General features: G+C 44.8%; 1 protein-coding gene across 3 annotated transcripts; it reads right to left on the reverse strand.

Moving 5' to 3' along the window:
• Window positions 1-48,386: 48,386 nt before the first annotated feature.
• FGF1 (fibroblast growth factor 1) lies at window positions 48,387-121,399 on the reverse strand. 3 transcript variants are annotated; one of them, XM_030212804.1, is made up of 4 exons: window positions 121,061-121,399; window positions 65,894-66,095; window positions 53,916-54,019; window positions 48,387-50,045 (listed from the first exon to the last, which is right to left on the reverse strand). In XM_030212804.1, exons 2-4 carry the CDS (start codon window positions 66,060-66,062, stop codon window positions 49,851-49,853), a joined length of 468 nt encoding a protein of 155 aa, XP_030068664.1. In that variant the 5' UTR covers window positions 66,063-66,095; window positions 121,061-121,399; the 3' UTR covers window positions 48,387-49,850. The 3 variants fall into 3 exon arrangements, with proteins under 3 accessions (XP_030068664.1, XP_030068663.1, XP_030068665.1); XM_030212803.1 differs by lacking the exon at window positions 121,061-121,399 and adding an exon at window positions 104,140-104,243; XM_030212805.1 differs by lacking the exon at window positions 121,061-121,399 and adding an exon at window positions 88,770-88,865.
• Window positions 121,400-144,179: the final 22,780 nt, after the last annotated feature.

Below are 144,179 nucleotides of genomic sequence, written 5' to 3' on the forward strand. Positions count from 1 at the left end.
TCCCCTGCCCTTTTTTATATTATTCTAAATTTATAAAGTTTTTCTGTGTTAATACTATTTTCTGTGTTCTTGTGGTGTTTTTTTCCAAGAGGTTGTGTGGGGGGTGGGTTATTAGACAGCAAGGGGACAGAAATAATAGAAACTGTAGTACATAAAAAACTAATAAAATGTTGATGCAAACGGGGGGTGTGGGGGGGGGGGGGTACAAAGCCAACATGTGATCAGATATACAGCATGAAGCTACGTAAATTTCCAGACTTGCGGTGGGCGGGAGGAAGAACACATTCAAACGAATCGGCTTCTAATTTCCAGATCCACGTCTCCATGCATTGGCTGTATGTGCGCATATATATGACGTACATATTGTGTGCCATTAACAAGCGACACGCAAATCTGCGTGCTATCATCACGTTTGTCTTACACGTGTCTCGCCACAACTTGGAAATAGATGGCGGATTTTTCTTGGCACAGTTGGACTTTTTTGCAGGGAGGCAACAAGCTGCCAGACAACAAGCTGGCAGGCCAGGACAGGAGCCGAGGTGACCCGGTCATGAAGACCCTGCCCATGTTCGCCCTCGTCTCCACCCCCGCCCATGTGTGTTCCGTCCACAGGTGGTTTTGGAAGACATGTCAGACAGGAAAATAGTAGATGACTACCGCTTGTCCAGACCGGCTATATATGAGCTGTATGAGGAAATATGAGCTGATATTGACCCACCCACTGCAAGATCTCATGCAGTACCTGGGCTGGTGAAGCTGCTGATTGTTCTGCAGTTCCTTGCTACAGGGACATTTCAGCATGTATTAGGGGGTAACAGCGGCGTGGACCAGTCTGGATCAGTACCACAGACCCTGCCTAATCTTTGGCTCTACATTTGCTTCTGCTTTTGCTTTTTGTGTTTGTTTTTTTTTTTTGTATCCTTTGGGGATTTTGTGATTCATTCCTTCTGCTGTTTCTATTGAACTAACGGATTTAAAACCTGGATCGCTTTGAATAAGAGTTAATCTCCCTGCCATCTTTACCCTCCTTCCCCAAGTCTGGTGCAAATTGTTGGTGTTTTCATGGAGTCATTTGCTCCTCGTAGGCTTCATATATGCCAAATCCATTGTATGACCTTACTATAAACCAAGAAGAAAAGCTGAGATAAACCAACGCACACCTGGCTCACCTGTAGTTAAATCAAACGGTTGCAGTTATCATCCAATGAATTACAGAAACCAAATGCCATGAAGTTCATGTGAAAAACCACCCAGATTTTATCATTAGCTGGGATCCCACTTTCTAGTTGAAAAGTACATGCTTAGAGGGTATTTCCTCTTCCTTCATTTGCAAACTCATGCATTTGTTCAGGAACTGCATGTGAAGACATGGTAAATTGTTTCTTAGTAGATGACAGGGGCTGTATGAGGCATGTGTGTATGTGTATGTGTGTCTTTGTGTGTGTGTATGTGTATTTGTGTCTTTGTGTCTTTTTGTGTGTATATCTGTGTCTGTATCTGTGTCTTTGTGTGTGTATGTATATGTATCCGTCTTTGTGTGTGTCTTTTTGTGTGTATGTGCATGTCTTTGTGTGTGTGTATGTATGTGTCTCTATGTGCATGTGTGTCTGTCTGTGTCTTTGTGTGTATCTGTCTTTGTGTGTGTCTGTGTGTCTGTGAGTTGTTTTTATTTGTATGTACGTATATCTGTGTCTTTGTGCCTATGTGTACAGATGGACAGACAGATGGATGGACGGAGCCTCTCTAATGGCTTCTATTGCTTGAGGGAAGCATGCCTAAAAATGGAAAGGGGCTGTTATATGTACCATAAAGAGAAGCACAGTGAGACATCATCATGAGTGGAGTGGAGGAGTGGCCTAGTGGTTAGAGCAATCCAGAGGTGGCCGGTTCAAATCCCGCTGCTGCTCCTTGTGATCTTGGGCAAGTCACTAAACCCTCCATTGCCTCAGGTACAGACTTAGATTGTGAGCCCTCCTGGGACAGAGAACTATCCAGAGTACCTGAATGTAACTCACCTTGAGCTACTACTGAAAAAGGTGTGAGCAAAAATCTAAATAAATAAATAAATAAATAAAAATTAATTAGGTATGAATTGGTCACCTCTCCAAAGAGATCCATCAGCATCATCTGACTACACAGCTGTATAGGAAAATATATACAGCCAAGAGGGTAGAGTTAGGGCACCCTAGGCGATATCACAAATATGAATGCAGTATGGACTGGATTCAATTAATGAGTCAGAAAGTAGGCACCAGGAAAAATTCACACTCACTGCTATTCTGGGCTGAGCACTCCATATAGAAAAGCACTTACCCTCAGTTTCCATATAAAGTGACATTTATTTATTTATTTATTTGTTGCATTTGTATCCCATATTTTCCCACCTATTTGCAGGCTCAATGTGGCTTACATAGTACCGTGATGGCGAACGCCAGTTCCGGTATGAGTAATACAGAGTGGTAATTGCTTTAAATCATGGTGAATTAGGTGGTTAAGGAGGAAGAATTAAGTGTCCTGTTCTGGTACAAGTTTCGTTGTGTTGCGGGGTCCGGGTGCGGGGTCCAGGTGCGGCACTCACTAAAGTCTGTAATGACCTGTTCCTTGCCAAATCCAAAGGTCACTACTCCATCCTCATCCTCCTCGACCTATCCGCCACTTCTGACACTGTCAATCATAATTTACTTCTTGCTACACTATCCTCATTTGGGTTCCAGGGCTCGGTCCTCTTCTGGTTCTCCTCCTATCTCTCCCACCGCACCTTCAGAGTACACTCTCATGGATCTTCCTCCACCCCCATCCCACTCTCTGTTGGAGTTCCCCAGGGATCTGTCCCTGGACCCCTTTTTTTTTCAATCTACACCTCTTCCCTGGGCTCGCTGATCTCATCTCATGGTTTCCAATATCATCTTTATGCTGACGACACCCAGCTTTATCTCTCCACACCAGACATCACTGCGGAAACCCAGGCCAAAGTATTGGCCTGCTTATCCAATATTGCTGCCTGGATGTCCAACCACCACCTGAAACTGAACATGGCCAAGACTGAGCTCATTGTCTTTCCACCCAAACCCACTTCTCCTCTCCCTCCACTCTCTATTTCAGTCGATAACACCCTCATTCTCCCCGTCTCATCTGCCCGCAACCTCAGGGTAATCTTCGACTCCTCCCTCTCCTTCTCTGCCCATATCCAGCAGACAGCCAAGACCTGTCACGTCTTTCTCTATAACATCAGCAAAATTCGCCCTTTCCTCTCTGAGCACACCACCCGAACTCTCATCCACTCTCTCATTACCTCTTGCCTTGACTACTGCAACCTACTCCTCACTGGCCTCCCACTTAACCATCTATCCCCCCTTCAATCCGTTCAGAACTCTGCTGCGCGTCTTATCTTCCGCATAGACCGATATGCTCATATCACCCCTCTCCTCAAGTCACTTCACTGGCTTCCGATCAGGTACTGCATACAGTTCAAGCTTCTCCTACTAACCTACAAATGCACTCAATCTGCAGCCCCTCACTATCTCTCTACCCTCATCTCCCCTTACGCTCCTACCCGTAACCTCCGCTCACAGGACAAATCCCTCCTCTCAGTACCCTTCTCCACCACCGCCAACTCCAGACTCCGCCCTTTCTGCCTCACCTCACCCTATGCTTGGAATAAACTCCCTGAGCCCATACGCCAAGCCCCCTCCCTACCCATCTTCAAATCTTTGCTCAAAGCCCACCTCTTCAATGTCGCTTTCGGCACCTAACCATTGTACCTCTATCCAGGAAATCTAGACTGCCTCAATCTTAATTGACTGCACTTTTTGTCCTTTAGATTGTAAGCTCCTTTGAGCAGGGACTGTCCCTCTTTGTTAATTGTACAGCGCTGCGCAACCCTGGTAGCGCTTTAGAAATGTTAAATAGTAATAGTAGTAGGATCGTTATGGTATGACTTCTTGAACAAATTGGTCTTTAATGATTTCCGAAAGATTGTTAGTTCTTGCATTGTTTTCAAGACGTTTGGTAGTGCATTCCATTGTGTGCTTATGTAGGAGAAACTGGATGCATATGTTGATTTATATTTTAGTCCTTTGCAGCTTGGGTAGTGGAGATTTAGGTATGTGCGTGCTGAACTTGTTGTGTTTCTGGTTGGTAATTCTATTAGGTCTGCTGTGTAGATCGGGGCCTCACCGTGAATAATTTTGTGAACCAGAGTGCAGATTTTGAATGCAATTCATTCTTTGATTGGGAGCCAATGCAGTTTTTCACGTAGGGGTTTGGATAAATTTGACATGTCGTGCGTGCAAATACAGCCGCATTCTCTATTTGTGTGTGCAATTTAATTAGTTAACAAGCCAGTTTACACGCAGAACTGTCTAAGCGTATGTGCGTACATTCTAAGTTGCATAGCTGAAAAGGGGGTGTGGCCATGGGTTTGGAATGGGCAGGTCGTAGGCATTTCTCAAATCGATATGCATTGCTATAGAATATACCTAATTCAGGTGTAGGAATTTACGCCAAGTTTTACTTGACGTAACTGCCCACAACTAAGTTTAGTCGTGCAGCGGGCCCTTGGCGTATTCTATAAACTGTATGGAAATTTAGGCTTATTCTATAAAGTATGCCTAAATTAAGTTGCACTTTACAGAATAAGCTTAGGCATATTTCATTTCGGTGCTGATTTTTTAGGCGTGAGATATAAAATGTAGTCCGGTGCCCAGCTTAAGGCCTGAGGACTTACAGCAATTGAAACCTGGTGAAAATCCTAGCGTACAGCTTGGGTGCGCAGCCTCCAAATTCTATAACACTGTGCGTAATTCTGGTGAACACCCCTGACCTACCCAGGCCCCTCCCATAGTCACACCCCCTGTTGGGTTATGCACAAGACGATTTGGGCATGGATCTTTATAGAATTAGAGTCAATTAATGTGAGTGATTAATTGTTAACAGCTAGTTATTGATCGTTAACAGTTCATTAACTAATTTATTTGCACACAGATCTCAGGATCGTGTGCAACTTTGGGTACCATTTGTAGAATTCAGGGTTATAAGTATATGCACAGATATTTGGCTCCTATTCAATAGGGGCGTAGACAGATGTCCATTTTTGGGGGAGCCTGAGAGTGGACTGTGGGGAGCAACACATTTCCTTTTATCTCTACCCTGTTATACAGATCTTCAAAATGGCCCCTAGGACAGACAATATGGGATAACAGCGTTATTATGCACTAACCATTAAACCCTACCTATGTTATTTGCATATTTATTTTCTTCTGTTTATAAAACACTCTTTTTCATAAAAACTTGGAGCACTGTACAACATAACCCTTAACATACAATTAAAGTATAAAACCACACAATACATCCCTAAAAATTCAATAAAATCCCCCACTCCTGTCTACAGACCCAGTCCTGCCATACCAAAACTCCCTTCCCTACCCCAGCTGTATACTAAAATATATAATTTGTTTCTTTAAGTACTATACACTGGCACGTGCCTAATACCCCCACCCCCCCTCACCACAACACCTAATCATAGGACCTTCCTCTATTAACCATATGCCAGGTTTTTAGCTACCTGATAATGCTGCATATGAAAAAAACTTTAAATACTAATCTTTTTTTTTAAGCTGAGGATTCTAACTAAACAGCAATTATTCTGAAAATGAACTTGATTTCTGTTCATTCTATTAACTTAGTTTTGTTTTATGATGTAGTTATTAGAGTGTTAGAACTGAACATAGAAAAGTGTGTGTGTGTGTCTTTTTGTGTGTATGTATGTGTATTTGTGTTTGTACGTGTGTCTTTGTGTGTGTATGTATGTCTGTTTTTGTGTGTATGATGACTTTTTGATGCTGCTTTTAACTCCTATCCCTTACTCACTTGTTCAGTACCCGTATTTTATCATTCCCACCTTAGTAATTCTCTTAGCTCTTATTTGTCCTGTTTGTCTGGCCTAATTAGATTGTAAGCTTTGTCAGCAGGGACTGTCTCTTCATGTTCGTGTACAATGCGGTGTACGTCTTGTAGCACTATAGAAATGATAAGTAGTAGTAGTAATCTTTATTTATTGCACTATCAGTGAAAAGTTAAAACAAAAGTGGCCTATTTTTAAGGCCCCTTAAGGTAATTATACCTCCATCCACTTTGTATCTGAAGAATTTATCATTCAGGCAGGTAGGCCCCCGCTTCACTGGCAGCACCATGTAACAGTCAAACAATATCACATTACCCAGATTGTATAAATAGTAGAAATGATTTCCGCTCACAGATATACAATGCAGGTATCTTTTTACAAAGCCCCTACTTCAGGCCAGTTGAATGCCTAAGCAATGCCTCAGAAATCCCGAAGCACTAATCTCTTTAGCAACAAAGATCTGTTTCTTTGCTTAGCATGAAGTATGCCTCAAAGGCCTGTGTGTGCCTTGGCCCTATAGGCCAAAAGCCTCCTGTTTACAATTTCCCTATTCCTGTTTTTAATGTTGTACTGAGAAGCTGCCACAAAGGGCTAGTTTTGTCCAGCAGGAACAAGGGAGCTATTAGAGAAGGTTGGAGAGAGGAAGGAAGAGGGATCCAAAGGGAGAAACCCAGGAGGGATTAGCAATACACAGCTGTTCCTTAAGGGAGAAGAGCTGTATGTTGTTTTTTTAATCATCCCCCCCCCCCCACATCAGGTTTTTTTAAAGGTCTCATTTCCTTTGTAACTCCTGTTGCTTTAGTATCATCTGCCTATGTTACTGATTTCTTTCATTTGCTCTGGTCAACTGATAAACTTGATTTTACCATCACCTTTAAACAGTTTTACTTCCACATGTCTTTGCCAGTTCTCACTGTTTACAGATTGCACAGAATACATTAACCTGATGCCAAAATAACTTCCCTGGATAGTCCACATCAGTGGCTTTCACTCACCACTGTAATAGTGAACTTTATGGTTTCATGCAAGATGTACAGTGAGAGTACCTTAGAAACACCAGAAAACAGTTTCCAGGGGGAAAACAAAAAGGTTTCCCATCTTTCTAAAGCCTTTTATTGGGAAATAAACTAGTGCTGGAGAGACTTCTACGGTCTGTGCCCTGAAAATGGCAAGGAAAAATTACATCATACCTTATGCTATGAGTGTATCTTGTTGGGCAGACTGGAGGGGCTGTACAGGTCTTTATCTGCTGTCATCTACTATGTTACTATGGCTGGTGTGAAAGCGGCTGAAGAGCTCATTTTTAATGCAGTAGGTGATAGTATGATTCTGAGGGGCAAAGGCCAGAAGACCCCATACCAATTCCAAGGGAAGAAAGAGTCAGCATTCGCTTGGGGATCCCCTTCCCCCCCAGGATCCAGGAAGAGAACCTTCGGTGTGTGACCACTGGAGCCACGGCCTGGTCAATATTTTGCGACTAGAGACTTGTGGGCTAAGCTGGAGACTGTTTTTTTTTTGACCCCTCCAACGTAGGAAACTGCAATTTCTTTTTCAGTACAGTGGAACGATTACTCGGTTTCCTTCAGATATCTGTTTTCTCTCAGGTGTTATTTTAATTATATTATTGGTAAGGGACACACGTCTTAGATATTTCGCATTTTTATTGCCTCCTTTTCTGATTCCCTTATGTGGCAGTGCTACACACTCACCCAGACACAGGGCAATCTTCTACCCATCTGACTTCACAAGCAAACTATTTCTCTCACGCTTGTGTTTCCCAGAATTAGAACTTAAAGAATAGAGTTTAAATATAGTTCTCACTGACTTTCCTGTGTTTTTCCAGGGTGTAGGAGGGAAGTGCTTTCTGTCTGCAATATCAAAGAGGGATCCATGAATACTACGGATGGATTAATAGGACTGAGGCAAGGAAATTGCTCTGTAATATACAATACTTAAACATTTTAGGACAAAAATACAGAAAATGTTCAGACAGCTGGGGAGCATAACTCTCCTGAAGCTCTAGTGATATCATATGCTAATTACTGCTTTGATATAAATTTGCATGTGAGGAAATACTTTGGTGGCATATGTTGAAAGCCAGACCAGTTCAGTTCCTCTTTGCAGACTGTAAAAACCAGGATCAGCAGTCTGGTCTCTAAGTCAAAAGGAGGGAGAGCGATTAACATTCTCTCCATTCAACAAGGGACCTGTACTCTAAAACCCTTCCTTCCTACTCCAAGTGGAATTACCATTAACTCCTAACTAGTTTTCAAGAGGTCCACTTTCTTAGGACAGGGAATCCATCCAAGACATTTCCAATATTCAGAAATTAAACTGTAGGCCGAGCATATGCCAGCATCAATGTGATTACCCTCCATCATTCAGTGAAATAAACATATCAGCCCTTCCATATCCGGAGCTGCCAAAAAAGTTTTATTTTATTTTAGATCTGACTCGTAAAAGACTGTTAAGCCTGCCAGCCCTAGCCATTTTATCACCCAAATCTCTAACAGAGACAAATTTGCCATTAGCTCAGGAGAAAGAAGCTATAATGTGACTCTGGGCAAGTCACTTAACCCTTCATTGCCCCATGTAAGCCGCATTGAGCCTGCCATGAGTGGGAAAAGCGCGGGGTACAAATGTAACTAAAAAAAAAAAAAGAAAACTTCACGGCCTCTCAGGGAAGCTTGTTTTGTAAAATGAAGAGCTTTTGTTGAACACTTATGCTTTTGATTAGAAGATATTTTTTTTAATAAAATTGTTAATTCTCTTCCTCAAGGTAATCAATAGAAATAAAACAAAATAAAACATGGAAAAGAAAATAAGATGATACCTTTTTTATTGGACATAACTTAATACATTTCTTGATTAGTTTTCGAAGGTTGCCCTTCTTTGTCAGATCGAAAATAAGCAAATGTTGATAGATGACAGTATATATAAGTGAAACATCAAAGCATTTCAGTGGCAGTCTAAAAGGATGGGAGTGGATAGGTGAGAGACAGGGAGATATGCACGGAGACAGGAGGGTGACAAACAAAGCAGTACATTTTTATGGTTTATAATGGGCTAGAAAACCCAGATCTTTGTTAAGTCCTGTCTGGTGGGTGTCAAAATATTTAATCATTCTGACTTCAAAGGTCTTACGTTCCTGTATTGTTTTAAAGTTACCTTTCAGGATTCTTACTATGAAATCACTGGTACAGTGTTCTGGTTTTGAAAAGTGCCACAGGTTGATTACATGAATCACTGCCAGCGATAGCTCAAAGGTAGATGGGGGCGGGGGTGGGGAATTTAGAGATGAGCAGCTGCCTTGAGGACGGGAGAGAGAGGTGTGAGACCACCAATGAGTGGCTTCGGGGGCCACTAGACTGGTGGGCCTGAGACAAGAATGGGTGGGCCTGTGCCCACCCAAGCCCACCCATAGCTACGCCATTGGTTGACAAGTTGAAAATACAAACTGACCCTGAAACTCTAAATATACCAATCAGGTTGGCTAAATTGTGCAAAAAAAAAAATGAGCACTCCGAGTCAGGTGCTATTTATAGAACAGCACTTACCCCCGGATTCTTTATAGCGTGACTTAAGTTGTATTTGTACACACAGCTTAATTAGTTAACAAGCCAGTCAGTGCTGATAATTGCCACTTAAGAAGCAATTATTGAAACTAATTGCCATTAATTAGAATTTACACGCAGAACTGTCTAAGTGTATTCTATAACATGATGCACGTAAATTCTAAGTCACATAGTTGAAGAGGGGGGCGTGGCATTTCCCCCATGTGGGTTTTATTCTTTGTTCTCCTGCAATTTGTGACTTAGTACCACGGTGGTACTAAACTGTCTCCATTTTACAGTGATGGACCTGGCATAGCCCCCATGGATATTTAAGCACATAGAAATTTGCTTGTAGCCCTCCCCCAATCTGCACCTTTGAATAACTTTATTCCAGAGTTCTTTCAGCAGCTCTTGGTTTGGAATGTTTAGACCTTTGCTTCAAAATTCACTTTATACAACAGAAGCAGCTTGATTTTTTACCCAAGAGTATTCAAATCAGCTACTGTAATTAGACACATATGAACTCTATTTTAACTTATTATGGGCCTTGTTAAAGCAATTTCTGTAACAGAGCTAATTTGCTTTGCATTGGTTGCTTTGACAAAGGGTATGAAATCTTATGCAATCAAATGTTTGATTTCTTCTTCTGTATTGCCTTATACATGTTTCTATAACTGGCCTTTCATGTTAAAAGTGTGGTGTATATATTTTTAGACTGCAGAATGGGCAGGTTATGGGCGTTTCTAAGATCTATGCACGTTGTTATAGAATACACCCAGTCTGTGCCTAATTTAGGCATTGGCATTTACACCAAATTTAACTTGGCATAACTGCCCATGACTAAATTTTGTTGTGCGGGTGGGCGCTCAGCATGTAGAAATTTAGGATTATTGTACAAAGTATGCCTAAATGTAGACGTTCTTTATAGAATACACCTGGGCATATTTTATTTTGGCACCGATTTTTTAGGCGCGATATATAGAATCTAGTACTTAGTTCCTGGATCTGTTGCCAGTTTTGGACATGAGGGTTTATACCAACCAAAACCTGGTGTAAATTCTCACACCGAAATTAGGCATAGATCTGCCATATTCTCTAGCACTGCAGGCAAACTGAAGGAGTGCCCCTGATCTGCCCATGCCCCTCCCATAATCAACCCCCCATTTTGGGTCTGTGCATAAAACTTCACATGTGCATCATTATAGAATATTGACCATGAAGATGCATGTACAAATGGAGTGGGGGAGTGGCCTAGTGGTTAGGGCACTGGTCTTAACAATCAGAGGTAGCTGGTTCAAATCCCACTGCTGCTCCTTGTGATCTTGAACAAGTTACCTACCCCTCTGTTGCCTCAGGTAGAAAATTAGATTGTGAGCTCTCCAGGGACAGAGAAATACCCAGTGTATATAAATGTAACTCACCTTGAGCTACTATGAAAAAAGCATGAGCAAAATCCAAATAAAAAATGCAAATGTTTGCCAATTAGCTCCAATAATTGATTGTTAGTAGCCCATTATTGGCACTAATTGGCTCACTATTCAATTAAATTGCACACACAACTTTAAGAAGCATTTATATAAATTTGGGGGACAGTGAAGCTTGCTTAATTAAACTCTTTGGTTTTTAACAATGTAGCTCTTTGTTCTGTATAGAAGGTGTTTAGTGGGTCAGTCCTTTTTCATCAGAATTTGGTTTATTACTGCGCAGGACAGTTAGGAGCTGGCATGGTGAATGCTGGTGTTGATGTTGAATAAATGCCAGCTGCAGCCACTCTGCTGGCACTGTCTGTTATTGAAATAAATGGACAAATTCAGGGGGTCCTTTACAGAGTGTCAGTACGCCCAACGCGGGCTTACCGAATGCTAAATTGGGACTAACGCTGGCCCAACGTGGCCGCTGGTGGTTGTTCCGTCCCAAGCACGCACCATTTCTGGGGGAAAAAGAGAACCCCGGAAATGGCTTGCATGGCAGTAACCCAGTGCTAATCATTACTGCTGGGTTACTGTGGGAGCCTTTATTGCCATCTCAATAGGTGGCGGTAATTTTTTATTTTTGTTACATTTGTACCCCGCGCTTTCCCACTCATGGCAGGCTCAATCCGGCTTAAATGGGGCAATGGAGGGTTAAGTGACTTGCCCAGAGTCACAAGGAGCTGCCTGTGCCTAAAGTGGGAATCAAACTCAGTTCCTCAGTTCCCCAGGACCAAAGTCCACCACCCTAATCACTAGACCACTCCCTGCAACATGGCCATGTTTGTCTGAATATGTATGAGGTGCATTTGCACGCACTACCTTCGTTCTGCGCAGATGTATCTTATGCATATTCATTGGTGATATCCTGAAAACCTGACTGGCTAGGTGTGTCTCGAGGACTGGGTTGAGAACGCCTGCTCTACAATATACACTTAGAATTTCTCACTGATTATGTGTGTATTTCAGTAGAAGAGTGCCATATATGCACATATCTGTGCAAATACGCAAACATATGCCAATAGTGCATATTTTATAGTTAAGCATTCACATGGGCAGAGTTGGCCAGAACTCACACTTATGTGCACCGGAACTTAGGTACACACACAGTGCCAGCTCTATGGCTGGCATAAATGCACAGGCCTGTTTTATAGGTCTGCATTTCCATGGTTACGATAGTATTCTATAATGGAAAGTAGCACTTTCGTTCTTTTCTAGGATAGACACCTACCAGCTATCCTCTGGGTGGCCAGTTATAGAATTGCCACCAATCAGGGCAATTTCCAAAAGCAATTGATCCAGGTAAATTACAGTATATGAGAAAAGTTACGAGAAGACATCAAAAAGCTGTACTAAAAGAAAGTGAAAAGTCTCTGCAAAAGGTGAAAAAGTAGAAACGTCCAAAACAGATGACCGAAGAAACTCTCAAAATTGCTCAGAAATGTAAAGACGCTAATGTCAGAGGGAAACGGAACACAGAATACAGAGGAAAAGAGATCTGACCGACTGTGGAAATTATTGTGCAATTGCTCTAATCCCACACGCCAGCAAGATTCTACTCAAGATCATTCAGCGGCGATTACAACCATACCTGGCAGAAGAACTGCCTGAAGTTCAAGCAGGGTTCAGGAAAGGACAAGAAACAAGAGACACCGGCTTGGGTGAATGTCTTCAGAAAAGGTGAGTAATAAATCCCAATAAATAAACAAGACATCATCAAAGATGTGAGATGGATCCTTGAAAAGATGAAAGAATACCTAATGGATATGTATCTGTGTTTCATTGACTACAGCAAGGTCAGAAGTACGGCTATACCAGAACACCTGGTAGTTCTTATGCACACCATTACACTGATGAAGAAGCAAGTGGAACAAGAAGAAACAGAATGGTTCAAAACTGGCAAAGGTGTACAACACAACTGCATACTTTCCCCTTATCTGTTCAATCTATATGCAGAGCAAATAATCAGAGAAGCAGGACAGGATGAAGAAACCTGAGCTGTGAAAATTGGTGGACGACTCATCAACAATCTTTGTTCTGCTGATAACATCATATTACTGGCTAAAAGTGAAAACAATCTGAAACACCTGATTATTAAGATCTAGGAACATAATCTTAGAAGAAGATAAAGTCAATAATTTCACCCTTGATGGAGAAGTAATAGAAATAGTGGATAACGTCAACCTGCTAAGACATCCAGTGATGTATCCCTTTTGGCAGAACGGCTATGAAGGACCTAGACAAGATCTTCAAGTGCAGAGATGTATTTTTGTATACAAAGATTCGACTTGTCAGAGCAATGGTATTTTCAGTAATGTCATATGGATGTGAAAGTTGGACAGTAGCAAGACAGGAGAAAAATCAATGCCTTTAAATTATAGGGCTGAAGAAGAATTCCACATGTACAGTGTACTGCCTGAAGAACAAATTGGTATTGGAGGAGATCAAGCCTATGCTTCCCTTGGAAGCTCAGATGACAAGACTTTGACTTTCATACTTCTGACACATCATGCAAAGAGAAAGATCATTAGAGAAAAACATTGTGCCTAGCAAGGTTGAAGGTCAACACAAATGAGGAAGACTAGCAATGTGATTGATTGGTACAATAACATCAGCTATGGATGCCACTCTATCAACAATTAGCCGCATGACTGAAGACCAAACACAGTTCAGGGCAACTATCCAGCAGGTCGCCATAAGTTGACACCAACTCAACAGCATTTAACAACAACAACAACATTAACAAGTGGGCTGTTTGAAAACTGCCCATCCTCCTTGCAGATGAAAATACATGCTGAAGTTTCTTTGAGCTAACCTGACTGTTGGGCCTATTGTTTTGCATTGATCACAGTTGCTTTTTGCCACATCCAGAAGCTGTCACCCCAGGCAACTGCCAAGATTGCATAATGGCTAAGCTGCCGCCGTTTGCATTTGACACATTTTGTAAAACTGAAAAGTTTAAGATGGATAAATTCAAAACTCAGGTACAGGGATATGTACCAAGACAGAAGAAAATGTTGCAATTTGCATTGCTTCACATGCTAGACACTTTGACCAAGCTACCCATTTCTCATTCTTCATCAATGACTTCCAGTAGCATATTGGATTCAGTTCAAAATCCTCACCTTAGCACTCAAGATCTTGTTTTCAACAGCCCCTTCCTATTTGTTTCTGCTGATCACACTGCATACCGCCCTCTCGACCACTGTGTCAGATTCATGACTCACTGCCTTGAGCTACTTATGAAAAAGTACATAAGCACATAAGTGTTGCCATACTGGGAGAGATCGAAGGCCCATCAATCCCAGTATCCTGTTTTCAAGAGTGACCAATCCCAGAAACACCAAACAAAAACTCATGATCAAGTATATAATATCATGCTCATTGTTGATTTAATCATGAATTGATAATGACTGTGATTATTGGGCAGACTGGATGGACCGTTCAGGTCTTTATCTACCATCACTTACTATGCTACTAGGTCCTAGACCACCTTTAGACCAACCCCTGGTACTGCCTTTTCAAAATCTGGTTAAACGTTTGGGCATTGTAAAAGGCCACATCTATATTCAGCTGCCACATGGGTTGCGAATTTCACCCTAGGGATCTAGGTAGCTAACTTGGAATTACCTAGTTTTGGGGCCCTTTCACTAAGCTGTGTTAAGCAATAACATGCACTTAACACAAAAAAAATGGCCTAACACAGGATGTACTAAAGCATTCTGCATTGATTTTGCCATTTGCGTGTGCTAAGCGAGCAGTATGCTCAGTTTAATTAAAATGAGTGTGCACAGCGACTGAAAACAGAATAGGGCGCCAGGCAATATGAGATCAGCGCAGGACAAACCCTTTAGCTTTGCCCCCCCTTCCAACAAGGTCTTGCTATGCCCCGACTCCAAACTGATTGATTCCATCTTCTCCAGCATGCCAGCTCACCCTGGACTGCTTCATTTGCTTCTTTAAGTATGATTTGGAGGAAAGACTGCCTGAACTGTTCTTTAATTCAAACAAGGCGTATTAATGAACGCTGCAGATAAATATTGTTGCTGCTTCATGTCCTTGGCATACAGTTAGGTAATTCAAAGTCCTGTGTTAGCAGAAAGGTACATCCGGAGCAGCTAAAACTGATTGAGATGCCGTCTGAGTCTGCTCTCATTCACAGAGGCTAATTTACCTTCTCATTTAAGTAATTTGTCTCTTTTCTTTCCTTTCCTGCTGCTTCCTCTCTCCTTGTAAAGTGATACCCTACTACCTCTTCAAGGCAATGATAGAAATCCCCTGGGAACCACTCAGAGGAGGGGGAAGAAAAACAAGGGGATGACTGCTTGAAAGACTGATACTCAGTGAATGAAATCTTTTTCTGGTTGGCTATTTATCAATTCACATGGGTGACAGACCCAGTCATGTGCCAGTGAAGGAAGGGGACTAGCTTTTTACATCACATTGCATTACACCCTACAGTTTTATACCACATCTAACTCCAGATTCTGAGCGGTGGCCTAGTGGTTAGGGTGGTGGGAACTGAGGAACTGAGTTCCATTCCCAGCATAGGCAGCTCCTTGTGACTCTGGGCAAGTCACTTAACCCTCCATTGCCCGCCGCATTGAGCCTGCCATGAGTGGGAAAGCGCGAGGTACAAATGTAACAAAAAAAAAAAAAAATATATATATATAAAAAGCCAAGACATATTCTTGGAAAGCTTTCTAAATTTAAATAAATGTCTGCTAGTGCATGCTATTTTCAAGTAGAATATGCAGGGCCGCTGAGAGGGGGAGGGAAAGGCTTCCTGAGGCAGACAGAAGGTTCTGCTGCCTTGGTCTGTCTCTCTCCTTGTCCTGTGTGTTGGGACCTGGGTGATTACCAGGGTCCTGGGACACAGGGACAGTGACAGACTGAGGGAGTAGCAGATGCAGGAAGGAAAGGGGGTGGAGGAGAGGGCAGTGACTGTGCCCCAGGCCTGGCTCTGTCTCTTGGCGGCCCTCAGCATATGCACTAAAATGTTTTAACTTATTTGGAAACAGTGCAAATTAACACAAAAGAATAGAGGGAAAGAAATTACATTTTGTTCATTTTATATATCATGTTTCTTTTTTAATTGACACATAAGTACATAAGTAATGCCACATTGGGAAAAGACCAAGGGTCCATCGAGCCCAGCATCCTGTCCATGACAGCGGCCAATCCAGGCCAAGGGCACCTGGCAAGCTTCCCAAACGTACAAACATTCTATACATGTTATTCCTGGAATTGTGGATTTTTCCCAAGTCCATTTAGTAGTGGTTTATGGACTTGTTCTTTAGGAAACCATCTAACCCCTTTTTAAACTCTACCAAGCTAACCACCTTCACCACGTTCTCCGGCAACAAATTCCAGAGTTTAATTATGCATTGGGTGAAGAAAACGTTTCTCCGATTTGTTTTAAAGTTACTACACTGTAGTTTCATCGCATGCCCCCTAGTCCTAGTATTTTTGGAAAGCGTGAACAGACGCTTCGCATCCACCTGTTCCACGCCACTCATTATTTTATATGCCTCTATCATGTCTCCCCTCAGCCGTCTCTTCTCCAAGCTGAAAAGCCCTAGCCTCCTTAGTCTTTCTTCATAGGGAAGTCGTCCCATCCCCGCTATCATTTTAGTTGCCCTTCGCTGCACTTTCTCCAAATGTACTATATCTTTCTTGAGATGCGGCGACCAGAATTGAACACAATACTCAAGGTGCGGTCGCACCATGGAGCGATACAATGGCATTATAACATCCTCACATCTGTTTTCCATACCTTTCCTAATAATACCCAACATTCTATTCGCCTTCCTAGCTGCAGCAGCACACTAAGAAGAAGGTTTCAGTGTATTATCGACGACAACACCCATATCCCTTTCTTTTGTTCCATAACTCCTAACGTGGAACCTTGCCTGACGTAGCAATAACTCGGGTTCTTTTTTCCTACATGCATCATCTTGCACTTGCTCACATTAAACGTCATCTGCCATTTAGCCGTCCAGTCTCTCAGTCTCGTAAGGTCCTTTTGTAATTTTTCACAATCCTGTCGCGAGTAGCGTAAAACATTTATGATGAGCTTTTAAGAGATATACTCCCTTCATCGGGTCAGTGCAAAATAAATGGGGAATGATTTTGCTTAATGTACAGGCATGTTACAGTTTTAACAAATCCTGTGCACTTGTGCTGCAGGAATTCCATGGGGATCCGTCCACTTCAGTGTTTAACTCTCTGTTGACAAGGAAACTGCAGGTTATACAATGGATGTTTTGTCATAAGAGGGAAAACTCTATGCGTGCTAAGCATGAATTCTATATCGGCAGTTATGCTCAATATCTTCTCAAGATACCCACTGACTATTCCAAACGCACTAATAGTTATCTTGCCAACCACTGTAAAACACAGCATCGTACAACCTTGTAAATGTAATTGAATCAATGTCATCTCTAACAACTGTTAAATGTAAGCCACATCGAACCAAAACTCGTTTTTGGATAAATGTGGGATACAAGCATGAATAAATAAATAAATGATTGTCGTTATAAAATACTGGCATAAGTCCGCAGGTGCGCACCTAACTTTAAGCATGAACATTTTATGCCAGCTCAACAGCTGGTATAAATGCTAGTATTCTGTAAGATGTACGTGGAAGTGCTAGGCATGACTCTGACCCAACCATACCCTTCCCAGGTCCACAATTCCTTCCAGTTGCATGCTACGGGTTTTGCACGCTAATGTTCTAGAATCACAACTAAGGGCAGTTACACACAACTGCTAATTAGTGCCAATTAATGCCTATAATTGATTGTTAAAATCAATTAGCAGCTAATTATTACATTAAGTTACACACGTAACTGGCGCTATTCGATAACTTGTACACACAACTTTGAGCACAAAGGACTAGATTCTATATAACATGCCTAAAGAATTGGCTCCAAAACAAGATATGCCTAGGCGTATTCTATAAAGAATAAGCCGAAATTTCCACACAGTTTATAGAATATGTTGACGCTACTAAATGTAGTTGCAAGCAGTTACGCCAAGTAAAACTTGGTGTAAAGACTGATGCCTAAATTAGGCATGGATTGGGTGTATTCTACAACAACGCATATAGATTTTAGAAACGCCCTTGACCCATCCATTCCACGCCCATGGCCACACCTTTTCAACTTAGAATTTATGCACATCATGTTATAGAATACGCTTAGACAATTCTGCATGTAAATTCTAATTAATGCCAGTTATTTATTTATTTATTTATTGCATTTGTATCCCACATTTTCCCACCTTTTTGCGGGCTCAGTGTGGCTTACAATACATTATGAATGATGGAAATACAGTTAGTGTCAATAATTGCTTGTTAATTAGCAATTATCAGCACTGATTCGCTTGTTAACTGGATTTGTACGTGAAACTTAAGTCGCGATATACAGAATCCTGGAGTAAGCGTAAAATTGTTCACACGAGTGGATAAGATTAGTGGAAATGTGTCTGTTTTCTCCCTCATCCTTTAACATAGGGGCACATTTACTAAGCTGCATAGGTGCCTTTGTGTGCCCAATGTGTGTCAATTTGGAGTTACTGCCTGGCTATCATGTGGCCCTCGCTGTAATTTCTTTTTTGACGCTCGTCTGCTACGTGCACCGGAAAATAATTTTTATTTTCTATCGTGCTGCAGAAACCAGGCAGTAATTGTCATTCTATGCGTGTAGACAATTAACGCACGGTTAACGTATGAAACCTTACCGCTAAGTCAATGGCTGGCGATAAGGTCTCAGACCCAAAATAGACGTGCGTCAGTTTTTATTTTGACGCACGTCCATTTTCAGCAAAAATTTTTAAAAGGCCTTTTTTACAGGCACGCTGAAAAATGGATCTGCGCATGCCCAAAACATGCGCACCTTAGTAAAAGGACCCCATAGATAATAAGATTTGGGATACATACAGAACACTTCATCCAAGCAGGTCCCCACTCCCATGCGTCTTTGTACTTACTGAACACTCAAGAGCTGCCTGGGCTACTCTAGATGAATTTCCACCACAATGTGGGCATTCCACTGGCATGAAGTCTCCCACAAAAATAGCAGAGAAAGAATGATGTTATATTTATCATTACTCAAGGACAGCCACCTAATTTAAAGTGAGGAAAATAAAGTGATGTGCTGAAGTTACATGGAGAGCCAAGAGCAGAGGGACTTGAACTCACACCCAACAAAGCTCTCCCAAACTCCTGTTACACAATGTCCCTATTCTTGAAACATTACTTGGAATTTGGCTGCTCCTGGGCTGGGATGGTAATCTCTCCAGCAGGTGTGTTTCTCTGGGCCTTATCTCCCCTTAATCTGCCTGGGGAAGTGCTTCCCTGGTTGTTTACATGGTGTTGACAACACCAATTCAAGTCTACCTCCCCAGTGCAGGAATGAAAACAGAGTTGTTCCTTGTTAACCTCTGGGCTTTGGGTAGATTGCAGGGGCACCTGTTTTGGCAACAATAGTGCAGGAGTGACTGGCCCAGCCAGGCCCTTTAGGTGAAGCAGAGCTTTGGGTTTAAATTGCAAGGACTTAAGCAAGATGGAAACTTGGCATTTTGATTTCTATTCCTACATACTTATTTTTCATTTCCAGGCATAATTCAAAACCAATCTGAGACGTCAGCTTTTACCAAGCTTCTTTTTTTCCCCTATCAAATTCATGGTAATATAATTGGTTTAATGTCATCCCTCCGTGAGATTTCCTTATACCTGGAAAATTGTTAACTCTTGTTCTTGTAATATAGCTTCATAATTTTCTCCTGGATTGTTTTATGTCATTTATTTTTCAACATTGTTTTTTTTCTGTCCCTCATGCCTTAAAAAAGGCATTGTAAAATAATAATGCATGCTTTTATTTGTTCTGCATTTACTTTTCCATGGTGCTGTAGGTTTGTATAGTGCTCTGCTGCCTGAAAACACAGGCCATGAAATGCAATAAGACATAACAGTTAAATGCAATTATGTTGTTAGAACATCAAATGTGAAGGAGAACCTCCGATATATAGGTCGGCGAGATTCTGACAGCCCCTTCCCCAAAACCTTGCAGTCTTTAGCCATTTCATCTGCAGTGCCATTCCATCATGGCCCCATATAGAAATGAGCCATAGAGTGCTTTAGTTGCTTTTGGTTGTCAGACTGCCCTGGACAGCTGTCATTACATTACAGACATTTGTCTTCCCAGAAGCTTGTAATGACTCCTGATGCAAAGACACTGTGTGCTCCTCAATTGGGAATACTGGAATTTTTTCACTCGTTTGGCACACCTAGCTTTTCAGATTTTTTTTGGATTACCACTATGAATATGTATGAGATAGGTATCCAAAATTTTCTCTCATGCATGTTCATTGTGGTAATCCTGAAAACCCAGCTGGCTAGGTGTGTCTCCGGGACAGAGGTAAGCACTGGACAAGATTCTTATTCATGCCCTATATACCCATGGTCCAGTAAACTTCACCTAAAAAAAAAACTGGTGAAGACTTGAATTGCAACATTTCAGCCCATGCCCAGGACTGTCAGTGGAATGGAGTGGGCCACAGGGGCCATGCCTCACCAATATTTTGCCCAACACAAGTAATTAGCTTTGATGGGCTACAGATTTGGATTTAGCTAAAGCTTCATCAGTATCAGCTTAAGGTAGGGTACATTCAGGTACAGTAGGTATTTCCCTGTCCCCAGAGGGCTCACAACAAGGAGGTTTCATTACAGGAGATGGTTATCCGACATTGCTGCCTGGATATCCAACCGCCACCTGAAACTGAACATGGCCAAGACCGAGCTTATTGTCTTCCCACCCAAACCCACTTCTCCTCTCCCTCCACTCTCTATCTCAGTTGATAACACCCTCATCCTCCCCATCTCATCTGCCCGCAACCTCGGAATCATCTTCGACTCCTCCCTCTCTTTCTCTGCGCATATCCAGCAGACAGCCAAGACCTGTCGCCTCTTCCTCTATAACATTAGCAAAATTCGCCCTTTCCTCTCTGAGCACACCACCCGAACTCTCATCCACTCTCTTATTACCTCTCGCCTTGACTACTGCAACCTACTCCTCACTGGCCTCCCAATTAGCCATCTATCCCCCCTTCAATCCGTTCAGAACTCTGCTGCACGTCTTATCTTCCGCCTGGACCGATATACTCATATCACCCCTCTTCTCAAGTCACTTCACTGGCTTCTGATCAGGTACCGCATACAGTTCAAGATTCTCCTAATAACTTACAAATGCACTCAATCTGCAGCCCCTCCTTACCTTTCTACCCTCATCTCCCCTTATGTTCCTACCCGTAACCTCCGCTCTCAAGACAAATCACTCCTTTCAGTACCCTTCTTCACCACCGCCAACTCCAGGCTTCACCCTTTCTGCCTTGCCTCACCCTATGCTTGGAATAAACTCCCTGAGCCCATACGCCAGGCCCTCTCCCTGCCCATCTTCAACTCCTTGCTCAAAGCCCACCTCTTCAATATCGCCTTCGGCGCCTAACCACCTTACCCTCTATTCAGGAAATCTAGACTGCCCCAATTTGACATTTCGTCCTTTAGATTGTAAGCTCCTTTGAGCAGGGACTGTCCTTCTTTGTTAAACTGTACAGCGCTGCGTAACCCTAGTAGCGCTCTAGAAATGTCAAGTAGTAGTAGTAGTAGTAGTACAGGAGATGGCATGAGCCTATCTGGGAGGAGATCCGCCGGCAAGCGAAGAACTCAAACACCCCACGGTAAAAACAGAAGACTGCAAAGAGTGGAGAGCGTCCATTATTGTTTGCCCATGTCCAATGTTATATGTGGGTAAAACTCTCAGAGCAGTAAAGACCCGAATTATTGAGCACAGGAGCTGCATTAAACGTAAGATTGAGTCCACTCCCCTGGTCGAACATTGGCATTCAGCAAATCACTCGAGTCTTCAAAACTTTTAATAAAATTCTTTATTAACGAACATCCTCCAGTTTCTGGCATCCTTGGTCGCTCTCCCACTCATGAGCCTATCTGGCCCATTATGTGGGCTGAAGCCACTCGCCCTATCACTTACTTTGTTTTGGGTGTACCAAGATGATGGCAGCTGCATTGGGGAGAATTAAAACCTCCTTGGGTGGAGTGGATGGAGACTGGCTTCAGCCTTGTGACATCATGCCATCTCCTGTTATCAAACCTCCTTGGTTCACAATCAAAGGGGACAATATTCAGCTATATTAGACCCAGATATTCAGTTCCGGATCCTATCTGGGCAGCAGAACTGAATATCTGGGTCGTTGGTGGTGCCCGGAAGCTATCCGATATGGCCAATATTTAGTGCCATCCAGCAAAGCTAACAGGTCAAAGACCGCTCCAACACGCTCAGTTAGCTATATGGGCACCAGTGCTAACCAGTAACAGTGCCCACATAACTCCAGGCTCCACCCGAACTCTGCCCCCACACTGCCCTGACACTAATAGAAGAGTGCTGTGTGGTCACCAATCTAATGCATTTTTTTGAGGGGGTAAGCAAACATGTGGACAATGGGGAGCCGGTTGATATTGTATATCTGGATTTTCAGAAGGCGTTTGACAAAGTGCCGCACGAAAGACTCCTGAAGAAATTGCAGAGCCATGGAATCGGAGGTAGGGTATATTATGGATTAAGAACTGGTTGAAAGATAGGAAGCAGAGAGTAGGATTGCGTGGCCAGTATTCTCAGTGGAGGAGGGTAGTTAGTGGGGTCCCGCAGGGGTCTGTGCTGGGTCCGTTGCTTTTTAATGTATTTATAAATGACCTAGAGATGGGAATAACTAGTGAGATAATTAAATTCGCCGATGACACAAAATTATTCAGGGTCGTCAAGTCGCAGGAGGAATGTGAACGATTACAGGAGGACCTTGCGAGACTGGGAGAATGGGCGTGCAAGTGGCAGATGAAGTTCAATGTTGACAAGTGCAAAGTGATGCATGTGGGTAAGAGGAACCCGAATTATAGCTACGTCTTGCAAGGTTCCGCGTTAGGAGTTACGGATCAAGAAAGGGATTTGGGTGTCGTCGTCGATGATACGCTGAAACCTTCTGCTCAGTGTGCTGCTGCGGCTAGGAAAGCGAATAGAATGTTGGGTGTTATTAGGAAGGGTATGGAGTCCAGGTGTGCGGATGTTATAATGCCGTTGTATCGCTCCATGGTGCGACCGCACCTGGAGTATTGTGTTCAGTACTGGTCTCCGTATCTCAAAAAAGATATAGTAGAATTGGAAAAGGTACAGCGAAGGGCGACCAAAATGATAGTGGGGATGGGACGACTTTCCTATGAAGAGAGGCTGAGAAGGCTAGGGCTCTTCAGCTTGGAGAAGAGACGGCTGAGGGGAGATATGATAGAAGTGTATAAAAATAATGAGTGGAATGGATCGGGTGGATGTGAAGCGACTGTTCACACTATCCAAAATACTAGGACTAGAGGGCATGAGTTGAAGCTACAGGTGTGGTAAATTTAAAACGAATCGGAGAAAATTTTTCTTCACCCAACGTGTAATTAGACTCTGGAATTCGTTGGCCGGAGAACGTGGTACGGGCGGTTAGCTTGACGGAGTTTAAAAAGGGGTTAGATAGATTCCTAAAGGACAAGTCCATAGACCGCTATTAAATGGACTTGGAAAAATTCCGCATTTTTAGGTATAACTTGTCTGGAATGTTTTTACGTTTGGGGAGCGTGCCAGGTGCCCTTGACCTGGATTGGCCACTGTCGGTGACAGGATGCTGGGCTAGATGGACCTTTGGTCTTTCCCAGTATGGCACTACTTATGTACTTATGTACCGAGGATGGGGCTGTTCCCCCATGGGTGCACGCTGCAGGGGGGTGCAGGAAGCAGCGGCTGTTGGCTCTGCTGGTTCCCTGCTCTCTCTGATGTTACTTCCTGTTCCGCGGCAGGGAACCGGCAGAGCCAACAGCCGCGTGGCTGCTCCCAGCACCCCCAGGAGGTAAGAGCAATGCACCTCGGGGGAGGGGGGGTTGGAGGTGATGCACCGGGGGTATGTGCGCTGCACTTGGGAGGGGGGGGGGGGGTGCACAGCAGTGAGTCGCCCCGGGTGGCAGCTGACCAAGGAACACCACTGGGTCAGAGCAGATATTCAGCCGGCACTGTCTGCTTATGCCCCACTGAGTATCCAATCCTGGGCCAGCCAGCCTCTCCTGCCCAGTTAAATCACTTTGAATATTAATCCCTGAGTTTCTACCTGAGGCAATGGAAAGGTTAAGTGACTTGCCCAACATCACTGGTTTCTTTGGTTCCTCCAAACAAAATGGTGTACCACTGCCCCTGCCCAGTCCTAAATGTGGTAATCAGTAAGTTGCTAGGTGTGGTACACATGGGCAGGGGAGCTTTCATCTCTCACTCAGCTCTATCAGATACTGAATGCACAGAGTAGAACGTCTGCTATCAGAAGACCATGAAACCTACAAATTATTTGTGTGCGTGCTTTTGAGCTCAAGCTCTGATTTTCAATAAATAACTTGCATGAACGTTGAAACATCAGGACCCAAGAAGCAAGTTAAATAAAATACTCAACAGTGTCCTTGGCAGTCAAGATGATTGGCATCAACTGCTATGTGCTTCAGGAAGGGCTGTTTGGAACTCATCCCTAGATGTTCAGCTTCTGAGAGACCTGCAGGGGCGAAGTTTGAAATCCAAAACTTACTGGTGAGAGGGCTGCTTCCTACCAGGAGGCTGAAGAAAAGGAGCCTCCAAATCCTGACAGTCTTCATCAGCCAGGCAAAGCTTAGGACTGTTTTAACAGAACTACTGGTGTGTGACTTCAAAATGACAGAACCCAGTTCCACCAGCCAAGAGTGGAGATTTTTTTTTCTTTTTCTCAGTATCACTGCACATTTGAGTTCATTCACCCAAGAGGAAGAGAAAAGACGTTGTTTCTTTTCTTTGCTGGAATGTGAGCTTCGGAAAGTAAATGACGTTTGCGGAAAAGAAATGAGAGATTTACCATGGTCTTATTCAGTGTCAGTCCAGACGATTTCCTGTTATCCTGATGCAACAAGAAACACATCTGACAACTGCAGCAGGCAGTGGGCTATTGTCCATATAGGAAAAGAACAGGGAGCAAAGCTGATATGTTCCCGAGTGAAGAAGGGAAAGCTGTAAAGGATAAGAAGATTCATATCCTGGAACTTCCAGGCCAGTGCGTAGGGCTTTTTGTCTGATAAAAATATTCGCATAACATCATTGCATAATCGGATATATGTGGGAAGTAGAATTTCCTCCCACAAAGACTATTCCAAATTAAGAAGGTCCGGAAAACCCAGGAATGCTTATGGAGCATTGCACAGGAAAATGCCTTATAAAGGGTGGCAGCTTTTCCCCTTCAGATGACTCTGATACTGAAATGTCCCAATCTTTGGCTATCAGCTACTCTGTTAAAATTCATCAGCTTTCTTCACCGGAGGGAAGTGGCTCTTAACATCCTGTGCTCTCTGGCGCTGTTTAGCCTTATTACTAGAGGTTATCATAAAATGACCCGAAGAAACCAGCTCTGACTTTATACAGGGCACCAAAACAGTGCTGCTCACCCCTCTCAAGGCACACCCAGTTTTCAGAGGTACCACAATGAATATGCATACAGATAGATTTGCATACACAGGGCCGTGCCTAGGGTCTCTGGCGCCCCCCCCCTGCAGACCATCAGTTGGCGCCCCCCCACCCCCCCCCGTGTGGCATCTTTCTCTCAACGCGGTACGGTACGGTTTATTTTTTTAAGTTTGAAATAGAACTCGACAGCCAGCGCTGTGGCCGGCGCGGCACCCTTGAAGGCAGGTGCCCAGTACTAAAGCCATGAGTCACAACAAATATAATAAACTCAAACAAAATCTAGTTACACAAAATAATAGTAAAATTAATAGCACATAAACGAACAGCTAGTCCTATCTGTCAAAAATGTCAACTGTATGAGTGCAGTGGTTGCTTGAGCATCACCACTATAGCACAAACTTGTTCAAGCGTTTCCAGGAAAGAGTACTGTCAGCAGAGAGTACAAACTTGTTCACTACATCCAGGGAGACGTACTGTCAGAAGAGAGTTTGGCAAGTTGGTTTGTGCTTTGTGTCCCCCCCCCCCCCCCCCCCCCCCGCAGACTCACAACTGCAGGAGCCAGAGTTGTGTGGATACTACAGGCCTTCCTTAGGGCGGACCCTTCCCTCCCCCGATACCCACCTTGTCACACACGGAGCCCACATTGGCTGTGACAAGCAGCAGCTCCACCCCACGGCCCCCCATCCGCTCCCGGTCTTCCTCGACTCGGTCAGAGTCAGAACTTGCCACACCGCAAGCAAAACCTGCCCCGGTACTAGTTCAGGAAACAGCAGCAAGGAAGCTAAGGCCGCGCCTTCCCGCCCGCTAAGCAAAGTTGAAGAGATAAATCGCGCCCCTCCCTCTGCCGCTCGCTGAGCAGCTGAAGAGATAGATTCCCCGTTTCACTTACCCGGGTGTAGAGCTCGCAGGCGGACATGTCTAGGTACTGATGGGGAGGGAGGGAGGAGAGCCAAGCCCCGAGCGCTGTGCGCGGGAAGGCAGAAGCGCATGCGCATAGGCGCCGACGCGCCAACGTGGTACAGTATGGTTTATTTTTTCAATTTGAAATAGAACTCGACCGGCAGCGCCGCAGCCGGCGCGGCGCCCTTGAAGGCAGGCACCCCCCTGCGGTGCGTACCCCGCTTACTGGGTTAGCACGGCCCTGTGCACACAGTAGGGCTCCAATATATCCACATTTTTCTGGTGCATAATCATTGTGGATGGGAAAATTAGGTTCTTACCATGATAATTTTCTTTCCTTTAGTCATAGCAGATGCAGCCATTACAGATGGGTTGTGTCCATCAACCAGCAGAGGGAGATAGAGAGCACACTTTTTTCAGTGCCTCATACCAGCTTGCTCCACTGCCTCTCTTCAGTATTTGAAGCTTCCAAAGCAGTATGGCAAACCGCAATGGGAATAACATAAGCTTTCCTCACAGCGAACGATGGCCCTACAACAAAGGGCATTAACTTAGAATGGAGGGAATAAACTCATCCTCCCGGAGGGAATAAACTCATCCTCCAAAACATGAAACTGGAGGGAATTAAGTCATCCTCCTTTAATTGAACAAGAATTCCTGAAGACTGTTTTCCGACTTTCTCCCAAGGACGGAATCTCCAGGAAACACGAACAGAACCTGAATAGATTACAGCAGATAGCATCAGACAGGGAGGGATCATGGCTGCTCTGCTATGACTAAAGGAAAGAAAATTATCATGGTAAGAACCTAATTTTCCCTTCCTTGTCATCAAGCAGATGCAGCCATACAGATGGGATGTATCAAGCAATCCCTAGATAGGGTGGGAACAAGCCACACCACGCGCCAGCACTTGCGCTCCAAAATGTGCGTCCCTCCTGGCAGCCACATCCAGCCTGTAATGTCGGGCAAAAGAGAGCTTAGAAGCCCATGTTACTGCACTACAAATCTCTTGAAGAGAGAGTGCTCCAGTTTCAGCACAAGAAGAGGAAATTCCTCTAGTGGAATGCGCCTTAAAGGCATCAGGCGGAGGCCGGCCGGCAAGCAAATAAGCTGAAAAGATAGATTCTTTAAGCCAGCGGGCAATAGTGGCTTTAGACACTGGAGACCCTCTGCGAGGACCTGATAGCAAAACAAACAGATGATCAGAGGTCCTGAAAGAGTTAATAACTCGCAGATACTGCAGCAGAGTCCTGCGCACGTCCAACAGGTGCAATTGCCCAAAAGATTCTGGAAACTCCTCCTCGACAAAGGAGGGCAAGAATATAGGTTGGTTTAGGTGAAACGCTGAAACCACCTTAGGCAAGAAGGAAGGCACGGTCCGAACCATGACCCCGGACTCCGAAAACTGCAGAAAAGGGTCTCTACAGGACAGCGCCTGGAGCTCTGACACCCGTCTCGCCAAAGTAATGGCCACTAACAAGACGGCCTTCAGTGTGAAATCTTTCTCTGAAGCACGCCGAAGCGGTTCAAAGGGAGCACCCTGAAGGGCCCTCAGCACTAGCCCCAGGTTCCAAGCTGGACAAGGTGCATGCACGGGAGGATGGAGCCGAAGCACCCCTCTAAGAAACCGTGCCACATCCGGATGAGCAGCTAAAGACACGCCTTCAACCTTGCCACGCAGGGAGGCCAATGCTGCCACTTGCACCCGCAGGGAATTATAGGCCAAGCCTTTTTGTACACCATCCTGCAAAAAGTCCAGAATCGGTGAGACAGGAGCCCGCAGGGGTGTGATCTCTCTGGAAGCACACCAGACTTCAAACTGGTGCCAAATCCTGGCATAAGCCACGGAAGTGGAACGTTTGCAGGCTTGCAGGAGAGTGGTAATTACTTTATTGGAATAGCCTCTGCCTCTCAATTGCACCCTCTCAATCGCCAGGCCATAAGACCAAAGCGGCCGGCGTCCTCCATGGTCACTGGACCCTGTGACAACAGGTTGGGAACCAGAGGTAACTGAAGGGGATCCTCTATGAGCATCTGTCGGAGGTCCGCATACCAAGGCCTCCTGGGCCAATCTGGGGCGACGAGAACCACTTCTCCTGGATGCAGCCGAATCCGCAGGAGCACTCGCCCTATCAAGGGCCACGGAGGGAACACATACAGTAGGCCCGGAGGCCAGGATTGAGCCAAGGCATCCAACCCCGCCGCGCGAGGATCTCTCCGTCTGCTGAAGAAGCACGGAACTTTGGCATTGGAGCTTGTCGCCATTAGATCCATCACGGGCTTGCCCCACTTGGCACATATCTGCAGGAACATTTCATCTGCAAGTTCCCACTCCGCTGGATCGATCTGATGCCTGCTTAGATAATTGGCTTGCACGTTGCTCTGACCTGCAATGCGAGCTGCCGACAGAAACTGTAGATGCAGCTCGGCCCAGTGGCAAATTTGTTCGGCCTGCGCGGCTAGAGCTCTGCACTGAGTGCCGCCTTGTCGATTTATGTAGGCCACTGCTGTCGTGTTGTCCGACATCACTCTGACAGCCAATCCTTCCAGGGTCACTTGAAAGGCCAGAAGCGCCTGAAACACCGCTTTCAACTCTAGGCGGTTGATGGACCACTCCGACTCCTCGGGTGTCCATAGACCCTGGGCATGCTTCCCCTTGCAATGTGCGCCCCAGCCTTTCAGACTGGCATCTGTCACCGCTAGGCACCAATCGGGGAGCGCCAGCGGCATTCCTCGCCGCAGCATGCTGTCTGAGAGTCACCACTCCATGCTGAGTCGGGCCGCAGGGAGCCAAGAGAGTCTGCACTGGTAATCCTGAGATACTGGAGATCATCTTTGGAGTAGAGCATACTGTAGAGGTCTCAGGTGCGCTCTCGCCCAGGGCACCAATTCCATGGTGGCCATCCTCGATCCAAGCAGCTGGACAATGTCCAAAGCTCGCGGGCAGGGCATCCTCAGGAGCAGACGGACCTGATTCTGAAGCTTGCACCGCCTTTGCTCGGGTAGGTACACATACCCCGAGGCTGTGTCGAACCTGGCCCCCCAAATATTCTAGAGACTGCGAGGGGGTCAGGTGACTTTTGGCCAAATTGACGCCCCAGCCCAGAGATTGAAGTACTGAGACCACTCTGGCTGTTACATGCTGACTCTCTGCAGCAGAGTTTGCTCGAATGAGCCAGTCGTCCAGGTACGGGTGAACCCGAATACCCTCTCGCCTTAGAAAGGCAGCTACTACCACCATAACCTTCGAAAAGGTGCGGGGAGCTGTGGTGAGGCCAAAAGGCAAGGCCCGGAACTGGAAATGCTTTCCCATCACTGCAAACCTCAGAAACTTCTGGTGCGGGGGCCAAATTGGTATGTGCAAGTAAGCTTCTTTCAGGTCCAGAGACGTGAGAAACTCTCCTGGCTGTACCGCCGCAATGACGGAGCGCAGGGTTTCCATGTGAAAATGCCGCACTCTCAGGGACTTGTTTAATTCTTTTAAGTCCAGAACAGGGCGAAAAGACCCTCCTTTTCGCGGCACCACAAAGTAGATGGAGTAGCGGCCGCAGCCGTGTTCGGCGGGAGGTACCAGGGACAGGGCCTCTATCTGAATCAGACCTTGTAAACTCTCCTCTACCGCCACCCGTTTGGTGGCAGAACCGCATCGGGACTCCACAAACATGTCTCTTACAGGGGTGTCGAATTCTATTCTGTAACCGTCTCTGATCAGGTCCAAGACCCACTGATCTGAGGAAATGTTGGCCCACTCCTTGGCAAAGAGGGAAAGACGTCCTCCGATGACAGGACTCGAGGAGAGGGCCGGTGCACCATCATTGAGAGGGTTGCCCCTGAACTCCAGGGCCTTGAGCCAGTGGCTGTGGAACGTTTGTCCGAGCGAAAGGAGTTCCTCTGCTGAAAACGGGCACGAGAAGTGAACCCAGCAGAACGCCCCGGGCGGTACCTTCGAGCTTCATGGAAGCGAGGTCTGTAAGAGGAGTGGACTGCCGCACCCTTAGAGGAAGGCCGAGGCCTATCTTCGGGCAAGCGCTGGGGTTTAGCCTCACCCAGGCCCTTCACAATTTTCTCCAACTCCTCACCAAACAGAAGAAGGCCTTGAAAGGGCAACTTCACCAACCTTTGCTTAGAGGCCATGTCCGTCGCCCAATGCCGTAGCCAAAGAAGACGGCGAGCCGCCACTGCTACTGCCATGTGTTTAGCCGAAGCTCTGACAATATCATAAAGGGCATCAGCAAGAAAGGACAAGGCCAACTCCATCCGTGGAGCCACATCTGAAAAGGGCTCCGCTCCATCACCGGGCTGTTCCACTGCCTGTTGCAACCAAGCCAGGCAGGCTCTAGCAGCATAACAACTGCATGCAGACACCCGAATAGTGAGACCTGCAATTTCAATGACCGTTTAAGTGCTGATTCCAGTCTAAGGTCTTGAATATCCTTCAGGGCAACACCTCCTTCAACAGGGAGGGTAGTTCTCTTTGTCACAGCTGTGACTAGGGCATCCACTTTAGGCAAAGCAAAGCGAGCCATATGCTCCTCACTCAGAGGGTATAATTGCCCCATAGCCCTGGAAACTTTCAAAGGTCCCTCGGGGTCAGCCCATTGAGCCGAAATAAGCTCTTGGATGGAGTCATGCAAAGGAAAGGCTCGAGCAGGCTTTTTGGTACTAGCCATCCTAGGATTCACAGAGGAGGCTGTGCCACTGGCAGGGTCCTCAATAGAGAGAGCCTGCAGGGCATCAGAAATAAGCGCTGGCAGCTCATCTCGGTGGAAAATCCTCACCGCGGAGGGATCGTCCAGATCCTGAGTCACTTCTGCACCAGACTCTGGCTCCTCAGACCATGAAGGCCTGCCAGAGTCCTCCGAATCCTCGCAGCCCGACCACGGGGGGGGGGGGGGGGGGGGGGGGGGGAGGGGGTGCAGCACTCTCTGAAGGGGAATGAGCCCTTCTGCGCATCATATTCTGCCAATTATCAGGGAATAATGCCTCAGAGGGCATACCCAGGCTAGAATCCACTGGGGGGGGGGGGGGGGCATTAGAAGAGGCCCGTGCCAGGCTTTGTGGGAGAGCTCTTTTAAGCATGTATGCTTTATGCATTAATAAGACAAACTCAGGGGAGAAAAACTCACCCTGGGCACCCGGATCTCTGCCGGGGCTAGTAGCTCCCATATCAGCCTCACTCCGAGGCCTCCCCCCGGGCTCAGGACTCTCCGTCTCAGCGGAGGTCGCGCCATGTGGTAAATTCAAAATGGCGCCCGCTGCCAGCTCAGAGCGCGAAGAATCGTCGCTCGCCATGCTCGGGCCGGCTCTAACGTCCGTACAGCATGATTTACAGAGCCCGGCTGCTGATCTGCGCTTGCCACACTTGGAACAGCGCTTTACTGTCTCCGCAGCCATCGCCGAAAACGGCGGTAAAATTCAAAATGGCGGTTCACGCCAAAATCGCCCCGATCGCGGGCCCACCCCAGAGGAGTCAGAAAACACTCTTACCTCACTGGACCGAGTATCACAGCTCCGGTCCCATAGAAAAAGGCAAGGAAAAACCTCTGTTCCAGCATCTAAGCGCGATGCGACTTTTTTTTTTTTTAATGCTGTGAAGAAAGCAGAGGTAAATAGAACTCCGGAGGCTCAGGTGAGTGGGAAAGGCAGGGAAAGGGCGAACCTATGTGCCTGCATCCACTGTTGGTGGGGAAGGACAGGGAAAGCTAAGTAATGTGTCCACATCCACGGAGGTATGGGTAAAGCAGGGAAAGGGCGAACCTATGTGCCTTTAAAGTGAAGCTGCTATAGCCTCCAACACACCTGCTAACAACTGGCAAAAGCACAGGAGCAACCTCCAGGCAGATTTTAGATGGAGCTCGAAGAAGCTGCAGCCACTCTGCTAGGGGAGATAGAGAATACTGAAGAGAGGCAGTGGAGCAAGCTGGTATGAGGCACTGAAAAAAGTGTGCTCTCTATCTCCCTCTGCTGGTTGATGGACACAACCCATCTGTAATGGGTTTTGAAGGAAGTCACTCAAGGCGGTGTACAGTAAGAATAGATCAAACATGAGCAATAGGCAATTACAGCAGTAGAAATATTCAAATAACAATACAAAGTATGGCATAGTTACTACTTTCAATGTCAACACAATACATAATAGAACATTATAATTGATAGTGAAGGGTAAAACAAAGACGTAACATATAGATAGGTAAGAAATTAGGAAGAGTTAGAAACTAAGGTGATTGATTTAAAGAAAGTTGCACATGAGGTCAGAGAAATGGTTAAATATTATCTCAGCTAGGGTAGAAGTGGATAAACATGTCCTGCTGCAGTATGCGCAGCCCAAGTCACTCCTTGTGTGTGTGAGTGAGACTAACAAGTTAGTTACTTCTTCCATTAAAGGCCTGGTTGAAGAGCCAAGCTTTCACCTGCTTGGTGTCCCAAGGACTGAGTTGAGAATCCCCAGTCCTGGGGACACACCTAGCCAGTCATGCTTTTAGGATATCCACAATGGATATGCATGAGATACATTTGCAAGCACTGCCTCCATTGTGTGCAAATCTGCCTCATGAATATTCATTGTTGGTATCTTGAAAACCTGACTGGCTAGGTATGCCCTGAGGACTGGGTTGAGAACCCCTGGTTAAGAGTAATGTTTACAGAGATGTGATGAGACCCAGTTCCTGAAGGAAGACTGTTGTCCAGTCCTGGATTTTGAACTTTCACTCCAAGGAGTGGTCTAGTGGTTAGAGCACTGGTCTTGCAATCCAGAGGTGGCCAGTTCAAATCCCACTGCTGCTCCTTGTGATTTTGGGCAAGTCATTTAACCCTCCATTGCCTCAGGTACAAACTTAGATTGTGAGCCCTCTTGGGACAGAGAAATATCCAGAGTACTTGAATGTAACTCACCTTGAGCTACTACTGAAAAAGGCATGAGCAAAATCTAAATAAATAAATTGCATTGTGGGATTTGTAGTCTTGCTGCTTCCTTTTGCAATTCACACTATAGGTACCAGGATCCATAAAGCAGGTTGTCAAAATGCCTGAACTGGATAAAAGTTTTAGTTCAAGTTTATTCAAAGTCTTGATACATATACCACTTGGGAGTGAACCCATCAAAGTGGTGTATTAAGTTAGGTAGAAAGGAACTACAATAAAAACACTTTAGAATCCAAAACACATCACTGGGTTGAGAACAGGGGTGATTATTCAGCTCAGAGCCCACCTCCACATAATAAAGCTACAAAACAAAACCAAGGGTGAAGCTGGACTGACAGAGGGTCCCATTTGCTCCCCAAAGCCCAGGACCTCTACCAGGTTTATATTTTTATGTTTTGGCTACAGGCACCAGAGAGCTGCTATGTGTTGTGGTGGAGAAACAGAGCTGTGCTTTCCGAGGAATGATTTTCTGTCATTCAGGGGCAGAATGATTTATGGTTTGCTTTATTTGATATAGGGCTCTTCCTTAGGGCATTCTAGGATGGGGTTATAAATTCACTCCTCTTAAAAAAAAATCTATAACTATCACTATAACACCTGATCTAGAAGAAAAATTCATATGTGTAGATGAGGGGGTTCTTAACCCAGTCCTCAGGACACACCTAGCCAGTCAGGTTTTCAGGATACCAACAATGAATATGCATGAGGCAGATTTGCATACAATGGAGGCAGTGCATGCAAATGTATGTCATGCATATCCATTATGGATATCCTAAAAACCTGACTGGCCAGGTGTGTCCTGAGGACTGGGTTGAAAAACCCTGGTGTAGATAGATCCCACAAATGTAGAACTTTCTGGTGACTTAGGGTTACCATATGGCTCCAGCTTTTAATGGAAGTAATTGAGCCAGCCGGGTTTTACTTCCATTGCTTTCAATGGAAAGCAATGGAAGTAAAACCCAGCTAGCTCAATCCGTCCTCCTTTTTCTGGAGCCACATGTTAACCCTATCCAGGTGACCTGACAGAGATATATTGGCTGTTCTGAATTTTGAACACATATCCCAATGCATGGTGGGATTTATTGTCCTCCAGCCATCTAAAATCGGCAACATAGAGAGGAAAGGGGCATCCAAAGATCAAGAGCATCAAGTTCTCCCTCAAAGATTGGGTCATTGACTGTCTATCCAGAAAGTGAGGCCATAGCTGGGCAAATGGCAGATCAGGTCTCAGTTTTCAGGCTGTGATTCAAATGCAGAGTCTGAGGGGGTAGCGTATCCAAATGGGTTAGTCTTGTGCATACCAGGACAGTAATAAACCAGGGTATATGGAGTATAATCTCAGTGCTTAAACCAAAGAGAGCTTCCTTCTGGAATTTATAAGATGTAATGTGTAGAAGAAAATTATCCAGGCGCACTTGAAAAAATTCCTTTTAATCAAGCCTGTGGCACCCAAAATGATGAGATGTTTCTGTATCTTTCTGCCACATTTTTGTGTTCTGAGCTATGGGCAGAGCATGGTGCCTCCTTAGCCTTTTGCAGAGATTAAGATTCTATATAGTAAGGGGGCAGGAGGTGGCTTCTTCCCGGCCATAGAACCCACTGGAGACACAGTTTGCCAAAGCGGAGGATTAAATATCCTGTTAAAAGAAAGATGGTTGAATGAGCACAAGACAGATTGCCTGTCAGCTTCCTTTCCCCTAAGATCAAGTGTAAGGTCTGAGACCTGAGCTGAGGATGGCCCTTCACGGCCTGTTGGCTGAGGCTAAGAACTTGTACAATGTGGTGGGGAAGGGGAGGCAGTGTAATCTCCTGCTCCCCTCCCCCAACCACCACTGGGAACACAAAACCATTTGAGCCCCAACTAACTGAGATTATTAAACCAGTTTCCTGTTAAAATACATAACAAACAAACAAACCAACCCCCCCCCCCCCCACGAAAAGCCAAGACAGTTTGAAAGGGTGAGGAACGAGGATTTCACAAAACATTTTCTGCTCACAAGGTTCAGATGTGTGTGAATTCCGTCATCCTTTGGTACATTCTTTCAGCAAAGATTTTTGAATGAAGAACCTTGAATTAAGCTCACAGACACTGTACTTCTCCTGGACTTTGGCAGATCAGTTGTTAACCTCCAAGCATTTCCAGGCTGTTCTGGAGAATTAAAAAGTATTTTTGTTGGACTCTTCTCTGTATTAGATTTGGGATGATTCTCAGATGTGAAAATAGTGAAGGGTCCAGCACAGTGCTTAAGACTTGGACGATGCAATAGTTTGGGCCAAGGACATGGGTGTTGACCTTCCAGTCAAGCAATATCCCCCAGATTCTATATAGCACGACGTAAATTGCACGCACAAACCCAGTTGTTTGTTGGATTTGCGCGTGCAACTTAGTTAACAAGCCAATCAGCGCCAATAATTGCCACTTACCAAGCAATTGACACTAATGGGCATTAATTACAATTTCAGCATATTCTATAACATGATGCACGTAAAGTGTAAGTCGCATAGTTGAAAAGGGGGCATGGTCATGGGCGTGGAAAGGGCAGGTCTTGGGCGTTTCTAAAATCTATATGCATACTTATAAAATACACCCGGTTCATGCCTAATGTAGGCGTCGGCATTTTGGTGTAACTGCTTGTGACTAAATTTAATTGTGTGATGTGTGATGGGTGCTTGGCGTACTCTATAAACCACACAGAAATTTAAGCATGCTTTACAGAATATGCCTAGGCATATTTAGTTTCGGCACTGATTTTTTAGGTGTGATATATAGAGAATCTGGTCCTATGTGTGTATGTAAGAGAAAGAGAGATTGAGTCTAGCACAGTGCTTAAGACTTGGATTTTGCTCACACCTTTTTCAGTAGTATGTGTGTGAGAGATTGAGAGACAAAGATTGAGTCTAGCACAGTGCTTAAGACTTGGACGGTGTATTAGTCTGGGCCAACGGCATGGATGTTCACCTTTCAGTCAGGCAGAGTGTGACAGACCATTGTGCCTAACTTGTCTATTGCAGCAACAGTTCCGAGGTGAGACTTACGCATGTCCTTCCAGGGTTTGTATCAGGCCACCAGGTGCTGCTCTTAACAATGAGCAGGGTGTCCTCCCTGCACATGCTGTGAATGCTGCATCTACAGCACTCCCCTCCCCGGTCTGATCCAGGGTGCAGAACCCATGCATGTTCCTTCCAAGGAAGATCCAGCGAAATCTATTTTCACGTTTACCTCTGTAATGTCACTGAGACTTAAGTGTGCAAAGTTCTTTTAATTAAAAATCTGCAGCTTGTTGAAACAAATCCTGGATTCTGGTTAGCTGACATATAGTTGATCACCACTCACTGCTCTCCAGTCTGGCTTGTTGCCTTTCAACCCCCAAAGAGCAACAACTTCCTATTTCCCTTTGCACCTTCCAGTGGTACCTCAAGCTGACTTATGTTCAGTACAGTAGGTATTTCCCTGTTCCCAGGGGTTTACAGTCTGGACCTGAGTCACTGGAGGGTTAAGTGACCTGCCCAAGATCACAAGGAGCTGCAGTGGGATTTGAACCCTAGCTTCCCGTTCCCTGCTTTAACTTCCACCCACCCAAAATCCCTGAAACTGGGAATACTAGTATGTACCTTATTCAGAGTTTCTGGGTAGAATAAACAATTAGATTGAGTAGGACTTGGTGACTTCTCCTTCCCCTCCCCCAAAATGTGATATTGTCTTTTACAGTAGAGAGGAGACAGTGCTTTGCTAACATAAATCACACATGGATTCCAGCTTTGAGCACACATCAGACTAGTTAAAATTGTAGGAAAGAAAATATTTTTCACCAGGAATATTCTGCAGTTTTCCAGGAAGACAGCAAAAATAAAAAAGGTATTTTCCACTCTAAGCTGGCCTTAGCCTTGAGGTATTATAAGGGGAATCTGAGCACATTCCACCTCACTTCCACCCTCTTTCAAAGACTGACACACACTTGTCAAATTGCTTTATGAAGGCTGCATCCTGCTCAGATTCCCCCCTGTTTTCCAATGCTGTAATTCCAGAGGAAGCTGGGCCCAGTGTTGTCTCTGCAGTTAATAACCCTCCTTCCTGCCCCCAACTGAAGCCTCAGGCAGGAAAGACTTCCTAAATCACTCTGAGCTGCATTCAAGTACTGGCATTTGAGGTGATCTCCTGGCCTCTTGCCCCTCAGAGTGATATAGGTTATGTAAAAAATTATTGTGCACAAAACAGGTTCTGAAAGTCAGAAATGGCAAATCAGAAGCTATTTGTTTCTCTCCCTGTGACTATCCTTTTCCCGCTGATTCCCTTCCTTAATAATGTGGTGGAATCAGAGAAATGGAGGAACACAAGCAGCCAAAACAAATTTTCAGACTGACGGTACCTAGCCTGCCTATTTCAAAATTTGTTTCTGGTTTTTCTTGTTTTCCCCTCCATTTTTAGTATCACGAATGCTGCCTTGTGCTTGTCTCCCCAACCACCCCCTCACGCTTCTCTGAATTCCAGCAACAATTAGAAGAAATTCTATGATATCTCTTGGTCAAAAACTCAAGGGTAGAAATTCAAAGTGATTTAAAAGGACAGAAATGTCTTCTGACCATTTAAAATGTTTGTCCGGGACTAACTGTGCATATCCACAGTAGTGGTTAACCAGATAGAGCCATATGTTAACACCCACTCTGGATCCCTTTGAGCATTCAGCAGACAATAAAGTGTGCGCAAACCCGGTGTTAATCACATGATAACTCTGGTGTTAATTTTGAGCATCAGCCTCTCAGTTCTTTATTATTACAGGCTTCCATTCAAAAGGGTCTTTCATTCTGTTGCTAATGGGAACAAAAAGCTTTTGAAACTGCCACCCTAGACAAAGAAACCATATTGTTAAATGGATCGTCTTAAGCGTGGAGTAAATACAAAATCAAGAGTCTTAATGATGGAACAATTTGAAAACAGTCCAAGCGCATTAAAAAGCGAGCAACCTCTTCCCGGTCCGTAACTAAGTAATTCCAGGGCCGACCCAACCATTAGGCAAGACCAGACTGTCGCCTAGGGAAACTGTTTCTTGGGGACATAAAAAAGCAACTGTAGTTAAAGCAAAGCAATACATTCTCGACAGCTACATAAACTCACAGATCTATCAACAGATATTGATTGTTGAATTTAATTATCAAAGTCTTGGGTAATCAATAGAAATAAAATAAAATAAAAATAGAAAAGAAAATAAGATGATACCTTTTTTATTGGACTAACTTACTACATTTTTCGATTAGCTTTCGAAGGTGGCCCTTCTTAGTCAGATCAGAAATAAGCAAATTTTGATAAGTAACAGCATATATAAGTGAAACATCAAAGTATTTCAGTGACAGTCTGAAAGGATGAGGGAATCTAGGGGGAAGTGGGGGGCTGCAGGCCAGGGGCCTGAAAGGTAATTGGGTGGGAGGTTGAAGAGTTGTCTAGGGTGCCCACTACTCTTCCATGGGTAATTCACAGTTATCAAATTTTCCAATCAGAGCCATCTGGGGGAAGGAGGTGATGACTCTTGGCTGAAATGCAGTGGGCTTGGCTAACATTTTGAAGAGTCAAAGCAGCAAATGGTCTCACACCCCTCCCCCACCCCGAAGAAGAGATGCTCCCCACTGAAGATGAAGGTTTTGATTGGTTACTTAGGGCTGGGCTCTAGTGACAAACCAAACTGAACCCTGACGAGATTGAAGTTTTATGCTCCTACTCAAGAGAACATATGGGTGCCATTAAGTCCACATTTACATTCTTTTCTCTCAAACGAGAGCAACCACAAAACATTTGTTTATCTAATGTGAAGTGCAATTGGTTTAATAGGGTTGGTCTCTATGGGGCAGATGCTTGTTTGACTTTTCCTGCCTCTTTTCCTGGTACAGGATAAACACTGAAAGGAAATTGTCAATAGACAGGATTCTTAAATGCTTTCCAGGTTTTTCTTTCTTCAAATCAATAGACCAGGGCCATTCAAGATTATTTTATTGTAGGATGTGAGCAGAAGGGTTCTTTCCTTGATCACTACTGTGACCATCTCTCTGTCTGCCTAGGTGGCCCTGGCTGAACAATAATCAGTAGTGTATTCCTGTGGCCAATTCCCTATTGAAAATGTTCTCCCTTTCTGCCCCCTATCAGTTTTGTCTAAGAGGATCTTAAATGTAAATAAAATATAGTTTTACTTACATTTACATCAAGCTATCCAGACTTCTAAACTGTGCTCTCTCACCTTATTTTCTGTGACGTTACAGATGCAAGCTTGAATATTCCTTGGAAGGAAAATGAATGTCTTTCAGGTCAGACTAGGAGTTTGGTGACAGTACCGTGTACTATTATGCAGAGGGGCCAGGATTCCTTTCCTGGCTCAGGCCTTCTGCTCCCTAGGGCTGGTGATGGTGAGGGAGAAGCATTCACAGCCCCTGGAGGAGAAGTTGTTATGCTTGTTATGCTGTGGTGACACCTAGTGGCTGGATCATTATTGCAGGGTTTGAAAGGAGCCCTAGAAGAGCACGGTTCCAGTCTGAGGGCCATTTCTGCAGTCAGTGGACAGTGGACTAAAGTAAGTCGTAAAGGCTTATAAAATAAAAATCTGCAGGTGGCTGTAAATGAAGATTGAGGATAGAAATGACCCTGGAAGTAGGCGGGTGTAGGGCCTAGGGTGAATCAGCCAGAGTGAGACCTCTGAGTGCTGACGTGCCCTGACCAGCAAGACGACCAAAAATTGTAGTTGTAGTATGGGGACTAAATTACTGTGGTGGAGCAAGTCTTTCCCCCCCCATAGCGCTGGAGCTGGGACAGCTGCCTTATCTGCTGTCCCCACCCAAGGATGACCTTGGCTTGTGATGTCAGTTATCAGCCCTGGTTCCAAGTGAACTGAAAGCCCAAAGGAGTGGGAGAAATCTGCTAGGCCAGAAACCAGAAATCATGTGAGTTTAAACTGAGATTGCGCTTGTGTTGACTTGCGTGAAATGTCAGCTCCATTAATGCTGAGTTAATTTGCTCTGTCCCTTTGCATGTAGAGGACATGGGTTCAATCTGTAGCCCAGGCATTCAGAGGATGATGACATGCTGAGGCTAATTCTCAAATATAAGCACAAACATTTATGGTCTGATTACACACATAAATATTTAGAATAAATATCCAGTTAACTTGCACAGTAAATATTTGCAAGGGGGATACACATGGGCGGAGCTTAGGGCAGTCATACTTATGTGTGTAATTATAGAATACTGTAAGTTTTGCGTTTATCTGTGGTAAGTTAGGCACCAACACACCAGTTCTTTGGCTGGCATAAGCACTTCCTCCCAAATGTTAAGCACATACATACCTGGTTACAGGGCCACCAAGAGGGTAGGGTGGGGTTGGGTGGGGAGGGGCAGGATTCCGTGGTCCTGGCCTCCCAGGGGGGCCCGGTGCTGGGGTCTGTCTGTCTCCTGCTCCTGTGTGTCGAGACCCGGGTGATTGCATTAATGTGATAACCCGGGTCCTGGCACACAGGAGCAGTGAGAGTGACAGAATGAGGGAGGAGAAGACGCAGGAAGGTAAGGGGGTGGGGGGGCTGTAGCTGCCCGAGCAGTGGGGAGAAGTGGGGCAGTGGCGGCATGAGTAGGGGGGCGAGGTGGGAGCAGCAGCCTTGCCCCAGGCCCAGTTCTGTCTCTCGGTGGCCCTGCCTGGTTAGGCTAGTATTCTGCATTTAGGGTGATTTAAAGATAAACGGCTAAGTCGATATTCAGACTTAGCCAGTTGTTTTCACATGGCCGGCTAATCTGGCTTTAAAAATTGGTGGATAGCCGGTTATATCAGGCGATATAACCGGCTAGCTGCTAATCAGGAATATTCAGCGGGGGACAGCCAGTTATCCCCTAATAAATATCAGCAGATAGCCAGTTAAGCGCTATTTAACTGGTCAGCAGCCATTCTGGCCAGTTAAATAGCGCTAAATATCGGGAGGATAGTGCCCACAATTACAGGGATCCAGAAGTGTGTGTGACCCCCCATCTCACCTATGATTTTCACTGTAGTAAATGGGCAAAGTCAGGGTTGGCTTAACCATTAAGAAAGATGAGGTGGATGCCTAGCGTGCAAGCATCTGAGGGGCGGGAAAGAGAAGCTGCAGTCAAAGCAAAGGTCCTGACAGCCACACCAACTCAAAGAGCTAGCAGTGTGTATTTTTACCCGCAGGGAGGGTGGACAGTTTTCAAACAACCCATTTACTGAGCAAATTTCCCTCATAAATGCACAGGAAGAGAGCCTTTTTCAAATGAAGGACTCTGGAATGAGGGGGCATACGACAAAGTTAAGAGGGAATAGGCTTAGGAGTAATCTAAGGAAGTACTATTTCAGAGAAAGGATGGTGGAGGCGTGGAATGGCCTCCTGGTGGAGGTGCTGGAGTTGAGGACTGTTCCAGAATTTAAAAAGGCATGGGATAAGCATGTGGGATCGCTTAGGAACAGGAAGAATTAGGGGTTACAGAGGATGGGCAGACTGGATGGGTCATATGGCCTTTATCTGGCTTCATGTTTCTATAAGAATCACCATACTGGGCAGACCAGTGGTTCACCTAGCCCAGTATCCTGCTTCCAACAGTGGCCAGTCCAGGTCATGTGTATCTGGCAGATTCCTAAAGAGTAGCAGGATTCCGGAATCCCCAAGAGTACATGAGAACGTAAGTGTTGCCATACTGGGACAGAATGAAGGTCCATTAAGCCCAGCATCCTGTTTACAACAGTGGCCAATCCAAGTTACAAGTACATGGCAAGATCCCAAAACAGGAAAATAGATTTTATGCTGCTTATCCTAGAAATAAGCAGTAGATTTTCCCCAAACCCATCTTAATAATGGCTTGTAGACTTTTCTTTTAGGAAGCTAGCCAAACCTTTTTTAAACCCCGCTAAGCTAACTGCTTTTACTACATTCTCTGACAATGAATTCCAGCGTTTAATTACACGCTGAGTAAAGAAATATTTTCTCTGGAATCCCAAAGAGTAGCAACATTCCATGCTACCGATCACAGGGACAACAGTGGCCAATCCAGGCTACATGTACCTGGCAGACTTCAAGGGGGCTTTCCCTCTGCCACAACCCTCCTTCTCTGTTGCAACTTCCTGTTGCTGTGAGGGTGGGATACGGCAGAGGGAAAGCCCTTGGCTGGCCAGAGGTAGTCTGGCTTCGTCACTGCTGGCAAAAAAAGATGCAAGTTTGAAGGGCGAGGGAGAGATACTGGACCCACTTGTGGGTGGGGGAGGGAGAAAGAGATGCTTATACTCATGCAGGGAGGGGGGCAGGGAGAAAGAGATGCCAGACCTGCATAGGAAGGAGGGAAAAAGATAACAGTGACGTTCTCAAGTTAACTCAGGGCCTACCCAAAATGTGAGGTTTTGCTAGGCTAGTGGTTTCTATGGAGGAAGGACTCTTACACCCCTCAGGCAAGAGTCCGGTAGGGATTTTCTAAGTAGCTTGAGCTCTGCTGCCTTTGGAGAAACAACATCCTCACAGAAACACAATCCTTTTTATCTTTTGGCCCCCATAAGTTGGAATTCCTTCCTTCAGAGAGTGGTAGTGAGCTGTCGCTTCCCAAATTCAAAACGGCTATCAAGACCTGGCTTTTTAAGCAGGCTTTCGATACCCAGCGATAGTGGCCCTGTCGTTTGTCTTTATTTGCCTTTTGTCTTTATTTTCCCTTTTGGTTGTTGATCGTTGGTTGTTTGCTTGTTTCCCTATTTAACATTGTAGTTCTTTTCTGCTTTGTTTTTTCCTCTTAGCTTGGTTCTGTGTTTCAGTTGAAGCAGTATAGTAAATGCAAATAAAGCATAAAGGGCCCTTTTTACCAAGCTGCGGTAAAGGGGGCCCTGTGGTAGCGTCAGTGCATGGATTTGCCACGCACCGAGACCCCTTTTACCGCAGCAGGTAAAAGGCAAAAAAAGGAAATGACTGTGTGGTAAACACACATTTGTCACATGGTCATTTCCAGGGGAAGCTCTTACCCCGCCATCTAGTTAGGAGATGGTAAGGGCTCCCTTGCTAACCTGGTGGTAAAAAACCCCCAAAACTCCCGTCACACCGGAAATGGGGCACGCTGGGGTGGCGCTACCACTGGCTTTTGTGGAAGGCTGGCGGTAGCGTTGGATTGATGCATGACAATGCTGCAGTAGCTCTACCGCGGCGTTGTAAAAGGGGCCCCAAGTTATCTGGAGCTGAAGTGGTTTGGCCTGCAGGTGGAGACAGCCCGGCCTGCAAGATGTTTTGGACAGAGGCAGAAATTACAGTATGGAGCACAGCACTGGGCTTTTTGGGCTTCGGTTTTTCCACTTCTCGTGTATTTAGGGGGAAAGTTGTCAATGTGGGTTACTGTTAAGTTAGGTTATATTCGCACAGGATCTGATTGCATAAAATGGGAGCTTTGCAAAGATAACATGATTTAACAGTAGCCCAGGTTGATAACTTCCTCCTGTGTGTTTATTTTATATTATTGTCTCTAACATATAGGAAGCTCTTGCCTGAACAGTGCCTCCATAACACATGCCACAGATGAGCTGGCCTGGTATGGAAAGATCATGTTGACCCTTGAAAGTTTTTCTAAAACTGATTTTTCCATCTTCACCTGATGGGGGCAGTCTAGAGCTGGGACCTAGGAAACCTCTTCCTTCTACTGTGCTTGGGGCTACAATGGTACTTCTGAGCTGCTGAGTTCAGGCAGACCTTCCCATAATAAAAAGTGGCAATAAACCCACATACATTAAATTTATTACTATGCTTTTTTTTTTTTGGCCCAGTAATTCCTGGTTTGATAAGCTTTCATTCACCACTACCTAGGGGATTTTACCACTATTTTAATGGACCCTCTCCCACATTTCCTTGCTTGGTTATTGCAGCAACAGTCCTAAGGTAGAAGCCATGCACCAGGGCGCCTTCCAGAACCCTCTATTGTGGGCTTTAAATCTGGCCACCAATGAGCAGGCTAACCTGAGATATGGAAGAACCAATCTGGGAATCAAATTAATCTAGTGATCTTCTGCATGGCAGCCCAGTAAATTCTGCCACTGAGTAGCCTGGCTAGCCCCTCTTCCTAGGATCCTGTGTATTGATTGGATCATTAACGAAGGAACACAAGCAGCTCCAGTTGCAATCCTAGATTCTGACCAGCATCATCAAATTGACTATAGAGTATGAAAAATATATTTCCTTTTGAAGATTTCATGCAACACTTGAATTCACACTGCAGCAAACATGGAAGAAGACATGTTGTTTATGTCAGTAATATCACATGTTCATCTCATTTCATTATAAGGCTTAGATAGCAGAACCATCCATTCATCATTCTTGCTTATGAATGATACATTTATTACAGACATGGACTACAGTAAGAAGAAACACAATTACACAATGAAGCAACACGTCGATAAACAAAATGGCCACCTCCATATTACATTGGATTTTATGTTGAAGTGTTACACAAGGACTTACGGACTTACTCGATACAGTTTTTTTTATATGGGTGCAAAATGGGAAGAAGCCCTCTTTGTTTAAGGAATGATCGCTGTCTTTAAGGAGTTTCTGTTTTTAGTTTGATTTGGGCTGCTTTATTTCCCCCCTGGTTTAATTTAATAAGTCGCTTTTCCACTAAAATGTACTACTTAGGACAACAAGAAACAAATTATAAAGTACAAATAATATGAAATGCTTATAAAATATAACATCCATAGATAAATGTAACAAAATCAGTAAAATAAAACAATGCAATGAATACATAGTAACATAGTAGATGACGGCAGAAAAAGACCTGCACGGTCCATCCAGCCTGCCCAACAAGATAAACTCATATGTGCTACTTTTTGTGTATACATTACCTTGATTTGTACCTGTCCTTTTCAGGGCACAGACCATATAAGTCTGCCCAGCACTATCCCTGCCTCCCAACCACCAGCCCCGCCTCCCACCACCGGTTCTGGCACAGATCGTATAAGTCTGCCCAGCACTATCCCCTCCTCCTAACCACCAGCCCCGCCTCCCACCACCGGCTCTGGCACAGACCGTATAAGTCTGCCCACCACTATTCCCCACCTCCCAACCACCAGTCCCGCCTCCCACCACTGGATCTGGCACAGACCGTATAAGTCTGCCCACCACTACCTTCACCTCCCCACCACCAACCCCTCTTCCCCCCACCGGCTCCACCACCCAATTTCGGCTAAGCTTCTGAGGATCCATTCCTTCTGCACAGGATTCCTTTATATATATCCCACGCATGTTTGAATTCCGTTACCGTTTTCTTCTCCACCACCTCCCGCGGGAGGGCATTCCAGGCATCCACCACTCTCTCTGTGAAGAAATACTTCCTGACATTTTTCTTGAGTCTGCCCCCCTTCAATCTCATTTCATGTCCTCTCGTTCTACCGCCTTCAAATACAAATATTGGATTTTTGTGAGCTCATGGAGGCCATCATCAAAACCTGTTCAATACTGATCATGTTACAAATAAGAATGTACAAAATACGCTGTACCAAATATTAATATTCAATTTGATTCAGCCCTGAATGGTGCCTTGAATACATTATTCTTATTCAGCCGAATAGTGATTTAAATTTGAATACGAATAATCCAAGCGCTACTGTGCTAAATCCTACTGAAATAAACACTTGATCTCTGATTTCATGTTGCTTCTTTTATTATTGGTTATGTTAAGGCTCAATGCCCATTATTCGCATTTGGTATTCGTATTTGGCTGAATAATATTTTTCGTTATTCGTATTTGGCCAAATAGTAAAATACGCTATTTGGTACAGCTCTAATACAAAACCAAAAATAGTCACAATATTTCTACTATTAAAGAGCAAAATATATGCTCCTAGTATGAAATTTACACCTGCATGAGGTGTGCTACCAGGACTGGAAGTGTTAATGTGTGTTTAAAGTGCTTTTAAGGACCTGTTAGTTTACAAGTGTTTAACATTGAAGTCAATGTTAATAAAGATGCAAAACAGCCCATTGCGTAGCAAAATGTGGGTTAAAACATGCAGAAGTGAATGCAGACCTGCTAATGCAAAATATGTAACTACAGCTCCAGAAAGAGTAGTTAACTTGTTACGATAATATTCACAGTACCTTTAATGCTGGTAAATGAACTGAAAGCTCACATGGGCCATTAATGTTTGTGAAAGGCCAGTGTTAAGATAGTTTAGTTCACTGGCCTCTCTGTATGCTCTGCAGGTAATGTATTTAGGGCGTTAAATAGCTGTAATTGTGTATATATATATACGTATAAAATATTGATTTTTTTTCCACTTAATAAATAAATATAAAACATAATAACAAAATTTCAAATGCATTAATCTGAAGAGCGATAGTGTTAAATATGTGAAATGATGACCAGTCCTGGCTTCCTTTCAGACCATAAATCCAGTCTACAAAGCAGGCACTGTTATATTAAGCGAGATCTCAAGGCTGCTTGTTGGACCTGTGAATTAGCAAAGCTCTCTGTGAATTTTGTACACTCAGTTGTTCCTATGGTGCAACTTGCAAATATTGTTCCCTATAAATAAAAAAGGACCTCATTGGAGCTGCCTTTTTGGAGTGTCTGTTGAAACGGCTGCAACCGTGGGGAGGGGGGTTGGTTGCCCTCCCTTTTCAGTGCTTGCACCCACCATCCAGTACATCTTCACTAGACCACTTTTAAACAGAGCTTCCGCCCTTTTAGGGATGACTTCTCCCACCCTGAAGAAATGGTGGCACTGGTTTTAAACTTCAAAGGGAAGGACCTCAGGCCATGGAATAGTTCAGAATGCCTTTAACAAGGTAGGAAAATGATTTCCAGACCTGCCAAGTCTCCCACTTTCAGTTTTTGCGGGTCATCTTCCGCATTCTCCCGCACTCTCGCAGAGAAGCTGGGATCTCTCGTTGAGTGGCCTCTCCATCCAGCAGTATCGGGAAACGCCTTCATAAATCACCATCTCCTGCTGCCATTGGAGATGACATTTCATGAAGGCATTTCCTGCTGCCGCTAGACAGGAAGACCACTTCTTTTGCTGCTGGCTGCAAATCAGCTGTGCTGGGGCAGAGCAATGGGTCGGGATGGGTGGAGCAATGAACAGAGTGGGGTGGGCTGGCGGTGGGCCCTAAATCTCCTGCTTAGTGAGTCGGCCCCCTTGGCAGCTCTGGATTTCAGACATGCCAGGTTACTCAGTTTCAGGCTGGAGATTTTTGGCTAGTCCTGGATTTGAACTTACATCCCAAAGTTGTATAAGATTTGTAGTACCTGATTCTGCCAATTGATGAATGGTGAGAAATTGAGAACTGTCCCCAGATCTCCAGCCTGAACTGGGTAACTTGGCATCTCTTGTGATGTCAAATGCAGGATGGGAAAAAGTCAATGTGGACCTGCATTATCTGGGGGATGTAGGATGTGGAGGAAACACATTTTGGTTCTTTTTCATCTTCCAAATTATTAAGGCTACAACTGGGCTCTGGTTAAAAGTTTAATCTTCCCTAAAAAGTCCAGAAAGCACCTTCTTGTTGCTAGGTATATAACTATGGATCTTGCACTCTGTATTCAATTGTCATCGCTTTAATTTCTACAGAGACACATTGAGAATACATTACTCTGCATGTACCAATGATCGGGAGTATAATTGTGTCATAGACCCTTCCTAAATTGTTCAGCATGAACATGCATACGTTTCATCATTTAGCAACGGGAATGTACTCGCAATACTACTATATGTCTTTGAAAATTACCCCATTAAAATTATGGGAACACATTTAACAGCTACTAGGTAGGACATACAACATTTTGGAGAAACTTTACATGCTTACATTTGAAAATCCGAAAGTATTTGCATGAGGCAAAGCTCCACTCAACTGCCTGAAGAACACCTCAGCTCATCATGGGTAAAAGCAGAGTTTTTTTTCAGGGGGTCTGAGTACTGGCACCTTTTCTATTGATTGCTAATTTGACCCATGGTCCCCAAGTTTTAATGAAAGAGCTCAGGCTCTACACACCAATTCTGCCTTGTCATAGATTCTGTGACTGGTTGCAGGGGGCCTGGCTATTGTGAGGTGGGTCCCTCAGTGATCACCCCACCCCTGAAGGGTGTCCTGGCATTTGAGTAGCGGCACCTTTTTCACTAGCAAAAAATGCACTGGGTAAAAGATTGCATGAAATGGCATGACACACAGCTTTCATGCATATGTACTCTGGCAAGTTTATAACAAGCCATTTCTGTGCATAAATTTGTTTTGTGTAAATAAAAGACTTTTAAAATTACCCCCGTAAGAGTCCAACCTACCAAGGATTTTGCTCTCAGCCACCGAATGGTGAAATATCCTTATTGAACAAGTTTACCCTAAAGTACCTTTCCCCCGCTGAAATCAGTGCCGCAGTTGGAGGGTGTCAGAAATCTAGGACTGTTCTTTGAGGCGGAGTTTAGATTTTAATTGAGACATCCAGGTCGGGACATCTCAAGTTCTGCTTGTATTTTAGAACAGGATCTGTATAACCTGTTCTAAAAACATGGAGACACAGTGGGAGCATCCATTTTATCATCATAAACATCTGAAACATGAGCGGGTCAACAAGGATGCATAAATGTCTATGTGGCAGCTCATACACATTTATATTATGAAGCAGCAACATAAACATTTGTGTCAGAAACATAGATCTTTATTTTCCCTAAGCTGTCACAGAGCCCAGTATCTCTTTTGGAGGACTGGAGAGGACATCAACCACTGATGGATTAAGGGGGTGACCTTCCCTAATTCCTCTAGTGGAGCGCTGTTCAATACAAGCGCTTTTCTGGAAGCTAGATGTCCCATGTAGCTGATGTAATCCCAATGTCGTTCTTTCTGGACATAGGCGCGCATTCGGCTCTGAAATGCAGAATACACATTTATTTTTTAGGCCCAACCTAGTTCTGCCCAAAACACACTCAGACCATGCCCCCTTGCCAATAGACACGTTTCAGAGTTTTATCCTGGCTTTGTAAAAGCAAGATTTAGATGTTTATGCAACATAAACGGCAAAATGCCCGTTTATGCACGTCTAAAACTGGAATTACACTTCCAAAATAAGCACCTTGTGGATCTGTCAGATACTTCCTTCATTTCAACCTTTGAGTTGAAGCCTTTGCTCCATGCGATTCTGGGCCTATTCCAAAAGTCTGTAGCATCAGAATTAAGCAGTGGGTCCTGTACACTCACATCTGACTTACGAACCACTCGAGTCTTCAAACAGTAAAGTTAACATCTGAGCAAACGGAGCAAAGACAGGTACATTAGCAAAATGGGACAGAAAATATCCGCCATATTTTCTATGTGCATTTTCATATGTTCGTTTTACATCTCTGTACTGAACCTTTGTTTTCTATTTTGAGAGGCACCTCACACTATTTAAAAACCAACACAGATATACTTAAAAGCACAATGTCACGTAGGATCCAGGGGCTATTTGCAAACTGCCCATCAAAAGAAGCCATGTTGTGAAGCAAGATGCTGAGAGGATGATGGCTGAGGAATCCCATGATGCCTTACGCAGAGTTGCTCAGTCACTTGACAGGGGCAGTGGAAGAAAGAGTATAGCTTTTTGGCCATAGTGAGTTCGTGGTCCCAGCTTACTGGAACCATTTTTCTTTATGCCAACATACCAGTTCTTATCTGCATGCTTCTTAGATTTATATGTGTTGTAATTATTCTCTTCTAGTTGCTCGAAGAACAGGCAGTCCTCACTCAGCGATGGCTGAAAAAAAACACCACAATTTATTCTTCTGGTGCAACCATTTTTTTTTCACTATTCTAACAGGTCAACTTCCAATAGGAAGTCTGAGTGAAAAGAAGCATTATCCAAGAAAAGAGATACAGCTTTAGCTCACACCTGTCTCGGTAGTTCAAGGTGAGTTATATTCAGGTACAGTAAGTATTTTTCTGTCCCCAGAGATCTTACAATTTAGTTTGTACCTGAGGTAATGAAGGGTTAAGTGACTTGCCCCAGATCACAAGAAAAATTATTTTTAGGAAAGAGATGTCAGTCTTATAGCTTGAATTATGATACATGTTAAGCGTGTGGTTATTCAGGATTATTAGTTTGTTACTAATTATTGTATGTTTGATTTGCTGTGCTTGCCTATCAATTATTGGATTTCCTAGATGTTATTATGAGTGTTTTTATATGTTTTAAATTTTTCTTTTATGTAAACTGTTCTGTTTTGCTAGCAATAAGTAACGGTATAGTAAATAATAAACGATAAACGATCTGAACTGGGTCTTCCAATTACATAGGGGTCAGCTGGGGGGGGAGGGGGGGGCAAAGCCCATCAATGTGTCCAGGAAGAGGAAATTGTTTTTTTTTGTTTTTGTTTTTAATTGAGTTGCCCCAATTGTTTTGAAATGTTGGCCTCCCTAAGATGCCATCAGGGCTGAATTTATGCCTATTGTGGTCTCTAAGCTTTAACATTTAAGAGGCCCTTCCTTGATTAAGTAGGAAGCAAATTTGAGATTTAATAAGTTGTCCATGCTAAGCTGTAGCCTGTCAGGTTTATACATAAGTCCAGCCCTGGGCGTCTTTGTTACAAAGGCAGCAGCTGGTGACCAAAGAGTTACCCCACAGGATTGGAAGGCCCGGTTTTTCTTTCCAGTACATGCCTTATTTGCAGCCATGTTGGAGTAAACCCCCAAGGAAAGCAAAGAGCTTTCTGAGCCAGAGTCCTTTGACTGTAAAATAGCCAGCCAGCCATCTACAATGTACTACACACAGACACCTGCAGGAGGCAGATCGAGCTTCCAAGTTACCCAGGAGGGAGATATTAGACCAGTCCTGGATTTCTGCCAACTTGCATTATTTATTTGTAATGCTTATACCCCGCGCTTTCCCACTCATGAAAGGGAAAGGGAATGGGACTTAATATACCACCTTTCTGTGGTTACATTCAAAGTGGTTTACATATTATATATAGGCACTTATTTTGTTGCTGAGTCTTGCAGCACTGATTTCAGTGGGTAGAATCAGGGACTGCAAATGCTACAGTGCTTTGAGATGTATGTTTAAAAACTACGACCGGCCAAAAAGTTTCCCTCCAGGAACTGGGTAACTTGGCAGCTCTGGGCAGAGCTTGTGCTGAAGAATTTTGTGCAAAAAACAAACAGGCAGAATTTGAGCAGAGCTGTAGGACCATAAAACTGTCAACAGGTCAGCCTGGAAAAGTTTACTTTTAAGAAAATCAGCAAAATGCAAGCTTGTTTGGTAAAGACTCGCTATAATTGCAGCACAAATTCAATCACTACCATGTAAACTTAAATGATGCATTAATGAATGAAATGTATGCTCTGACTGAGTATCTAGCAGCTAGTGAAAGATTCCTGGTCATTCCTAAACCTGCGTGTAATTTACTCTGGAAGAGAAAACGAATGGCTCAGATGGTGCAAAAGGTTTCTTCCATTTTGAGTCAAAGGGGAAAATGCTAAGGGCATCTTTTACTAAACTATGCTCGTGATTCCTGTCTGGAAAATGAGAGGAAGCCATTCAGTTCCTATGGGCTTCCTCTCATTTTGCCACGCCCCAAATCGTTAGCGCGGTTTAGTAAGAGATGCCCTAAGTGTAGTGGGGACCTGAGAGCCAGGACCTGACTTGGAAAGTAGTTGTTTGAGATCCAGCTAAGACAGCTCAGCAGTTTAAGCTGTTTCAGGCTTTAAATATTTTGGATATGCCTCGGACTTCCTTCCATTGGTTTGTCTGGTATGTGCACGTTTGCAGTGTTTTTATTTATTTTTCTGAAACTATTGGACAGGAGGCAGATGAGATTGGCACTACTGAAAAATTATGTTTTGCAGTTCCTGAATCAGTGAAGAATTTTGTGCCATGAATGACTGTGATTTGACTATACTTCCACACAGGATGTGAACTAGCTGCCAGATACACTTGGTTAATGCAGTGCTGTTTGTCTAGCTGTATAATTCATTGAAGGGTGAGCCTAGCACTGGAGCCCTCTGCATCTGTTATGTGGTAGGTTTAAGGGTAAGGTTTCATTTGCAAATGTCACGTGGCCACTGTTGCTACAGTTTGCTGCCATGTCATTCCCTGGCACCAGCCACTGTGCATGTCATTTTAGCACTGATGGCAAACACCCCACGTCCATGGCAAGTCATTAATACGCTTGAAATACAAAGCTGAAAAATAGCTATAGGCATCTCTGCGCTCCTGAGTACATCTGTGATACTGTCTCAGGGGCCCTTTTACTAAGCCGCAAAAGTGTCTACGTGCACTCAGTGCGTGCCAAAATGGAGTTACTGCACAGCTACTGTGTGGCCCTTGCGGTAATTTCATTTTCGTGTGCCCCAAAAAATATTTTTTCTTTTCTGGCGCACATCAACTACTCGTGCCAAGTGGCATTTGGCATGCGTAGGTCATTACCGCCCGGTTACCGTGTGAGGCTTTACCACTAGGTTAATGGCTGGCGGTAAGGTCTCAAACCCAAAATGGATGGACGGCAATTGTGATTTTGCTGCATGTCCATTTTCGGCAAAAATTTTTAAAAAAAGGCTTTTTTACAGGCGCTCTGAAAAATGGATTGGCGCACGCCCAAAACCTGCGCCTACACTAGCGCAAGCCATTTTTCAGGGCACCATAGTAAAAGGACCCCTCAGTGTTAGATCAGAGCACTCATCTGATCATTCATAAATATTTTCGTAGCAGAGATTCTCCTGTAACAATTTAGCAGTTTCTTTCAAAATGTCACATAAAGCAACAGCAATACACAAGGAAATGGGAACTGCGGGAAGGCTAGACAAACCTCAGGATCAATAAAATAAAAGTTTATTGCCATAGTGTGTATAAAAACACTACAAAATTAACATAAAATCGGTGCTCAACATACAATATGTATAAAACAATGCGCAATAAAATATTAGACCTAATATCAGTGCTCAAGACTTGACACGGCACTGTGTTTCGGCATGTAACACGCCTGCCTCAGGAGTCTGACAATGAATGAGTAGAATCAAAATGTGCAGTGAAGTTTAATATGAAAATTGGGAATGAAAGAGTGTTGATGATTAAAGCGAATCACTGGGCAGAGTACCTCTTGTGAAAAGAGTGGTTTCTGAGGTCCGAATACATGCTATTATTGAATTAATTAGTTTATTCATGTCTTCACATGTGCTGGGGATAGACCCTCTAAGTGGCCACTGGGTAGCCCCAGGTGGGTGGCTAGGCATTTCTTGACAGGCATCTTTGCCAATTCTGAAAGATACCAGATAAACTTGCATGCACCGCTTCCATTGTATGCACATTTATCTCATGCATATTCATTGCGGTGTTTCTGAAACCTGACCGACTGGGTCTGTCCGGAGGACTGGGCTGAGAACCCCTGTGTTAGATGAAAGAATTTCTGGCTATCTTTGGAACTCATTCCTTAACATCCAAATGTCTTCGCACACTCCAATATAACATTACAAATGGTGATTTTTATTTTCTAAACTAAGGCAGGGCTGAGGATGGTAATGCAGTTGAAATAAATGACAAACAGAACCTAATTGTCATGTACAATTGGCATTACTCATAGCTAAAAGACCTCTGGAAACCTCAAAAACAATCCCAGACAAAGCCCATACTTACTGATCCGTATAAACGGCCGTCGGCATCCATGCCCAGATACTGCCCGGTCTCAGCACTCTTGATAGATACCTCACCGACATTCTCTGCATTTAGCTGTAGCGGAACTGAAAAATAAAATAAGAAGCATAAATATGCTTGAAAATGACCAACACAATGAAGGTGAGAATGGAGACCAGCAATGGAAAAATACATTTAGAACGAATCTCCCTTATCTGGCCCTCTTATTCAGCTGACTACACAGTGGCCTGTATAGACCTGGAAACATCTGGTTTGTCTTTGAACTTTCAGAAATCCCTTTCTGGACCTTGCACATCTCATTTTCTAAGCCAGACAAACATATTGATCACTGTAGAGCTTCTGTGTCAGTACAAGACCAAAATCATTCAACTTGGTCCTCCAGTTATCTTCTATATCTCTTGTGTCTTATTAATTTATGAAGCCTTTAAAACAGTGGTATAGCCACAGGGGAGGGGGGACAGCGGCCTCAGGGCCTGGGCCCCTCCACTATGGGATCAAAACCCCTCCATAACTGTAGCGCCTGTTCAATGGCTGGCGGGGATGCTGAAGCCCCATCAGCTGAAGAGGTCTGCTGCCCGTCGCCCCTCCTCCTCATAAGTACATAGGTATTGCCACACTGGGACAGACCAAAGGTCCATCAAGTCTAGCATCCTGTTTCCAACAGTGGCCAATCCAGGTCACAAATACCTGGCAAGATCCCGAAAAAGTTCAATACATTTTATGCTGCTTATCCCAGAAATAAGCAGTGAATTTTCCCAAGTCAATTTAATAATGATCTATGGACTTTTCCTTTAGGAAGCTGTCCAGACCCTTTTTAAACCCTGCTAAGCTAACTGCCTTTACCACATTCTCTGGCAATGAATTCCAGAGTTTAATTACACGTTGAGCGGAGAAAAATTTTCTCCAATTTGTATTAAATTTACAACTTTGTAGCTTAATCGCATGCCCCCTAGTCCTAGTATTTTTGGAAAGAGTAAACAAACGATTCATGTCTACCTGTTCCATTCCACTCATTATTTTATAGACCTCTATCATATCTCCCCTCAGCCATCAGGAACGAGGACGGTGGTGTCCTGTTTCCTGCTGCCGACACCAGCACTCCCCGTGCATGCTCAGTTCTACCCTGCAGCTGCTGCAAGACACTGGGGGCTATGGCCATATTATCTGAACACAAACCAGAGTTTTCACTGATTTCCCTAGGTGTGGATTGCTTGTGGACGCAGTGAGAAGGTGATGCGGAAATGATCCAGTGGTGCCAGCAAGCTGTCTGAGTGCCCTTCCCTAAAGTTATTGCTCTCCTGTGCTATAAGAGTCATACTCTGCTGGATTTTTTTTTTTTTTGGGGGGGGGGAGGGGGGAGTGAGTCAATGTTTATGCAGCTTAGGTCATGTTCCTTCAATCTGCTGTGAGGTTTTCTGCACAATTACAGCATGCCACACATCTCTCATAAAATGCCAAGTTTGAAAACTCCTGCGGTCAAAAGAAAAACAAGAGAAATACTTTTCTTAGAACTTAGGAAACCTGCACAACCCCAGACTACAATTTCCGGCAGCTGGTATTTTTAAGCAGCAGGATCGCTTTAGCAGGATCACACCAGGTAAGTGCAGCACTGTTCACTGTCCCTTTGACAGGAAGTTTAGCATTGCACCAGCACCAAGGAGCGCAACTTTCTGAAGGTAGCACTGCCGCGTACGTGTATCCTGGTGGAGCGCAAATCTGTCTTCAGGAGCACTTAGGTCACTTGCATTCAAGGGCAACAAACAGGTCAGGTTTTCAGGCTACCCCTAATGAATATGCATGAGATAGATTTGCATATAGTGATGGTAGTATGCCTAGAAATCGATTCAGTGCATACTAGAGAATGATATGGGGATGGGGAGCTGCGGTAATTCACAGTAATCCACGGTAAATCTGCAGTAAAAGAAAAACATTTGGCTCATTTACCGCGATTGTGGGAGCAAAACTTTTTACCACCCTGTGGGAACTGTAAAAAGCTTTGCTTCCGAGGTAAAAAAAAAAAAAAAAGTTTCAGTTACCGCTCCCATGGGTCCAGCATCTCTGTTTCTATCCACGGTACGACCTCACCTTGAGTATTGTGTTCAGTTCTGGTTGCCGTATCTCAAAAAAGATATAGCGGAATAAGAAAAGGTTCAAAGAAGAGCCACCAAAATGATAAAGGGGATGGAACTCCTCTCATATGAGGAAAAGCTAAAGAGGTTAGGGCTCTTCAGTTTGGAAAAGAGACAGCTGAGGTTTATAAAATCCTGAGTGGTGTAGAACGGGTAGAAGTGAATTGATTTTTTAGTCTTTCAAAAAGTACAAAGACTACTACTACTACTACTACTATTTAACATTTCTAGAGCGCTACAAAGTGTACGCAGCGCTGTACAAACACAGAAGAAAGACAGTCCCTGCTCAAAGAGCTTACAATCTAATAGACAAAAAGTAAAGCATTTAAATTTAAAATATTTAAGCAGTCAAGCACAAGAGAACAGTCACAGAAGGACAGAAGATGTTGAAGGGTGGTCAGTGTGATTAGGTGTAACTCTGGTTGGAGTAGTGGGAGAAGGTGATAGAAGAATAGAAATGGGTGAGGTAAAGTAATGAGTGGGTTGATAGGGAGGTTATATAAGACATGTCACTCTAGGGGTGGGTGGGTAGAGGGGTAGGGTGGGTGGAAGCAGGAGAAGGTATTCTCTGCAGCCTATCTGTGAGATGGAAAATGCTCTCAATAAAATTACATGGAAATATTTTTAAAACAGCTAGGAAGAAATATTTTTTCAGTCAACAAATAGTTAAGCTTTGGAACTTGTTGCTGGAGGATGTGGTAACAGTGGTTAGTGTATTTGGGTTTAAAAAAGGTTTGGACAAGTTCCTGGAGGAAAAGTCCATAGTCTGCTTTTAAGACAAACATGGGGAAGCCACTACTTGCCCTGGGATTGGTAGCATGGAATGTTGCTACTATTTGGGATTCTGCCAGGTACTTGTGACCCGGATTGGCCACTGTTGGAAGCAGGATACTGGGCTGGATGGACCATCAGTCAGACCCAGTATGGCTATTCTTATGTTCTTATAAACTGGAGTCTAGAGGTAGAGACCACCTACATCATAAGATTGACAATTAGGCACCTGTGTGAACCAATGCTATTTTATAAGGCAGCACTTAAGTGCCATAATGTGTATCCACAAGGGGGTGTACACATGGGCGGAGCATGGGCATGCCTCTCAGGTACATGCAGAGTTTCTAGAATACCTACAATGTACACTTCACATAAGAGGGTGTGTCAACACCTGGGCACACCTGGGCACACCTATGCCAACCTTACACTAGTATTCTCTAATCGGATCTTGGTGCCAAGCTGCTATTATGGAATTCTGCTACTTACACAGCACTGAGGTGCCAAGTTATAGAATTTGCTGCTTTTGAGTTTGAAAATGAGCGATTATGATATGATGTAAAGCGATGGTTCTTCATAAATGCAGAGAATGCCAGCACTTTCACAATAAATGCACACTTAAGTAGAAGCCCAACAATTGACCTCTATTGTGTAAGGGTGTGCATACGTAGTGCAGAACTGCGAGGGGGCATTCACACAGGTGGAGCTACACACAGAATACAGTAAGCTACATACACCAGTGGTGCATTTACAAACCCACAGGGCAGCTCTGTGCAAATGTAAAGCGTGCCAGTGTCAGGGTATCTGGGCTTTCACTGCCTGACTTACAGAGTTGCCCCCTTAGAATTCTCTATTTCGTACTTTCAGCTCCTCTGGAATAAGATTTGGGGTCTGGTGCCACGATCCTTCATTCACAATTACCTGAGGATTTTTACCCTGTTTATCTCCTCACCCTAACCCTTAATCTGGTCATTACAGTGATAGTACTGGATCAGGGACACAGCACTCATCTGCTCTCACTCCAGCCACTAGGTGTCACCCTTAAGCAACAAGCACAAAAACAAAAAGGACGAGTAACCCCTATGATAAATCCAAGGACCAAGGAGAAAGTAGGGGATGACCAAATGACTTCCAGCAATATGATTAATAGGGTATAAGTCCTTACCATACATGGGACCGTGTTTCGGCAGATGGACTGCCTGCCTTAGGCGTCACAACCACTGTTTAACATAAAAGCTAATACTGTGGCAGAATAATTAACAATGGAGAAGAGGTGATCCAACTCAATATCTAATGAGAACTCACCCAACTGAAATAATGACCAAGGGTGGGAGGCTTTGGAGTTTAAAGACTATTTTCCCAGGAGGAGGGTGTTCTGGGAAGGATATGGGCCTTCATCGTCCCCAGGAAGGGCTGGGAAAGCCAGGAGGAGGAAGGGAGAGAAACTAACCTCCAGGCACACCAGATTGATCCTCAGAGAAATACTGGTAAAGAAGACTGGGCAGCTGTTGGATAAAATGGAGTCCAGTGCAAGGGCTTTTTTTAATGTCCCCCCCCCCCCCTCCTTTTTGGGTTCATATGCTTGCAGACTCACAGAATGATTCAAAATGGCAGTGTGGGGCCCAGGTGAGAGCCCTGGGGTCAGACCACTTTAAGAGTAGAAGACTTTGACACCCAATGACCTGGGATAAATGGAAGATAAATGGAAGAAATTTCTTAGCCTCAGCCTCATTTTGTTGGTGGCCATATGGCCACATTATGAAGCCATCTCATTAGTGAACGCTGTCTACTCAGGGTGGAGTGGGGGGGGGGGGGAGGGCTGACAAAGCAGCCTGTCCAGATCTCATGCCATAACCCTTCAGAGGACTGAAATTCAAAACTATTTTTTAAAAATCAATTGTATTTGTTTAGTGACTCAAGCATAACAAAATGAAGACATTCAAAATAAATCTTGAATGCAAGAAAAACTGTGAATCATCAAAAGAAAAACAAAAAGTGGGAAACTCATAACACATGAAAAGATACTCAACTCTGTAATGTTAAAGAGGCACAGACTGAAATCCAATTGTCAGGAAAAGAAAAGAGCAAAACACAAAAAACGCCCAGTTCAAACACAGTACGACGTCCTAGAAATAATTGACCATCTTAGCTCAAATGCTCTGTTTCAGCCAGAATTCCATATACAATCTTAACACAGTGCATTATACTCAGAGCACAGTGTTTTCCCTTATTCCTGTTTTGCCTACTCATTCCTTATACAACAACCAGTGTTTTGCGTTCCGTGAATCAAAACCTGGTGGTTCCATCTTTCTGACATATTCTACTTGCCAAGTTTCATTCTTCCATAGTCCATGTTTTGGAACAGCTGCCCCTATATCTATGTTTCGAATCATCTAACCAAAAATTCAAAGCAGGACTCAAAACCCATTTTTAAATAAAGTCTTTCAATGAATAACGAAGTATTCTACAATTTGATGAGGTGATGGTGGAACATGAACTGCGATACACAGAATTACAATACTAATAGTCTACATCTACTCTTCCTTATCATTTTGAATTAGCAGTTCCCTAGAATATTTGTCATTTTTAATATTGTAAACTGCATAGATAATAGAGAGTTGCATGGGGACAGAAATTTCATCCATCCCTGCCTGTCTCCACTGGAATCTTCTCTGTCCCCGCCCATCCTCTGTATAAAAATAACCCAACTTGGCCTACTGTTAAGTTGGGTTATTTTACCACATGTTGATAACATCCCCTCAAAATGCATATAGGGATTTCAATGCTATCAACCATAACCATTAATTTTTTTTTAGTGCTGTTATAATTGGTAAGCTAGCTTAGAAACACAAGAAAAGGATATGTAGGCTGGCCTGGCACTACATTTCTGCAGGAACCCTGTAGGACTTATATCCATCCCCGTAGGAACCCCACAGAACTTGCATCCATCCCTGTAACGCGCAGGACTTGCATCCACCCTCACAGGAGTCCCATAGACCTGGAGGTGATCCCCACGGGAACCGTGGGATTCCCGCTAGCCCAGTTCCCATGCAGCTCTCTAATAGGTAACTCGATATGTGGTATATCGTGTAAAATAAACTTGAAACTTGAAGATAACAAAGGAGGCAGTGGGCCTCGTATTCTTCACTAGGTAATCAGGAGAGACCACACCTAGATTTTCAGCAGCACATAACTGGTTAGTATCTAGGCAGACCTGGCAGTTACCTGGGCACCACTGATATACAGCACCGGAGTCCAGAAACTATCCGGTTAATTCAGGACAGCAAAAAGGCTGTTAACTGGGAGCTGTCCAGGAACCGCCACTGAATATGGGAAATAGCCAGGTAACTCCTGTGCTGCTACTCTGAGAAGCGCTTGTTCTGAATATTCGGCCTAAGTTAACCACCAGAAGTCAGGATTTAAAGAAACATTGACTATTACCCCATTATTCCTATTGGATTTGGTTCCCTCCTCTTCAGTAATTGCTCGTTGAGTTACATTCGGGTATAGGAGGTATTTTCTTATTTGCAGAGAGCTCACAATCATAGCCTCCCCAGCCCAATGGTCGACTTCCGGGTGTTGCACCCGCCCTACCCGCTCCCCTCGCGCGTGCGGTTTAATTGTTTTAGTTCCATGGCAGCGACGTCATTGACATCGCTTCCACGGAGAATACGGAGGTCAGCTCCGCCCTCTTGGCAGCGACGCGACGTCATTGACGTCGCTACGGAGGTAAGCTCTGCCCCTCCGCCCCCTTGGCAGCAACGTGACGTCATTGACGTCGCCACGGAGGTAAGCTCTGCCCCCTTTAGCCTCCCCAAAACAGTTGGCTACCGACCGTCTATGCTCACAATCTAAATTTGTACCTGAGCCAATTAAGCAGTATTGGGATTTGAACTCTCAGCTCACTGCGCTAACCATTGGGCTATGGGAAGCAGAAAGAGCCCCAGACAGGTCAAGGGTATGTTTCTGATCAGGGCTGCTGAGAGAGAAAACTGGACCCAGGGCAACCCCCCCACCCCATGTGTGACCCCCGTGCCTATGCCTGCCCCCCTCCCCCAGGCCCCTGCTTACTTGCTTGTTTGTCTCCTTCTGCTCCGCTGTGCTGCACAGGTCGTTCTTCCTGCCACATCCAAACAGGAAGTACTTCACACAGGAGGCGGGAAGAAGGACCTGTGGCTGGCACAGCAGAGTTAACACGATAATGTGATAACTCTGCTGTGCGGCACACAGGAGCAGAAGAGACCAGCCATCTGGAGGCTGAGCCCTGGGAAATTTTGCTCCTGTCCCCCCTCTTAGCGGCCCTGTTTCTGTTATTTGTACCTTGGTAAAAGCACATTTTGAAAACTGCAACCCCCTCTCCCCCAGAAAGTACGTGAGCTGTGAATAACAGGCGTAGGTTTACCCACAGGGCAAAAGGGGGAGCAGTGTTAGGTTGTGTCAGAATCCCCACCTCTACTTTCACACATTTAGCACTTTCCCACCTGCCTCACAGTTCCTCTCCCCAGGCTGGTTAAAAATGTTACCCCTTTGTTAGTTACTGAGATAAAAAACAAAAATACATTCTTATCCTCTGATATCACAGAATCCACTTCAAAAGAAATGCTACAGATAATCCATCCTTTAGCTACAATGTATTCTAGGCTGACAGGGGTAAGTGCCCTGTTGTGAGACAATGGAAGCTTAGTGATAGGATGTGACACAGGGTCTCTCAAAGGCTGTCTGGCATTCACGGCAGTGGCTTACTCATTCTTGTACCCAAAGACATAGGAAACACGACAGCATCAAGCTGAAGAACACAACTCTTATGCATTTCTTTATATTTTCTTCCGTTCACTACTCCTTGCACAGATGTTTCCTGTGTGAGTCTGGACAAACTATTTACCACTGCTAACATTTTTACGTGAATTAAGTCACGTCAAGAACAGGTAGCAAAACACAATTGCAGACTCAGAAGGATGCTGGGAGGGAGAGGCATGCTTGTGGCAAAAAGGAGGTGATTATACCATTGGAGAGATGGCACATGGAGTATTGTGTTCAGCTCTGGACTGCTTCTGGAGTGGAGATGGTCCAAGGATGGGATACCAAAATAGTGTAGGACCTGCATCCGATGAGATGCAACTTACCTTCTCAAGAGCATACACATTTAGGTCCTTATGATGGAGTTATTCAAATACTTGAAAGATATTACTGCATAAGCAGGAAACCTTTAACTGGACAGAAGGTTCTAGAACTAGGGGTCATGATATGAGGATCAATGTCAGGAAATATGGGATGCATGGGTCACCTTTCCAGAGCAGGTGGAGAAGGCTTCAAAAAGCTATGGGACAAATGTTGAAGTCTCTCAGTTGCAAAAAAGGTTACTAGTTACTAGAGGTGGAGGAGTGGCTTAGTGGTTAGAGCACTGGGCTTGATATTTAGGGGTACCTGGTTCAAATCTCACTACTGCTATTGTGATCGTCGTGGGCAAATTACTTAACCTTCAATTGTCTCAGGTAGAAAATTAGATTGTGAGCCCCTACGGGGACAGGGAACTACATAAGTACATAAGTACTGCCATACTGGGAAAGACCAAAGGTCCATCAAGCCCAGCATCCTGTTTCCAACAGTGGCCAATCTAGGTCACAAATACCTGGCAAGATCCCAAAAAGATACAAAACATTCCATACTGCTTATCCCAGAAATAGTGGATTTTCCCCAAGTCCATTTAATAATGGTCTATGGACTTTTTCTTTAGGAAGCCGTCCAAACCTTTTTAAAACTCCACTAAGCTAAATATTTTCTCTGGTTCGTTTTAAATTTACTACATTGTAGCTTCATCGCATGCCCCCTAGTCCTAGTATTTTTGGAAAGCGTAAACAGACGCTTCACATCTATCCGTTCAACTCCACTCATTATTTTATAGATCTCTATCATATCTCCCCTCAGCCGCCTTTTCTCCAAGCTGAAGAGTCCTAGCCGCTTTAGCCTTTCCTCATAGGGACGTCATCCCATCCCCTTTATCATTTTTGTTGCCCTTCTCTGCACCTTTTCTAATTCCACTATATCTTTTTTGAGATTCGGCGACCAGAATTGAACACAACATTCAAGGTACAGATGCACCATGGAGTGATACAAAGGCATTATAACATCCTCATTTTTGTTTTCCATTCCTTTCCTAATAATACCTACTTGCTTTCTTAGCTGCAGCAGCACACTGAGCAGAAGGTTTCAATGCATCATCAACGACGACACCTAGATCCCTTTCTTGGTCTGTGATTCCTAACGTGGAACCTCGCATAACGTAGCTATAATTCGGGTTCCTCTTTCCCACATGCATCACTTTGCAGTTGCTCACATTAAACGTCCAGTCTCCCAGTCTTGAAAGGTCCTCTTGTAATTTTTCATAACCCTCCCACGATTTAACGACTTCGAATAACTTTGTGTCATCAGCAAATTTAATTACCTCACTAGTTACTCCCATCTCTAGGTCATTTATAAATATGTTAAAAAGCAGTGGTCCCAACACAGACCCCTGGGGAACCCCACTAACTTCCCTTCTCCATTGAGAATACTGACCATTTAACCCTACTCTCTGTTTTCTATCTTTTAACCAGTTTTTAATCCACAATAGAACACTATCTCCTATCGCATGACTCTCCAATTTCCTCTGGAGTCTTTCATGAGATACTTTGTCAAACGCCTTCTGAAAATCCAGATACACAATATCAACCGGCTGACCTTTATCCAAATGTTAGTTCACCCGTTCAAAGAAATGTAGTAGATTGGTGAGGCAAGATTTCCCTTCACTAAATCCATGTTGACTTTCCAGCTTATAATCGAAAGAGAAAAATGCCTATATTTCGACCCAAATTGGGAGATGGGCGTTTTTCTCGCAAAGGCGCCCAAATCGGTATAATCGAAAGCCGATTTTGGGCGTTTCCAACTGCACTCCGTCGCGGAAACGAATAAAGTTGACTGGGGCGTGGTTATCAGCCGAGGAGAGATGGGCGTCTGTAGCTGATAATCGAAAAAAAAAGGGGTTTTTACCGCGATTTTGGGTCTCTTTTTTTGGACCCTTTTTTTCACGAACAAGTCCCAAAAAAGTGCCCCAACTGCCCAGATGACCACTGGAAGGAATCGGGGATGACGTCCCCGGACTCCCCCAGTGGTCACTAACCCCCTCCCACCAAAAAAACCCCACTTTAAAAATTTTTTTCCCAGCCTGTATGCCAGCCTCAAATGCCGTACCCACCTCCATGACAGCAGAATCTGTTTGATCCTCTCACAGCCTTTCCCTGGGTCAGATGTGGCTCTTGGGTGCACTACAGGGTCACATCAGCATTGCATTGTGGTGGGTGTAGGGTATTGGGCTCCGTGATTTCATTAGCTTGTGTTACAGTCTCACGATGTTGGTAGTTGGTAGGCTCTTCTCCCATGGTGCTTTTCCCCCTGCCTACTGGGTCAGAGTGTGCCCTGTTGTGTTTCCTGTTGTAGTCCATGCGGTAGTGGCCATTTTTGTAAGCCAGTTTTAGTTCCCTTTCCTGTGTTAGCCACGTTAGACAACTTAGTTCTTACCTTGAATGTGGCTGAAAGAGGGCATTGTACAGCTAATCTCAGTACCAGGGAGACTCGTTGCCATTGGGGCACAACCTCTGCAGTTAACTGTGAGTAAACGTGCTTATTCCAATAAAGGACGTTTTCGGAGAGATTAGTCTTCAGGTGTCAACTGGTGTGCCAATGTTATACAGCAGCCACAAGTCCTAGAGGCCTGCGTGTATGCAGGTCCCTGGAGCACTTTTAGTGGGTACCGCAGTGCACTTCAGGCAGGCGGACCCAGGCCCATCCCCCCTACCTGTAACACTTGTGCTGGTAAATGGGAGGCCTCCAAAACCCACTGTACCCACATGTAGGTGCCCCCTTCACCCCTAAGAGCTATGGTAGTGTTGTACATTTGTGGGTAGTGGGTTTTGGGGGAGGGGGGTTGGGTGCTCAGCACCCGTGGTAAGGGAGCTATGCATGTGGGAGCGTTGTCTGAAGTCCACCGCATTGACCTCTAGGGTGCCCAGTTGGTGTCCTGGCATGTCAGGGGTGGGTGAGTGTACTACGAATCGTGGCCCCTCCCACGACCAAATGGCTCGGATTAGGATGTTTTTGAGCTGGGCGTTTTTAGTTTCCATTATCGCTAAAAAAAAAAAAAAACGCCCAGCTCAAAAACGTCCATTTTTTTCAAAAATACGGTTCGGCCCACCCCTTCACGGACCCGTTCTCGGAGATAAACACCCTTGGAGATAGGCGTTTGCGTTCGATTATGCCCCTCCACGTCTCATTAATCCATGCTTTTAAATATGCTCTGAAAGTTTGTTCTTTATAATAGTCTCTACCTGAATGTAACTCACCTTGAGCTGCTACTGAGAAAGGTGTGAGCAAAATCCAAATAAACAAAATGAGTAAGGATCAGATACATAAGACTGGTAGCCAGGCTGATCCATCATCCTACAGATAAGGGTACCAGGATAAACTGGCACTTTTGCACAACTGGCATATGGGCATCGGTGGCAGCGCCCTATCAGTCCTGCCCTCTTAAAGATACAGGGTCTCACAGACTGGCAGCATTCAGAGCACTAAATATGAGAACTGCTTTAAAATTTGACAGGACACATAGCCAATATTTCCTCTAAGGTGAGCGGGAAGTTCTCCACCCACATTTCTGCCAGTGGAGGTGCTGTTTCAATATCTCATTTTTTATAGTGAGGGACAGGCAGGGTTTTTGGCACTTGCCTAGTCTCAGAAGAGAGCTTAGTTCACTCAGCTTTGGTGGTTTCTAATGGCTTCTAGGATCAAGTTTTCTTAGCCCTGTTGGTGGTATTGCTCACTGACCCTTTGCATGTTGTTTTACAGTTGGCTGGGCAGGAGTGTGTACCGGCAGTGGGGTAAGGAGACTGCCAAGGCTTCCTGGCTGGGGGCTCCCAGGGAATAAAGGCAAAGCTTCTCCCCTATTTGTAAGAAGGTGCTGTGCTTAGGCTCGGCCCCACTGCCCCCTGCCAGACCCAGCCTGAGAACATATCTAATGGAAACTTTCCTTACTGTGCTTGTCATGTCTCTCCCTTGTCCCATCCACTTTGCCATCCGGCAGAATTCGCAAGAAGTAGTCTCCGTTTCTGCAGTAGAGGAGTTTGGGCTTCCTGTAATTTCCCACTGGAAGGTCAAACTTTTCTGTCAGGGCTGCAAATGTTGTAATCTCCCCTTCAGCCATCTCTCAGCCCTTCCCAGTGCCCGGCCTTGAAGACTGTAAGAAATTCAACATGGTTATAATGATACTAGCGACAAAGTGTTGGAATCACATTGCCTGCACACACATTTTGATAGAGGGAGGGGAATGGGCTGATGTGAGTGACTCCCTGAGATCAGGATTACATGTCCCATCTCAGTAATTACTAGGACTTTGCAGTGTCGATCACTTACACAACGTGAAACAAAACTTACACAATTCAGTGCTGGAACATTTGCTCACTTAAGTGGCATTCAACAAATAGACACTCAAATGGCATAGCACGTATTTGTGTGGGGGGAGTGCCATAGACAGGGCAGACATTTAGGCAGGCAACTGACAGAATATTGTAAGTTGCCCCCATACCTGCTAGATTTAGAGGCCCCCAGGTGTAAGTGGGTTTTTAAAAAATGTATATTAATATTGGGTATCCCAATTTACACTAATATTCAAAAAGGACTAAGGGGCCATAAAAAAAAATAAGTTCTCACCCCAAGTTACCAGGGTGCCTAAATTGAGGCCTCATGTTGTAGAAATGCCCCAAAAGGGGTAAATTTTATAACAGTGCACCTATATATAGGCATTTTTATGATATCTGTGTGGTGCCTATTTTATAAGGGGAAGTAGGTGTCTATTTGCTTTAGAGAATACTAATATAGCTGGGTATATTCACACGTATGCAGTTAGCTGTGAGCATTTATGCCAGCCGTAGAGCTGCTGTAAGTGTTCGCACCTCAATTCTCGAGACATGCGCAAAACTTACAGCAGTGATTCCCAAACCTGGTCCTGGAGGAACCCCAGCCAGTCAGGTTGTCAAGATATCCACAATGAATATTCATGAGAGAGATCTGCATACACCTGCCTCCACTGTATGCAAATCTCTCTCATGACTGTCATTGTAAATATCCTGAAAACCTGACTGGCTGGGGCGCCTCCAGGACTAGGAGGCAGATGCAGCAACCAAACGTAAAAAAATCTAAATCGTTAAAGTCCCTAACGATTTTAAAATAACAAAAAATGCACCAAAAAAAAAAAGTCACACATGCTGAGATCGGTATTGAAACGTACAATGTATCAAAGAATCACAATACACATCGTTAATCAGCCCCCAAATCATGCGCAGAGCAGCCAAGCGTTATGTTAGCTGCTCTGCGCATGCCACAAACAGTCAAAACACAGTCAAATCACAAGCACATGGCTCCCAAATCAAAACAAAAATAAAAAAAAAGGGTCGGGAGGGGGCAAAGGCGCTGGTCAGGAGCGTCCTGTATGGCCGTCCTTGCCCCCCCCCCACCCGTGGTCGCTGTTCCCCCCGCCCCACTTCCCCCTGCATTCTAAATTAAAAAGCAAGAAGAAAAGCAAACGTACCTTTAGCAGCCCCGGCCCCCCTCCCTTCCTCACTACTCTGTCTCCCCCCAGCTCCGCCTCCTGACATCCTCCGCCCTGTGCCCCGCCCCCTCTTGGGGTCGTCACCGCCATTCCCCTCCTCCATCGGGCCCCCCTCCCTCTTACCGGGCTCGTGCAGCGCCTCTCTCCTCTGTCTGAAGGCGCTGCACGGGCAAGAAGAAAGCTGATGCCTGCCTTCGCCCAGCTTCTGTCGCGCGTCTCTCTCCTCCTGGGCCCGCCCCTGTCTGACGTCGGTAACCTACGTAGGTTACTGACGTCAGACAGGGGCGGGCGCAGGAGGAGAGAGACGCGCGACAGAAGCTGGGCGAAGGCAGGCATCAGCTTTCTTCTTGCCCGTGCAGCGCCTTCAGACAGAGGAGAGAGGCGCTGCACGGGCCCGGTAAGAGGGAGGGGGGCCCGATGGAGGAGGGGAATGGCGGTGACGACCCCAAGAGGGGGCGGGCACAGGGCGGAGGATGTCGGGAGGCGGAGTTGGGGGGAGACAGAGTAGTGAGGAAGGGAGGGGGGCCGGGGCTGCTAGAATTTTGCTTTTTCGGGGGGGGGGGGGGGAGCGGCGGAAAGTGGGGAGCAGCGGGGGGGGGGGCAAGGCCGTCCATACAGGACGCTCCTGATGAGTGCCCTTGCCCCCTCCCGATCCTTTTTTTATTTTTTTATTTGATGTGTTTTCTGACGTCCTTTGGACCAATCACAGCGCTTTTAGCTCTGCTAATGCGCTGGGATTGGCTCAAAGTTTGTTTATTTTTTCACTTAATGATTTTTCCTGGCACAGAGCTGTCCTAACGAGAGGTCCAGACCTGTCGTTAGATTTCCTGCCTTTTTCCTGCGTAAAGGCAATCGGAAAAGGTTAGTGCATGTCGTTTCAATGGGGTTTTCACACTAATTGCTCATCTCCATTCCGTTTTCGTTAGCTGCTGGCTTCCTCGGTAAAAGCCCTTTGATGCATGCAACGGATCAAATTTTCCTCGTTGGAGGGTCATTAAAGGCTCATTTAGCTTTAGTGCATCTGCCTCTAAGTTTGGAACCACTGACATAGTATTCTACTAATTATGTAAAGTGTGAGTCCCGCCCACACTTTGCCCAAACTCTGTCTACACCTACCTGTAAAATATGCATGCAAGAGATGCATCTATTTACATACAAATATGCAACATTCTGGGAAACCTCCTTCTTTCACCCTATGGCTCTCCCATTTCTGGTTTCACCTCTTACCCAGCCTCCTATTCCATCCTATCTTTCGTCTACTCCCCAACCCCACATTTATATCCTCTGTACTCACTATCCTCCTCCTATTCATTGCCTTGACAACCCCCAATAGCCTCTCCCATTCCTAGTATTGCCCCTCCCCCTCAGCCTTGTAGTCTGATATCCTCCCTTCCACTCCACCACTGTCCCCACCCATGGCCCTCCATCTCTCCCTTCTGCTCCAATGTTCAACGTCTCTCCCTCTTTTTCTCTCCCTACCTCACTTCCCTGGGACCCAACATCTCTTCCTCCTTCCCCTCCAATCCACCCCCACGTCCAACATCTCTCCATCTCTCTTCCTTCCCTCACTCCCTCTGTTTTCTCCTTCCCTGAGTTCAACTGTCTCACCATCTGTCTTCCTTACCTTACCCATTCCCCTCTGCCCCCAGGTCCAACATGTTTCCATGTCCTTCCCCTCCGCCCCCAGGTCCAATATGTTTCCATCTCTCTTCCTTACATTCTTTCCTGTGTATAACATCTCTCCCTCTCTGCTCCCTCTTTCCCAACTACCCCCAGGTCCAATGTTTATCCATTTCTCTTCCTTCCTGCCCTACGTGTCTAACATCTACCTCCCTCCTTCCCTTCTGCCCCCTGATCCAACATGTCTCCATCATTCTTCCTTCCTTTCCTCCATCTCTCCCTCTGTTTCCTCCTTCCGTACTGGCTCTGGGTCCAAAATCATCTTTCTTCCTTCCCTTTCCACATTCTTACCCCACCCGTCCATCATTTCTCACTCTGCTTCTCATCTGCCCCCCCGGGTCCAACAGTACTCATCTCTCTCAACTCCTCTCCCTCCTGTCCCCGGCCCAGTATCTTCTGTGTCTGACCCTCCCTTTAAAACATGCATTTCTGTGACAGAACAGCAGCGGCAGTGGCAGTGATTACCTTCAGCTGTCTGTTGCCGAGCTTGAGGCCTGCTCTTTGCTGCGGCCTGCCCTTGCAGAAGTAGGAAGTTATGTCAGAGGAGGGCGGGATGAGCAGGCCATGAGCTTGGCAGCAGACAACTGAAGGGAATCGCTGCTGCTGTTCTGCCATTTTAAAGGGGGGGGGGGGTCAGACACAGGAGGAGATACCGGGCCACAGGTGGGGGAGGGGAGTTGAGAGAGACAAGTTGTGCTGTGCCGGACCCGGAGGCAGAGGGGAAGCAGAGTGAGAAATGGACATGTTGGGTGGGAAGCGCTGGGCCCCTCAACTGCCCGGTTGCCCGACTGGTCAGTCTGTCCCTGCTACTGAGTGTTGCAAACCTCCACCTTTCTGAAGTCAGTCCAGGTTTCTCCTCTAACCATGGAGTTCCAAACCTGTCGTACAGCTGCCCTGCATATAATCCTGTAGTAAGAAGGCAAGGGAGATACAAGGATTTGGTGTACATATACCAGTGGTTCCCAAACCTGTCCTGCAGGCTCCCCAACTAGTCAGGTTTTCAGGACATCCACAATGAATATTCATGAGAGAGATTTGCATACACTCACCTCCACTGTATGCAAATCTTTATCCTGAAAACCTGACTGACGAGGGAGCCCCCAAGACAGGTTTGGGAACTACTGGTATATGCTATTATTTGAAACATTAACATATATGATAGGCAAGTAAATGTTAGTACCTAGTGCATAGGATCACCGCCAAAGTGGGAGAAAGCCTTTATTACAGGGGTACTCAAACCTGTCCTAGGGGTCCACAGACCAGTTGTGTTTTCAGGATATCCCTAATGAATACGCATGAGAGAGATTTGCACATAGTGGAAGTGACAGGCATGCAGATCAGCCCCCCCCCCCCCACCACCACCAAATAAAAAGTTACCTAAAAATAGCAAAGAAAGACACATAACAAAGTCTAGGCAAACCATTTCAAGATCACGGAGCCCAACACTGGAGGAAGACTATCCTATCAGAAATAGGAAAGTTCTCAATATTTTTCTAAAAATCAATATGTTAACCTTAAGTCCAGCGGTAATTTGTTCTGTAAGGTAGGAGTTAGAACTTAAAAAACTCTACCAGCTCTACAGCTATCCTTCATTCAGTAACAACTGAACAACCCTAAATAGTTTTTTTGGATTGTAAATTACATGTTTTTAGGCCCATCCTGGTATTTTTAGAGCACATTCTTCCATGCCAGCTGCCTTTGACTCCATAAGAAGAGTGACTGAATACTGTTTTCCATTCTCTTTGTTTCCTGTAACCAGAGACTAATGCTCTCTCCATACTTTTAGAAGTATGTCATTGGTATTCTGCACACAGGGACTCTTATAGTCTACTATTATACATTTGGCAAGGCTACAGCAGGTTCCCGAGGAACGAGAGAGATAAGGGGGATGAAATTAAAGTAGCAGTCCTTGCTCGATTCCTCAAAAATATTAGCTTGCCAATTTCATGGCTGAAGTGTTTCGTTTTTGGCTCCAGATTTCCTCTTTCTTTGGCCCTAATATATTTTAATGTTCATGTTTTTTTACATTTATACCTATAGTATATACATGTGACTCCGGGGTCATGAGGTACGATGGCATTCCGGGGGAGCCTCCAGTGTGTTCCCTGTGTGAGATATGGTGTATGCAGGAAGTGGCATGCAGGGGTCCCTAGTACCCCTGCAGCAGGATGATTGTAATTTCTGACAATTCTTCTAGATGGTTCCCTACATGGAGAACCAGGGGAGGAGATGTGATATCATAGAGATTATAACTAGTGCTGTTGATTAATCACCATTAACGATCATGGTTAATGTGCAGAGCTTGATCATGATTAAATGCAATGCTATCTTTTCAAATATAAACTATCCAGGCCAATATTGAGCCTGCCACCATCTGACGTGAGCATCAACCCCCTCCTGAAACCCTCTCCAAGAGCACCCCCTCCTGAAGAATTATTCCTTTTGTGTTCTTTTAGTTTGTAAACCGTTTAGCCCTGCCTGCCACTTCAAGTGGTATAGAAAGTCTGGAATAAATAATAAATAATAATGTCCCCATGGGGGCAAGTGACAGGGCATTAACCCCACATAATGATGCCCCATGGGGGTGGGTGGCAGGGCGTTAACCCCACATAATCATGTCTCTAGAGGAGATGAGTGAGAGGACATTAACTTAACATAATCCTGTCCCCAATGGGGATGGGTGTCAGGGTGTTAACCCTGTTTAATCCTATCCCTAGTGGGGGCGGATGGTAGGACATCAAGCCCATATAATCATGTGCCCACTGGGGGTGGGTAGCAGGATGTTAACGCATAATCATATCCCCGAGGGGGAGGGGGTTTGCAGGGCATCAGCTCAATCTATTATACAGGTTCTCAGTTTCTCTCAATAGACCAAGAAAGGACAGTCCTTGGCTCATAGGTCAGACCCCACACTTGGCTACCAGCCTTTACTTGCATTTAATATCAGGAAAGCGACAGCCAAATATATGCAGCATGAACGATCATTGCAAAGAAATGTCACGTCTCATTTCTAGTACTTTGAGGTTTCTTAAAATTCACAACTAATAACTTTGTGGTGTGCAGAAATTGAGTAAGCCTCTCCGATTTTCTTGTATTTATGAAAATTCTTGTGGAGAGGAGGAAAGAGCAGAGAATTGTGGAATATAGGCTTATTTCTGGGCACAAAACACAGAGACAAAATACAGAAATAGCAGAGGGACTGTGGGCAGATGTTGCCTGCAAGCGTTTGCAAATGAAAACACGTTCCAGTTCCCACAGTAGCTTCTAAACACAATCAGACATGACTTCCTGTGTAGAAGATAGGGTTCCCCTTTCCAGAACATGCACACAGATGCACTGTCTCACACACGCTGCAGGAGCTTTTGCCATTGGTCCAGGGCTTTCTAAATCTGACCTGGGCACTCTAAAGTCGGTAAAGTTTTTATGCTATCCACAAAGAATATATGCAAATGGATCTCATGCATATTCATTGTAGATATGTAGAAAACCCTGGGGTCGTTTTACTAAGGTGCGCTGAAAAATGACTTGCGGTAGTTTAGGCATGGGTTTTGGGTGCGCACTGATCCATTTTTCAGCGCGCCTGTAAAAAAGGTTTTTAAAAACTTTTTGCCGAAAATGGACATGCAGCAAAATAAAAATTGCCGCACGTCCATTTTGGGTCTGTGACCTTATTGCCAGTCATTGACCTAGTGGTAAAGACTCACGCAGTAACTGGCCAGTAATGACCTACGCGCATCAAATGCTACTTGGCGCGCGTCTGATACATGCGTCCGAAAATAAAATTTTTCAGATGCTCGTATCGGACGTGTGACAAAAATGAAATTACCGCAAGAGCCACATGATAGCCGGGTGGTAACTCCATTTTGGCATGCGTTGAGTGCACATAGACGCTTACGCAGCTTAGTAAAAGGGCCCCAGTGAGGTGTACAGCACTGCGTATGTCTAGTAGCGCTATAGAAATACTAAGTAGTAGTAGTAGTAGGAAGGACAGGTTTAGAAAGTTCTTTTTCATAGACTCTAGGTCAAGAAATCAGAATCCCTGGGACCCCCAGTGGTGGAAGCATGCAGGAGAAGTGTCTAGCAATGCAGTGGAGAAAAGTCTCTAGATTTACTTCTGTGAATGTTGGCTTTTGTGGTGCACAAAGAAATAGAGGCATTCTTCTTGGCAGACCAAATGCCCATTCATGTTTCCAAGGATAGACTCTAGTGTGTCGACCAAGCAGAATGTGGAGTATCTCTTGGCTATCACTAACATTCAAACAAGCTGTGCAGACATAGACTCTTTTGAATAGGCAAGGGGAATATTTCTATTCATCATATGCTCACTACAGTTCAGAAGGAAGACTTAGATGCCACTTGACTTCCTTCCTTCTCCAGCAGTATTCACTATATCCAGTGGTGAGTACGTACAAGGCAAATTACCCCCAGCTGTAGGGATGCGAATATGATACCCGCTGTACCATGCCTTGCAATTATAAAATGTTTCCTGTTAATTTCCAGCTGTCTTAAACGAAAGCTTTACAAACTGCTAAATGCTTGCAATCGCCTGGGCTATTATGTGTTCAGCTGTTTATATTTCTGCTTATTTCAGTAGAAATGGGAGGAATCATGACATCATCGAGTTGTTTTAAAGCATCAGGACAAACTGAGAAACCTTTCTCGTGACTGTATTCTCTGTCTGACTGACAGAGGGTTGTAAGCGACATGACCACATCACAGAACCTGGGGAACTGGGTTCGATTCCCACTGCAGCTCCTGGTGACTCTGGGCAAGTCACGAAACCCTCCATTGCCCCAGGCATAAAAATAAGTACCTTTATATAATATATAAACAGATTTGATTGTAACCACGGAAAGGCAGCATATCAAATCCCAGCCACTTCCCACCCCCTATCATTTCTGCAAAAACATCATTGGCTACAATACAGGGCTTACTTTAAAACTCTATGTCTGATCTTGAAGGCCCTTAAAGGAAATGGACCAGAGTACTTGAAGAACAGGATCTCTCTCCCTGCACCTCCAAGGTCTCTAAGGCATGATACTCGCCAGCGAACCTTCTCAGGAGTAGCCCCACACTCTGGAACACTCTCCCAGAAAGGCTTCACTTAATACAAAACTATCTCTACTTCAGGAAGCAGGTGAAAGCTCGACTTTTCTCCCAAGCCTTCAGTAGAAGAAGCAACTAGCTGGTCACATACACAAGGACTGACACCAGCTGTACATACTGTAGCAGAACTTCCTTATTCAGTCCTACTCTAGCTGAGTTCATTTTCCTACACCTTTTGCTTCACTCCATGGGCAACTTTTCCTTAGTCTAGTTACCCTTATTTCTATCAAACTACTGTTACTCTATCTTATCTATGTCAGAGCTTTCCAAACGGGGTCACGAAATCCACATTTGGGGTCACGGCCTAGGTGGGCTCTTTATAGGTGCATCATTATTCTGCATTACTTGGGGGGGGGGGGGGGGTTGACACACAATTTTAATGCGTGGAGTAACCATTTCATAGAGTATATCAAATTCCTTTCTATTTCATGAAGAAGAAGTTTGGTCGCTGTACACAACATTCATTTTATATTAGATCATACTTGACCCCTGACGCAGGTGCGATGTGCCGAAACATGGCCTTGTTTGGTCCATACTGGAATATTGATTTTCATAATTAACCCATTAGTGCCCAACTTTCCCATAATAAGCCATATGGGAACAAATTGGCATGGGAACGTTGGGCACTAATGGGTTAAAGGAACTGTGTCCTGTTTCTGAAGGCTCTTGGTGGTTTTTGTTGTATTTTGGACTCTGTTTCTGTACTTTGAACTCTCTGTACGGTTGTCATGGTTCACATAATCATGTGAGAATAACATGGGCGTTTGGCCACTGCTTGGCTCATATTGACTGACAGCTGCACAGTCCAAAAGCAAAATCATAACATTTGTTCCAGAGGCTTCGAAAAAAGGGTGTGGGAAGAGTAAGGGCAAGTGTATAAATTATGTGTCCGCATTTACCCAGTCATGTGTGTCCTTGCCATCATTGTGTAACTGCAGGCATGTAAATTTAACATATGTACAAAATAAAGCCCATCAGAACTTAATTCAGCTATTATTCATTAGCATTACAGCATTTTCAGAATTAATATAATATGCTCATAGGTTTTCACAGACCAGCAGGTCTAGCTGTGTTCATTCGTTTCAATCATTACACCTGATACTGTAAAGTATTTTTTTCAAAACCTTTTCTGTGCTGTTAAAGTGCTCCAGCGTCCTTTTCAAAGTTTGAAATGATCACGGAAAGGGGCTCGAACATCTGCAACGAAACAACAAGCCATTGGGTCTCTTGAGACAGCACGTTTTGCAAAACATGTTCCATGTCGGGACCCAAGACATTTTTTAAAACAAAGCTAAATCAATTTATTTTCACTTTTAGTTGGAGCACTTTAATAGCACAGAAAAAGGTTTTTTGAAAACAAAAATGCTTTATAATATCACGCGCGATGATTGAAACGAACGGACACAGCTAGATCTGCTGGTCTGTGAAAACCTATGAGCATATGATTAACCACAATTAATGCAAAGAAAATTTTTTTTTTAAACTCACACTAATAATTTTAACTGCTACTCAGTCCTATAAGGAGGAAGAAAAATGGCAGAAAGATGAATGTGAAAGATGTTAAAGGGGAAGAAGTGAAGAAGAGAGGAGGAGAGAAAAAAAATAGTGAGGAGAGAGGAGGCCCTGAAAATAGAGTTCAGATCACAGACAGAGGAACAGAACCAGAGACAGGGAATAAGATGATTAGAAAAATAAAATCACTGGACACCAAAGGTAAGAAAAAATATTTTATTTCCAGTTTAGTAACTGAAGTACAATATGTCAGTTTTCAGAATTGACATCTGCAGTCTATATTTTGCACTATACAGGTGAAAATGTGAGGAGGACAGTTATTATGTGATCACGCACACGATCAAATATTTTAATCACCATTAATCATGCAATTGACACCTTTGATCGATCAACAGCTCTAGTTTTGAAAACACTGTAATGATAATAAGTAATAGCTGACTTTAAGTTCTGTTGGGCTTTATTTTGCATATATCTGATGTACGTTTTTCCCCATCAGTGAATCTGGCCTTATTGTTTCCTTCTTTTTATGGTGGCATGTAAATTTAAGGCACACAGATACTGGGTTACACTAATATTCTGTGATGGAATCTGGACACCCAGACACTTTTCTAGAATAGACTCTTAGGACATGCAAATGGATGTCACTAAGTACAGAACTGACCCTCAGAGGGGAGAGACTCAGGGAGCCACACCAAGGTTCAATGGGGGCTGCCACTAGCCCTCAGGTCTTGGAAGGAAGAAAACTGTCTAAAGCAGAGTTACTTACCTGTAATGGGATCTCTCTGTGGACAGCAGGATAAATCAGCCGCACATGCTATATCACACAGTAATATGATCACAAAAGGCCAATTGGACTAGCAGAAATGTCTGAGCTAATGAATGTCGCTCATTGGATTTGTAGAGAGCAACAGTAACCACCACACATCATTCACACATATACTCAGTTGGACTTGAAGACTCTCAGCTATTTAAAAAAAAAAAAAAAAAAACTCTTTCTGAGACCCCTGAAAGAGCTGCTTTATTGGTGTCCCTGGTATTCGAACAAGATGTAAATGCTGTTTTTAAGCTGTTTATTCAGTATGCATCTGGATTTATCTGGAAAGGTTTGCCTTTTTGCGGATGACACGAAAATAGCCAACAGAGTGGATACCCTGGAGGGAGTAAAAACGATGAGAAGGGATCTCCGAACATTAGAAGAATGGTCGAGGGTCTGGCAGTTAAAATTTAATCTTAATCCTAATAGGGGATATATATATAATAGGAGGTACCTAAAACATTAACAACAAACAGTACTCCTGTTCTATATAAATTACAAAATCTTTATTAGTGAAAACAAACCAGTGCATTAAAAGAATTACCAAATAGTATCCCTGCAACTCACTCACACTGCCATCCACACCAGACTTATACCCTGATCACATATGTAAATCCCACAAAGAACATTGAACATAAACCCTAAATTGCAGTTTCTTCAGTCTCTGTGTATCATCAGAGCACAATCTCAATAAAGATCAGTCAGTGAGCCCTAAAAAAACACAAGGGCACACAAAACCCAGTTCTTAATAATTGTAGCAGATATTGAACATTGCTCATCTTTGTATCCAAGTTCTTGTTGGATACAAAGATGAGCAATGTTCAATATCTGCTACAATTATTAAGAACTGGGTTTTGTGTGCCCTTGTGTTTTTTTTAGGGCTCACTGACTGATCTTTATTGAGATTGTGCTCTGATGATACACAGAGACTGAAGAAACTGCAATTTAGGGTTTATGTTCAATGTTCTTTGTGGGATTTACATATGTGATTTTATTTATTTTTGTTACATTTGTACCCTGCGCTTTCCCACTCGTGGCAGGCTCAATGCGGCTTACATGGGGCAATGGAGGGTTAAGTGACTTGCCCAGAGTCACAAGGAGCTGCCTGTGCCTGAAGTGGGAATTGAACTTAGTTACTCAGTTCCCCAGGACCAAAGTCCACCACCCTAACCACTAGGCCACTCCTCCACTCTCTCAATTACTAAAAGGGCAGCAGGGTCTATTCTGATTACTAACCCAAGGCAACTAGTCACAAAATAAGTCAATTCTGCTTGCATTATTTATGCAATGCCTCAGGGTATAAGTCTGGTGTGGATGGCAGTGTGAGTGAGTTGCAGGGATACTATTTAGTAATTCTTTTAATACACTGGTTTGATTTCACTAATAAAGATTTTATAATTTATATAGAACAGGAGTACTGTTTGATGTTAAAGTTAAAATTTAATGCCAAGAAGTGTAAAGTGAGCACTTGGGGTGCGGAAACCCAAAAAAGAGATACCGGATAGGAGGGGAGAGATTAGTAAGCTCGACTCAGGAGAGAGACCTTGGGGTGCTGGTGTCGGAGGATCTGAAGGTGAAGAATCAATGTGACAAGGCAACGGCCATGGCCAGAAGGATGCTAGGCTCAATAGAGGGGCATAACCAGCAGAAGAAAGGAGGTGTTGATGCCCCTCTACAAGCGTTGGTGAGGCCCCACTTGGAGTATTGTGTTCAATTTTGGAGGCCGTATCTTGCTAAAGATGTAAAAAGACTGGAAGCGGTGCAAAGAAAAGCTATGAAAATGGTATGGGATTTGCGTTGCAAACCATACGAGAGACTTGCTGACCTGAACATGTATACCTTGGAGGAAAGGAGAAACAGGGGTGATATGATACAGACGTTCAAATATTTGAAAGGTATTAATCCGCAAACGAACCTTTTCCGGAGACGGGAAGGCGGTAGAACTAGAGGACATGAATTGAGGTTGAAGGGGGGCAGACTCAGGACTAATGTCAGGAAGTATTTTTCCACGTAGAGGATGGTGGATATGTGGAATGCCCTCCTGCGGGAGGTGGTGGAGATGAAAATGGTAATGGAATTCAAACATGCGTGGGATAAACACAAAGGAATCCTGTTTAGAAGGAATGGTTCCGTGGAATCTTATCGGAGATTGGGTGGCAATGCCAGTAATTGGAAACAAAACGGGAGCTGGGCAGACTTCTACGGTTACACCCCGATCGTGACTGAATAGATAGGGATGGGCTGGAGTGTAAATTTTAAGGGGCTTCAATGTTAGCTTCAGAAATTAGTACAAGAACAGTACTGGGCAGACTTCTACGGTCTGCGCCCTGAGAATGGCAAGGACAAATCAAATTCGGGTATACATATAAAGTATCACATACCATGTAAAATTAGTTTATCTTGATACACTACAGGCAAGATGGCCGCCGAGGGAACTTGCTAACCGCCAGCATTTCCTCAGTTCTCAGCTTTACCTATTGAGATGCCGAAGCGACGGGGCAGGTCCGCCCCCTATGCTCCCCAGCGGTCGGATCCTCTCTCGCAAGACATATGGCCTTTTTTGCAGACAAGTGTGGTTCCATCCACGGCAGTGTTGGAAGTGTCTGGGGGCAACCCGCTGATACGCGCCAGTGCGGATGGAGGCACGGCAGCGTCTCCAGGACTAGAGCTTACGCTCAGCCCCGACACAAGGGAACCACCCCCTCAGCCGTTGGGCTATTCCACTCCATCAGAGACGACCCTGAACAGATCCCCTAAAAGTGGTGAGACCGAACAGAGTCGGGAGGCAGAACAGCGGTCTTTTGGAGTGCAGGAAGCCTTGATGGAAACGCCGACAATAACAGCGATTTCGGCGGGAAATGCTGCTGGTTTGAATCCGGACTTTTTACAGTACCACTTTTTTCTTTTGAAGTGCACAAGCCAGTTGAAGTGACTTTGGATTCATTATGGACTTTGATTGTAGAGCTTGGGAAGTCTTTTACCCCACAGATAAATATATTAAATCAAGATATGAGAAAACAAGGGGAAAAAATAAAGACTATAGAGGCAAGAATAGATAAACTTGAACAGGCAGAAGAAAAGAAAGATCTTGATATGAAGAGAATTCAGTCTCAACAGGAGATTATGATTAAAGATCTGACCTCATTAAGAAGAAAGACTGAGTCTCTTGAAAATACTGTTAGAAGTAACAATTTACGACTGTTGAATTTTCCCAGACAGACTACTAAACCTCCCCGGGAAATGTTGAAAAAATATATAATAGAGATCTTGGGAGTAAAAGAGGAATTAATTCCTCCTTTTACCCAAGTGTATTATCTTCCGGTTAAGGAGAGAAGTGAACAAAAAATTGAAGTACAAGAACAACCACTCAATGTTACTGAACTGCTTGAATTAACAGATCCTGATGACGTGATTCCTACAACTCTGATGGTAACATTGGCATTGGCACCAGATAAACAATGGGTAATGTCTATGTACTTTAAGAACAAACATAAAACATTTCTCGGCCAGAAAATACAAATTTTTCCAGATATCTCCAGAGACACGCAAAAGCGTCGGAAATCATTTCTTTTAATGAAACCAGCTGTAATTCAACTGGGTGCAACATTTTACTTGCGATATCCATGCAAGTGTGTGGTGAGATACCAATCAAATAAATATGTATTTTTTGATCCGGCTCAACTAACAGCATTCCTTACCTCAAGGCAAAAAAGGGGATCTTAGAACATCTTTACCCTTGAAATATAGTTAGCACTGCTTAATGTTGGCTGTTATCATTTGTTGCTCTATCATTGATAATTTTTGTTATAATATATATTCCATTTCTTAACATCTTGCCCCAAAAATGTGGACTTCAGCAAGAAATTTCAGTACTTTTCTGTTTTTTATTCTTTCTTCAAATATGTTGAAATGTATTGCTTTTCAAACAAGTGTATTGCTTGATTTAAATGTTAAAAACTTAAAAAAAAAAAAAAAATTAGTTTATCTTGTTGGGCAGACTGGATGGACCATACAGTAGTGGTGTAGCAAGGGCGGGGCAGTGGGGGCGGTCCGTCCTGGGTGCACGCCGCTGGGGGGGGGGGGTTGTCGGCTCCACTGGTTCCCTTCTCCCTCTGTCCCGGAACAGATTACTTCCTGTTCCGGGGCAGAGGGAGCAGGGAACCAGCGGAACCGACACCTCCCCAGCAGCGTGCACGCGGCAGGCAAGAATGAATGGGTGATGCACCAAGGGGGGGTGTCATGCTGCACCCGGGGGGGGGGGGTGAGCAGCGGCGAACCGCCCCAGGTGGCAGCCGCCCTCACTACGCCACTGCCATACAGGTCTTTATCTGCCGTCATTTACTATGTTACTATCCTGCTTATTTTCGAATGAGAAGGCCGACCATCTTCCAACACAAATCGGGAGATGGTCGGCCATCTCCTGAAGCTGGCGAAATCGGTATAATCAAAAACCGATTTTTGCCAGCTTCAACTGCTTTCTGTCGCAGGGCCGGCCAAACTTCAAGGAGGCGTTTCAGCAGGGTATGGAAGGCGGGACGGGGGCGTGGTTATGAGATGGCCGGCTTCGGCCAATAATGGAAAAAAGAAGGCCGGCTCTGACGAGCACTTCGCCGGCTTCACTTGGTCCATATATTTTCAGGACCAAGCTTCAAAAAAGTGTCCAAACTGACCAGATGACCACTGGAGGGAATCGGGGATCACCTCCCCATATTTCCCCAGTGGTCACCAACCCCCTCCCACCGTAAAAAAAAAAAAATTAAAAAAATTTTTTTGCCAGCCTCTATGTCAGCCTCAAACGTCACACCCATCTCCATGACAGCAGTATGCAGGTCCCTGGAGCACTTTTAGTGGGTGCAGTGCACTTCAGCCAGGCGGACCCAGGTCCATCCCCCCCCCCTTACAAGTTACACTTGTGGTGGTAAGTGTTGTGCCCCCCCTTCACCCGTAAGGGCTATGGTAGTGGTGTACAGTTGTGGGGAGTGGGTTTTGGGGGGATTTGGGGGGCTCAGCACCCAAGGTAATGGAGGTATGCACCTGGGAGCAATTTTTGAAGTTCACTGCCATGCCCCCTAGGGTGCCCGGTTGGTGTCCTGGCATGTGAGGGGGACCAGTGCACTACAAATGCTGGCCCCTCCCACAACCAAATGTCTTGGATTTGGCCGGGTTTGAGATGGCCGGCCTCGGTTTCCATTATCGTTGAAAACCAATGCCAGCCATCTCTGACATTTGGCCGGTCCCAACCGTATTATTGAAACAAAAGATGGCTGGCCATCTTTTTCGATAATATGGTTCGGGACCGCTATGTGCGGTGCCAGCACCGGCCATATAGATGGCTGGTGCCGTTCGATTATGCATGTTACTATGTTATCCCGATGTTACCAAAAGTACTCAGGACAGAAGGAAACTGTTTCTAGCTAGGAGGCAAGAGACAAGAGATCTGGGTGTGACATTTTTTATTTATTGTTAGCTTACTCATACAAGTGTGTGGTTAAATTAGGAGGAACAAAATATGTTGTTGTTTTTGTTTTGTTTTACCCAGGGCCCAGAGCAATTGAGAGTTTTTCTAAATATGAAGTGTATTTGCTATGGCTTTAGGTGTGTGGTGGGGGAGGGGGGGATGTAATTTCAGGGCTGTGTCTTAAGTAATCTATGTTAACAGATTTATAGTTCTTTTCATTAGATTTGTCCTATTTTTTTTCCTGTGCCACTCTTCCCCTTTTTGTGGTCTAAGGAAGATTTGAATTATTTAATGATTGTTTTTCTGTTGTTCCTCATATAAGTTTTTTTTTTTTTGTTGCATTTGTACCCCATGCTTTCCCACTCATGGCAGGCTCAATGTGGCTTACATATTGTATACAGGTACTTATTTGTACCTGGGGCAATGGAGGGTTAAGTGACTTGCCCAGAGTCACAAGGAGCTGCCTGTGCCTGAAGTGGGAATCGAACTCAGTTCCCCAAGACCAAAGTCCACCACCCTAACCACTAGGCCACTCCTCCACAAAGTTCCTTTTCTGTATTGCTAATACAAGAGTTATCTTATGCTATATCGTGAAATCAATAAATAAATAATTATAAAACTCTATGTATCTTTTTTATTTTTTGAGGAGGAGAAAAGAGAAAACAAAGTAAATTTATAAAAACAAGCTATCATGGTACGGTGGCTGCTGAGAAGAGAAAGAAATTCACTAAAGAATGTGTTATTTCAACAGAAGGGAATAGCTGAGACGCAGCAGATAGAGGGGGCTTTAGCTTCTGGAATTACAGTTGTCTTTTTTCATGTTAACTTTGAAACTTTTCTAGCAGTTCACATTCAGATTCTTTTCTACTGGAATCTGCTCCTTGGTTTTCCCTTTCTGTAGGAACAGCACACCAAAGGCGATACGATCTCTTTCTGAATATCAGCTCTGTGTAGAGTCTTATATAAAACAATATTATGCTCTACTTCCTCCCCTTGTAAGTGATCCATCAAAGATTCCCTTGGGATAAAGTGGAAATAAACAGCGGTAGCCTTCATTGACAAAAAACTTGTACTGAAAAGTGAATGTCTCCTTGTAGACTAGAGTCAAGGTCCAAGAACATTTTTCATCCTCCTAGGATCAGTTTTCGCATCTGCAAGATTATTCTAAAATCCAGATGCAGATATGCTTATGCATGCGTCTCATTCAAGAAACTTTGCCCTGCTGCCACTGAAGGAAATGAGACAGGGGGACCCTAGTATTTATTTCTATCTTAGATTTATTTGGCCCCTTCACAGCAGCTCTAGACAATTAGAATGTCAGCATCCATAAAATAAAAATGTACTTGTATTAAATCACATACTCAACTGACAAACTAACAATAAAAGCATGTAAACAAGAAACCAACAGCTAAAAACAATAAAGATCCTCAAGAAACTAATATATCCTCACACCTTCTAGAATCTAACCCCCCCTCTCAAACCCCTTACACTGTTTACGGAAGACGGAATAACCCTTGGTCACCTTTACATCTTTTGGAATTGCATTCCAAAAAGTATTAGACTGTACTAGAGTTTCTCCTTTGGTGAACTGTGTGTTCACTGTAAATTGTCACGTGAAATGAATACAAATCAGTAGTTTTAGCTAAGTCCCTTGTGATTTTGTTCATGTGTACACCATCTTGGGTGAATCTTTGCATAGAGGTTGTAAATAAATCCCAATGAATAAATAAATAAATGTCAAAAAAAATCTGTCCACAGTTGGCATCCTTTTCTCAGGAGAGGACTGAACATCATTGTGGTCAGGACCAATATTAGACATGCTAGGTAGAAATTTGGTAGGGGTTCCCAAAGCCTGCCACAGGTTGCATCTCTTTCAGCTTCAGGCAAGCCTGCATCCCCTGTGGTAAAGGTGTCTACGGCAATTGACCTGGTTGCATCTCCCCCCCTCCCACACACACAACTGCAGACCCTGAGGGTATCCTCTTGGCTTCTAGCCAGCAGGTCCATATTACGCCAATCTTTGTTAACTTATGGCCATTGCAATCTGGTACTTGCAACACTACTTTTTGCTCAGAAAAACTTGAATACCTGTACAAGTAACAGAATTTTTTAATCTATAAGCTAAAAGACGAAACAAAATAAAAACGTGTAGCGGACCAGCCTACATATTGCAGCAAGTTTTCCAAAATTGCCCTATCAATCATACAGCTAATCAAATTTTCAGGATATCCACAATGGATGTGCATGAAATATCTGTTTCTCTCATGCATGGTCTTCGTGGACATCCTGAAATCCAACTGGCTGTGAGGTCATGAGGAAAGGCTTAGAATTGCTCCCTTTTAACTATCCCAAGTGACCCACAGATACATAGATACCTCAGACAGGTCAGCTGTAGTTTCCTTGGTTCTAAACCACTGTTTCCAGGAAAAAATCAAATGAAAAATTCCATGATAAAAAGAAAATACATAGGAAGATGCCACAAAAGCTTCTACCTCAGAATGAGATTGTGTCAGCATCGTATTGGCAGAAAACCTTTACACATCAGGGTGGATTCCATTAGCTTTAAATTGTTGGGTGTAACCGTTTGACATAGAGGGGCATAATCAAACAGCGCCGGCCATCTCTGTTGCCGGCTCCGTAAATGGGCGGATCCAACCGTATTTTCAAAAAAGATGGCCAGCCATCTTTTCCTTCGATAATACGGTTGGCGCCGGCTAAATCTCAACATTTAGGTCGAATGTTGAGATCGCCGGGTTTAGAGATGGCTGGGTTCGGTTTTTGGCCATAATGGAAACCAGGCCCAGCCATCTCAAACCCAGCGAAATACAAGCCTTTTGGTCGTGGGAGGAGCCAGCATTTGTAGTGCACTGGTCTCCCTGATATGCGAGGACACCAACTGGGCACCCTAGGGGACACTGCAGTGGACTTCAAAAATTGCTCCCAGGTGCATACCTCCCTTTCTTTGTGTGCTGAGCCCCCCAAATCCCCCCCCCCCAAAACCCAGTCCCCACAACTCTACACCATTACCATAGCCCTAAGGGGTGAAGGGGGGCACCTACATGTAGGTACATTGGGTTTTGGGGGGGGTTTGGAGGGATCAACATATACCACCACAAGTGTAACAGGTGGGGGGGGGGATGGGCCTGGGTCCACCTGCCTGAAGTGCACTTCACCCACTAAAAGTGCTCCAGGGACCTGTATACTGCTGCGATGGACCTGAGTATGACATTTGAGGCTGGCAAAAAAAGTTTTTAAAGTTGTATTTTTGAGGGTGGGAGGGGGTTAGTGAGCACTGGGGGACTCAGGGGAGGTGATCCCCGATTCCCTCCGGTAGTTATCTGGTCATTTGGGGCACTTTTTTGGGACTTGGACCTGAATAAAAAGGGACCAAATAAAGTGGACTAAATTCTCGTCAAGGCCGGCTTTCTTTTTTCGATTATCGGGTGAAGCCGACCATCTCAATGCACGCCCCCGTCCTGCCCCATCCCGCCCCGTCCCGCCTTTGCTACCATGCCGATATGCCCCCTTGAACTTTCGCTGGCCCCACGACGGAAAGCAGTTGGAGCCAGCCAAAATCGGCTTTCGATTATACCAATTTGGCCGGATTCAGGAGCTCACCGGCCATCTCCCGATTTGTGTCGGAAGATGGCCGGCGATCTCTTTCGAAAATAAGCTAGATAGTAACATAGTAAATGACACAGATAAAGACTTGTACTGTCCATTGAGTATACCCACAGTCACATTCATTATCAATTCATAATTAAAACAATAATCCAACAATATTACTAACAAACCCTGGGGTCCTTTTACTAAGGTGCGCTGAAAAATGGCTTGCGGTAGTGTAGGCAGGCAGCAACACAGCGGGTAGTCGAATTCAGTCCAAGGGTCTAGGCAGGCAGCAACACAGCGGGTAGTCGAGTTCAGTCCAAAGGTCTAGGTGGTCGGCAACACAGCGGGTAGTTGAGTTCAGTCCAAGGGTCAATCCGGAAGTCAGGGCCGGTCTTAGGCTGAGGCGACCGAAGCGGCCGCATAGGGCCTCGCGCTTAATAATCAATGGGGTGGAGCTGGGTTGGGGGCGGGGCTAGGGGGGCAGGGCTAGGATGGGGCCCCACCAAATTGGTTTGCACAGGGCCCCGCACTTGCTAAGACCGGCCCTGGTCAGGTAAGCAGGAAAGTAGACAGCAAAGCACACGATATCGAGCACCAAACCTCTATAGCAATAGAAACCGAAGCTAGGTATGAGGGAGACTGCGGCTCTTAAATAGTCCCCTCATCAGCAGTAACTCTAAGCAGCTGGAGAGAACGGTCTGGATTGGTGGCTGCTGGAAAGAGGTGGAGCAGCAGCGAAAGGTGGCCAATCCCGCACAATCAGGTGCGGCGAAAGAACCGCGCCGGAAGCAAGCCCCACTTCCGGAATGCCGCCAGTCTGCGTGGCCGGCCTTCAGGGCCGAATCAGAATGGCCGACCTACAAGGCCGGGAAGAACCTGACCGGAAAAACTGCTCCAATGGCCAGCGACCGAGTGACCGGCCATCAAGCCCGGACACCACAATCCCGAAGCGTAGCCGGCCATCGCGACTGGACCGATCATGGCCAGCCACCGCTACTGTGAGCGGGACCGAAGCTGAGCTGGCTGTGCGGGCCGCACAGCAGGTGAGGGACGTAACATAAGGGCAACAATTCTTCCTTACGTACATTAGTTCTTAATTTGTGAACATCAATTCATTTGTTGGTTTTTAACTAAATATCTATTAATAACTTGGTATTTGATGCTATCAATGATTCAACTGCACAAGAGTCCTAAGTAAGCAGAGTGGCACTTATCTCTCATACTGGATCCTGACAGGCACCAGGTCTCACAACATTGCTTCGTCAGGGATTCTCCTTCTTTGGCCACCTGTGTCGGTTTCAGACTTGTTTGCTCCTGTGTGATATATATGTGCAGACACACACCCTGTACCACGTGGACAGCTGCAAGAATCTATGGGTCCAATTTGCTAAGCTACTTATGAAATCAGCAGTGGCTCTGACCACATAAGCCACTGTTTTAAAAATCTGTGGCACTTGTATGGGTAACTTTTATCCATATAACCTGCAGTTGTGAATTCATCTGAGCAGTGCCAAGGGTGGACCAGGAGTTAGCAAAAGTCTTATCTGGATTGTGGCAAAATTCAGACTGCTCTCTGGATAATGAATACACACAAGATAAACCACCAGATTGCAAGCCTAACTTATGCATATGAGCAGCAACTCGGTTTAAATAGTTGGCACCACTGAACACATACATAAATTTATATGCTGGCACTGATGGTGGTGCTTAATGTATGCAACAGGCCCTATGAAATAAGAAGAGGTAAATCCATTTTCTAGGTGCTGAATCACTCATGCAGAAACACCCTGGAGACATTGAAAAAAATGTGAATATGCTGGAGATTGCATATGTAGGGCCAACAAGGGTCCTGCCATGGACGCCATTTTCAGGGGAGGGGAGGGAAATTGCAGCAGTGGTTGGAGGAAACATCTTTTACAGGATGCTCCAGGCACTGAGATAGGTTGTTCCAGTGCTGAGAATATATATTTAAAGAACATATGGTATGTTCATAAACTAGTATATAATTTGCAACAAAGAAAGACCGTGTGCTTCCATAGGGCTTGGATTTAGCTCAAATAGTATCTCTAGGTTAGCTACATTCAAGTACTTTAGGTAGTTTCCTATGGGTGTGTAAATGTACACTGCATCGATGTATCCTATAACAGAATCTAGATACCCAGAGGCCATTACAGAATAGGATGTAACCACGCATCCTTGGGGCATCTAAATGAAGGCACCCAATTATAGAATTTCTTCCATATTGCTCAGCTGATAAGAACATAAGAACAGCCACACGGGGTCAGACCAGTGGTCCATCCAGCCCAGTATCCTGCTTCCAACAGTGGCCAATGCAGGTCACAAGTACCTGGCAGAATCTCAATTAGTAGAAACATTCCAGAACCTCAAAGAGTAACAAGATTCCGGAATTCAAAAGAATAGCAATTCTGGGACAAGCAGTGGCTTCCCCCATGTCCCTTTCAATAGCAGATTATGGACTTTCCCTTCAGGAACTTGTCCAAACTCTTTTTAAACCCACATATGCTAACCACTGTTACCACATCCTCCGGCAGCGAGTTCCAGAGTTTAACTATTCTTTGAGTGAAAATATATTTCCTCCAATTTGTTTTAAATATATTTCCATGCAATTTCATTGCGTATCCCCTGGTATTTGTACTTTATGAAAGAGTGAAAAATTGATTCACTTTTACCTGTTCTACAGCACTCAGGATTTTGTAGCCCTCAATTATATCCCCACTCAGCCGTCTCTTTTCCAAGCTGAAGAGTCCTATAACTTCAAGTATCAGTTGTGCCACCTGACTCCATCATCATGAGATGTTCATATAGTCCTGGCCCTTCTTGTCGTGAAGATAGCTGAAATGGCAGTTGGAAACCTTGGACTGGAACAGACTTTCACGGTGATGGGTGCTTCGCTTGCCTCAAAGATCGGATAAGTTTATATTACAAAAGTTTTACTGTTATATGGCTTAGCAAAGGAATAAATAGAAACGTTTTGTGGTTTTTAAATTAATTTCAGAAACAGCAGATAAAAATGAAGGTCAGTGTCTAATGGCATTCAGCAGAGCTTATTCTCACTGACCATTAGTAATCCTCGAAGCACAAAGAGAAAAAACAGGGAACTCACCATGAAGACAGAAAGGCCCCAGAAGCATCAGCACTGTTTAAGTGCAATTGGTGGGTGAGTGGCTTGTGTTTTGCAGTTTCTAGGATAATGGATATGTAGCAACTGGTTCAAAATAGCCACCTACCCTATTCTTAGGAACAGGCTGTGTGTTCACATGATACTGGAGTCAGGAGGTTAAAAAGTAAAGGCTCCTCTATTAACATTTACCACTTCCTCCACTCTGAGCTTCCTCCTCCACTCCAGGGTTGAATGAAATTGAAAGACCACAAAAATACACATGATGTTCCTTTCATATCGTTTGAGGAGCAGTTGCTCCAGCAGATGAGATAAGAAGGCTGCTTTCTTCCACCCACATACGCACATAATCTTCCCATCCACTTCCTAGAAAAGTCAACAACGCTTGAACCACAAGGGTTCACATCATGACTTCAAATGTTTAGCTTTAACTTTGCATTACCTCTTGGGGAATTCTGTTTCATTCTTGTTCAGAGACATAATAAATAAATAAATAAATAAATAAATAAAAACAAGCAGACAGAAAATATAAAGTGATACTTTACATTTTTTTTGACTAGCTTTCAGGAGCTAAATCCCCCTTTGTTGGGTCAGGAGGGTATGAGGGAAAGATGACAATGCTTGAATATAAAAGTGAATCATGAAAGCATTCCAAAGGTAGTCTAAAGGGAAAAGCAGCAGGAGGAGGAGGGAGAGATGGATGGGTGATTAGAAGGTGACAGGCAGCAAAATTTTATGGTTTATAATGTGTTAGAACATAAGAATCTAAGAACATAAGCATTGCCATATTGGCACAGATTGAAGGTCCATCAAGCCCAGTATCCTGTGGCCAATCCAGGTCTCAAGTACCTGGCAGGATCCCAAAACAGTAGAATACATTTTATGCTGCTTATCCTAGAAATAAGCAGTGGATTTTCCCCAAGTCCGTCTTAATAATGACTTATAGACTTTTCTTTTAGGAAGATATGCAAACCTTTTTAAAAACCCGCTAAGCTAACTGCTTTCACCACATTCTCTGGCAATGAATTCCAGAGTTTAATTACACATCGAGTGAAGAAATATTTTCTCCAATTTGTTTTAAATTTACTACGTTGTAGTTTCATTGTGTGCCCAAGTAGTAAATTTAAAACAAATTGGAGAAACCTGGATCTTTGTTAAAGTATCTGATCATTTTGACTTCAAAAGTCTTACAAAGCTGCTTTTTATGACCTGATCATAAGTTCATTGATACAGTGCTCTGGTCCCAGAAGTGCTTCACCACAGAGGTGTCACCTTGGTCTACTTTGTGCAGTCTGATCTGATGTTTATCGGAATGGATTACTTATCATCCAGCCCGTATCCTCCGCGTTGAGCATTCCTTCTCATTTCTGCATTGTTTGGAAAGAGATAGAGTAATGAGCTCTACACTAAACACCTTTATTCTATAAAGGTTATGCTCCTAAATTTATGCACATAGTTATAGAATATGGGGTCACAATTTATAGAAACTGGCCCTAAGTGACTTTCGAAGTGGGCAAAGAAACAATGTCCCACGAGTAATCACAGGAGCAAAAGAGGAGTGGGAACAGAACTAGGCTCTTCAATGACAGACAGGAAACAATCAAATTCCAAAAATGTCTTATTGAAGACAAGGTACCCTGTTTCGGCACTAAGCACCTTCCTCAGGAGTCTATATAAAAATAAAACATTTATAGAATGTTTAAAAACATTTAATTAAAAACATTTTAAATGCCGTTAGTACACATTAGATACTGTACTCCATATTACATTTGATATGCTGTGACTACCCTAACCCTTCGTCATTTTTCATTATTTATCATTTAACGTATTTTTTTTGTTTTGATTGTTTTAATAATCATTTTAAATGTTTTTAATTAAATGTTTTACACATTCTATAAATGTTTTATTTTTATATAGACTCCTGAGGAAGGCACTTAGTGCTGAAACAGGGTACCTGTTGAGTCTTCAATGAATCATTTTTGGAAGTTGATTGTTTCCTGTCTGTCATTGAAGAGCCTGGTTCTGTTCCCACTCCTCTTTTGCTCCTAAGTGACTTTGAGGGGCATTTTCGAAAGAAACGTCTAAGTTGGGATTTGGACGTCTTTGTAAAAAGTCCAAATCCGGAGGCAGGGAAAAGCTCATTTTTGAAAAAAGATTGACGTCCATCTTTCATTTTGAAAATACCAAGGACGTCCTTGGATTTGGACGTCCTTAGATTTGAAGAAAAACAAAAAAGGCAACAGTCTACTTGTTACATAAAAGTCTGTTATAAAAAGTAGACCGATACACATATATAAAAACAAAGAAATAATTTATTCACATATATGGTTTGAATAAATTATTTCTTTGTTTTTATATATGTGTATCAACGTCCTTAGATTTGGACATCTTTGACTTTCGGCGATTTTCGAAACCAAAGACGTCCAAGTAAAAAACGTCCAAATGCAAGCCATTTGGACATGGGAGGAGCCAGCATTTGAAGTGCACTGGTCCCCCTGACATGCCAGGTCAGCAGTCGGGCACCCCAGGGGGCACTGCAGTGGACTTCATAAAATGCTCCAAGGTACATAGCTCCCTTACCTTGTGTGCTGAGCCCCCCCAAAATCCACTACCCCCAACTGTACACCTCTACCATAACCCTTACAGGTGAAGGGGGCACCTAGATGTGGGTACAGAGAGTTTCTGGTAGGTTTTGGCGGGCTCGCTATTTCCTCCACAAATGTAACAGGTAGGGGGGTATGGGCCTGGGTCCACCTGTCTGAAGTGCACTGCACCCAATAAAACTGCTCTAGGATCCTGCATGCGCTGTCATAGACCTGAGTATGACATCTGAGGCTGGCAAGTAATATTTTTAATAATGTTTTTTGAGGGTGGGAGGGGGTTAGTAACCACTGGGGGAGTAAGGGGAGGTCATCCCCAATTCCCTACAGTGGTCATCTGGTCATTCTGGGCACCTTTTAATGTGCCTTATTCGTAATAAAAACAGGTCTGGTTGAAAACGCCCAAGTTGTAGTCATGGACATCTTTGCTTTTTTCGATTATGGGTCAAAGACGTCCAAGTGTTAGGAACGCCCAAGTCCCGCCTTCACTACCCCTCTGATATGCCCCCTTGAAATTTGGATGTCCTTGCGACGGACTTCAATTAGAGACGTCCAAAATCGGATTTCGATTATACTGATTTGGATGTCTCTGAGAGATGGACGTCCAAGTGCCGATTTATGTCACTTTTTGGATGTCCATCTCTTTCGAAAATGAGCCTGTTTGACACATACTTCATGGAATAGTGTGTTTCGCATGTAATAGTAGTAGAATTGCCTTTCACCATGAGTTTGCTGAACTCATGAGGCATGAAATCATAAAGGTAAGACTAGCATGTACATATGTACACATGAACATAAGAATAGCCATACTGGGTCCATCTAGCCCAGTATCCTGTTTCCAACAGTGGCCAATCCAGGTCACAGGTACCTGGTAGAAACACAAATAGTAGCAACATTCCATGCAGAATCCCAAAGAGTAGCAACATTCCAGAACCCCAAAGAGTAACAAGATTCCATTCAGAATCCCAAATAGTAGCAAGGTTCTGGAATTCCAAAGAGTAGCAACATTCCATTCTACCAATCCAAGGGCAAGCAGTGGCTTCCCCATGCCTGTCTCAATAGCAGACTATGGACTTTTCCTCCAGGAACTTGTCCAAACCTTTTAAAAACTCAGATATGCTAATCACAGGACCTTGCTGGCGGATAGAAGGGATTGCTTTCTTAGTGTCTCAATTGTACAGTCAGGGCCGATTCAACCTATGGGCCAGGTGAGGAACTGGCCCAGGGCACCGGTGATAAAGATCTCCAAAATAACAGTCTAGCATCTCTCCCTCCCTTTTTCCTTTCCTTTGTCCCTCTGCAGTTCAGTATCCACAGGATAGGAGGACGGGAATAGAGGAGAGATGCTGAACTGGGATGTTGATGCCTTTAATATCGGGGGGGGGGGGGGGGACTTGACATGAGGAGATACTGGATCACCAGCGAGGGAGGGGGGAGTGGGAGGAAGAGAGTGGAAGGGAAGATATCAGATTGTGGGAGGGGAGGGTTGCCGATACAAAGGTTGACTCGAGGTGCCAGAGTTCCTTGAGCTGGTTCTGTGTACAGTCAACCTGATTGCACAAGGTGATTTCCTCAAGGTAAGGGGCTGCAGGAAATAGTTTCTGAGAATTCAAGCCCTGGATTTGGAAAATTTTCTATTAAGATTAATGATGCTTGGAAATCCATACTGTTATGGGTATTTAGAAAGGCCTGTAGCATTTTAACTTAATTCCAGCAGAGGGCAGTGCTTACCAGGTTTTCAAAATACAACCTGTGCTGTAAAGATTCCTTTTCATATAAACATTTTCTATCAAAACCTGAAAATTTTATTTGTATAAATTATGAGATTGTAGAGGAACAAAATACTGTACTTCAATTAGAAATAATAGATATCATTCAAATGCAGCTTTGTTCACACACAGTGTGAAGCACAAAAACTGCAATACATCAGCAGTGGAGAAATCTGAGTGCATGAAGTGAAATTCTGAGAACAGGAACTGCAAAATTGCTTGTGAAGAACTCAGTGACCAGTTCAACTCAGGAAAATATTTTCCCTGGGAGGAGCAGAAATTGGTAAGCGCCCATTTGGTAACACTGGATTGTGATTCAGGAACTGTTGTGGGGCATGAGCTCTTGACAGAAACAGTTATCAGAGCCCCGGGCAAAAACAACAGTATTACATGTAAAGCATGGACAGCTGAATACAGCACAGATAGCTGAAGAGCAGATCTTTGTCAAAACTCCTGGCTGGAACCACATTAACATATGTATAATGTGAATACAGCATAAACAGCTGAAAATGGATTATCACCAGAGCTCCATGGAAGTGTCACATTAATATTCATAAATGATGAATACAGTACAGGAAGCTGAGTTCTTACAATGGAATAGAAAGACGGGAGATTGATAAGAATAATTCTTCATCAGAGCATCACACAGGCATCACACTATGACATATAGAGAGCAATTCTGTACCAGTCTCCAGGATGATGTATGCTAAGTGCAATTACATAAGTATATAAGTGTTGGCACACTGGAACAGACCAAAGGTCCATCAAGCCCAGCATCCTGTTTCCAACAGTGGCCAATCCAGGTCAAAAATGCCTGGCAAGATCCCAAAAAAGTACTAAACATTTTATACTGCTTATCCCAGAAATAGTGGATTTTCCCAAGTCCAGTTTAATAATTGTCTATGGACTTTTCCTTTAGGAAGCCGTCCAAACCTTTTTAAAACTCTGCTAAGCTATCTGCCTTTACCACATTCTTTGGCAATGAATTCCAGAGTTTAATTACACGTTGATTGAATAAAAAGTTTCTCCGATTTGTTTTAAATTTACTACTTTGTAGCTTCACTGCATGCCCCCTAGTCCTAGTATTTTTGGAAAGTGTAAACAGATGTTTCACATCTACCTGTTCAACTCCACTCATTATTTTATAGACCTTTATCATATATCTATATTGACAATTATGCACATAATTTCCATTATCAAATATAAGTGTATGTTCACTGTTATGTGTCTAACAGTAAACAAAAGCACTCACGCTAGCTCAGAGGCTGGTGAAATACACATGCCTGACTGCTAGTAGGTGTTAGCAACACCCCTGCCCCACCCATCCATGCCCCTCCCAAGTCCACACCCCTTGCACTTGTGCACTACAGATTTTGCACACACAATTTGTACAATCATTAGGAGAGTTACGCATATAACTGCTAAGTAGTGCCAATTAGCATCAATTATTGCCAATTAGGACCTAATTATTAAATTGTTACATGCGTAACTGTCATGTCCCCTACCTCAATGCAAGCGGCGTCCTCGGGCTGCGTGGGGTCCCGTCGACACACACACTTGACTGGCACAGCCCTGAGCCATGTGTGTGTAGTTCTTCTCTGGCTGCAGGCTTCTTGATTGATTTGCTTCCATGCACCTGGGTCTGCTCTCTCTCTGCCTGGATTACTCTCTTGCCTGCTGCCTGCCTATTTACTTTACTTGTGCCTGGATTACTCTCTTGCCTGCTGCCTGCCTATTGACTTTACCTGTACCTGGATTACTCTCTTGACCTGCTGCCTGCCTGGTTCACCACCCCGCTTCCAGCTCTGTCTCGTAAGTCCTGCAGGCCACCCGCACCTAGGGGCTCAACCTCTGGGGAACAGTGGTCAGCCCAGGTGAAACCCGGGGTTGTCTGGCCACCAAGCAGAACCTGGTCCGAGTACCGGGCTCAGCAGCGCTGTACTTGGTACAAGAACTCACAGGTCTGACAGTAACTGACACTATTGTATAACCTGTGAGCATAAGTTTGCACGCCAAGTAGAAAATTGTGTCTGCAAGTTTATAGAATGAGGGGGATGGGGGTAATTTTAGAACAGGGTTGTTTACAGTAGGTTAATAGTGGAGGAAATGCCTATTGATAAAGTCACATAGGTGACTATGGGACTCATTTTCAAAGCACAAAGTTCCATAGGTTACTATGCAATTTTGTAAGTCAAAGTGATTTGAAAATACACTTCTATGTATGTTTATAACCTACTAACACAATCTTGCTATATAAATTGCATCTAGATTGAAGGCACAGACATTTGGCTGCTCAAGAACAGATATAAATGTTTGCAGATTCAACATCCACATACATACGTATTTTATAGACTAGTAGTGAATGAGTGCCAATCTTTCAGAATGATTGAGGGGGCCAAACACAGTGCAAATGACCCCTCCCTGACACAATGAAGGAGCTTGCTCAGTACAGGTGGTTTAGTATTCACTGCAGCCACAGAGCTGGCTCCTATGTATGAGTGTGAATCGTGACTCCACCCATGCTCTGTCCTAACCCCACCTTTGTCGACTGTGCAAGGAAGCACTAGTGCAGAGCACGCATATTATTAGGCATGACCTGCTTCTCTAAGAGCACATCTACATGCATGAATCAGCATATGACTATAGTTTACAAAATGCCCTCATAAAGCAGGCTTGTCCAGCTTCGGTCCTTGAGAGGTGCAAATGGGACAGGTTTTCAGGATATCAAGCTTATGGAGAACCAAGTCATGGTGGGGATGCAGGAATCCCGCTGTTTTCTTCGCCACCGCCGCCGCAGTCCCCAGTCTCCACCCACTCACCTCCGGCCCTGTCGACAGCCCCCCTCTATCCACCACCGGGCCGGGCCCCCTGCATTCAAATCACAGCGCCTCACCTCCATGTGAAAGCGCAGCAGCGGCAGATCACCTCCCTTCGGGCCTTCCCTCCCTGTGTCCCGCCTTCGTGGAAACAGGAAATTATATCAGACGAGAGCGGGACACAGGGAGGGAAGGCCCGAAGGGAGGCGATCTGCCGCTGCTGTGCTTTCACACGGCGGTGAGGCGCTGTGATTTGAATGCAGGGGGCCCGGCCCGGTGGCAGACGGAGGGGGGCTGTTGACGGAGCCGCGGGCGGGTGAGACCGGGAACTGCGGTGCTGGGCCCAGGGAATTTTGTGCCCCCTGTCCCCCCTCTCGGTGGCCCTGGGGGAGGTTACATGACTGATACACTGGATGAAAGTTGTGGGGGGGGGGGGGAGGTTACATGAGTGAAAGCGAGACTGGGTGAATGCTGGGAAGGAGGTGATGCACCATCTTATTTTGCCACTATTTGACGAAACATGTAGCAAAATAAAAAATGTGCACCCTGCTAGGAAAAGGTTGGACAAGCCAGCTGTAGACTCAAACAAGAAACTAACAGATGGAAGCCAGAGCTGACCTAAAATGGTGTGAGTACATGCCAAATCAGCCCATTCAGGCTACCTTCCCCTGGCTAATGGTAATGGTGCTGGGGCCACTTGATAATGACTACAACATGATCAGATTTGATATAATCTCTGGAATAAGTACACACAGGAAATTCAATATACATTAGCATTTAACTTTCAAAAAGAAGACTATGAAAAAATGAGGAGAATGGTTTAAAAAACAAACAAACCTGAGAGGAGTAGCTGCAAAGGTGAAAAACCTACATCAGGTGTGGATGCTTTTCAAAAACACCATCCTGGAAGCCCAGACCAGATATATTCCATGTATTAAAAAAAAGGAGGAAAGAAGACAAATGACAGCTGGTATGGTTAAAAAGTGAGGTGAAGGAAGCTATTAAAGATAAAAGAAAATCCTTCAGAAAATGGAAGAAGACTTGTCCTACTATCCCTCTTTTGGAGTCTGATAAGAAATTGTATAACATACTGCTAGCTGTTGCCTTGCATTTAATTGTCTCCAATTGGAAACATAATGTGTACCTGAATTATAATGAATGGTGGAGTTATGTATGCGTGATCAGAAAATATGAAACAATTTTGACCCATAGACATCGAAATATTAGGCCTGTTTTGAGGACCTGGGCTCGTTTAGACCTTTTTTGTCAGGAGCCACGTAGCACTCCTTGAACTTGTGTAACCCTGCAATTTGTCTCCGGGTATTGCCATGGAACTTTGACGTTGATTATGCTTATGATTTTTTTTTTTGGGGGGGGGGTTAATTTCCGGGGGGGTTTTGTTTGATTTGGTGTTTATTTTTGCATTCTCTGTATGACAAAACCTTTAATAAAAATATAATTTAAATGCAAAAAAAAAAAAAAGAAAATGGAAGAAGGATCCAACTGAAAATAATAGGAAACAGCCTAAGGAATGGCATGTCAAATTCAAAGCGTTGGTAAGGAAGGCAAAGAGAGACTTTGAAAAGAAGATTGCGTCAGAGGCAAAAACACATAGCTAAAAACATTTTTAGGTATAGTAGAAGCAAGAAGCTGCTAAAAGAAACAGTTGGACTGCTAGATGACCGAGGGGTAAAAGGGGCACTCAGGGAAGACAAAGCCATAGTGGAGAGATTAAATGAATTCATTGTTTCGGTTTTCACCAAGGAAGATGTGGAAGAGATATCCTGTGCGGCGTCTGTGGCTCAGCCCTGAGGGAGTTTCAATCCGGCATGCAGCCATTTGATGTTTAGAAGAAATTTGATGGTGGTTCCTCCTGAGGAAGATTTGTGAAATGCGGTCCTGCATTGGGGAACCGGCACAATATGAAACAGATATGGTGGACTGTTGAGTTAGTCATCAAGCTCACAGCACTTGTATTGTGATGCATACAGATGATTGGAGGTGGCGTATTTAATCAGCCAACGGAGGGTCAATAGACATACAGTGTTTTTCCATGAAGAGCAGTCATCCAGCGTTTACGTGGAAACACTTTTACAGCATCCAAGCGGAAGGCGTGGCGTCTGTAGGAAAAGGACTATCTAGCTGGCAGGACTGAGTTCTGATCATTTGTGCATGATATAATGTATAAGTATGGTAAAACATATGTAAAATAAGAAACAGCATACTTATGCAGTTTAAAATGTAAAACCAGTTGTTTTGTATTTAAATACAGGTGGTGCAAGGTGAGTGGAGGAATGAATGTGTGAGGTTTTAACATTAGGTAGCAGTGCTGGTGAGGTTAGTGGACATTGCAATACAATAAAACGTTTTTGTGATATGAAAAAAATACTGGAGTCTTTGTGTATTAGAAGAGATATCAGTGCCAGAAATGGTATTCAAAGCTGATGAGTCAGAGAAACTGATACAAATCTCTATAAACCTTGAAGATGTAGTGGGGCAATTTGACAAACTGAAAAGTAGCAAATCGCCTGGACCAGATGGCATACATCCCAGAGTACTGATAGAACTAAAAAATGAACTTGTAGAGCTATTGTTAGTAATATGTAATTTATCTTTAAAATCAAGCATAGTACCAGAAGAATGGAGGGTGGCCAATTTAATGCCAATTTTTTAAAAAGGGTTCCATAGCGTCTCAAGAATTACACAAAAGAAAAGAAAAGAATTTCTTAAACTGAGACCAAAGGTAATGCAACTTGGAGCATTATTCTGGCTGAACTTTCCTTGCAAGTGCGTGATAAAATTAAATTCAATTAAGTATGTATTTTTTGAGGCAAACCAATTGAACTCTTTTTTAGAAGCAAAGCTGAGAGACTCACAGCTTCCATCACCAGGGATATTAACAACTTCAACCCCATAAATAGTTTATATTGCCTGGAATGCTTATACTAGCCACCATGTTTAGATTTAGAAGTTGGTTTCTAAAAAATCTTATTTTGATTTCCTAAAAATTGTGACAATCCCCTAGTATTGTGGACTATAGATGAGTAATGGTTTCTTTGTTAATTATACTTATTTCTATAATGTTTATACTTAAAAAAACTTTTTTTTAAGATACTAAATCGTCTTTATCTGTATTCAAGATATAATACTTGATGTATGAAAAATTTAAATAAATAATTAAAAAATAAAAAAGGGTTCCATAGGTGATCTGGGAAACTATAGACTGGTGAGCCTGACGTTGGTGCTTGGAAAAATGGTAGCGACCATAATAAAGAACAAAATTACAGTGCATATACATAAGCATGGATTAATGAGACAAAGAGGCATATTTTAAAAAGCACCTAGACTTACAAAGTTACATTGAGTCATACAGTATTTTCAAAGCATGTAGACTTTCAAAATTTCATAGGTTACTGTGTAACTTTGTAAGTCTAAGTGCTTTGAAAATGAGCCCCAAAGCCAACATGGATTTAGTGAAGGGAAATCTTGCCTCATCAATCTACTAGATTTCTTTGAAGGGGTGAATAAACATGTGGATAAAGGTGAGTCGGTTGATACTGTGTATCTGGATTTTCAAAAGGTATTTGACAAGGTATTTTATGAAAGACTCCTGAGGAAATTAAAGCGTCATGGGATAGGAGGTAATTTCTTATTGTGGATTAAAAACTGGTTAAAAGATAGAAAACAGAGAGTAGGGTTAAATGGTCAGTATTCTCAATGGAGAAGGGTAGATAGTGGGGTTCCCCAGAAGTCTGTGCTGGGACTGCTGCTTTTTAACATATTTATAAGTAGTCTAATGATGGAATAACCATCATTAGATTATTTATTTGCTAATGAACAAAGTTATTCAAAGTTGTTAATTCGCAAGAAGATTGTGAAAAATTGCAAGAGGACCTTACAAAATTGGAAGAGTGGGCAGCATCCAAATGGCAGATGACCTTTAATGTAAGCAAGTGCAAAGTGATGAACGTGGGAAAGAGAACCCAAATTATGGCTATGTGATGCAAGGTTCCACATTAGGAGTTCTGATGTTCTTATTTAATACAGCAGGCATGGTATTTAAGGTACTTATAATAACGTGTGTAAGTTGAGAGTACATTTTTGGAAATGATTTGTATTACCATGGTATCATATCTAATTTCCTTTTAGTCTAACCCCTGAAGATGCCTAAGGGTGAAACGCAACGATTGCTTAGGGTTGATGGTATAAGAAATTGGATATCAGACTTGTGACAGTGGTCTTCTTCGGATGACAGCAAACTGAAAGTATATCAAGAACGTTTGTTTTGGCACGCAATTTTCAAGGGAAGTTTCCTCTCAACAGAAACAACACAAAGGTCGTATAAGGATTTTGCTTGTATAATCGGGACTAAATATAACTGTAGCCAGTTTTGGCTTAAGAAGATGTTCTATCTACACAGGAGAGATAAGGCGTTACAGAGGCTTGAGACCTATGTGGGACTCTGAATTTTCAACAGCGAGTAGTTAGTGGTATTATGTTAGTTATACAGGCTTGAAAACAAGGAAACTGTTAATACCTTGAAAATGTGTATTTGATACATTGTGGCAAGTTCTGTTGAAAGTATAAGTAAGAATGTATGAATGAGTGAAGTGATTGGATGATGAGGATAATTAGTATATGATATTTACATGAGGTGCATATTAAGATTTGAGAATTGATAAAATTCAAGAAATAAAGCATATTGAAACATCAAAGAAAAAATAAGGTGGTCACAGTATGGTACAAAGCATATTCATTGAGAAGGCAGTGCTTCTTTCCTTATCTCTCTGCTACTTTCAGTCTGCAGACTGAAGAGCACACAGGACCTCCAGTATTGTACTTTAGGCTGCTCAAATTTCAGAACGAAACCTGAAGGACCAGTACATTCCAGTAAGAAGCACCATTCTCCTCCTGCTGGTAAGGAGGGGAGTGAAATATGGGGTCCACAGTTGTTGCTTCCATTGGCTCCCCAACCAGGAACAGCCCTTGTTTGAAAAATCTGATTGGCGCTTTCACTTTCCACTGCAAGGCACAGCAGGGAAGCAATGGAGACCTGAAATTCCCGTTAAATTCCCCTTGTGATGGCCTTCACTGGATCATTACCAAGGTCAAGGAGCCACAGGAGGGAATTCTTGGGTCCCACGACAACGCCTCTTGCACAAATAAACATTCTGCAGTCTGTTTTTAGAGAGATTTCGCCATAGCACAGTAATAGAAAAAAGTTGTTTCAGAACTATTAGAAATCTGCTTCCAGCAGCAGTAATTTTGCAACATTTTTTTAATCACATAAAATAATTTCTGGAAGAGATATATAGCCTTTCTAAATGACACCATGTATGTAGTACCATTTTATAGGGTTATTTACCTCCTCTTATCTCAGTTATCAGTGCGGTAAATGCATTGTAACGTGCCTACCAGGTCTTGTAATATATGTCCTATACCAGTGGATTTCAAAGCAGACCTTGGTACACACCCAAGCAGTCAGGTTTTCTGGATATCTACAATGGTTTTGCATGAGATAGATTTGTATACAATAGTAGCAATGCATGCAAATTTATCTCATGCATATTCATTGTGAATATCCTAAAAACCAGACTGGCTAGGTGAGACCAAAAGAGTGGGTTGAGAACCCCTTTCCTACATGATTAGAACTTCATTCTGAAAGGGTCTAGTGTGTGTGTGGGGGGGGGGGGGGGAGGGGGGGGGAGGGGGTTGTAGGTCAACACAGAATTCTACAGAAAAGTTGAGATTATACAGGATAATAACTAATGCCTCTCCCCCCCCCCCCAAGTATTTTGTCAAAGCTGTAGCGCTATGACTAAGTATGTGACTAGCTTTCCTGTTAGAGATCTTAATTTGATGCTCCTGGGTAAATGGGTTTTACTTCTATGTTTTAGTTGCACCACGTATTTACATTCACATAAGCTACATCAGTGATTCTGAAACCTGTCCTGGAAGAGCACCAGCCAGATGGGTTTGCAAGATATTCCTAATGAATATGCATGAGGCAGATTTGCATGCCAGTCACTTTCTTACTTCTCCTGGGTCCCTCTAGTCAGCCATACTCAATCCTCTCCCAGCAATTTGGCAACATTCTAAACCAGGGTATTTTTACAGTGAATTATCCCAGACTGGCTGTCAGTTTCCCTGTACACAGAAAATGGTGTCCTTTTGTCAAACTCCAGAATACTTCTTGGTTCCTTAAACAACCTTAAAAGAAAATAAGATGATACCTTTTTTTAATGGACTAACTTAATACATTTTTGATTAGCTTTCAAAGGTAACCCCTCTTGATGAAAGCTAATCCAAAAAATGTAATTAGTCCAATAAAAAAGGTATCATCTTATTTTATTTTCTATGTTTTATTTTCTTTTATTTCTATTGATTACCTTTCAAAGTGGACTAACATGGCTACCACATCTCTTTAAACAACTTTAAAACAACACTTAAATTGCTACTTTTATTTCAGATTCTGATAACTAAATCTCAAACATCCCCCACCAAAGGGTTTCTCCGAAACCAACTCTTCTCCTCTTGAAATTTTTAATAATTTTATAATGATACAGGGAAGAGAAATGCAAAGTACAAGGAATAATCAAATAGTCAAATCAAAGAATATCAAAGGAGGGAAAGGTAGGAAGGTAAAGGAGGGGTGGGGGTGGGGGGGCCAAACCAACTCTTCTGTCTTGCTGGCTGGAGTTCATTTTACCTTAGCTTCTTACCCCTGTCTTTCTGCAAACAGTCAAGCTTTTTCTTGAGTTCACCAGCAGGCTGTTTCATTGAGCACAGGTGACTGATTGTCTTTTCCTTAGCTGCTTTCCTACTATGGTACCCAGCATTCCAACAAGCTCACTGCCTTCTGGAGCTCTCCTCTGTTTCCTAGAACCTCCCCTATTGTCAGGCTGATATAAACACAGTTGTGAGCAGCCACAACAAGCAACAGAGGTATGTTTGGGAGTTTGTTTTAATCACACCAGCGGTATCTAATACAAGTGAGACCAGGTCTATATTTTCCTGTCGCAGTTTTATATCAATTGGGGGCTTTTAGGGTGTGCAGAAAAGCCAAACATCAGCGGGGTGGGGGTGGGGTAGAGCAGTGGTAGCCCTGAACAGTGCCTCTGACCGCAGAATGTAGCGGAGTGCTCTGGCCACAGGAGGAGGACCGCTTGGATGGCGAGGCTTGGCACAATTTTGGGTGTGCCCAGACCCACCCATGGCTGTGCTACTGTTTACCTTCTCTTCTTCATAAGGGAAGTCATATATTTTTCTCACCCCTCTCTGACCCTTTTCTAGTTCCATTATATCCATTTTTAAGTTCAGGTGAGCAGAACTGCAGACAGTACTCAACGTGTGGTCACACCAGGGACCTACACAGAAGCATAATCATATTCTCAGTTGCGTTCTCCATCCCTTTTTCAACAATCCCTGGCACTCTATTTGCCTTCTTGGCAGCCACAGCACACTCACCTCATTCCGCCTTAGCACATGAAAGATATTGCCTTATTAATCCTTTGGTGCCTGGAGCCGATTGAGCGATTTGCACATGATTATAGATTCTTGCCCTGGAATTGCTGTAATATTGTGCCATCAGGTTTTTGCACCCCATTTTCGTTTTTTGGCAGCTCAGTGCATAAGAAAATGACCTGACTCGTTATGAGAACTCTTCTTTCCAAAATCAAAATAATTTGGTTTCATTGGGACATCAGATGAGCGCTGTTCTTAGCCTTTTGCTGACCGAGGGTGGCAAGACCTGTCTGCTGCATCTGAACATTATTCAGTAGGGCTCATGCATAGGGCCGGCCCTGCATCATTGCAGCATTCAGAAGGGAGTCATACATAGTCCCTGGCCAAGAACTGTTGGTTCAATGGTGGGGAATATGAACAGGTATGAGAATTCCTGGGTAGTTGCAAAGGAAGGCTTATGATGCCAGATCCCAGCCCTGGTTCCATCAGTTACCCTGGTGATGTTACTAAATACCTTTCAGCTATCTTTTTGAGGATTACATCACCTTTCTGGCTCAGTCAGGCATCTGGTTGAGAATCCAACCTCAGCTTAGCAACTCTGATTGTCAGGTTATATTCTCTCTTCCTCTGTCATGCTCTCTCAGATACACTAACACACAGGCACAGATGATCAGACAATACATGATATCAGACAGCTAATACATACCTGTGGCTCAGGCGCTACAGAGAGGCCTAATTGACTGGCTGGCTGCTTGAGTGTTGTGTCAGGAGGGAAATCATACGCAGTCTCCTGTCGCAGAGAAGTGGAGGAGGAGCAGCAGCAGCTGGTGTCAGCAGGTTTCACCTCCCCTGAAAGCCTCGTCTGCTCTGCTTTGCTGCTGAAGCCATGAGAAGCGTTTGGCTTCTCATATCACTCTGGTAGTGCAAAGAGCAGTTTCACAAGCTCTGACTCGTACACAATACAGGAATAATTCCAAATGATGTCATAGTGGCTGGATCCTACAGTACAGCTCAAAGCTGTGGCTGAGCTGCAAAACAATGGCACTTTGATGGACTGTGGATGTGCTGGGCCAGGCAAGTGGGTAGTGTTGCCCTTGGGCTACAAATCAGGTGCCATATTGGACATGACCACTGGTTTAGCCACCTCAGGTTGACTTCTAGGTGCCAGATCAGCTCTGCATCTTGCCAGAGCCGAATTTAGGATTCTGTAGGCAGGATTGGGTTGTCCTCAGTGAACGGAGGAGGGGTCCCAGTTTTGGGGCAGCTTTAAAATTTTGCAACCCAGCCCTGCATCGTGCTTGAAAATCTACGCTAACACACGCATGTCCAGGCACCGATGCAAATCTGACGGGTTGCTGTTCTATGCAATTCTGATGCTGCTGTGGCTGTAATGGGAATAAGTCTGATATTTAAAGAAGCGAAAGCAATTCTTAATTCCGTGTAAAAGAAATTTATGGTGAAAGCACTGCAGGCAGGTTTCTGCATCTTTCTAGTCTTCCATGGATTCATGGGCTCCTTTTCCTGTGTAACCCTGAAGCCTTCTGGGTGCTGTTTGCCACCTATGACTCTCTGACGCCTGGCATGGTTTGTCATAGTAAAACTGACCTGATGCCACTCAGGTTATGCTATACAGTCAAGGGCATAGCTCAGATTGATAGTTAGGCAGGGATGCTTCCTCTTCAGTTATCTTTCCTACCAAGGCATATAGGGCCCCTTTTACCAAGCTGTGGCAAAAGGGGGGCCTGCGCTGGCGTCAGTGCATGTTTTTGATGTGCACCGAGGCCCCCTTTTTCCACAGCGTTGGGCTTACCACCATTTTGTAAAAGGAGCCCATAGTTACTATAACACAATATGCTCCCTCTGGGAAACATTTTCAAATGATTGTTTATGGAATTTTCATTCCTGTGATAGTCCCTAATTCATGAGCTAACCCCCAAATTCTATAAATGGTGCAGAACTGGGCTCACAGTTCTAGAATAGGGCCAATTACATGGCATAATTAACTAATTGGCACTAAATTGGTTAAAAATGCCAATAATTGGGGTTGACAACACTAATAGGTACTAATTTTTCATTGTGCACGTAACAGACTTACACCCCTATTCTATAACCAGCGAATGGGAAGGGGGTGTTAATGTGGGAGGGGCATGGGCATGCCAGGGGTGTTCTGACTAGTCTTGCATGCTCTTTATAGAATAGTTACATTGGCCACAGACACAGTGTAAGTGGCCACGCCTAAAGTTTGGTACGTAACTACTACTACTACTACTTATCATTTCTATAGCGCTACTGCTCAAAGAGCTTACAATCTAGATAAGACAGGCAGACAGACAGTACTGTGGACTTTCGCTATTACTCTATTACTTTTTTGGTGCACAACTCTGTCGTTGTAGAATACTAGCTTAGTGCCCAGCTTTTTGGCTCCTAACCTTTAGCAACCTTTGTTGAATTGACCCTTAAATGATTAATCTGCAGGCAGGACACAGGTGAGCAAAAATGCATGAAGCTTTTTCAGATAGTTTTGTAGAGGAAAATGGCTGCTCCCAAGTGGACGCCATTTTGGCCAGAGGGCTTGTGTGGAAGCTTAGCCTGCCAGTGAACCTGGTGAATTATACCTCAGTGTTATAAGACAACATGACAGGGTTCCTTCATTGTATTCTTCAAACAACATGGGCAAATCAAGTCCCATCGGGTTTTTTGGCAATGCACAATGAACATGCATGAGATAGAATTGCATGCCAATCTATCTCATGTATATTCATTGTGGATATCCTGAAAACTCGATGGGACAAGTTGGTGTGCCCCGAGGACTGGGTTGCTAAGCCATGCATAAGCAAGAGGTCCACCAAGCTTCACCCCATATCCTGGGACCTCTTCTTCATTGGAGAAAGAGAGACAATGACCAGAACTCAACCTTTAACTTTAACACATTCTGTCTAGCAATGCCACATCTGCAACTCATGTCACACACTTCTGGAGTGGATCCCTGGGGAGGGCTGATGACTACCTAGATGACTACCTTGCCATAAATGATGGCAGTGAAAGAAAAATCAGGAGGTTTTGGAAGATGTTAGGCATGTCATATACCGGTGGTTCTCAATCCAGGCCTTGGGACATTCTTACCCAGTCAGGTTTTCAGGATATCCACAATGAATATGCATTAAACTGATTTGCATACAATGGAGGCAGTGCATACAAATGTATCTCGTGCATATTAATTGTGAATATCCTGAAAACCTGGCTGGCTAGGTATGTCCCGAGGACTGGGTTGAGAATGCCTGCAGGAAGAAAGGAGCACCCTACACAAAGTGGAGGCGCACTCGATCCCTAAGAGAGTCAATCAAAGAAAAAGGGGAGTAGGGTAGGCTGGCTTTTTCCAACAATAGTTAGTACCAAGCTAAATTTCTCTGGCCCTCCTTAACCTAAGAATCAGAAAAAAGCTGAGTGAGTCAGACTATCGTTGCATAACATCCCAGAATGTAATATCATTAAAATGCTAAAGCTTATTAAATTAACTACTTTTTTAAAAAACTAATATTCTTTTTAAAAGGAGTATTCCTATCTGTGATTGCACCTTACAGTGACTCATTCTCTTCTTACTAAAAAATGACTTTTCACATATAATGCCTTTATGCTCTGCTGATTACTAGGCTCATGTTCTATTTCTTGCATGAAGTGCTTACTCTGACTCAGAACTGTCACTGTGCCAGGCTCAAAATCCATAAAAATAAGCCAAATCATGAGTAAACATTTATCCAGTAACATTATTAACAATCTTAAATGCTGCTTATTAAGAGATCTCATATTTAGCTGGTGGGAACTGAGGGTAGACACAGAAATATCTCATCAGTAACATCACTAGAAAAATATAACAAGTTTAAAAGAGTTACATGTTGTGCTTCAAAGGGATGTATTTAGGGATCATGTGTTCAGAAACAGGACCTAATTCGGTTTCTGGTAAATCAGCACAGTGGTTGTTCTGCATGGGTGGATGGAAGGACAGACAGGAAGATGGATCATTGACAATAGATGCAGAGCACTTTGAGTGTTACTGAGATATTTCATGTCATAATAGGGTAAAGTCAGTGAATACAGATGGACCAGGACACGTCTTACCTTTACATATTGTGATCATGCTGATGGTCTAATGATTTCCAAAACCTGTTACAGTATTGTACCAATGGAGGGGTGACCAAGCGGTGGGCTGTGGACCATGGAGATCAGAGTTCAAATTCTACTGTTTACTCATTGTCCTTGTAGTTTAGTTTAGGGTAAGTCATATCACCCTTCAGTGCCTGAAGAATTAACTGTCTATCAGGCAATGCTTGAACATTTTAAAAATCTTTTTGGGTTGAGGTTTGGGAGGTTGGATTTTGGTGTTTGTGAGTTGGTAGGGTTGTTGTTTACGTGAAGAAGAGGATGTGTGTGTGGGGGGGGGGAGGGATTATAGGATTTTTATGATTTATGACTGATGAATACTTGAAATTACTACTTAGCTTGGGTAAATGTGCATTAGCTATGCTGTTTCTTGTTCTTTATTTTGTGATTGTAATCCATCATCTATTGTGATTTGGGGGAATATAAACTTGTTAAACTAAATTATCAGGTAGCCAACTAGCTCCAGGTAAATCCAGTCTTGGTTTTAACCGCCCTGGGTGCAATTTTGTTCAAGGAAAGTACTATAATAAAAATAAAAGAACATAACATTCTCCGAGGACAAGCAGGCTGCTTGTTCTCAATGATGGGTGACGTCCATGGCAGCCCCCTCCAACCGGAAACTTCACTAGCAAAGGCCTTTGCTAGTCCTCGCGCGCCCATGCGCACCACGCATGCGCGGCCGTCTTCAAGTTCCTGCATGCAGTGGGGTAAAACCAGGCCTGGATCAGCCTTTCCAGAAAATCTGGAGCCAGTTATTTTACCCTAGAGATATGGACTGCTAGTGTCAGGGACATATGCAAAGCTGCCAAGTTACCCAGTTCCAGGAAGGAGACTTTTTGGCCAGTCCTGGATTTGAACTCCCATACCAAACAGTGTGGGATTTGTAGTCCCTGGTTCTACCCACTGAACTCAGGGCTACAGATCTCATAAAGCATCAAAATGGGATTGTCAGAGATTCAGGACTGGGCCTAAAATATGTACCATACCTGAATGTACGTTGCTGTGATAACATTCAGGCTTGTAGGCAGTAGTTTTGTTTTCTCTAAGAAAAGTTGCTAGGGCCCATCTTGACCAATCCATAGCTGTGCTGCACACTGTCATATGGAAGACCTGAGTTTGATTCCTTTTATTTTCCAGGACCAGCTGGAGTTGGGGATGCTCCAGAGACAGCCTTCCCCTCCCCTGAAAAAGATGGAGTTTTAGCCTTAGCTCAGTGGTGACCCCTACTGGCCAGATTAAAGGTGCACATGGAAATGGTTCCTGAGGGAGCCTGGGATCCGTGGTCTTTAGCTAAAGAATGTCAGTACAGTGACTGCGGTGGATGAACAGGGCAAGGTAATGAAACATCTGTCTAGAGATGGATTCAGAGATTTAAGGATTTAAAGAGAAAAGGGAGATTTTCAACCAAGCAGACAAAGGAGGAGGAATGTGAGAACTCTGGGATTCACCCTGACATTTACCACTAGTACAGGACCACAGTTTCATTTTGCAAACTCAACCTGGCCATATCGGGTTTGTAACCTGAATGTAAATATGTGCTAGTCTGTTTTTTTTTTTTTAGTACAACGCAGAAAGACACTTTTCTCCTGAGGGGTCATGGCTTTGATATACCACCTTTCTGTGATACAAGCACAGCAGTTTACTTTCTATTATGCGCAGGTACTTTTTCTGCCCCCAGGGACTACAAATCCCATACTGGTTGGGATAGGAGTACAAATCCAGGACTGGCCAAAAAGTCTCCCTCCAGGAACTGGGTAACTTGGCAGCTTTGCATATATCCCTGACACCACAGTCTCAATTTTGTACCTGGGGCAATGGAGGGTCACAAGGAACTGCAGTGGGAATTGAACCCAGTTCCCCAGGTATTGTTGTTTGAGAGCAGGACCTAATGTGCACTGTTTACTGTATTGCCCCCACAGGATGATGAGATATCACAATGCGGCCAGTAAGGGTGTGCCCTATGGCAGTGATGGCGAACCTTTTAGAGACCGAGTGCCCAAACAGCAACCCAAAATCGAATTATTTATCGCAAAGTGCCGGTACTCATTAAGGGCGGGGTCACCACATATGACTCCACCCCCTATGATAGCCACACCCCTTACACCAGCCATGGCGCATATAAACAGACATCATTGAAAATATTTTACTAGTACAGGAGAAAAAAATAACATGATTTTCTTCCATTATAAATCATTTCTGTAAGCTGTTACAGCTCCAGTATACCCAGTGCAAAATAAGACAGCAGATATAAATTCTCCAATTCGACATATTCCAAACACTAAAATGAAAATAAAATGATTTTTCCTACCTTTGTTGTCTGGTGATTTTGTTTTTCTATCCATATTGGTTCTAGTCGCTGATTCTGCTGCTCTCTATCTGTTCTCTTAACTCCGTTTCCAGGGCTTCCTTTCCATTGATTTCTTTACTTTTCTCCTTTCTTCTTCATTTCTTGCCCTCCATCCATGTCCAGCAACCATCCTCTCCCCTCCAGCCACAAATGTCCAGCAACCCTCCTCCTCCCTCTAGCCACAAATGTCCAGCCACCCTCCTCTCCCCCCTGCCTTCCCTCCCAGCACCTGGCAGCACCCAGCACCAGGCCTCCCTCCCACCAAGCACCCACCATCAGGCCTCCCTCCCACCCAGCACCCACCATCAGGCAGGCCTCCCTCCCACCCAGCACCCACCATCAGGCTTCCCTCTCACCCAGCACCCACCATCAGGCCTCCCTCCCACCCGGCACCCACTATCAGGCTTCCCTCCCACCCAGCACTCACCATCAGGCCTCCCTCCCACCCAGCACCCACCATCAGGCCTCCCTTCCACCCGGCACCCACCATCAGGCAGGCCTCTCTCCCACCCAACACCCACCATCAGGCTTCCCTCCCACCCAGCACTCACCATCAGGCCTCCCTTCCACCCAGCACCCACCATCAGGCAGGCCTCCCTCCCACCCAGCACCCAACACCAGGCCTCCCTCCCACCCAGCACCCACCATCAGGCCTCCCTCCCACCCAGCACCCACCCTCAGGCAGGCCTCCCTCCCACCCAGCACCCACCATCAGGCCTCCCTTCCACCCAGCACCCACCATCAGGCTTCACTCTCACCCAGCACCCACCATCAGGTCTCCCTCCCACCCAGCACCCACCATCAGGCAGGCCTCCCTCCCACCCAGCACCCACCATCAGGCCTCCCTTCCACCCGGCACCCACCATCAGGCAGGCCTCTCTCCAACCCAACACCCACCATCAGGCTTCCCTCCCACCCAGCACTCACCATCAGGCCTCCCTTCCACCCAGCACCCACCATCAGGCAGGCCTCCCTCCCACCCAGCACCCACCATCAGGCCTCCCTCCCACCCAGCACCCACCCTCAGGCAGGCCTCCCTCCCACCCAGCACCCACCATCAGGCCTCCCTTCCACCCAGCACCCACCATCAGGCAGGCCTCCCTCCCACCCAGCACCCAACACCAGGCCTCCCTCCTACCCAGCACCCACCATCAGGCCTCCCTTCCACCCAGCACCCACCATCAGGCTTCACTCTCACCCAGCACCCACCATCAGGTCTCCCTCCCACCCAGCACCCACCATCAGGCAGGCCTCCCTCCCACCCAGCACCCACCATCAGGCCTCCCTCCCACCCAGCACCCACCATTAGACAGGCCTCCCTCCCACCCAGCACCCACCATCAGGCCTCCCTTCCACCCAGCACCCACCATCAGGCTTCCCTCCCACCCAGCACCCACCATCAGGCCTCCCTCCCACCCAGCACCAGGCCTCCCTCCCACCCAGCACCCACCATCAGGCAGGCCTCCCTCCCTCCCAGCACCAGGAACCCCCTTCCTCCTAAAATTTAAAAAGCGTACCTCCTCGGAGTCGGGGTTAAGGCGGCGTGCGTCCGTAGCGGCAGCGAAGCGCGTGTGCTTCGCTCGACGCGCCTTCCGCCTTCCCTGTGGGCGGGACCAGAGCTTGAGAGACAGGGAAGGCCAAAGGCGCGTTGAGCGAAGCACACGCACTTCGCTGCCTCTACTGACGCACGCCGCCTTAACCCCGACTCCGAGGAGGTACACTTTTTAAATTTTAGGAGGAGGGGGGTTCCTGGTGCTGGGAGGGAGGGAGGGAGGGAGGACGGGCGGGCGGCCTGTTGCTCGTTGGGTTGGAGGGAGGGCAGGAGGAAGGCCGAACTGGGAGGGAGAGTGGGCGGACCAGTGATGGCGACGGCACGCGTGCCAAGGGAGAGGGCTCTGCGTGCCCTCTCTGGCACGCGTGCCATAGGTTCGCCATCACTGCCCTATGGTATGTCTACAAGTCAACGTGTAACTTATTTTTTCAGCTAATTATGGAATATATGACAAGACACCAGCCAGATTCTCTAAATGGTGCCCAAATTTGTTCGTGATTCTGACATTGGCATGCAAATAAATTAGATAACCAGCCATTAACAAACACTGATTGGTTGTTAAGAAGAAATTATTGACGTTAATTGACACTAATTTGGATCTGGCTGCACACAATTCTATAAAGATCCGTGCCCAAATCCTCTCACAAGCAACCTGAAAAGGATCATGGCCATGGGGGGGGGGGGGGGGGGGGGGGGGGGGGGGGGGGGGCATGGGTGGGTCAGGGGAACTCACAAATGATGCGTGTAGTGTTACAGAATTCCAGGGATCCACCTTCAACTCGCGTGCCAGGATTTACACTAGGCTTCAGCTAGTGTATTATTCTGGACTCATCCTTGACCTTTGAATCACTAATTAAGCATTTGTGACAGAAGATGTTTTTAAAACTTAGGCAGTTAAGATTGGTTAGATCTTACTTTGACCGATCTACTTTTGCTTTGCTTGTTCTTTCCCATACCAATTACCGTAATGTTCTCTGTTTGGGACGATCGGCCAAGTTAATGTCTAAAGTTCAACTTATTCAGAACACGTCTGTTCACTTCATTTTTAGGCTGACGAAGTTTGAAAGGATCACTCCCTTTATGCAAACGAGTATTATTCAAAGCTGCTTGTTCATTATTTCAATTTATTTATGGTCATGTCAGAATTGTTAACATATTTAAAGATTTTTTTATTTGGCTATTCAGTACAGCTACAGCTATTCTTGGTATTTCGTCCTTCAAGTATGAAATGCGTTTGCCTTGTTAAATATTTTAATACATTACTCTCTTTTTTGGTTATTCCTTTCTAGAATTCTTTACCTGTTACAGTACATCTTGGGTCTTCTTATACTGTATTTAGGAAGAAATTGAAAACGTTTTAATTTGTTGATTAACCCCTTGTGCTACAGACACAACCCACTCAAAGTAAATGGGCTATGTTGGCATTGGCAAATGTCAACCGCTAGCGTGGCTTAGTAAACAGGGGGGAAAATACTTTTATTGTTGTAATTTGTTTAATTTTTGTGTTTTATGATGTTTTCATTTGAATTGCTGTAAACAATGATATTATGTTTCAGCATTTTTATTGATGACAGTTCAAAATAAACACCTCCAGATAATAGAAGTATACAGAGATTCAAATAAGAAAATGTACACAGCATAGACAAACTTATATAGTCCATCATAAAAATTTTTTTAACAGTTTTCTCCCCACCCCTCCATGTTAATTTCAACAGTTTCTATTGAAAATTTAACAGTTGTAATATGGTTTTTAAGGTTAACATTTGGCAAGATACGTCCTACTTTTTTTTTTTTTTAACATTTGTACCCCGCGCTTTCCCACTCATGGCAGGCTCAATGCGGCTTACATGGGGCAATGGAGGGTTAAGTGACTTGCCCAGAGTCACAAGGAGCTGCCTGTGCCTGAAGTGGGAATTGAACTCAGTTCCTCAGTTCCCCAGGACCAAAGTCCACCACTCTAACCACTAGGCCACTCCTCCACTCCACTACTTGGATATATACAACCTAAACTGTTATCCTCAACGTTTTTATTCCCCTCCCTCTCATCTTCCCCCATGATAACCCAGAAGCTTGTAATTATCGTGAAACTAACAGCACAATAAAGTGGTTAAATCAACTGATGTTCCTTGTTGCGTGATAGGTATTATTGCTGTATCTGAATTAGGCTATTGGTCATTGTAATTCTATAAAGCTTGTTCAAAAGTGGACATTCCTTATAAACTTTCCCCCTTTCCCCTCTTCCCCCTATCCCTACCTCCCCCTCCCCTCCCCTCCCCTCCCCTATGATCCAATAAAGTTTAATTGTGGTTGTTAGTCTATCAATGTTTACCCGCATCTCAAAGCGTGTTAAGTATTAGGCTCCAGCCTCTCTGAGACAGTGTATCTAACAAAGGTCCCCAGATTTTAAGAAAACATTTTTTCCGGCGACAGCTACCTTTTGCTTCTCTTGCTTCCCATGTCAGCAAAAGGTGTATCTGGTTGCGCCATTGCCAATATTCAGGGGGCCTATCTGACGTCCAATTTTGTAAGATGCATTTTTTTGCTACTAAGCAGAGCTTACGACATAGTGACGTCTCGTCTGCCGTAAGACCTCGAAATGCCCCTGGGCAGTCCAGTATTAATTGTAGGGGGGTGCCCACTATCTTCCGTGATGTGGTGGAAGTCAAAAAAACCACTACTTTCCTCCAAAATGACCTCACTTTTGTACATTTCCAAAATGCATGATAAAAGGAATTTTCGGCTAGCTTGCATTTCAAACAGGTTGGCGTGTCAATCCCTCCCATTCTAAAGAGCTGGAGCTGTGTAAAGTATGCTCTATGTATCACCCGGAATGCGCATTCTCTATAAGTTGCACCACTGATCAATTTGGGGATGCTCCGAATATAGGCTGTTATATCCCAGTTAGCTAAATTTGCCCCCGTATCTGCCTCCCATCGTTCACGGAGCGACGACCATTCCCTATGTGTCGTCAGAGTCCACAGTTTTTTTTGGATTTGTGAGATCGAGGGAGCCTCATCTGATATGTCATCGTAAAATTGTTTAACTTTTTCTCCCAATTGAAACTTAAGCGCTTCCTCATCTAAGGAGTGGACATAGAGGCATATTTTCAAAGCACTTAGCCTTCCAAAGTTCCATAGGTTTCTATGGAACTTTGGGAGGCTAAGTGCTTTGAAAATAAGCCTCATAGTGTCTTACCTGACCATACCCAAAAGCATCCCCCCAGCCCCCACCCTCAGCTGGTATGAGTTGTCTGAGAGGTTTAATTTTCCCTTCCACGTCTAATAGTGTCCGTAGACATGTGAGACCTCTAGCTGTCCATTGCTGGAAAACTGGATTATCCATACCCGGTGCGAACATCTGATTTCCTCTTATGGTCAACAATTCTGATATATGCGGCTTGCCCCCTATTTTCTTCCCCAGAATTTTCCATGCCTCTTGTAAGGGGAGCAATAGGGTACTACTTCTAAAAGTCTTGGGTATCCAGGTATTAGTGAGATGCAACAAGGTGACTAAATTATAAGGACTAAAGTATGTTTTTTCCAACTGTAGTGGTGAGTGTGTGTTTGTGGAAAAGATCCAATCTCTCACCAGCCGTAACAAACTAGCTAGATTATAGTATTGCAAGTTAGGCAAACCAAGACCGCCCTGTTGCCAGGCTCCCAGCAGAAACTGGATCTTGAGCTTAGCTTTTTTTTGTGCCCAACAAAACCGCCCCACTAGCTTATAAAAACGCTTGATGTCTTTCTGTAGTAATTTCAGCGGCAAAACTTGTAGCACATACAGTATAGCCACCTGGGCAGAATTACCATTCGTATAAGACAGACCCGACCTACCAATGGCACCGGAAGCAACCTCCACTTTGTCAATTGTTGTTCTGTTTGGCTTAACAGCTCGTTGAAATTTATTCTATAGATATCCTTCGTCTGCGAAGCCAAAAGAACTCCCAAATAACGGAAGGGGCCCTCTGCCCATCTCAGAGGGAAATCATTTTTCCAAAGGGTTTTGGTATGCAATGGAATTGCCAAGGCCTCTGATTTATCGAAATTTAATTTGAATCCTGAGTAATCCCCATACTCCTTAAATACTTCTATAAGATCTTCAAGTGACTGTTTGGGATTAGTAAGAATCACTAATAAATCATCGGCAAATGCTGCAATTTTAAATCCCAGTGCTCCGACCGCAACTCCCCTAATGGATCTAGTTGAGATTATGTCTCGAATCAAGGGGTCTAGGTATAATGCGAATAGTAATGGGGAGAGAGGACATCCCTGTCTGGTCCCCCTAGAGATCTCGAAGCTCACAGACCACTTCCCATTCACCAAGACCTTTGCTCGAGGCGAGGTATATAGGGCTTTAATTGCTTGCACAAACCAACCAGAGAAGCCATAATTATCCAAAACGGAGAACAAAAAAGGCCACTCCACGCGGTCAAATGCCTTTTCGGCATCAAAGCTGACCCTCAGCGCTTGTTCTGAATTTCTCCTGAGTTGTTCTAGGGCCAATATGATACTTCGCATGTTCTTAGTTACAGAACGTCCTTGAACAAACCCTACTTGAGCTTCATGGATCAAATGCGGTAATACTGTTCCTAGCCTCTTAGCTAATATTTTTGCTAGCAATTTGACCTCATAATTTAATAGGGAAATAGGTCTATATGAGGACACGAGTTGCTCATCACGTTTCGGCTTTGGCAACACTATTATCTGGGCTAAATTAAGGTGTTCCGGAAGCTTCCCCTTTATCACCCATTCATTGAATACCTCAGCTAATATCGGAGTAATGTGGTCGCCCATTAATTTATAAAATTCAGTTTTTAGCCCGTCTGGCCCCGGCGCTTTCCCCAATTTACTTTGGGCAATTGCCCAAGTGACTTCATCACAACTTATGGGTTCATTCAGGTGTTCCAACTCTATCTGGTTCAACAATGGGGTGTCGATATTCTGCAAATAAGAATCATTCTGTACTCCCTGGTTATCCCCAGCACTATATAATTGTTGGTAGTATTCCTGAAAAATATTGCTAATTTCTGTATCCTTATTTAATAGTTTGCCGTCCTTGCCTTTAATAGCAGCTATATGTCTTGATATAGATGGGGGAGTTATCAGTTTAGCCAAAAATTTGCCACCCTTATTACCATGTTTATAAAGTTGAAAGCGGTAATAAGTTTGGGACTTCACTGCCCTCTCATGTAATATTGAATTTACTTCGGTCTGAATCGAGATTAGTTCTTTATGCCCCCCTGGGGTCGGATTCTGCCCATATTGTTTTTTCAAGCGTGCAAGTTGTTTTTCCAACCGCAGTAATTCTCTATCCCGTTGTTTTTTGTAGTTACTGACATAACTAATGACCTCCCCTCGGAGGACCACCTTTGCTGCTTCCCAATATGTAGTTGTTTCCATTACGGACCCCTCATTGAAATGTCTATATTCGTCCCATTTAGCTATTAGGTAATCTTTAAATTTCCCATTCGAATAGAGGTAGCTAGGGAATGTCCAGCCTCCCTCTCTCTGGGAATTGTCACCCCCCTCTTGCCAGGTCATCCAAACTGTAGCATGATCAGATATCACGCAAGGACCTATCTCCGCTTTATCTACATACATAAACATCGTACGCGAGATTAACAGGTAATCTATCCTGGAGTGGGTCTGGTGAGCTCTAGATTGGTGGGTGTATTCCCTTTCTGTTGGGTGCAGAGTATGCCAAACATCTATCAAGTCTAATGTATTGCACATATCTGGCAGCCCTCTAGTACTAGAGTCCTTTCGCACCAATGGCGGATGTGATTTATCAACTAGAGGGTCCTATGTCATATTGAAGTCTCCACCTATCATCACCGGGAGGGCCTCCATTTTGGCAATGGTCGCAGTTACTTTTTTGTAAAATTTGAGGTTTAACGTGTTTGGGGCATACACACTACCTATTATTACTTGTTTTCTAGCAATAGTAGCTGTACAAAAAACAAAACGACCTTCTGTGTCTTTGTGTATGTTATGAATTTTGGATACTACCCCCTTTCTCAAAAGAATGGCCACACCCCCTTTGTTGCCCGCCGCTGGTGAGGCGATACAGTCCCCTACCCACCATTTAATCAACTTTGCGTGTTCTTCATCTGACAGATGGGTTTCTTGCAGTAATACTATGTCTGCTCTTAATCTTTGTAAATACTGTAAGATTTTCGATCTTTTGATGGGGGAGTGTATTCCCCCCACATTCCATGTTGTTATTTTGATCATCTTACATGGTATAAGTTCCCATTGTCTTTAGATGGAAAAACTGTTTTTATGTGTGAGAGAAGCCATCCCAGCCTATGGCTCCCCTCCTTCTTATACTTTAGTTGCCTCATTCGTCTGGGTACAATATATATGATAGTACATCATGCATGCTCAACAACCACAGTCTTGTGTAAAATCCCCTGCATTGCCCCCGTTCGTCGTCGGTTCCCCCCCCACTTTACCTTCCCTTCCCAAGTCCCCCCTCCCCCCTCCCCCATCCTCCTCCATTCCCTCCTTCCAGGTGCTTCCTTGTATGAAGCCGTCACTTAATAACGCTAACCCACCTTGTCCCCTACTCCCAAACCAGTAAATTCCCAAATCTTAAACTATCCTCTTATCCCTTCAATGTAACAATATAACATTTTAACATTCCCTAAATGAAATATTCTTTATAATCTCCGTCTTGAACTCCCCCCAACGTTCTACACATTATAATTGCAACATCATTAACAGGTGAATTTAATTACCAACATGAACAGTCAATAGAGCTGCCGTCTTCAGTTCCAGAGGCGCTTTCTGTTCTTCGTCAAAGGACTTCCCAGGCACCATGTGCAGTGGTGCAGTAAATCGTGTCCATCACCAGATTTATATCAGTCTGTTCTCATTACTGCCAGATCTTGTTGGCTCATGCGGGCTCCCTATCCTCAGAGTTATTATTGTCAGTGTGTTCCAACTTTGTCAGAAAGTCTTTGGCCTCCTTTTCTGACATGAAGGAGTGAAGTTTGCCCTTGTGTGTTACTTTCAGAGTAGCAGGGTACTGCAAGGTAAAACGGATCTTCAAGTCAAAAAGCCTTGAACACACCGGTGAGAATGCCCTTCTCTTAGCCGCAATTCCTGCCGAATAATCTTGAAAGCAGAGTACTTTGGTGTTTTCATATGTCAGAGCCTTGTTTGATCTTGCTGCCTGCAATATATGTTGTTTGTGCATAAAATTAAGCACTCTGCAGATAATTACTCGTGGCTTAGGGTTATCCATCTGGCGTACTCCCAACCGGTGTGCTCGTTCAATTCGTAAGGGGCCAAGCTCTGCTGGAAATTCAATAGTGTGAGTCAGCCATTGTTCTAGGACTTTCTCCAGCTGCTTTCCACCCAGCACTTCGGGAAGACCTACTAAGTGGATATTATTCCGCCTGGAGCGGTTTTCCAGGTCTTCGATTTTGAGTTCTAGGTCTGATACTTTTTTCTGTAGATTTTGTTGTGTTTCTTCCACTCCTGCTACTCTGTTTTCCACCTCACTAGCTGTGGATTGAAACGCCTTACATTCCTTGGTCAGGCTCTCCAATTTCGCATCTAATTGTTCCAGTTTATTATCCAGCTTCCGGTCAAGCGGGGCCAGTCGGCGGTCTAATAATTCCTCCATCACTCCCGTTAGTTCGGAAGTGATCTCGGCGATCCATGCGGACGACACCGATGAGCTCGTTTCGGGGGAAGTCGCCGCCATCTTGTCTTCTGTTATCCGCCCCCGCTGCCTTTCCTTTTGGGCTGATTTTGCTGCCATGACCGAGTTTTCGCCCGCTCTAGGTGTCCAGTTACCGGCACTAAGTCTTACTCGATGCGATAATGCAATTTTGGTGGGGATGATTCTCTCGCAGATGTGGGGATGAGCAGGTAGGTTCCGGAGAGAAGTTCACCGACACCCTCTCTCCACCATAGCGTCACGTGACCCTCGTAAACAATGATATTAATATTGATATTGTGTAAGTCCTTGTGCCCGAAGTTAAGTGCAAGAATCCCCGCTAAGCACAATTCCGTAAAGAGCGCTCATCCTGGACCAGCCTTTATAGACTAGCGCTGCGTGCTAATTTTTCTTGGCACCATCTGGTGCCTGAAGACTCAGAGCATAAAATGGCTGCTGGGGTGTAGGTCAAAATGCCATTTGATAGGCTCTTTGTACTAAGTGATCACATTTCCTATGATAGCTATAGTGAGACAGGGATGGGTGACTCACTGACTGGGTTCAGAAGTTGGCACATTTTGGATTGCATTTTATTTATTTATTCAGTGGATTTATATCACCTTTCTCAAAATGACTGCAATGTCTAGAAATGGTTTCCTAGTTGGGTGGGCTATAAATTTCATGAAGCAATATATAAATATATACAATGGAATAAAAGACTTACCCCTCTGTTTACTAAGCAACGGCTGCCATGTGGCACTTTGAATGGGCTGTGTTGGCATTAGCACACAGCAGCCAATAGCACGGCTTAGTAAACAGGGGGATTAAAAGGCAGGCTTAAATAGACAGGCCTTGCAGATTGTTTTTCCACACCTTTTCCGATCTGATGAAGAAGGGCTACCTTTGAAAGCCAATCAAAAAATGTGTTGTTAGTCCTTTAAAAAAGGTATTATCTTATTTCCTTTCTATGTTTTATTTTCTTTTATTTCTATTGATTACCCTTTTCAACACCGAGTCTGACCTGACTCTCAAAATCCAAATTCTTCAACTAAATGAAAGAATTTGGATTTTGAGAGTCAGGTCAGACTTAGTTGAATTAGTTGGAGTTTTTTCATCTTGGTTCAATTTGAATTTCCAATTTGATTTGGATCGAGCCTGCCCAGTGTGCTGGAGGGATGGGGAGAGGAGGGGGGGGGGGGGTGGGGGAAAGGAACACTTCCCATGACCTGATCTGAAGTCTCTCTACGGTGAACCTACGGTCTGGATCTGTCCTCGCCCTATCTCCAGAACTCAGGTCAAAAATGGCCATCAGAACTCTACTGGGTGAAGCATGAATTTTGGGACAGATTGAATTGTGACTCAAAATTCTCCAAACAGAATGAATTCCAAGAGTTTGGAATTGGCTTAGATTAAATCCAGATTCATCCCTCTGAGATTTTGATGGATACCAGAGCAGGCAACACATGCACTAACATTAATAGTATTATTATTTGGGAGTGTCAGAAGCCAGGACCCTGTAGCCAAGAATTACGGCATGTGAATATTCCCATCAGACCTCTGAAACAACAATGAGGAGGGGATTAATATACAGTTATAGGCCTCAGGTGAGAGCACCCACGTGCAGTCTAGTTCATCCTATGAATAGAGTGGACGGCTTCAATACTGTCCCCCTTTTTGTTATGGTCATTTCTAACTTTAGAGAAGGTAATCTCAAGAAGAAATGTTCTGAATAGCAGAGAGGGGGGTCTGAATAGATGGACACAACTGAACTCAGTGAGACTTTAATAGCAGCTGACAGACCAGAAGGGAATTACTACAGCTCTGGCCGTGTTGGTGAAAGACCTCTCCCCCCAAAAGCTGGAATCCTGTGGCGAGGCTCCTCCTGCCCCTCCCATAACTTACCTCAGTTTTCTGGGTTTTAGACAGGTGCTAGCTGCTGGTTCGGCTGAAGCACTTAAAACAGTAGAGTTCCACCTTCTGGAAGGTCGGAAGTTATCTCCAAATGTTGCAGCAGTTGCTGTCCGATGATGGACAGGTCAGTGGTGATTCCTCACAATGTCTGATCACACAGCCCCCCCTCTCTCTATGAAGCTTTAAGTGTATTCAGAGCCTGAATGCAAACCCCAAAATGTTAAAAATCAGATGGGTGGCTCTGTGATCCAAGCAAAACCTTCAGTCTTGTGTTAGAGTTATGCACCCCTGCTCCGTTCAAGGCTGCAGGTCTGCTGCCTCAATGCCAAGGTCTCCCCGAAGCTCAGATCACTGCTCTGACACCAGGACAGGACAAAAAGAAGAAAATAAGGACGATAATCTTATTTTGTTTGGGTCATGTGGTCATATCTTGGATTCTGTACCGCAGCTATTTTGGAGGCTGGAATCGATCCCAGGTGAAAGGACAGGGCTCAGGTCCAGCTTGCCTCCCCCTCACACTTTTCAACATCAAGGGATTTGTGGGAATGCTTAACTCCTACAGGGTTGCCATGGTTTCTGGCTTCACCCAGGAAAGTGAAAACTTTTGCCTCAGTTTGACAAGATTCCTGATCCAGAGCAACAGACAGAAAAATGCCTGGAGATATCAGGCCTGTGGTATTTTAACACCAACTGCAAATCGGATGCCATCAGGGTCGGTTCAAGAGTATTAATTGCCCAGGTGAATCCTCAGCCTTGTACCTCACCTTCAATTAATTTTAAAGCCCCTAGACAACCCCTCCCCTAAAAATTAAATAAGTGACCTCAACAATCATGATCACCACCTCTCCAGAACAACCTGGGTCCAACTCAGGAAGTACTTAAACCATTTATATCAGTACATCCCAGGCTATCTCTAATTCACTCAAATAAGTACAAATAACTCATGTCCTAATACAATCTATTTAGAGGTGTTATTTAGACTGTATTAGGACACTTTTATTAAGACACATGACTCACTTGCAGTATTTGAGTGAATTAGAGATACCCTGTTATGTACTGACATTATAAACGGTTTAAGTGCTTCTGTGAGTTGGACTCAGGTGGGTCTTGAAGCATTCTGTATCTTGAAACATTCCAGAGCACAGGTTGTGCCATTTCACTTCAATTATTAAAACATTTAAACTTAGGTGCTCTGGACACTCTTCGGGCCCTGTTTACTAAGGCGACCCTCAGGGGGAGAAATGCTGGCTTCGGCCTAACCCCTGGTAAGCCTTTCCTCAGCTGAGAGGTGCCCAGCTCTACCACCGGCTGCCTTTCAGGTGCTGTGGAGGACTTGCAGCTCATCTGCATATCCTTACAGCCTTCTCCGGGGTGACACCCAGGTCCACTCCGATCCACTCAGGACCTCCGCTCTAGGTGCCGTGCGCCTAACGGCGCGCGGGGCATTTTTCTCTTTACATCTAATCTTCTTCCCAGTTGCTAAAGTACCTCAGTCATTTATGGCCCCTATTCACATTCTCTTCCTAGCCCTGTCCCTTCCTAATCTTTTCCCTCACCCCATACCTCTCTCCGCTACAGGAACTCACTGCCCATCCATCGACTTCATCACCTCACCTTCTCTCCTACCCTCTTCCTCCCTCTTGGCTTTTAATCTCCGCCTCTTTCTTCCGTCCATTTTGCCTTCCCCATTCCACCTAAATACCTCTTGCCTTTGACGCCTTCATGGCCACACCTCTCCTACTCTCCTCCGCTCTCTTTTACTCCTTCTCTTACTCTCAGCCGGTGACATCAATCCCAATCCTGGCCCCCCTCACCAACTATTATCCCAACTCTACAGATCTCACCGCGACCTCTCTAACCTCATCTCTATTTCTCTACTCCCCTCCTCTTCTCTGCCCTTCTCTTGCGCCCTATGGAATGCCCGCTCTATCTGTAACAAACTCGCCTATATCCAAGACCTCTCTTCAAGGTGCCCCCTCCCCCAACTCCCCCTTCATTATCTCCTCAGACCCTTGCTGAATTCTTTCACAACAAGGTTCAAAAGATAAACCTTGCTTTCTCTACCTCACCACCTCTCCCTCCACTAGTCCGTTCCCCTCTCTCTCCTTCCCCTCATTCCCTTTCCTCCTTTCCTGAAGTTACTATTGAGGAAACTACACTTCTCCTTTCTTCCTCAAAATGTACCACCTGTTCCTCTGATCCCATTCCCACCCACCTTCTTAATGCCATCTCTCCTGCTCTTATTCCTTTTATCTGTCACATTCTCAACCTCTCACTTTCCACTGCGACTGTCCCTGCTGCCTTTAAACATGCTGTGGTCACACCTCTCCTTAAGAAGCCTTCACTCGACCCTACTTGTCCCTCTAATTACCGACCCATCTCCCTCCTTCCTTTTCTCTCCAAATTACTTGAGCGTGCTGTTCACTGCCGCTGCCTTGATTTTCTCTCCTCACATGCTATTCTTGACCCACTACAATCTGGTTTTCGCCCTCTCCACTCAACCGAAACTGCGCTTACTAAAGTCTCCAATGACCTATTACTGGCTAAATCCAGAGGTCAATATTCCATCCTCATTCTTCTTGATCTTTCCGCTGCTTTTGACACTGTCGATCACAGCATACTTCTCGATACCCTGTCCTCACTTGGATTCCAGGGCTCTGTCCTTTCCTGGTTCTCTTCCTACCTCTCCCTCCGCACCTTTAGTGTTCACTCTGGTGGATCCTCTTCTACTTCTATCCCTCTGTCTGTCGGCGTACCTCAGGGTTCTGTTCTTGGTCCCCTCCTCTTTTCTATCTACACTTCTTCCCTTGGTTCATTAATCTCATCCCATGGCTTTTCCTACCATCTCTATGCTGATGACTCCCAAATCTACCTTTCTACCCCTGATATCTCACCTTGCATCCAAACCAAAGTTTCAGCGTGCTTGTCTGACATTGCTGTCTGGATGTCTCAACGCCACCTGAAATTAAATATGACCAAAACCGAGCTTCTCATTTTCCCCCCCAAACCCACCTCCCCGCTCCCCCCGTTTTCTATTTCTGTTGATGGCTCTCTCATTCTCCCTGTCTCCTCAGCTCGAAACCTTGGGGTCATCTTTGACTCTTCTCTCTCCTTCTCTGCTCATATCCAGCAGATTGCCAAGACCTGTCGTTTCTTTCTTTACAACATCGGTAAAATCCGCCCCTTTCTTTCCGAGCACTCTACCAAAACCCTCATCCACACCCTTGTCACCTCTCGTTTAGACTACTGCAATCTGCTTCTTGCTGGCCTCCCACTTAGTCACCTCTCCCCTCTCCAGTCGGTTCAAAACTCTGCTGCCCGTCTCGTCTTCCACCAGGGTTGCTTTACTCATACTACCCCTCTCCTCAAGTCGCTTCACTGGCTCCCTATCCGTTTTCGCATCCTGTTCAAACTTCTTCTACTAACCTATAAATGTACTCACTCTGCTGCTCCCCAGTATCTCTCCACACTCGTCCTTCCCTACACCCCTTCCCGTGCACTCCGCTCCATGGATAAATCCTTCTTATTTGTTCCCTTCTCCACTACTGCCAACTCCAGACTTCGCGCCTTCTGTCTCGCTGCACCCTACGCCTGGAATAAACTTCCTGAGCCCCTACGTCTTGCCCCATCCTTGGCCACCTTTAAATCTAGACTGAAAGCCCACCTCTTTAACATTGCTTTTGACTCGTAACCACTTGTAACCACTCGCCTCCACCTACCCTCCTCTCTTCCTTCCCGTTCACATTAATTGATTTGATTTGCTTACTTTATTTATTTTTTGTCTATTAGATTGTAAGCTCTTTGAGCAGGGACTGTCTTTCTTCTATGTTTGTGCAGCGCTGCGTACGCCTTGTAGCGCTATAGAAATGCTAAATAGTAGTAGTAGTAGTAGTAGAGTTTTTAACGCACCTACAATTAGCGCGTGTGCTAACAGTGTAGGTACCTATAAGGATATTGTAGGCGTGTCCACAGTTAACGCGCGTACATAGTTAAGACACATTAAAAATGCAGACACACCTACAACACGGCTTAGTAAACAGGGCCCTTCTTATGTTTAAAATTTTGATAGAGTGATTCTCAGGACTTCAAATGCTGCAAATGAGAGGAAGCCCATAGGAATTGAATGGGCTTCCTCTCATTTACCGTGCTGGAGTCGCTAGAGTGGCTTTTTAAAAGAGGCTTCTTAATGTTTGTTTTATTGTAGGAGAGCTACTTTTGTTTACATTTTTGTTCTCTTCTGTGGATTAATATATTTGTTTTTTGGGGTTTTTTTTTTTTTTGGGGGGGGGGGGGGGTTTCCTATAAAGGACTTTAAGTAGGACTTGGGTTTGATTCCTAGCACAGGTCTTCTGTGTCCCAGGATAGCCAGGGACTGATGAGAGGGCTCAGGCAACATTCACAGCCTCTTGGTGGAGAAGGAAGCTCTGTCATTCTGCAACAGCGACACCTAGTGGCCAGATTTGGAGATGATAACTGCAGGGATCCAGATGGAGCGTGGTCTCCAAGCTGAGGACTGCCACTATAATAATCAGGGGATATAAGTTTAGGCTATTTTAATTTAGTTTACTGTTTCTTGATACACCCCTTTCTTAAATGGTTGCATCAAGGAGATTTTCAAGGGAATAAATCCAAATAGATAAGGTCAGTGAAGGTGGACAGCAGACAAACCATTGCCTTAAGTATATTAAAAAGAAAATTACAGGGGAGAAGGGGAGATCAGACAATCAATAGACAATTAGGGGCAATTCAATAAGGGGGTGCCTAGATGTCGGTGGCCTGGTGTAGCTGGGGATGTACTTTTTCTGAAATGGCATCTGGCTGATCTGATTCTGTTATAGAATTACTGGCATTAACCTGCATTGGCACAGTTAAATGTAGTTGTGCCTGTTTTTGCCAGATCAATATGTTTAAATGGGCACCTAACAGTGGCAAGCAATGCAGGCATCTTACAACAGTCTTTAAATTGAATGTGTTCCAGGAAGACACACCCAGATACACCTATGCAGGGCCACCAAGGTGGGGGGGGGGGGCAAGTTCCCTGGGCCCAGCTTCCAAGGGGGGCCCAGCATTGGGGTATGTCTCTCTCCTGCTCCTTTTGGGACCCGGGAGATTGCATTAATGCAATAACCTGGTCCTGGCACACGAGAGACAGACCCCAGTGCCAGGCCCAGTGGAGACTGCAGAGGAGCAGACGCATGATGCAGGAAGGTAGGGGGCGTGGCGGCAGCTGTGTCCCTAGTGGGGGGGGGGGGGGGTTGTGGCGGCCCTGCCCCGGGCCTGGCCCTGTCGGCAGCCTTGCACCTATGCTTTTTCCACTTGCATGCTTAGAGTTAGAGAACTGCTTTTTAATACTTAGCCTCTGATGATGTGTCCCCGTGGCTCTAGTGAAAAACAGGGTCTTTAGTCCCTTTGCAAATATGTTGGAAGTGGGTTTCACGGGAGAGGGGCTCAAAGAAAAAAGGTCTTTGACATCTCAAGATGCACACGTGATACAGGAAGCTGGTGCCAAAGATTCTGAAGTTGATTAAACGTCCCAGGCAGTTGCAAATGAAGGATGCCTACCACAGTTCTGATTCAGCTGGAAACCCCAAAGAGGCAAGTGGAAACTGTCAGGATCCCCCAAATTTAAACTGAAATATAAAAGATCTTCAGCCAGTCCAAAGCTGAGCTTGATTATAATCTGCTGTAGGTCTTGGGCAGAGCTAATCTTCTGTACTGATGACTCTTAAGTGACAATAATGTACATATTTGATTCCACCAGAAAATATATCAAGCAATGGTATTTCTGGTCCAAAACCAATGAAAAACACCAAGTCTGTATGCCCTCAAGTGAGTGGTCCTGAGGAGCAAGTTAAAAGGGCTGTTGTGGTTAGAAAAAGGGCACCTTCACCCAACCTCAATCCACCTCAAACTGGATCCATTTCTATTTAAAAGGGATCATATGGGTTAAGGAGGTGCCACTAGAATGGTAAAAGGGACTGGGGAAGAAGGATGCAGGGGTAGACAAGTGGTGTGGGGGAAGGGGGGAGGGGACACTTTTTTTAAGTGATTGGGGTGAGGAGTGGGTGTGGGAGTTGCCACTTTGATATTTATGAAGAATCAGGGATCTGGGAGGGGGCGCAGACATTTTATAAAAGGATTTGGAGGTGGGGAAGCTATTTTTCTAACCGCAGGGCTAAACCCTGTGAAAGATAATGGGCCAAGACAGGGCCCTCCATCTTTACAGTGGTGCAGCCAAGGACACACAACATTCCTGGCTTCAGCATTGCAAAACACAAGGTGTCACTAGATTCACTAACCTGCCCAACTGTGTTACCACATGTTTGTGAATCCTGCAGTATAATTTCCTGAGGTCAAACAGTGCATAAATGTGTTATTTTACCACAGGTTAGCAAATAGGAGCTTTAGATTATTAGGGAATTAACTTGTATACTTTATTATAAATCCCCTAGAGCTCAGTTTAGGAAAAGTGTACTGAAATCCCAAATCTGTACCGTGAATCCTTAAGTGCTACATAGTGGTGCCACCTAGTGGTTTAAATGGGAAAAGCTATCTGTCCAGGGGAGTCGTTTTATATTCCAGCACTGACCTAGATTCGACTTGTATTGTAAGTATGATTCATCCTTTCCAGGCAATGAATAACGGAGATGTACACATAGTGCGTGGCCTTATCAGAGAGCAAATCCCATCTGTGCATGTGCTGGTTCAAAAGGTTTGAACTGAGCTTTAAAACACTTCTCAGGAGTTTTGTTTTCATACCTCTACAGTCAGAGTTAAATAAACACACACACTCACTCACACACACACACAGTGTTTCGTCTTTTTTTTCCATACAAATAATCGGGAGTTACAGAATCTGTTTTTAATATTAGCCTGAGTAAGGCATTTGAAAAAGAAAATGAGAATGAAAAGCTGAATGACAGCATGTGCCGCAGAAGGAGTTAATATTATAAATACTACAGAAACAAGAGTTCACATGACAGAGCTGCCAAGATTCAACCTGCCAGTGAGGGAAATGAGGGCCACACCTTCATCTCATGAAACTATGTTGAACTAAAGAAGGAGAAAGGTAAATCCAGTGTTTTACTACACACAGTAAAAGACTGTCCACTGTACTGAGGAAGGACTCAACACACGGAACCCAAAGACCCAATCTTTACAGAGTAACACTAGGGAAAGGGATTTGGATTTAGCTCAGGCCTTTTCAGTTCAAGGCAAATTATATAGGGGCTGCTTAGACTTTCTTTTTCTATCCCTGCCAGGTCATTGTGCAAATACGTCTAATGATTATGTAGAACACTCAGGTGCTGTTTCCTTAATGATCTGCAGAGACCTTTAGTGGCTGTACCTGAATACTATAGCTAACATAGGCAACCGAGACCCCTCGGGCCCACCATTCTTCTCTTTACCACTATAACCCCCAATAAAGACTTCACCCATGGTATTTCTTTATGTGGCACAACTGGGCTGCAGCTTTATTTCAAATACAAACATATCTTAACCCTGGGCATACCCAATCCGCTTCAGCCTCTGGCTCAATAACCCCCAAGCCAAGTCCGTCGCACTAGCAAGACTGGCTAAGCTTGTAGAGGGCCCCCCGCCACACAGCAAGGGGGCCGTACCGTAATCGCAGCTGCCAGCTGCCTATTTAACCCCATCCGGCTTGGGTACCCCGCCACCAGGCCGGGGTAGCCCGGCTTGCCCCGGCCCACCCCCACATACAGCTGCGGCCCGTTGTGCCGAAATCACATACTCTAGCACAGTCGACAGATCATTGTTAAATAGGTCATTTCCTAGGTCAGAGAGGTGCGTGCCATCCTTCCAGAAGAGTCCTTTGCACATGTCGTCTGCCCATTCGTGTGTGATGTGCCATCCGCCCCTGCGCATCACCGAAGTTGCGATCTGCTTGTTTACTTTCTTTCTGGGTCTGCCCCACAATTTTGAGTTCCTGTGTATCCATCTGGGTATTATGTCTGACCACACAACACTAGTTTTGGGGAGGAGGTGAGAGATTATGGACAGCTTGCGCCTCGCTGCCTGTACCATTTCGACGCCGGAAAGCGTTCCGATGTCGTTTCCGCCTAGGTGTATGACTATGACTGTCGGTGCTGCTAAATTGTCTGCCTTGCACCTCAGCAGTGTGCCTAACTGGTTCCATTTCATGCCTCCAACTCCCATCCACTGTATCTGTACTCCTCTTATGGCCAGACCTAAGTGGAGGCCCCCAGGCCTTACCGCAGCTCTGCGTGCGGCCCACTTAATTTAGGAGTGACCGATGATCCACATCGTTTGTGACCCTGCAACATAGAATAATGTGAATATAATGTGAATATTACATCTTGGCTGGAGGGCCCTGTTGCCCAAGGGACTGTTCCCTAATGTACCCCTTATATGCTTCTGACTTCCATCTGCCTAGCTTTTTGATGGACGGTGGTGGCAGGCCGAGTGATGCTGCGCAGGTGGCGGCCCCTATCCTGAAGGAATGTGTTCCGAATCTCCCTGGGTCGCGCCCAGTCCTAGTCAAGCATTTGCGTAATACTGCCGTAAATTGGAAGAGGGTAAGGGGGGATCTATCTATGTGCACCAGTAGCGCTTCGCTGCCTGTGGGCCTCAGCGCTAGGTACTCTCTGGTGTTTGCTAAAGGGCAAGTATTGAGCAATTCGACTCGCTTCAGCGTGACTGTCTGTCCTTTGCCCAGCTGATCCATTTTTGACCTGCGGATTACTATTTGCATTGTATTATTGTGTATCGTAACGTCGCGTAATTGTAGGGTTTTTCTTGGATGGGGCTACCAGCTCGCATATCCTGAACGCCCCAAAGAAGGCGAGCGTGAATGCAGCCCGGAAAAGCCGCGTCTCGTATCTGGAACTGCATACAGCCGCTAAGGCTTGCCATATTTCCGTCAACAAGTCATGCGTGATTGGTAGCCTCCAATCTGGTCTGGCTCCACGCTCCCTTCGCCAACCTTCTAACAATTTTTTTGTTACGAACCTGTTTTTCGGGTCACCCCACCCTGCTATTTTCATAAAGAACGAGAACGCTGTCAGCTGTCGGGCTACTGAGCTGAGGGTCCCACCCTCCCGTTTCGCACGGACGATATATTCCGTGATTGCGCTGTCGGGCACTGGTCCTTCGCGCTAGCCCTGTGCATGAAGGAAGGAGCATACTCTTTGGTACCCTACAATGTAAGTTCTCCACGTTCGCGGCGCCAAGGGCTGTTTCAGCAACCTCCACGCCTCGGGGCTCCAAACCTCCATAGGTAATCTGGTACAGGCTCTCCTCTCGTCGCCGCTTGTGGTGCCAGTTTCCAGAAGACTTCCCACTTTGAACGAGAAAGAGCATCAGCTATGGGGTTGCTTGCGCCAGGGACATGCTCTGCGCGCAGTAGTATATTGTTATATAGACACAATTTTACTAGCTCGCGCGCCAAGTCTACTACAATCGGGCATCGTGCTGTGTACCTATTTATTATGTCCACAACTGCTCTGTTGTCGGACCAAAATACTACTCTCCTGTTTCTGAGCCTCGATCTCCATATGGCAACTGCCACTACAATTGGGAAAAGTTCTAGGAAGGTAAGATTCTTTGTTAGGTTCTGTTCCTTCCAACTAAATGGCCATATGTCTGCGCACCATTCTCCCTGGAAGTAGATTCCAAAGCCTATCCCACCGGCTGCGTCGGTGTATAACTGCAAATCGGTGTTGGATATCGGGGCTTCTAACCATACTACTTTGCCATTAAATTGCCTCAGAAACATATCCCATACTCTGAGGTCCTCCTTCATGTCTCTCGTTATTCTGATGTGATGTGACGGCCTTTGTACGCCGGACATCGAGCTGGATAACCTGCGTAGGAATGCCCTACCCATTATGATCACTCTGCAAGCAAAATTGAGGTTGCCTACCAATGACTGTATTTCCCGCAGTGTGACCTTCTCTCTGCTTGCCACCTCTGCTATTACCTTTCTTATTTTGTCAATTTTTTCGCAGGGTAGTCGCGAAACCATATCGCATGAATCCAGCTCGATGCCCAGGAACTGCAGGCGCGTACATGGGCCCCATGTTTTTCCTTTAGCTAGGGGAATGCCGAAGGACTCTGTGACTGCACGGAAATGGGTAAGGGCGGACTGGCAAGTCGGTCTGCCTGCTGGCCCCATGAACAGGAAGTTGTCTAGGTAGTGAATGATGTTCTTGCTCCCAGATGCTCTTTCTACCACCCAGTGCAAAAATGTACTGAAGCATTCGAATATGGAGCAGGAGACCAAACATCCCATGGGCATGCACTTATCGTAGTAGTATTGCCCATCGAACTTGAAACCTAGTATGGGGAAGTTGTAAGGGTGTACCGGCAGTAGTCGAAAGGCCGATTCTATGTCTGCTTTGGCCATGAGGGCTCCTTGCCCTGTATTCCGCAGTAGCTGGACCGCCATGTCAAAGGTGGCATAGTGCACTGAGCTTGCTTCGGGGGGGGGGGGGGGGGGGGGGAAGGAAATCGTTCACTGAATCCCCGGCCGGATAGGATAGATTATGAATGAGTCGATATTTTCCAGGTTCCTTTTTTGGTATAATTGCCAGTGGGGATACTATGAAGAGTTCGAAAGGCATGCATTGGAAGGGGCCTGCCACCCTCCCTAAGCTCACCTCCTTATCGATGCGCATCTTCGCCTCATGGTAAAGCCGCACCACCGATGGGGAGTTCCTAGCCGCTCGTCTTGCCGGTGCGCCCTGATAGGGAATTCTAAAACCGTGTGCAAAGCCGTCTTCAATTAAACCCGCATCCTTTTTTGTGTATCGGGCCAACCATGGCCGCATAGCGGGTAGGTTGACCGGGGAGGATGCCATGGCCCTGTGTACTAAGTTATGGTTGTGTAGCTGCTCTATCTGGTGGTTTTTTGATGCATTTGATGGCGGGGTGAGGGGCTCCGCACGCTGTGCACACGTGCTTGTATCTGCAGTTAGGCTGAGTTCATGCTGCCCGGTTGAATCGCCAACAGGCCCCGTCTTGATTCCCCAAGGCTCTCCCTGCGCTGCTTGGTCCCCCTGCCCGAAAGGTTCTGACCAGCACGCTGGCTACTGGTCCCCTGTTTGCCATGCTGTGTAACCACAGATCTACATTCATCCACCCCCACCCCAGGGAGGGGCAATCGTCCATCCTATCTCTGTAGTCTTCATCATATTTTAACCATCTGTGTCCCTCATAATCTTTGTATGCCTGCACTATGTTGTGGGCGTAGGCTAGCATTGGGCTGTACTGGGTGGGATCGGCGTGTCCCGCTACATCTATTACCCTGAGGAAGGCCCACAGCCAGTTAACTATTGATTTCTGTGTGCCTTTGTCCCGTGTGTGTGTGTTATCCTTAGCGTCCTTCTTTCTTTACTTGTGCCGTTTCTTTCCTTCAAGCACTTGAAATATGTCAAAGTATTTCCTATTCTTTATCTTTTTCCTGGTGGATTTAGGTACTAATCTCCATATGTGGGGCAGAGCGACTAGTGGAGTGGGGCGGTCGTCATTCTTGACTGCTGCCGCTCCTTCGTCGCACCGCGTTACATCGTCCTCCTCCGAAGAGGAGGAGGAGGATGAGGACGAGGAATCTGAGCTGCTCTCACTGTCTGAGCTGCTGTGCCTGCATTTTTTCTTTCCTTTCTTTTTCTCCTTCTTGCCTGGTGTGGGCCCTGTCTCTTTGTTTGTTGTCTTTTGCCCCCCGCTGTTTCCTTCTCGCTCAGTGTGTGTGCCCTTATCTCCCGCGCTCTCCGCACTACTCTCCTCAATCCTTCCCATTCCCTCCCCCACATTCGTATTAGTATTTACCTTCTCAGGTCCCTGCACTCCGCTGGACGTACCTGCGGGTTCCAGCGGCGGTGTTCTGTCCTTGTGATTAGGTTCCAGCCTGGGGGGATTTGGTGTGGAGCAACCGCAACTGGGTCTTGGGGTGCTCGAGGCTGGCGCAGGTGCCGCATGACTTGCATCTATTGGCGATTGCCATGCATGGCATGGGGGGGGGGGGGCAAATCCTGGCCAGGCCCCAAAGTAGGGAGGGTGCTGCGGGTATCCCCAGCCCATGCCATAAGGCCACGCTGGCGTGCCTGGTTGTTGGCCGTGTCCTGCCGCTGTCCCTATGCTGTCCGTGGTCTGTAGCATTGCGCCCTGTATTGCTGCATATGGTGGAGTCCATCCCGAGCCAGTCGTGGGGTGGGGCCACGTGCTTACGAAGCCCGGTATCTGCTGGGAATGGAAGGTTTCCGGACTGCTGGCTGTACCACTCAATTGCTGCGGGGGACCCGCTGCGGTCGTCTTCTTGCTTCTTTTCTTCCGCGAAGTGGAGGCTGCTTCTGTGGGGGCGGGCTGCCCCTCGGCTCCTGTGCCTGCTTGCTTTCTTTGGCTCTTTCCTTTGCTCGCCCCGCTTGCCGTGGCCTTCTTCCCTGCCGTTTCGCTCGGGTCGTTCTCGTATGCAGCTGTCTCTCCTTCTTGCTCTTGAGGTGTGCTGAGTTCCTCTTCCTCTCCCCTCTCCCAGTTGGGGCAGTCGGTAGCGACTTCTGCCTCCGCTGTCGTTTCCATACTGCGCGATGGAGGGGATGGTGCTATGTCGATAGACGAGGATTTCCTAAGGCTCCGGGACTGGAAATTGGCGGTGGGGATGCACGTGGTCGCCGTCCAGTAATGGATCGCGCCGTCTGCTGAGTGCTTCCATCCGCTTCCGTCCGCTGCCTGGCCGCCGAAGAGGCCGTTCCAGCCCTCTTCCGGGGCTTTTAACCCCTTTTTGGGGTAGCCCCTCCTATGGCCAGCGGGGAGCCATGAGCGTCGGGGTCCTGCCCTTTTCTCCGCCTCGCTCGCTCCCGGCTGGCCCGGAGCGCATGCCCGTCGGGGCACGGTGCCATGTTATTTTTGGCTCCGTGCACCCTACGGGGCACTGCGCCTTGCTTTGACTTTTCTCTTACCCTAACTATTCTGAAACAAGGGATGACACTCCTCCTTAGACTGACAATGGTAGGTGGAGTCACCCCTTGGAGGGAAAACTGGGATAATGTAAATTATGAAATCCAGGAGGAGTTTCTTGTCTTTGGTTCAGGTTTCCTTGGTCATTACACCATTACAGGAAGGAGAAGAGTCTTGGCTCTTACCTCCTAAACTAATGCACATGTGCTGAAATGTTGAAAGAGAAGAGGGTCTCTGTACATGGAGGGAGAAGGAATGTCTACACCCCCCTCCCCTTGCAGATATGTGCCATGTAAGCTAGCAGTCATTTCCTGGATCGGACTTAGGTGGAATGCTAGCATTTACAAGCATGTGTTTGTTCACATATGCTTCAGTCTTTATGGAAGTAGATATAAGAGATTACCTGTACCAGAAATGGTTTTGAAGGGTGACGATGCAGAGGAGCTGGTGAACCTGGAAGATGTACTGAGCCAAATTGACAAATTAAAGAGTAGTAGATCACCTGGCTCAGATGGTGAGTGAAAGATCTAAAACATGAAATGGTTGATTTGTTGTTAGTGATCTGTAACCTGTTGCTAAAATCATCCAAAGTACCTGAAGATTGGAGGGTGGCCAATGTAATGCCAGTTTTTAAAAAGGGTTCCAGGGATGATCCAGGAAATTACAGACAGGTAATTACGCCTGCCTTCAGTGCCGGGCAAAATAGTAGAAACTATTATAAAGAATAAAATTATGGAACATATAGAGAAATATTGTTTAATGGGACAGAGTCGGCATAGATTCAGCCAAGAGAAGTCTTATTTCACCAATCTGCTTTATCTCTTTGAAGGTGTGAATAAACATGTGGATAATGGTGAGCCGGTTGATGTAGTGTATCTAGATTTTCAGGAAGCTTTTTAACAAAGTTCCTCATGAGAGATCCCTGAGAAAATTAAACAGTCATGGGATATGAGGCAATGCTCTGTTGTGGGTTAGGAATTGGTTATTGGACAGAAAATAGAGGGTAGGATTAAATAGCCATTTTTCTCAGTGGAGGAGGGTGAATAGTGAAGTGCCACAGGGACCTGTACTGAGACCAGTGCTATTTAACATATTTATAAATGATCTGGTAATCAGAACAACAAGTGAGGTGATTAAATTTGCAGATGACACAAAACTATTCAAAGTTGTTAAAACACATGCAGACTGCGAAAAATTGCAAGAAGACCTTTGGAAGCTGGAAGAATGGGCATCCAAATGGCAGACAAAGTTTAATATGGACAAATGCAAAGTGATGTACATTGGGAAAAATAAATCATTCTTATCTGATGCTATGGTCCACCTTGGGAGTTAGTGCCCAAGAAAAAGATCTAGGTGTCATATGCTGATATCTGCCCAGTGTGCAGCAGCAGCCAAAAAAGCAAACAGGATGCCAGGAATTATTAGGAAATGGATGGTAAATAACAGGAAGAATACTATAATGCATCTGTATCATTCCATGGTAAACCTCACCTTGAATATTGCGTTTGATTCTGGTCATCATATCTCAGAAAAGAAACAGCAGAATTAGAACAGGTTCAAAGAAGAGTGATCAAAATGATAAAGGGGATGGAACTCCTCTCATATGAGGAAAGGCTAAAGAGATTAGGGCTCTTCAGCTTGGAAAAGAGACGGCTGAGGGATTTTGTAGACTGAGAAGAAGTAAATCAATCTTTTACTTGTTCCAAAAGTAAAAAGACTAGGGGACACTCAATGAAGTTGCATGGAATCAAGAGGAATTTTGTTTCACTCAACGAATAGTTAAGCTCTGGAAGTCGTTGTCGGATGATGTGGTATCAGCGCTTAACGTATCTGGGTTTTAAAAAGGTTTGGATAATTTCATAAACGAAAGTCCATAAGCCATTATTAAGATGGGAAAATCCATTGTTTATTTCTAGGATAAGCAGCATAAAATCTGTATTACCATTCTGGGATCTTGCCAGGTACTTGTGACCTGGATTGGCCACTGCTTACTCCAGGATTGGTAGCATGGAATGTTGCTACTATTTGGGTTTCTGCCAGGTACTGGTGACCTAGATTGGCCACTGTTGGAAACAGGATACTGGATAAGCTGGACCATTGGTTTGACCCAGTATGGCTACTCATGTTCTTTTGTACCTAAATACATGTATTTTAAACATTAACACACGTAGGTTGTGGAATTGCCCTATAACCATTTACTACTTAACATTTAACATTTCTAGTCCTGTGTCTGATTTTGAATGCTATATGGCCCTTTATATAACAATTTTGTGAATACCTGCTCTGGCGATCCTAATAAGTTTAATATTATGTATTATTTTTAACATTCTGGTTTCTGTCAATTAAAATAAACTTTTATATCTGGCTGAAAAAAATGATGGCTCCTTGTTTTCTGATTTTCTCCCATTTTTGTTCTTGACTTTAAATAAATTCCAAGGAAAAGTAAAGTAAAATAAAATAGAAACTGAAAACTAAGGTTCCTAATAATATCCACTCTACAGTATTTTATTTACCTCCTCTCTCCCTCATATTGAAGCCAACTTGTGGCCTGAAAACAGAAAGATCCTCTGCATAAGCTGCTCTACTATCAACCACCAGGTGGCAGCATAGGAATGGTGATGAGGCTGTAAGAGATCATAGTACTGCCAGTTCAAATGGCATAATTAAGATAGAAACACAGAAAATGAGGGGAGATAAGGGTCAAATGGTCCATCCAGTCTGCCCATCCTCAGTAACCACTAACTCCTCCTTTTCCCAAGGGATCCCAAGTGCTTCCCCCACATCCTTGGAGATCTGATGGGATACATCCAAGCATAGGCGCCGACTCCGTGGGTGCTGTGGGTGCTCGAGCACCCCCAATGTTTTCACCCGCCCAGGCAGGGGTGGGGGGCGCCGCTTACCCCTCCGACGTCGCAGCACCGTACCACCTACGCAGCATCAGTGAAAGCGCTGCCCGCTAGTCTTCCCTTCGCTTCGCTCGTTCGTTCCCTGTCAGTGTCCCGCCCTCGCGGAAATGATGTCAGAAGAAGGCGGGACACTGACAGGGAACGAACGAACCAGCGAAGCAAAGGGAAGGCTAGGGGGCAGCGCTTTCACTGACACTGCGCAGGCTCAGCTGCTGCGACGGAGGTAAATTTAAAATATTTAGAGAAGAGGGGCGGGTAGAGCAGATGGACATGGGAGCGGGAGGGCAGGGGAGAGCGAAGCATTGATGGATGGATCTGGATGGGAGGAAAGGGCAGGGCCCAGGGAGAGCGGAGAAATTGCTGTACAGGGAGGGAAGGGAGGAGAATTGCTTGAGATGGATGGATGGAGGTGGGCAGGGGACAGAGGAGCACGGATGGACGTGGATTGGCGACAGGGCCCAGGGAGAGAGTAGAAATTGCTTGATATGGCTGGATGGAGGTGGGCAGGGGACAGAGGAGCATGGATGGGAGGACAGGGCCCAGGGAGAGAGGAGAAATTGCTTGATATGGCTGTATGGAGGTGGGCATGGGACAGAGGAGCACGGATGGACATGGATTGGAGGACAGGGCCCAGGGAGAGAGGAGAAATTGCTTGATATGGCTGGATGGAGGTGGGCAGGGGACAGAGGAGCACGGATGGACATGGATTGGAGGACAGGGCCCAGGGAGAGAGGAGAAATTGCTTGATATGGCTGGATGGAGGTGGGCAGGGGAGAGAGGAGCACAGATGGACATGGCTTGGAGGAGAGGGCCCAGGGAGAGAGGAGAAATTGCTTGATATGGCTGGATGGAGGTGGGCAGGGGACAGAGGAGCATGGATGGGAGGACAGTGCCCAGGGAGAGAGTAGAAATTGCTTGATATGGCTGGACGGGGGTGGGCAGGGGACAGAGGAGCATGGATAGACATGGATTGGAGGACAGGGCCCAGGGAGAGAGTAGAAATTGCTTGATATGGCTGGATGGAGGTGGGCAGGGGACAGAGGAGCACGGATGGACATGGATGGGAGGACAGTGCCCAGGGAGAGAGGAGAAATTGCTTGATATGGCTGGACGGGGGTGGGCAGGGGACAGAGGAGCATGGATAGACATGGATTGGAGGACAGGGCCCAGGGAGAGAGGAGAAATTGCTTGATATGGCTGGATGGAGGTGGGCAGGGGACAGAGGAGCACGGATGGACATGGATTGGAGGACAGGGCCCAGGGAGAGAGGAGAAATTGCTTGATATGGCTGGATGGAGGTGGGCAGGGGACAGAGGAGCACAGATGGACATGGCTTGGAGGAGAGGGCCCAGGGAGAGAGGAGAAATTGCTTGATATGGCTGGATGGAGGTGGGCAGGGGACAGAGGAGCATGGATGGGAGGACAGTGCCCAGGGAGAGAGTAGAAATTGCTTGATATGGCTGGACGGGGGTGGGCAGGGGACAGAGGAGCATGGATAGACATGGATTGGAGGACAGGGCCCAGGGAGAGAGTAGAAATTGCTTGATATGGCTGGATGGAGGTGGGCAGGGGACAGAGGAGCACGGATGGACATGGATGGGAGGACAGGGCCCAGGGAGAGAGGAGAAATTGCTTGATGTGGAGAGGAGGGCAGGGGAGAGAGGAGAATTGCTGGATATGGATGGATGGAGGAGGACAAGGGAGAGAGGAGGACCCAGCTTTTACTTATGGATATAGAGCAAGAAATAAAGAAGAAAGGAGGAAAGTAAAGAAATAAATGGAAAGGAAGCCATGGAAACGGAGTTAAGAGGACAGATAGCAGCAGAATCAGATACTGGGCCAGCATAATCAGAAAACCAAAGTCACCAGACAAAGGTAGAAAAAAATCATTTTATTTTCATTTTAGTGTTTGTAATATGTCCACTTTGAGAATTTACATCTGCTACATCTGCTGTCTTATTTTGCAATGTATAGCAATGTGTTTCTTTCTGTTTGTCTGGTATTGTGCTGCATGCAGGGTCTAACTTCTTAGGATTTCAGGTTAATTTTTGAAGAATTTGAAGAGGGGCTAGCTCTGTTCTGCATGTGTGACTGCAAGGCCAAGTGTCTGAATAGGGATCTGTTTATTAGATTCTGAGATTTTGCTAACACATTGTTTTTCAGAGTTGGCAAGACTGTTCTCGTATGCTAATTTGGTTTGTGTCATTTAGAGTATAATGGAGCTGTAACAGCTTACAGAAACTATTTATAATGAAAACAAAAAAGAAACAAGTTATTTTTCTTCTTTACTGGTGTAATATTTTCAATGACGCCATGGCTGGTAAAAGGGGTGTGACTACTGTGATCCCACCCCTGGATGGGTAGGGGCACCGACTAATAGGCTGCAAGAGGGTGCCAGAAATCCTAGGACCAGCTCTGCACCCGCCGGAAGTCGGAAGTTCCCTTCCCAGCCAGCCCACCTCCCCGGTGCCCGCCCTCTTCTCCTTCAGTTCTCTGCCGGTCCATCCTCGCCTTCCTGCGTGCCGCCCAGAATTTTAAAACTCATCTTACCTTGGGGTCCCAGCGGCAGCAGTGAAAGGCGAGCAGGCTTGGCGCTTCAGCCTTCCCTTCTCTCTCAGCGCTGGTCCCGCTGTCATTTTCTGTTTCCGCAAGGACGTGACCAGAGCTGAGAGAGAAGGGAAGGCTGAAGCACCGAGCTTGCTCGCCTTTCACTGCTGCCGCGGGGACCCCGAGGTAAGATGAGTTTTAAAATTCTGGGCGGCACGCAGGAAGGCGAGGATGAACCGGCGAAGGACTGTTATGGGAGAAGAGATCAGGCTGGGGTTGGGACTGGCATTCGGAGGAGGGGGGCCTGGAACTTGGGGGAGGGGCAGTGAGGGGGAGGGAGGGGGCGGGGGAATGCGCCACCTGTTAAAAAAAAAATTCAGCACCCCCAATCATTTTGAAAAGTTGGCTCCTTTGCATCCAAGGATATTCAAGGAACTGGAGATGCTCTGGCGGCTCCGCTGCCTGACCTCTTCAATGCTTCCTTAGAGTCTGGAGTGGTCCCAGAGGACTTGAGAAGAGTGGATGTGGTCCCTCTGCACAAGAGTGGAAATAAGGAGGAGGTTAGGAATTACAGACCTGCCAGTCTGACCTCTGTAGTGAACGAACTAATGGAAACACTTCTAAAGCGGAGGATCGTGAGGTTTCTTGAATCGAATGAACTGCAGGACCCAAGGCAGCAATAGTTTCACAAAAGGCAGGTTGTGTCAGACAAATCTGATTGATTTCTTTGACTGGGTGACCAGACAGTTGGACGTGGGAGGGGCACTAGATGTTGTGTACCTGGATTTTAGCAAAGCTTTTGACATGGATCCGTACAGGCAACTGATAAACAAATTGAGTGCCCTTGGTATGGATCCTAAAGTGACTGACTGGGTCAAAAACTGGTTAAGTGGGAGGAGACAGAGGGTAGCGGTATATGGAGTTTGCTTTGAGGAAAGGGATGTTATCAGTGTGTTTCTCAGGGATCGGTCCTCGGGCCGGCCCTTTTTAACATCTTTGTGAGCAATATTGCGGAAGGTCTGTCTGGAAAGGTTTGTCTTTTTGCAGATGATACCAAACTCTATAATAGGGTGGACACCCCGGAGGGTGTGCATAGCATGAGGAAAGGTCTGGCAAAGCTCGAAGAATGTTCCAATAATTGGCAACTAAGATTTAATGCTAAGAAATGCAGGGTCATGCACTTGGGTCACAAGAATCCAAGGGAAAGGTACAATATAGGGAGTAAAGTGCTTCTGTGTATTGAAGAAGAACGGGACTTGGGGGTGACTGTGCACAAATGCAAGGTGATGCACATTGGAAAGAATAATCCAAATCATAGTTACCTGATGTTAGGGTCCACCTTGGGAGACAGCATTCAAGAAAATGATCTAGGTGTCATCGTATATAATACGCTGAAATCTTCTGCTCAGTGTGTGGCTACAGTGGCCAAAAAAGCAAACAGGATGCTAGGAATTATTAGGAAAGGGATTCTGAATAAGACAAAAAATACTATAATGCCTCTGTATTGCTCCATGGTGCAACTGATCCTTGAGTATTGCGTTCAGTTCTGGTTGCCGTATCTGAAAAAAATTACAGTGGAATTAGAAAAGGTTCAAAGAAGAGCAACTAAAATGATAAAGGGAATGGAACTCCTCTCATATGAGGAAAGACTAAGGAGGTTAAGGCTCTTCAGCTTGGAAAAGAGACTGATGAGGGGAGATATGATTGAGGTCTACAAAATCCTGAGTGGTGTAGAACGAGTAGAAATAAATCAATTTTTTACTCGTTCCAAAAGTACAAAGGCTAGGGGACACTCAAGGAAGTTACACGGAAATACTTTTAAAACAAATAGGAGGAAATATTTTTTCACTCAACGAATAGTTAAGCTCTAGAACTCTTTGCCAGAGGATGTGGTAACAGTGGTTAACGTATCTGGATTTAAAAAAGGTTTGGAGAAGTTCCTAGAGGAAAAGTCCATAGTTTGCTATTGAGACAGACATGGGGAAGCAACTGCTTACCCCAAGATTGGTAGCATGGAATGTTGCTGCTAATTGGGTTTCTGCCAGGTACTTGTGACCTGGTTTGGGCACTGTTTAGAAATAGGATGCTGAGCTAGATGGACCATTGGTCTGACCCAGTATGGTTACTGTTATGTTCTTATGACCTTAAAGTGGCCAAACAGGTAGAAAAGGCGATGGTCAAAGCCAGAAGGATGCTTGGGTGCATAAGGAGAGGGATGACCAGCAGGAAAAAAGAGGTGATGGTGCCCTTGTATAAGTCCCTGGTGAGACCCCGTTTAGAGTACTATGTGCAATTCTGGAGACTTCACCTACAGAAAGATATAAATAGGATGAAATCAGTCCAGAGGGCGACTACAAAATTGGTAAGTTGTCTCTGTCATAAAACATATAAGGAAAGGCTTATGAACCTCAACATGTATATGCTGGAAGAGAGGCGGGATAGAGGGGATATGATAGAGATGTTTAAATACCACAGTGGCATTAATGTGCAGGAGGAGAGCCTTTTCCAATTGAAGGAAAACCCTGGAATGAGAGGGCATAGGATGAAGTTAAGAGGAAATAGACTATAAAAACAATGATTTATATAAAAAACAAACTTGGGGCTTTAATCTAGAGAAACCCCTTGGGTCAATTCCTTATACACAAAACCTGAATCATTAATCAAACTAGCAGATACTAGCAATACATTTGTGGTGGTCTTAGCATTCACCCCCTACCTTCCAACCAAATGCATGAACTTTCCCTTGCCTTACTGCCCCCAGCCACTCTCGCTTCCTTCCCTTTCTCCAAATTACTTTCTCCCTCTTCCTTCTCTACCACCACCCTCCTCCCTTGCACTCTCTCTGTCCTCCTTCCTCCTCTTCTTGGCACTAAGGGGGTAATTCTATAACTTGGCAACTGGTAGGAACATGGGCATCTTCCCTAGTGTATGAGTGTGGCAAGGATCTGGGAGGTGTGTCATAGGGCAGCGACTCTGAGGGGGTGGGGGTGGCTGCAGGAAGAGCAGCACAGGAGATGTGGCTGATGTGGAAGGAGAGAGAAATTTATAGAGATAGACAGAAAGAAAAGGAGGGAGGGAGAGAGAGAGAGAGAGAGGGTAGGGAAAGATGTGTAGTAAAAATGATGAGTGGCTTAATAAGTCAATAACTGTAGAAGGTTTAAGCACTACTGACCTGGTTCTCTTCTTTCCACTAGGTCTATGCAATGAAAATGTATAGTGCATCATTCCCGAAGCAGAGATCCCACTCTTGATGAGTTCATAAAACAGCCTGACATTCTGGATAGCCCAGAGGACTGTATAGAACTGATTAACCTTTCTAAGGGGGCCTGTACTTGGGGGGGGGGGGGGGGGGTCATGTATCACATTGGCTTTGATCATGACCATTTCTTATTAGAGGATTCTCACTTAGTAAGCCTCTGGGTTTTAATACAATTATTTAATAAAGGACCCACAAAGCCTGCTCTGGTAAATCTATAAATGTTCAGATCTGAGGTTAAGAGAAATTCACTGTACCCCAATGCTGTACAATTTCTTAGAACCTACAGCCGGTTACTTCTGCCACTGATTCATTTCTGTTCCCATAATTAAAATGTCTTTTGAGATGACTTTGGTCTGTTGATTTTCTCCAGGGTTATCTCGCTGCAGTGGAAATGACGAATTTTTTTCCCCTTGTTGTGATGCAGGTTTGAGCTCAGGCTGATTCTGGCAGGGGCCAGGCCTGGGACCTGGTTAATAATTGCAGTAAATCACTGCCATATATACACTCCTGGTTTCCTCTCAGCTCCAACTTCCAGGTCTCAGTCCCCAGGAGGAAAGCAAAGCCTTCACTCTGTGCTGTTTGGTCATTGATTTCATTCCACAAAATCTTCAGTCATTCTTTCTTGTGGCTTCAGCCTCTGCCACTCTTGTGCAGATAGTGTCATGAAGGGTCATTTGCACAATCCACGGCCCATTGTTTGATATTCTTCTCTGGCAATCCCGAAACAAAAAGGCAGAAAGAAAACTCTGTGTCTGCTTCCCCGGGGTATTCCAGAAATCCTCCACGCTCCACATCAGTCAGCAGCTAGAATTTTAAAAGCTTTCAAAGCAGTCACTAGGTTCATTTTATTGGGTCAAAGAAGTTGAATAATGCTTATTATCTGTTTTTGAGTGGAGATTACTCACTGAAACTTTATTTATAGCTTATAAAACATTAAGGATCCCAACTCCCTTCAGCCATCTCACATTCTTCTAGCTGTGACCTGGTGCCATGTCATTGTTATGCTGTTGTTCTTTGTTTTGGTGCTTTTGATTCTCAGCACAAAAAACATATCTCCTTAAACTTAAGTTGTTAAAAAATATATATATTTCCCTGGGCCTACTCGGTGGCAAAAGATCTGGGTCGAAAATTATTCTTGCCAGAAGTCTCCCACTCCCTGGATCAACTGGGGTTGGTGATGCTAGAGAGGCAGCATTCATAAGGGAGGGGGGGGGGGGGGGGAATTCTAGTCATTAGACAATGACAACACCTAGTGGCCAGACTGGATTTCTGATTGCAGGGTTCCAGAAGGGGTCTTGGTGTATGGCTGCTGGCACAATGATTGGACTAGGTTAGCTAGGAGTAGGTGTAGGATGGGAATCCTAGGTAGTTGTAAATGAAGACTTATAGTGCTACCTAGTCCAACAGAAGTCAGTTACTCCAAAGGGGATGGAGGAAACTGTAGGGTCAAACAAACAAACAAAAA

Source organism: Microcaecilia unicolor, chromosome 8 (genome assembly GCF_901765095.1).
Source record: "Microcaecilia unicolor chromosome 8, aMicUni1.1, whole genome shotgun sequence".
Lineage (NCBI taxonomy): Eukaryota > Metazoa > Chordata > Amphibia > Gymnophiona > Siphonopidae > Microcaecilia > Microcaecilia unicolor.

Coding starts and splice junctions, on each gene's coding strand:
- FGF1 (XM_030212804.1), bottom strand. CDS start 66,062: ATGGCTGAAGGGGAGATTACAACATTTGCAGCCCTGACAGAAAAGTTT. Junction 54,020..65,893: donor GGAGAGACATGACAAGCACA/GTAAGGAAAGTT, acceptor TTTATTTTTCAG/TTCCGCTACAGCTAAATGCA. Junction 50,046..53,915: donor ACGGCCGTTTATACGGATCA/GTAAGTATGGGC, acceptor GTTTTTTTTCAG/CCATCGCTGAGTGAGGACTG.